We start from the raw sequence: 144,179 nt of genomic DNA, 5'->3' as shown, positions 1-144,179 counted from the left end.
CATCTTATTATTAATGGTGGTTCTTTACTGTTTTTTTATTGTCTGCTGCAGCTTAATTGTGACTTCCCTACAGGAGAATAACAACACTTTCATTTCTTCTTTAACAATCAAATGGATGGCAATGTATTTAAATTGTGAGTCTGCTCTTTACTTCTATTCCCTACAGGCATTGCAGTTGATAAAAACGGCTTGATCTACTTTGTGGATGGGACTATGATCAGGAAAGTGGATCGTAATGGAATCATCTCCACAGTGCTGGGCAGCAACGACCTGACCTCTGCACGACCTTTGACCTGCGATACCAGTATGCATATAAGACAGGTAACATGCAAAGACCACATAAATATGCTATGTCCATTCTGATTGTCTTCCTGCAAATTTTCATTACACTATAACAATCGCAGTTTTGTACAAAGTAGTTTCTTGTGTCTGTGTTACATTGAGTAACATTTAAGCAAATAAATCTGTTTTTTTTTTTTCGTGCGATATCTTTCCAATTAAACATAGCGATAGATTTCCAGCAACCTGCCTCTCCGTTGGAACTGGCCTGGTACAATAGACACCACAACTTGGATATGAAAAAAAATTTCCATTTCAATTTTGTGAAATATTGCCTTTTTCAAGTATTCTGAAAAACCTACATGAGTTGGTTTACATTGTTTTGAGAGAGTAAGGCTGTTCTGTCTGTATTTACACTTTATTTTCAGAGTGAGGATGCACTGTCTTACATACATGAGATAGATTCTGTGTGTGTGTGTGTGTGTGTGTGAGAGAGAGAGAGAGCTGAGGTCTATGTTTGATGGGCAGAGCAGTGGAATTGGAGTTTCTTGCTGAACTCTCTGAACTCTGTCCATGTTTCTGTCTCTATGGGATTAAGCTCAGTTTGACTTGTAGCATTTATCTAGCTGATCTTTTGATCACTTGTGGAAACAGATGAACTGGCCGCCCACACATTCTCAGGTTCTACAGCTCTTTCTGTAGATATAGGGCATTTTTTTTCATGCCTATACAATCCATATAAAATGTTTGTTAACTCACTAAATGCTTTACATGCAGTCATTTTAGTGGGCTGTAAGAGTGTTACTTGTAGAGAGCTTTTTTGCTTTAGTGCTACATAATATCATATCAGGGATTAAAATGTGAACATTTAGTGGACCACTAAATTTTCTCACTTCCTCCACTGTGCTGCTGACCTATAAGATCATTTATTATTTAACAGTACCATTAGTCCGTGGGCACTGATTCATTCAACTCAGAGTTTACTCCAGCAAACAGAGTTGGCAGGATTCATCCAAGAAACACACTCTATATCAATATTAGAATCGATCAGCACCAGATAGCAAAATACACTATGATTTAATGAAATTATACAGAGTCAGAGTAGCATGTGAAATAAAACACTCTCTGCTTCCCATCTGTCATGTATACATCCAGGTTCGTTTAGAATGGCCCACAGATCTAGCCATCAATCCCATGGATAACTCAATCTATGTCCTGGACAACAACGTTGTGCTGCAGATCACAGAAAATAGACAGGTATTGTCTATACACACACTAACTGAAGTGCATGTTTTACAAATGTTGTACTACATGTGCAGCTTTTTGGATTTCCAAGAAATTATTTTTTGATAAATGTGTTTTTTTGGACTGACATAAGTAATTAACATTAATGAAATTCAACTTTGCCGAAACAAACTACACACTGTCCATGTATATGTGTGTTCAGGTTCGTATCGTGGCTGGCCGTCCCATGCACTGCCAGGTACCTGGTATAGAATACACAATGGGGAAGAGAGCTGTCCAGACCATGCTAGAAGGAGCTACAGCCATTGCCCTGTCCTACAGTGGCATCCTCTACATTGCAGAGACGGATGAGAAAAAAATCCACCGCATTCGACAGGTAACATTCAGGAAACATACAGCACACAGAATTCATGTATAGAAATTTCCTTATAATCAGATGATCAATTGTCCTGATGAAGAAGTACAGCTCTCCCTCGAAGTCAGTAGTAGTGATGTGAAAATCAGGACTCTACTCGACATGTACATTAACTGGCAGAGTTGAGGTGTTCTATATGTCTTTAGAGTGCTCTGTTTAGTCATTAAGAATGAGAGAATTGAATGGCATGTGAGAAAGGTCCAAGGTCTGATTTGAACCCAAGATGCAGGTATATTAGTCAAATGATTTAACTGGATACTTTTAGTGTATCATTTTGTTTTATGTGAAAGTGCTGTTTTGTTTTGTTTTTTTTGTTTGTTATTTTTGTTTGTTATTTTTATTTTTTAATATAAACTAATGGACAAACAATCAAATAGAAGCAAGAAGCAAGCAAGCAAAACGAACACATAAACAAAACAAAACTAAAATGGCCCTCAGTAGAGCACATGCCTCCAGCAAGGCTAGGTCTGACACATGTCTGTCAGACCCAGATTATTAACTAGGTCCACACCAAATTGTACAAACTCATAGATATTAACACCATAATCACAAATGTTTGTATATAAAAATCCAAACCTGGTATTAACATCCATCTTGAGTGACCTGAGCTATAAGTACAGGTGCGATTGCACCCAGGACGCATTTGAGATCACTCAGACCACATTTGGAGGTGCTCTGGGCCACAAGTGGCCACATTCTTTTAGCAGTGTGAACACAAATTTGTCCTGGCCACATTGAGGGACCGCCAACTCTAGTGAAGTCCTCTGCCACAGTCTAACTAATCCCGTCACAGTTTCATTATGATTATTTCACTGATTGTTTCTTTTATATGCTTATTTCACTGTGTTCACTGATTCACTCAACCCCTCATACCACTCTCTCGCTCACGCTAACACATACACACACATATACAGATGCACATTGACAATGGACCCGTCTGTCTGATTGGCTAAAAACAACACCTTTGCATATGAAGCAGGGAAGTGAGATCCAATCACAAGTAGTCACTGGAGACACATGTGGAGACGCATTTTAAAGCCAGGTTTGAACAGGCGTACTTAGAGCTGACCACTTGTGATCAGATCACTGATAAGCATTTTAATACCAGGTCTGAACAGTGCCAAATGTACAATAAAAATTCAATTTACATACACACACAACAAAAAAACACAAAAGCAAAATAAATAGGAGAATTAGTGTCTGTGAGTCGTGGAACTTATAAAAGTGAATACATGTGCATTAATCTAACTACACACAAAACTTAAATATGGAAACTTTTTCTTTCTCTAGGTCTTCAGGACATAGTTGCTAAAGGTGACCATAGAGAATTACATTGATCTACATGATGTATATTAAGTATATTATTTTTTTTCAAGTTTACTTTTTCAAGTTAACTTTTGTCACAGCACAAACCTGTCAAGAATACATCCACCCAAAACTTTTGAAACTTTATTGGATGAACATTTCCGGAAAGTGCTGTCTGGCCCTAAACCAAACCTCAGCAAGCAAGTGGGAGTCCAGTGATACCACAGTAATGTTTAAGATGAGTTAGTTTTAGTGACAGTCTTCGAAATAGATTTAGAGTTAGAAATTAGACATGGAGTTAGATTCATCACTAGTTATACTAGCTACACTCGTAGTTATACTAGCTATACTACAGCTTAGATCCACGGTCCAAACTGTTTTCAAAGCTGGAAAATTAGATGATATTTTAATTTCTTCTTAGATAGTTTATGTGTTTGAGAGATATGTCTTGCTAAACATTTATCCCAGTAGGCTTTTGGTGTTTTTTTAGGCTAATTGCTAAAATGCAATACAATAATTGCACTCCTGAATTGGAGGTACCACCTCCAAGGGAATTGTTTTGGGGATATTTCTGAGTTAATATCCGCAAATGGTTTAAAACCTTTATCATTAGAAAGAGCACCTACTCAGTCTCCATCCCACATAAATTGTGTCATCTAATAGGTCATCATAGATGGGTTGTCCCAAATTGGTATCCATGGGGACTGTGTCCTATATTCTTTAGTATTGTATAGTTATGGAACTTCTTTCAGAGACGGTACACAAAACTTAGACAGGGGTGGGTAAGACCTTTACTGTGATATCTGATAAAGGGAATGTTTGAACTGATTGGATATGGCAGATTGCTGCTCAGTACTGACCAGGGTGGTTTATACTCACTAGATTTGGCTGTCTTGAGAAATATACGCATTGTGAATGCCAAATGTTCATATTTCCATTTCATGACTTTAAAAATGCCTATTTCTGGCTGTCATCCCACCAGGTGTCGACTGATGGAGAAATTACCCATCTAGCTGGAGCACCATCAGACTGTGACTGCAAGGTAACTACACCACAGCTATTTCAACTATACCTCACTTAAAGCTGAAGTGTGCCATTTCAGTCCTTCATATCCTTCTTTTGGATCTTAATGTCATATTCTAATCTTAACTCACTTGTCATAGTGTGTCTATTTTGTCCATCAGCTATCCAAACCCACTGAAGTTCAAAATGAATGTGTAGCTGTCAAAGAATGATATGGATTAGATTTTCGGTGGTGCCTACCTTTCTCCTGTACTCTCCATAACACAAATGAAATGTTGTTCTTTGTCTCTCACTTCTTTTGTGTCTTTATTTGCTACTTCTTCCTTTCCCTCTTTCTCCCTCCCTATGTCCTGCAGAATGATGCCAACTGTGACTGCTATCAAACAGGTGATGGCTATGCTAAAGATGCCAGGTTCAATTGTCCTTCATCTTTAGTGGTGTCTCCAGATGGGACACTGTATGTGGCTGATCTAGGAAACATACGGATTCGAGCCATACGACGCAACCAACCACCCACTGGTATGTACACACATTAGAAATACATACACAGTGGGCATAGACATGTTGTTCCGTACCTCTGTATTTGGCAATCTTCAATCTTCACGTCAATCTTTGATAGAAAATAATCTGTCAACATAAATAAATTAATAGGTTCTTGTCACAGGAGTGCAAGTGCTGACAATAAAAGTCCATATCCGATTTTATTGTTACTATAGACTGTTCCATAGTTCGACTTGCCATTAGGAGCACCAGAAGAAATCCTGGTGGGTCACCATAAGTGGGCCAGTCAAAAAATCAGAAATACCAGGCACTGTTGGTATATCTACCCATTTTGGGGGAAAGTAATGGAATACATTGGCAAGTGGGTGGGTTTAAAGATACCAGTATCTACAAGACTGTGTTTACTGGGGGATCAGTCAGAACTTCCCAATATACCAATATTTGTTGTGATAAAGGTAGGGGTTGACATGGCTGCCCGAGTGATCCTCAGATTGTGGAGGAGCTGTTAAGAAATAAAGAGGTTTTTTCCACTGAAACAAAGGACTTTTAATTTTAAATGCTTACAGGAAGTGTTGAGTTTGTATTCACGTGTAATGCAGTAACATTAACAGGGGAAAAAAGGAGCAGATCAAAAAAAGGTACCATTCTGAAATACCAGTATGATCAATTACACATATCAAACTGAGGGAATTAGAAATAAAGCCCTGCCTACAATACAAGCATGCCTCAAGTAAAGGTCTGTTACCTTCTGCAGTTGAGGTAAATAAAGGCCCGGTCACTATTTGAGGAAACACTGTAGCTGAATAACTGCCGTGGATCCACTAAATGTCCCCGGATGATGCAATAGAAACTACTTGTGCCAAATCTGATGGCCTTCAGAATCAGAATCAGAATCAGAATCAGAATCAGTTTTATTGCCAAGTATGTTTCCACATACAAGGAATTTGTTCTGGTGATTGGTGCAATTGGAGATTCTTGGAGGTTCTTGTACACAGTTAAACTAAACACAGTTTTAGTTTCTGCCTGTATGTGGGAATCAGGTGGACCATCACATGGTCAGAGTGGCCCAGTGCAGCCCGGGGTACGTCGTGATAAGCACCACTGACTGTGGTGTAACAGTGGTCCAGAGTGTTCCCCTCTCTGGTCGGGCAATTAACAAACTGTCTGTATTTGGGCAGTTCGTGGCTGAGGTTCCCTTTGTTAAAGTCACCAAGGACAATAACTAAGGAGCCCGGGTTGGTCCGCTCCACACACAGTATCTGCTGTGGCCTGTGGTGGGATGTAAACACCGACCAGGATGAATGAGGTGAACTCACGGGGGGAGTAGAAGGGCCTGCAGTTTATGATGAAAGTCTCCAGGTCAGGAGAACAGTGCTGCAGGATCACTGTCACGTCTCTGCACCAGCCACTGTTAGCCACCTTTCGTTTTGCCGGACAGCTCTGTGTCGCGATCCGCTCTGAATAGTTGGAAGCCGGCCAGCTCCAGCGCAGAGTCCGGATCGATCCACACAGCCACGTCTCCGTGAAGCACAGAACGGCAGATGAAGAAAAGTCTCTGTTCCTCTGCATCAGTAGCTGAAGTTCAGCCAGCTTGTTGGGCAGTGAACGCACGTTGGAGAGAAAGATAACAGGGAGCGGTGTGCGGAGTCCGCGCCGGCGGAGACGCGCAAGCGCAGCGGCACGTTTTCCTCTCCTCCGGCGTTTCGTTTGTTGCAATTGTGATATTATGTTATGGTAGAGTCCATGTAGTGTCATGGGGTGTCTACATTCAAATGCATACTGTGATCTACATATGTAGGGAAAGAATGCTGCAGACCAAGAAGCGATTGTGCATTTGCAATATTGTTCTTGGGGTGTAAACAGTGGCCACACAGCATGATTCACGTAAGAATCTGAGGGATTGAAGAGGTTAATGGTTACTAGACCAGTTGACATGGTCTCGCAGGCTAAATAGCAACCAAAAATAAGTTCTTGGCTCTGATTGCTGCAACCCACACAAGCCAGCCAGCAGAACTGCCCCAAATGTTTTCAATAACCGATTTTAGACAGTGATCAAACAAAATCATGAAAATAATTTTTGGATTAAATGCAATGGGTGCTGTGAAAGTAAATAACAATAGAAAATGAATTAAATAATTTAGAAAGTCAAAAGTCTGACTGACTGACCGACTCTATCTGCGTGTTTTCAGGCTCTCTGGCGTCAGGTCCCAGCTCCTACGAAGTGGCTTCTCCAGCCTCTCAAGAGCTCTATGTGTTTGATGCAAATGGGACGCATCAGTTCACAATGTCTCTGGTCACTGGAGACTACAAATACAACTTTAGCTACAGGTTGGTGTGTGAGTGGAAATTAACACTCATGTGCTTTGGTTAAAAAAAAAAAAAAAAACTTCCTAATTTCGTAAAACAAAGACCATTACATTCACACTACATTCCTTGCAAAACATTTTATATTTCAAGAAATGATCTTGCATGTTGTATTCTCATCATTCATTACATCTTAAAAAAAATTTTGATTTCTGCAGTCGCTTTGTTTTTCTCCTTCTCAAACTTAACCCAATTTTCACCTCTTCACTTTCCTTCCTTCATTCGTTGACTCTCAGCAATGAGGAGGATGTAACTGCGGTGACAGACAGCAGCGGGAACACCCTCCGGATCCGTAGAGATACCAACAGGATGCCTGTACGTGTGGTTGCCCCTGACAATCAGGTGAGATGAGCAAGTCTTAACGCAATAAATTATCATGTCAAGGCATTTGTCTTCGCGAGAGGCTCCACCAATTTTAGGTTTGTGGGTATGTATGTATGTATACATATACATATATACACACACACACACACAATCTGACATATAAACCTTTTTGCCTGTGGATGTGTATGTTTCTGTGTGTGTAGGTTATCTGGCTAACCATCGGGACTAATGGAGGTCTGAAGACTCTCACAGCTCAGGGTCAGGAACTAGTCTTGTTTAGTTACCATGGCAACAGCGGCTTGCTGGCAACCAAGAGCATCCAGATAGGCTGGACCACCTTCTATGAGTGAGCAGCATTACTGTGTTTATATTTGAGTGCATAGCTGTCGAAATTTCAAAAACCATCTACAACTACAGTGTATTAATCAAATGACTTAGAATTATATTAGCTCTGAATGATTTTATAGCAGGTAAAAATAATTTCCAACATTTCTGACAGAAAAGCATCACCTAATATGGTTTGCTTAATGTAGACACAGGTTTGTTTGTTTTTTACCAGTATCCATAAAGCACTTTACAGTAATGGCAACTAATGTCCTTTTATTCCTCCCTCCCTGCATCCTCTCTGTCCTTGAAGCTATGACAGTGAGGGTCGTCTGACTAATGTGACATTCCCCACCGGTGTGGTGACCAATCTCCATGGAGACATGTCGTCAGGGGCTGTTGCTGTGGACATTGAGACGTCAGGGAGGGATGAGGATGTTTCTATAACAACCAACCTGTCATCAGTAGACTCCTTTTACACTCTAGTGCAGGGTAAGGTGCTTAAAGCGTGAATGTGTGTGACAGAGTAAGCAAGGACATTTTGAGAGAGTGAGTATGTGTTATTATGAATTTTGTTTGTCAGATTGCTTTCCACAATATTTTCCAGTGGCTCAGGTGAATGCACCACAGGACCACTGTCTGTGAATTCCTACCAAATGTAAAGTTGCATTTTGATACTAAAAAAATAGTTAAGCCATTGTTGCTGATAGTCTAAAGCAAGCTTCTTTCAACAGTACACCTTGTCAGTGTATTCAAAAATGTACTCATTGGGGATTTTAATATATTTCAGGTTTATGTGAAATTATCTAAGGATAATGGGTTGTCTTTTAGCAAACCGTTGTTTTTTTAGTGCTAAACAGCCTCAGCCTCAAAGGGTGTGTGTGACAACACTGACTCATCCTTCACTTATAATCCATGTTTTCATTGATTTGAGGTCTGATTTAGAGTGAAACTGTAATAAGTGTCTGCATCTCCTTCAAAAATCCAGTTTAAATCCCACCTAAACTTGCTATTGTGTGTGTGTAATGTAGACTAGTTGTTACAGGTTTGATATAGACCGAAGCTGCAGTAAGTGCTTGCATGTCTTTCAACAAGTGTAACTGGAGAAATCTATGAATTTTTAAAAGTTTTAAAATGCATAAATGTAAGTGTAGACCACCCTCTAACATAAGCTACTGCCAGTAGCTATCACCTAAAAGATGGAAGGAATAACTTATGTTAACAAGAGTCCACCCAACCAGTGCTTTTGAAACTTTTTTAGTTGCTCTCAAATCAAAAGAAAAAAATAAGAAAAAAACTGTAAAACTGAATTGGAGTAAAAACACTATCATTGTGTTAAATAGGTAAATAACTGTGGCACCAAATATGTAGATGTTTTTCCTTTTAAATGTACCCTTGAAGATTATGGTAAAAATGCATAAATGTAGATGTAGCCCACCAGCTACCATAGACTGCTGCCAGACACTGTCACCTAAAACATCCTGTGACTGTTTCACTGTAAAAGCCATATTCAGTGCTTTTCATGTTTACTTGCACTTCCTTTCATCTGATTTGTTTTCCTGTGGATTGTGTCAGAGTAAATCACACCGGCACCTTTCCTCACAGTTGATAACAAAAGTTGTAAACTGCATCGTTAGCTTTCTAGGTCCAAAGAATAGATGTTAGATGAGGAACTGAGTTTTGGATTGATCAGTCAATGCATCCCCTTTGATAATTACAAATTTGAAGAGAACTGCAAAAGGGAAAAAAATGCAAGGTTCACCATCCTCATCATGCTTCATGTCAGACATCCAGTAAGGGAAAACTATCATTTAGCCCTGATATCTTTGTTAAATCTGAACTAATGAGCCAGTTGAAGCGAGGCCTCAACTATGTGGCAGTTATTTGTTTCAGAGCTGCATGTGCCAAGAGTGTGAGGGAAAACTCTCCCTCTCAGCAGAGCAATACTGATTGACATGAAATGAGTTATTCAAAGCCATGACAAGTGTAGCATTCCTCTCCATCAAACCATGTGCATTTTTTATTGTTGTGTCTCCTTACTATCATCTATCATTGCACAATATTCCAGTGTGCAATTGGTCCATGTGAAATCACTTTTGGTACATCCCAGACATGGTAATATGACTGCTGTACTTTCATTAAGAAAACAGGAATGCATCAGTAATGCAGGCCTTAACGGTGATGATGAATACACTATATTCATGTCATTGTATCATCATGGGCTGGCTCTAATAGGCTATATGTGCTGTTTCTCCTTATTCATAACCTATTTTGCAAAGCTTTCCTCTGAGCTGGAAAAGTGATGTGGGTGGGTGGCAGTAAAGGATTCACCACCCAGCAGATTGACCCTACAATATTAAACCATAACATACAACCACCATCAAAAAATTACACTGCAGTTGCTGTGTGCAGGAATTACATTTTTGGACAGATACAAAGGATAAAAATTATATACATATATATTTATATATATATATATATATGTATATATATATATTTACTTTATTTCCATCCCATATGAAGAATGCAAAAAGAGGAGGTGCTCGAGGAACTACTTGGTGCCAGACCCCCCTGGCCTGTTTGATGGCCATGTCTGGCCCATGTATTTGAAACACAAGAAAATTATATATATATATAAAATTATATATATATATATATATATATATATATATAATAAAATAAAAATTAGTTGTAATTTTACACTTCAATTTTTTTTTAACAAAGATATTCCCTGCAAATTGTGAAGAAATGTAATGTGTAATAAAAAAGAAGACACAAGATTCAACATTCACAATAATAGTGTCAAATTGTTAATTAACTCTGGCAACAAATGTGTAGATTTTTTTTTCCTTTTTAATATGCTCTCTGTAAAATGATGAGCAGAAAAAGTTTTGTTCTGAAATGTTTTGATTAGTTCTTAAAAAGATAATGAGTTAAAAGAGGAATCATTTACTTGGTGGAGGAGGCAAAATGCCTTAAGCCGAGGAAACCTCACTCTCTCTGTCTCTCTCTCAAACACACACACACACACACACACACACAGCCATTAGTCCTGCAAGAGGTCAAGAGAAATCTAATTAAAAGGGTCTGGGGGGATGTTAATATGCATGCTGTGCTCCATTAACAGGTTCAAACAATGCCTATGAAAATTAATTGTACTGTTTTCTCTCCTTACACATACCCTTTATATCCATTCCTGTCATTCACTTTTGTGTTCTTGTTCTTCCTTTACCCTCAGTTCACTTCAGATTATTCCAGTGGTTTTGATTGAATACCTTGAAATTTGAAAACAAATTCAATGAGAAATGTTGATATGATAATTGTCTTTCGCTCATATAGACCAGCTTCGTAACAGCTACCAGGTGGGTAATGACCATTCACTGAGAGTCATCTATGCCAATGGGATGGACACACACTACCAGACAGAGCCCCACATACTGGCAGGTATGCAGTTTTGAGCACATTACCTTGAATATATCATTTGGACTAATCACAGGTTTAATGGCAAAGTGGTTCTTTAAGAGATTAGTTGAAATTCAAAGGAAGTTAAAGTTAAGAGAGTGAGTAAAGTTAAATAACTTACTAAATAACTCACTCACTCTGATTGATTACCAACTCTCTTCATTAACAACTTTTGAGTCACTGCAGGCTGATTTTTATATGATGGTTCAAAGCTGCAACACAATTGAATGCAGCTAATTTTATAGCTTAAAGCCAAAAAAGATTTACTCAAACAAAATAGTCAGAAGAGCTTTGCAATTTATGGTCAGTTATTTATGTAGCTGCTCATGTAATTACCAGAGAAGGAGTATGAAAATGGAACACATGATGAAATATAGGATATGGCAATTGATAACCATATTAATAAATCATGGTATTAATTCTCAGTGCTTTGGTTAGTTTAGTCACAATACAACTTATTATTAAAATTATTCGTGATCAGTGTCTCAGCAAAATGAAATTTGAAGAGGAAAAAAATATTCTGAACAGGAAAATACATTATAAATCAGTATTTAATAATAAATAAAGCAATTTAACAACTGTAGAGCTGCTTCCTTCAGGGGGAGAATTAGGTTTTGATGAATAGACAGTTGGCCTATCCATGGTAGTTTGCCGTGAAGGATGAGACTTGGACAACAGTGCAGTGTGTAGGTGGCCTCCAGCTCAGGCAGGGTATCCATCATGCAGGTCAGCTGAGGGCATGAAGCTTGACAGGTCATCAAAGCTCATGAGGCTGCAAATAGCAGAATTCTCTGCACTAAAACTATCGGGACTATAGAAACTATATGGCTCAGCTGTTAATGGGTCAGTGTCAGGCCTTGAGAAACACCCCTCACCTCATGTGTTGTTGAATAAATATGATTTTAAAGGCTTACAGGCTGTATTTGTCCATCAAAGAAGTTAAATACCTGTAAATCATACTGATGGAAATCAGGTTGTATTCTGGTTTCTGCATCCTCTTAAAAAAAAAATAATTTCTTCTCTTGTTTCTTGCTCTGTCAGTAGAACATAGGTACTGATCCCAGCTACAAGTAAAAATCTTTTTTACTATAATCCAGATGGTTTTGTTTTTCTGTGTTTGGTTGGTTAACAAACAAATGAATAAAACTGTCGTTATAGTGATGAAATCGAACAATGAAAAGGCACATGGAGCACATACACAGCCCATCTTAAGGAACAAACATTTACAGTAAAAGTCTATATAAAATGGTATATATTGGTACAGATAAGCAGGCTAATGGCCTCTCTAACTTATCAGAACCACATTGGCATGTATACCGTGTTGTAAGGTTAATTGTTTAAGCTAGTTTGAGCTAACGTGTTTATTTCATTGACTATATAAAGATGGACAAAATCGCAGCTCCCAAAAGTGAAGCTAAAACATCCCAATCGTTCCCTGGTGGCTGGCGGTAGTTATTCAATGTTATAAAACAAGAGTGTAACACTGTGATTAACAGCTATGATTGACTCGCGACTGGGTTGAGTAGGTGTGTGGGCGGGACCTTGATTTGGTGGTTCCACTCCCTGATCATGACTGCAAAGGTTCTGGCTCCAAATGACTTCACCAGTGCCAGATGGCGGTGCTCATATCAGGGATACTTTGGCTTCATTTTTGTACAGTAGAAGGAAGTGGAGACACATCTCCCATCTTTATATACAGACACTGGTTTATCTTGATAAAGAAAATAGCTCATTAATGTTACAGTACTAGCATGATTAGGATAAGCTGCCATCCACTGGAAAAAGTGTGTTTCGCCATAGGCAGTGTGGAAGCATCCAAGATATTACATTGAAATTAGAAACAATATGAAAAATACAAAAGTAAAATTTACGGATTTTCAGGGTCTGACTCAAAAGCATTGAACTGTCAAATAAAGTAAGCAATGTTGTGTAAGTTCACACTTCACGGGAGCTAGCTCAAAGTTCAGTTTACACAGATTAAAATGAACTAGTTCACATTCATAGTTCACAAGTTTGAATTTTTTAATGAGCTGCTCTGAGCTTTTTTTTTTCAGTAGAACCTCCACCTACTCATCCATCCCTAGCCCCCAGTCATTACAACTTTCCAAACTACATGAATCACTGTGTGCAGTCACAGACAGAGATAACTCTTAAAAGCCAAGGACTACTTAAGCGATGTGTCATAAAGCAGGACAACTCAAAACAGATTTAGAACAGGTTTACAGATGCACGAGGCATACTTTAGATGCCATGGAAATTTTATCTAGTCTGCATGAACCACATTCTGCAGCAGTTCAAAACCATAAAAAGGTTGACAGGCTGGTAAAAGGCAACGTATATTGTACAGTATTGCGACAGATCCATTCAGTTCACTGTTCACCAAAAACATGTTCAATGAACACACTCTTTTAGCACATTCATGCACACTGAAACTGTTCTCAGCAGGTTCCTCTCTTACACCCTCACACACAAGCAGATATCGTGGTTATATATGGCACATAGTATTTTGCTGCCTTTTTTTTTTTTTTTTTGGCTTAGGTTGGTATTCATGTCTTTTTCATATCCATCTCTAGGTGCTGCTAACCCAACTATAGCCCGACGCAACATGACACTGCCAGGAGAGAATGGCCAAAACCTGGTTGAGTGGAGGTTCAGGAAAGAACAGACTCGAGGAAAAGTCATCGTCTTTGGGAGAAAACTCAGGGTGAGAGCTCTCCAGCTGAAGCTTTCCATAAACAGAGAACAATAGAAAATCGCATGATGTCATGAAGTCTCAGTGAACTAAAACAGTGGTGTAAACAGGAAATAAGATTAGATTGATATGCATGTTCTTTAATTGTAAATGGGATTTGGTTCAGTTATGTGGTCCAGTTGTTAGGGACCAGAGTTTAAGCAATTATATATGTATTTTAGAGCTGATGGTAATACGCTTTTCTTTCTGTTTTTTTTTTTCTTTTTGAATTTACAGATTAGCAAATATGATACACATTAAAAATTGTGTTCACAGTGAGGAGCTATTTGTCCTTCCATTTAGATGGGTCACAGCTATTGCTGTCTTTACCATTTCTTAATTTATGTGCCATATTAAACTGGAGGTAAATATCTACTAGACATTGTTGATGTCAGGTTAAACTGTTCAGTTAAATTGTTCAGTTACTAAAAGTTAATCCACTCCTGCCAACCAATCATTTTGTCCTTCAATGAGTGGAGGAGCTGTGTGTCACAGAGGGGTTTTTGTTTCTTTCTATCATGTTGTGTTTGTTGTTCTAAAAAGCTATTAGAAGAGAAGGGGCGGGGCATTCGTCTATTTGAATATTACCACTAGTGGTAATGAGGCGTGTTGTATAGGGAACTAGCATGATGAGTTGTAGGCAGATGTGTTTTTGTAAATTTTGGGTGAGCATCTCCTGGTATAGGTTTTTTCAGCCTGTAATTTATTTCCGCAAGTTAGAGAAATATGCAAAAACAGCCTTTCATACTAGTCTGTCAATTTTTCAACCACCACTCTGGCACAAGTCGGAGGCATTATGTTTTTGTATTGTCTGTCTGTCCATCTGTCTATGATATATCTCAGTAATGCCTTGAGGAAATTTCTTCAAATTTGGCACAAACATTCACTTGGACTAAAGGATGAACTGATTGGATTTGATGGTCAGAGGTCAAGGGCATGGTGATCTCAAAAAACATGACTTTGGCCTTGTGAATCTAAATTTGGCATTCACACCACGGGCAATTTGGAGTCGTGAATTATCCAAACCGGGGTTCGAACCCAGAACCATCTTGCTGTGAGGCAACAGTGCTAACTACTGCACCACGAACTGCCAAAATTATCCACTTGAGTTATTATTTAGTTATTAATTTTCTGTTTAAAAAAGAGAACCAAAGTGAAAATAAATGACTTCCGTATTTCAGAGTGAGACTTCACCTCAGTTCTGTAACTAAAACCAATTTCTTTTTTGTACTGCATACAGTATAATCCACATGCATGGAGATGGTTTTTCCACACTTAAATCACTAGAGGGAACTCTGGCACTTAGTGTAATGATTGCTGTAGAAGGTTACAGGCAGACTTCCAGGAGTGATGTTGATAAAGTTGTATGGAGAAGAAAGACGAGAGGTGCAACAAGGACTGTTTTAGGAGTCTATATGTGTAAAAAGACATATAGACATCATCAAATTGTTATTTTGACTGGGTCATTAGCCCAGAGGTTCAGAGTTCAGAGGGCACAAGGTACTGTACACAGTGTTGGGGCTCAATGTCCTTACAACAATGAGCTTCAGACTAAGCTGACTGTGTCCTCTGTATCAAAACAAGGTGTAACAGTTTGTACAAAGCTGTGTGGACTTCAAAACAAAACTCAGGGCAGGTGCCGTTGAAAAGGTGTTTCGTTAGTAGAAAAACAAGGCAGAGGTCATAAGCAGGCAAGTAATCACCAGTGGCAAGTAATACACAACACAACAGCTGCAACCCTAAGGCAGCAAAGTACATTGGTGAATTTGGCAGATGACTAGGGAAAGCAGGCCACATTTTATGCCCTGTTGGCTGATGCTCTTGGCGTCTTGATTGTCTTGGGGCATTGAACCTGCAGGTCTGAATTGCATCTGGGTGCTTGTGCATGGATGCTTGGACCCTGTTATACTTCCCTGCAAGTCTAGTACTCAAGTCATATGAGCACTACTGGTACACTAGCACTCATACTTATTTTATATGGTATGCTAATCCTACTGGTGTGCCAATCCTGCTTCAAAAATATCATAACTCTAAGTGGAAGTACAGGTGCAAGGTCATGGGAAACTGAACATTCTTGGCTGCCCATTCCATGATACACTTCAGATATTTATCTTCAAATAATATAATGTTGTAAGTGCATCATACCAGACAGGGTAATGGATATAAGATCAAAGCAATCAATCTGATTAAAAATCAAAACTTAACGTATACTTTATATTATATGAAAGATATGTAAATGTCTGATTAGAGAATTCACTGTCTCTCCATACACGTACACATCTTAATGCACCTTGTATTTCCAGTTCCAACCTTAACCACAGACAGATGCCATATAACACCAGACTGACCTCATCTTTCAAAAATGTCCTAACTCTAAAGGTCAGTTACTTCAACTGCTTCTCACAAAGATGGAAGTACAGGTACATGGATATATGAGATAGTAGTGAAGGGGGGGATAGTTTAAGAGAAATATCAAAGCTGCAAATAGGCCAGAAACTAATGTATTGGTCGAAAAGACAAAGTGCACTATTTTATACCCTGCAGAAAGCACAATGCAAGTGTCTTTGCTTGTTTCAGACAGACACAATTGTCTTTTCCCCATACAGTGCCCACATTGTTTAAATAACAAACACACTTGTGCCCATCTAACCTTGCACTGACACATTGTTCTTAAAATGAGATGTGATCAGGCGCATTGTTGGTGTGTTGCTATCTTGAGAAAGTGGAAAGCGCTTGAACAACTGACCAACAAAAACCTAGTCAAAACTCTGTGTTGCAGTTATTTTAAGGGCACATTGTCACCTACATAGCGGGCGCACAGAGCACATACATCCTGCCTGTTAGGCACAAACATAGGGTGCCAAAGTGTTTCTTGTTCATCGCTTAGACTAAATTTTTCCCACCACAGTTTCATAATGACCTGAAAATTTATTTGCATGGCTCATAATAAACATAAAAGATGTCTTAACATTGTGACTTGTGACTTCTTGGCAGACCTGTTGATTCCCTTAGCCCTTTCCCTTGAGGGGAAACCTCAGGGCACACAGAGGTAGTGTGTGCGTGTGCCTGGACTGGGCTCACTGCTCAGTCACAATATATAATAAAGTCAGCACAAATAGAATCTATTTCTGTGTGAAACACTACGCCGTTATAATAGCAATACGCCAAGGTGTAATTGCATCTGTCTTTCAAAGGGAATGTGAGTGATTCAATACGTAGAATCAAAGAGTCCTGTTTGGCACTGAATCATAATAAAAGTTTGCTTGGCCCCACATGACCAAGACAGGCTAAGCCCGTCTGCAAACTGATTTGTTTCCTCTGATATGTGACAGTTCACATTGCTCATGTCTTGGTGTTATCCCGATGGTCTTGTTTTTTATACAGCTCTAGCTGGCCACCATCCCAATATCCTCCCTCTCTGCCCCATTTACTCAATTCACTGCATTCAACTGGTGCTAATTTACAAATGTGAGAGATGACTTTTGAAGTTTTTCCAGCAAGACTCTCTCTTTAATGAAACATGTCAGTGAAATGATTGATTGGCTGATTCATAGTATTTCTCCTTGCCTCAAGGATCCATAAGGTGAGTTTAGCACCGGACCTGACTCCAGTTTACGCAGGCTATCTGTCTTCATAAATTGGAGTTTAAGCAAACAGCACATCATTTATAAAGCAATAAAGAGTTGCAAGCTGGCTCTGTGACTTCACTGTTTAATGAGTCTTGGATCAGGTGTTTGTGTTAATTCACTGGCTGAGGGGTGATGTTTAACAAACCAACAAGAACTTAACACCTGGTCTTTTTGGTGGTTGTTGTTTGTTTAGCCAGGTTATTCATCCTTCATCATGAAATATTCCTATTGTTTTTGTGGACCAGAACAGAAAAAAAACAGAAAAAACAGACTTAGATTTGAGATAGTAAGGAAGTCCTCTGTCACTCTGTGTCTTCATTTCAGGGCATTTGTTTATTCAAATATCACCATTTATGTGCACAAGTTCAAGCAGTATGGCTATGGTTGATACATTGATTGATGGGTCCTAAGCAGGTAACTGACATTTATTGGGCGATTCCTTTTGTTTTTGGTGACCTCTTAATCTTTGCTCCTGTACTAAACTAAACTGACCTGAACAGAGCATATTCATGCTTCCCAGAGGATCAGCTCCTTCCATTTTGGACACTCAAAGAGCTCTTTCTCAGGACACAGTACATGGCATAGTATATCCATGCTCCCAGGAAGATAAATCTGGTCTCATAATCTAATTTCCTTTCCCCTAATGCCACCTTCAGGGCAAACTGGATAGTTTTGCATCTGCCAGTGCTCTGACTCTAAGAATAAAACTGTTGTTTGATCTATCTAATGCTTTTGTATTGTGAGGTACTATCAACACTGCACCATGCAGTGCCTTTAGCGGACTTTTTAGTTTTTAGTCATATTTAGACATTGAAGGGAGTATAGTAGGAATTAAGCACACTTGCATGTAAGACAATCACTTCCAGCTACTAAGCATTTAACGTTTCGGCTAATCGAAGATTTATATGATCAAAAGAGTTTCTTCATTCACTGGTTATTTTTGTGTCTCCAGGTGAATGGTAGGAACTTGCTCTCTGTGGATTATGATCGTACACTGCGAACAGAGAAAATTTATGATGACCACAGGAAGTTCCTGCTGAAGATCATCTATGACACTCAAGGCCATCCCACACTTTGGGTTCCCAGTAGCAAGCTACTGTCAGTTAACTTGACATACTCCAGGTAAGCTCTTCTGTGCCTGTGTATATATTGTTTTAGGATGTCCCACCTACTTTACTCAACTAAAGGAGGCTGTAACATATAGGTTTAAGACTAGAAGCCACAATGCATTGGGGCACTGAAGGAAAATCCAACAAGCTCTTCAAAAATAGTAGTCTTCTCTCATACCCAGTGTTGTTCTGAGTTATAATGGTGAACATTTAATTTTGTGTAACAAACCTGAACCAGCTATTCCAGCTGCACTGATGTTACAAAACAACTACATGGACAGAAAGGCCTCTAGCAGTGTTGTCATGCTCTCATGACAGGGGCCATATGGTGAAAAAAGAAAAGTCCTAGCTCATGACCCATTTAGTTTAAAAGACTGATAATCTTAAGCTTTAAGCACTTTTTGCTGAGCACTTGAATCTATAGTCAGATGATTTCATCACCATTAAATGTCATTCAGCAGCAAATATTATTCCTAGTGGTGCTAGGTCTTGAACTGAAGAATAGCTATCAGCTCAAGTGTAAGTCATGTAGTGGAGGTGACTGTCAGTCATCTTGGACCTCACTCTGCTCTTGTTCAGCTCTTGTTACAGTCTAATGCAAGTCAGTACAAAAACATAAATTTTACCTTTAAAAAGTTTATAGTGACTAGGTTTTGCAGACATTGTCACAAATTTGTAAACTCAATTATGTTTTTATTCCTGAGGTCATATATTTAAAGGTGATGATATACTGGATAATGTCATGTTAACAGGTGTTTCTTGTGTTTTTTTATCCCCCCTAGTCGCATTAATGAGTGGGCCAGAATATTCAAAACACCTCTATAATCTCATCCAGTACAACACAAGGACTAAGTGACCTCAGTGATAAATATGATTGATTTAACACCTCTCTGACCTATAAATGTGGACTGTTAACAACACTTTGGATTGGATTACACTGTACTGGTTTATCTAATAAAATGACCACTGTGGGTACATGTAGAGGCAAATAAAGTGAATATCCTTCTGGTATGGTACCTCATCTGGAGAAACTCAAACCCCTGTAGGATTGTGACAGTGGGAGCTGCTGACTGGGACAGGGACAGGGAGAGAATCGTCACATTGCATTTCAATAAGATTCTGTATTCTTTCCACATCAACAGAGAGAGGTTCACATCCTTCTCAATAGTGCCAAAATCTTGAAAATGCTGATTAAATTCTGTCATCAGTGATATGAGCACAGTTACAGATTCCCTTTTTTTCCCAGGAATGTTGACATTTGGGAAACTGGAGATACACTCACTTCATTAGGTACACCTGTACAATCTAGTGCAATTAATAAAACATGAATTTAACTTTTACAAAGCTTAAAATTTTCTGTTTTTGTTGGCACAGTCAAAAAATGAACAAGTAACATAAAAACAGCCTGTGAGACAAACTACAGGGCTACAGCACTAATACACTGACATCCAGTGATGTTGATCTGTGTGTGTGTGTGTGTGTGTGTGTGTGTATGTGTGTGTGTGTGTGTCTGTGTGTGTCTGTGTGTGTCTGTGTCTGTGTCTGTGTCTGTGTCTGTGTCTGTGTCTGTGTGTCTGTGTGTCCAGTACGGGGCAGGTGACAGGTCTCCAGAGGGGTCCAACTACAGAGAGGTGGGAGTACGACAGTCAGGGAAGGATCATTTCCAGAGTCTTTGCTGATGGAAAGACGTGGAGCTACACTTACCTGGATAAGGTACGGTTTTATTTAAGAGCAGGTATATATGTATGTCCTTACTGTTTCATCACTGTGTAAGTATCATCTTTCTTCTAGATTCTGTACATTTCATGATAGACAAGACAAATGAAGTAGTGCTGCACAATAAAGCTGTGTTAATACAGATTACTGAAGTACTGCCACAAAGTTAGTGATGAAAACAAGCAGTCACAAAGACCATAGTGACAAACAGTCAGCTCACTTCCCCTGGGTGGGAGAAAATAGGAGGAGAAAGAGCTTGTGAGTTATAAGGAAAGGAAGCTCCCTAGTCTCTTTATCAGGGACAAGAGTAGGAATGGAGAGAGGACCCATAGAACAGTTAAAAGAAATGAATGGAAAGCATGGAAATGAATACCTCCCATTTTCAGTGGTAAAACATGTGTTTCTCTTTCCTTCCAAGAGCACTAAGATGGTAGTGCAAACATCTGACTCGAAGTTCCAGGTGGTCAGGTCATAGTTTATGTAGCTTGAATGCTAATTTGGCAGGGACTGTTTTCACCACACTTCAGTGCCGATGCAACATATAGGTGGATTAAAAGTTGAATCAATAAGCTCTCGGTGTGCTTTCAAATCAGCAGCTTTACAGTGGCATTGGATGGTAATGGAAAAAAGCGAAGACCTGGCAATTCTGGAGGTTAGAGAAAGATGCACTTCACTTTTGGAAGTAGATTACTTTAAAACAAATAACTGACTCGGTGTCTTATTAAGAGCAAAAACTCTTTTAAAAAGTAATTCACTCAAAGACAGCTGCCATTGTCTCTAAATGAAAAGAAGAGACATTAGGTACAGAGAGGTGACTGAAGGAAAAGAGAGAGACTTAAAAAACAACCCACAGTAAATCTGCATTGACAGACAAGGAGCCAGACAAAGCCCAACCCTAAACAGCAGCTGAAATGATAGAGAGATGGAAGGATAGTGACAGAGAGGGATATTTAAGAGAGTGCAACAACAGAGGTACGACCGTGCAAACAAGACCCTGAGGATTGGGGTAGCTTAAGTTAGATAGCGAAAGAGAGAGACTGATGCAGAGAGAGAAATAACAGTAACTGTGGGTGAAGAGAGACAAAAATTATAGAAAGGGAACAGGAGTAATGAGACATGAGGAGAGAGGAAAAAGAAAAAAGTTTTCTGGAAAAAAAAAACAAAAAACTTGGGATGGTGAGATTAGTAAGCCCCAAAGGGCTAAATAAATAGACCTCAACCAAAAACAAAACAAAACAAAAAAAACAATGACATCTTAAATCACAGTTCATCAATTAAAGAAAAATACATATTAGCACAACACACATAAGCATCTTAAGGCTAAAAGTAGCTCCTAACCTGCTGATTTAGGAAAACTCAGAAAATATGGCCATGTCAGTGCTAACTTTAGGATTCAAAATTTTCAACTAATAGTAATTCACATTCTTAGTTAGGTAGCTTATGACAGGTTAGTTTTTTTTATCATTATTATTTCCATCGAGCGAATTGAATGTACGTTTTTATTGTAACAAATCCTTTATTATTATTATTATTAGCATTTTCACCGGAGCAGACCAGTCTTTTATCAACCAATCACTGTGGTTCTTGCAAGCAAGCTCATCCGTAGGAATTCACAGTCAGGTCCATAAATATTGGGACATTGACACAATTCTCATCTTTTTGGCTCTAAACACCACCACAATGGATTTGAAATGAAACAAACAAGATGTGCTTTAACTACATACTTTCAGCTTTAATTTGAAGGTATTTACATCCAAATCAGGTGAACGGTGTAGGAATTACAACAGTTTGTATATGTGCCTCCCACTTTTTAAGGGACCAAAAGTAATGGGACAAATTAACAATCATAAATCAAACTTTCACTTTTTAATACTTGGTTGCAAATCCTTTGCAGTCAATTACAGAGTGAAGTCTGGAACGCATAGACATCACCAGACGCTGGGTTTCATTCCTGGTGATGCTCTGCCAGGCCTCTACTGCAACTGTCTTCAGTTCCTGCTTGTTCTTGGGGCATTTTCCCTTCAGTTTTGTCTTCAGCAAGTGAAATGCATGCTCAATCAGATTCAGGTCAGGTGATTGACTTGGCCATTGCATAACATTCCTCTTCTTTGCCTTAAAAAACTCTTGCTTTCACAGTATGCTTCAGGTTATCGTCCATCTGCACTGTGAAACGCCATCCAATGAGTTCTGAAGCATTTGGCTGAATATGAGCAGATAATATTGCCCGAAACACTTCGGAATTCATCCTGCTGCTTTTGTCAGCAGTCACATCATCAATATATCAATACAAGGGAACCAGTTCCATTGGCAGCCACACATGCCCACGCCATGACACTACCATCACCATGCTTCACTGATGAGGTGGTATGTTTTGTCTCATTTGTCCATAGGATGTTGTTCCAGAACTGTAAAGGCTTTTTTAGATGTTGTTTGGCAAACTCTAATCTGGCCTTCCTGTTTTTGAGGCTCACCAGTGGTTTACATCTTGTGGTGAACCCTCTGTATTCACTCTGGTGAAGTCTTCTCTTGATTGTTGACTTTGACACACATACACCTACCTCCTGGAGAGTGTTCTTGATCTGGCCAACTGTTGTGAAGGGGTTTTTCTTCACCAGGGAAAGAATTCTTCAGTCATCCACCACAGTTTTCCGTGGTCTTCCGGGTTTTTGGTGTTGCTGAGCTCACCGGTGCGTTCTTTCTTTTTAAGAATGTTCCAAACAGTTGATTTGGCCACACCTAATGTTTTTGCTATCTCTCTGATGGGTTCGTTTAGATTTTTCAGCCTAATGATGGCTTGCTTCACTGATAGTGACAGCTCTTTGGACCTCATATTGAGAGTTGACAGCAACAGATTCCAAATGCAAATAGCACACTTGAAATGAACTCTAGACCTTGTATCTGCTCCTTGTAAATGGGATAATGAGGGAATAACACACACCTGGCCATGGAACAGCTGAGCAGCCAATTGTCCCATTACTTTTGGTCCCTTAAAAAGTGGGAGACACATATACAAACTGTTGTAATTCCTACACCGCTCACCTGATTTGGATGTAAATACCTTCAAATTAAAGCTGAAAGTCTGCAGTTAAAGTACATCTTGTTTGTTTCATTTCAATCCATTGTGGTGGTGTTTAGAGCCAAAAAGTTGGTCTCAGCAGCTTTGTGAATAGGATTTAAGAAAGAAGTTTTAGTTTGAAACTTTTAATGCAATTAATAGAACTTTTAGTGGTAAGATCAAATGCTTTGTGAATACGGTCCAAGTTTTATATGCAGTACATAGTCACAGTACTCTTATTTTATGAAAGGTAAAATACATTAGTTTAGAATAATTATTTAGTCAGTTAAGGATAAAACATTCAAATAGAAATGTCACATCAGCTCAGAGCTGATTGAACTTTCAGATCCCGGATATGTAGATGAAAGAAACCAAATTTAAATTTAAATAAATGTTTTGTGCATCTTAGCACCTGAAGAATCAGCTTCACCACCGGCTGTGGTAGCTTCTGCATCATCGATATCAGTGAATCATATTTCTTGACTGCTGACATTTGTGTCTTTCAGAACATCCCAGAGATTACTTCAATACCTTTATGAACACAATTCTCTCAAAGTTATGTAGAAAAAATAGATTACTGTGACTTCACATGATTTATTTAAAACAGGCATTTTGACTTTCTATATAAGACTCTCTAGTTTTACTCTTAAGTTTTATGGAGGCAAAGAAGGAACAGACCAAGGAAACTATAAGGAAGCATTTAAAAAAAACAAAAAACATTTTTTCCTGCTTATTTTGTCTTAGTTACAGTTTTGAAAAAAAATAGAAGCAAGACTCTGCTCAATAATGAACAAAACAGGAGAAAGTGACAAACGGAGACGGGAATGAAGGGAAAACAAGTTAAAGAGAAAGATGAAAAAGGAAAGAATGGAAGCCACAAAACATGAAAAATGAGCCATATTGTATTATTCCATGTGTCACTATCACCTTCACCTACACTTCACATACAAACCTGGTAAACCCAAACGTGTAGTGTGGGTGAACTGGGTGAACTTTCATTCCCGCTCACGGAAATTCTGGCAAACCATCCAGTGACTCAGGAAGGGGAAGCAGGGCTTGACCCACACTGTGTTCAGCCAGGGAGGAGAACTGCTGACCCGGATTGGATCATTGGGTGGTGGAAGGAATACTTTCAGGGAATCCTGAACCCAACGGAGGCAGAATTGGAAGACTCTGGCAGAAGTTGCTGAGGTAGTTAAGAAGCTCCTCAGTGGCAAGACACCGTGTGTTGATGAGATACGCCCTGAGATGCTGAAGGCTTTGGACATTGTTGGTCTGTCATGGCTGACACGGCTCTTCAATGTGGAGGTTGGATGACTGGGGTGGTGGCTCCCATTTTCAAAAAAGTGGACCAGAGCACGTGCTCCAATTATTGGGGTATCACACTGCTCAGCCACTCCGGGAAAGTTTACTTCAGAGTGCTTGAAAGGCGGCTCTGATTGATTGTCTTACCTCAGATCAAAGAGGAGCAAAGCGGATTCCATCCTGGCCGTGGAACAGTGGACCAGCTCTTTACCCTTGCAAGAGTTCTTAGGGGTTAACCGTGTCCCCCAAGGGGCTCTGTGGTGGGTACTGCAGGAGTATGGGGTACCTGGCACGTTGCTACGGGCCATTCCATCCTTGTATGACCAAAGTGAGAGCTGTGTCTGCATTCTTGGCACAAAGTCAAACACGTTTTCGTGAGTGTTGGACTCCACCAAGGTTGCCCCTTGTCGCTGATCCTGTTTGAGATATTCATGGACAGGATCTCAAGGTGTAGCCGTTTGCAGTAATGCAGACCTTGTACCAGACTATTGTGGTGAAGAGGGGGCTGAGCCAGAAGGTAAAGCTCTCGGTTTACCAGTCGATCTTTGTTCAGACCTTCACCTATGGTCATGAGCTCTGGGTAGTGACCGAAAGAATCAGATCACGGATACAAGTGACTTAAACGGGTTTCCTCCGTGGGGTGGCTGGGCTCAGCCTTAGAGACAGGATGAAGAGCTCAGACATTTGGAGGTAGCTCGGAGTATTCACATTTAAAGCAGCCAGGTTAGGTGGTTTGGGTAAGGATGCCTTTTCCAACTGGGAGGAGGCCCCGGGCAGGTCCAGAACTGGCTGGAGGGATTATGTATCTCATCTGGCCAGGAAAAGCCTCGGGAGCCCCCAGGAGGAGCTGGAAATCATTGTCGGGGAGAGGGATGTCTGGAATTCCCTGTTTAGCCTGCTGCCACCGCGACCTGACCTCTGATAAGTGTAAGAAATTGGATGGATGGAGTTGCTGCTCTTCACCTGCATAGATTACAACTGTGTTTTTTCTCACAGAATATCCTCCACTTCTAATCACCATTCAGAGAGTCCCAGAGAATTTCTGGATTTGTCATTTATTTTGGACAATAACAGGAAAATGTTTAGTGTTCCTTGTCCTGTAGCAGACCTGTATGTGCTAAGACCCACATCCCAATGCTACTGCAGTGTGGAAAACACCCATGTGACAGGAAAGGGACTGGCGTATGTCCAGCAAACATGTTGTGTGATTTTTTAGTGTGAAAGCAACTTCCTCGACTTGTGCTGCAATGTCGTCGGTGAAATTGAAATTTATAAAAAATGATTATACAGGGATAATTGGTGTGAAAAGCTCAGTTTTTTCAGGGGACTCTCAAACAATCTGAGCAGCAGCCCTCTAAATAAACCAACTTTATCACCAGACACTAATGGCAATATTAGACAATTTTGCCCCCAGCAACTACAGTCTGATATTTGATATTTGTTCCACATCACCGTGTAAATGTAAACTGTCTCATTGTGCCTTTACCCTGTCTTTTACTGCTCTGATGGCACGTTACATAGTTTCCTTTCTTCTTCCCTCTCTCTAACAGTCCATGGTCTTGCTACTACACAGCCAGCACCAATACATCTTTGACTATGATTCAGAGGACCATCTGTCAGCAGTCACTATGCCCAGCGTGGCTCGACACACCATGCAGACCATCAGATCCATAGGATATTACAGGAATATCTACAACCCCCCAGAGAGCAATGCCTCTGTCACTGTGGACTATTCTGAAGATGGACAGGTGTGTGTGTGTGTGTGTCTGTGTGTGATAAACTGTGATTCATATCTCTTGATAGGATTTGTAGTTGTCTTCTTTTTTTGTTATTTTCCTTCTGTTTACACAACAGCTTTGACACCACTGGAAAAGAACCCATATTTTTATTAGTCATTGTTGTTCTCTTTCAAACTTTTCACCTCTACATTATGTTGATTTATGACTGTATGACTCTCTCTCTCTCTCTCTCTCTCTCTCTCCTTCCCCCTCCCCTCCCTCTCTCTAGCTCCTCAGAGTTGCCCATCTGGGCACTGGCCGTCGCATATTGTACAAATATCGCAGACAGGTATTTGATTTAGGTTTTTACAGAGTTAACATAAATTTATTATAAAAGAAACATTGTTATTAGTTATCTGTATGCAAATTTACGTGTGTGTGTGTGTGTGTGTGTGTGTGTGTCTGTGTGTGTGTGTCTGTGTGTGTGTGTGTAGTTTAAAAGTTTATAAATAACGAATACTATGTTTTATATCAGTAATAGTTTTTTTAATTTGCCCTTCAATTATTGTTATTTTCACTTCACTTAACCCTCATATGAATAGTTACATAATTTAATGCTAAAAAACTACATTTATTTCAGGATAATTAGATATAAAGAAAGCCGATGGACTAGATGCATTAAGGCTCTGTTTCAAGTTATTGAATGCCAAAGCAGGGAGAGATCAATACAGTCCACAGAAGGGGAAGCCTGAAGAAACACTCACAAGGGTCGTGTAGAGGCACGACATGCATAAGTAGCAGCTGCAGCAGAGAATGAACAGGGACTTAGACATTGAAGTTAACTGTTTGTGTAGCTGATCCTGGATGAACAGGATCTGATGTTCTACAAGGTCCATTATTGTAAACACATACTGTTTTATCTGTCACAACAGAACAAGCTGGCAGAGATCCTGTATGACTCAACACGGGTCAGTTTCACATATGATGAGACCGCTGGTGTGCTTAAAACCGTCAACCTTCAGAGCGAGGGCTTCATCTGCTCCATTCGGTACCGCCAGATTGGCCCGCTGGTCGACCGGCAAATATTCCGTTTCAGCGAGGACGGGATGGTGAACGCACGCTTTGACTATACCTACGACAACAGCTTCAGGGTTACCAGCATGCAGGCTGTAATCAATGAGACGCCACTGCCAATCGACCTCTATCAGTTTGATGATATATCTGGAAAGGTGGAGCAATTTGGGAAGTTTGGAGTCATCTATTATGATATCAATCAGGTAATACATGGCTGCATTTTGTCCCTCAAAGATGGATAAGTAAGAAAAAGTAAAATTAATCTATTGCTTGGCATCAATCACAGTCCTCCACCTCCTGCTTGGTGTACAGCTGAAACATAGTGGCATCCCAGTGACAACCTCAATTGTGTGTAGGGCTGCAACTAACAATTATTTTGGTAATCGACTAATCTGACGATTATTTTTTCGATTAGTCAACAAGTATTTCAGTCACGCCTACCATCTGTTCTGTTTTACCTCACCTTCTCAAATCTGCACCCCATAAATGTCACCCTGTTGTCCAGTCAGTGCCTCAACATAACATAATGTTCCACAGTAGATTAAAATAATGACCCCTGAACCAGATGAACTGACTGCAGTTAAGGCCATGTTCACACTTGGTGTCTTTTTGGAATGGCATCTCTTCACTCAGACCCAGCGCAGTTTACTGTTGTAGCAGTGGGGAAAACTAAGTAGGATTGATTTACAGCACAGTGATTTATATGATATGAAAGTTTAACTGTAACACCATATTTATTCGTGGAGTAAAACTAGACGTGTAAAATTCCGCTTCGACAAATTTTCATAATCAACATTGTCGATTTTGTCGACTAATCGTTGCAGCCCTCATTACTGATGGTCTGACTGAATGGTGTATTTGACAGCATTATGTTGTGCAAATTACAAATAAAATGCATCCCTCAAGAATAGCAATATAGCAATGAACACATTTACCCATAATTTTGATTCAGATGAGTATGTCTACTCCTCACTGAGAATGAGTGAAGAAAGCTTCTCAAATAACTGTTTTTTGTCAGGTTTAACTTTGAGTTTTGTTCTTTGAATGATAAGGAAATGTCAAATCAAGTCAAATCAGTTTTTATTTATAACACCAATTCACAACATAAGTTATCTCAGTGCCATTAGTTTATAGTCACATATAGTCTCCAGTCTGTCTGTTGAAGTCTGATCAGCACGGCTTTTTGTCAGTAGAGGAAGTGTTGATTTCCTGAACTTCGCTCTGTCTCAGATCATCTCCACCGCAGTGATGACCTACACCAAACACTTTGATCAACATGGCCGCATCAAGGAGATCCAGTATGAGATTTTCAGGTCTCTGATGTACTGGATCACCATTCAGTACGACAACATGGGCCGTGTCACCAAGCGTGAGATCAAGATTGGACCGTTTGCCAACACAACCAAATATGGTTATGAGTATGACGTGGATGGACAGCTGCAGACGGTCTCCCTCAACGAAAAGATGGTCTGGAGGTAGGATTATAAAATTTAACTGATAAAAGCACCATCATTTGATGATGCCAAATGCTGATACTATAATTTTCTGGCATTTCAGGTATAACTATGATCTGAATGGGAACCTGCATTTGCTGAACCCTGGGAACAGTGGTCGGTTAACCCCTCTACGCTACGATCTGAGGGACAGAATCACTCGTCTTGGAGATGTTCAGTACAGGCTGGATGAAGACGGTTTCCTGAGACAGAGAGGAGCTGAGATATTTGAGTACAACTCTAAAGGTAGAAATTAGTATTTTGTACTGTCTATGTCTATGTCAAACAGCCCAATCACACCAGAAAGTGGCACAGCAAGGTTCATCATCCTTATAAAGGATTAGAAGCTTGCTAATGTAGTGACTAGCAGGGCTGGATGGTGAATTACTGCCAGCGGCAAGCACTGCTGAGTCTCAGTTTCACCCTAATCATCAGTTATTAAGCTAGGTCTCTTGTCATGAATAGGACAACAATGATAATGGTATTTGTTTAAATTCCAGTGGATGATGGATGCTAATAAGCTAGGGGCAGCTGGAGAGAGAGCCGGTCGTTCACTAATTAGAAGGTTGGTGGTTCAATCTTGGGCTCCTCCAGGCCGGGTGTCAAAATGTCCTTGGGCAAGATACTGAACCCCACATTGCCCCTGATGGCTGACCCACGAGTATAAAAATGCGTGTGTAGGTGTGATGTGTGAATGTGTGAGTGAAAACATAATATCTCTTTTCATAGTTATGCTGTTTATACACAACTTTATATGCCTCTTAAGCTAAATAACAGTAATTGTATTCTTACTCTTAGTAAGTGTTTGAAGGACATTAAAGCTCGGATGTCACACAATTTCCTTAAGCTGAATGAAAACAAAACAGAAATTGTAATCCTTGGATAACCTACCAAAAACAAATTTTGTTTTATTCTCTATTCTATTCTATTGTATTTTATTTCTTTTTAATTGTATGTAAAGCACTTTGTAAACTTTGTTTTTAGAAAAGTGCTATATAAATAAAGTTATTATTATTATTATTATTATTATTATCATTATTATTATTATATGTGCTAGTCCATCCAAGTCCATTTTTCAGTACATTCCTCCATTTCGCACTCTGGTTCTCTGCTACCTCCATGGTCAGTACTGTCAAGATGGCTTGATATTGGTCAACAGCATAAACTTTGAACTAAGTTAAACTTGACACAAAGTATTTACATGGTCTTACTTCTTCACCTGTGATCACAGTGATGTACTGGAATGAATAATGAATTATACCATATACAACTTTTTCCTATAGTTTTTGTTTGTGGTAAAATGTAACAATCCCATTGAAAGCTTTGACGTCATCACTTGTTGTTTTGTCATTCTTCACATCCTTTCCTTCCATTTTATCCTTTGTAATTCAGGTCTTCTAGTTCGTGTCTACAGTAAAGCAGCCAGTTGGACCATCCAGTACCGTTACGATGGTCTGGGTCGGCGTGTGGCATCTAGAAACAGTCTGGGCCAACATCTACAGTTTTTCTACGCTGATCTGAACTACCCCACCAGGATCACCCACGTCTATAATCACTCCAGCTCAGAGATCACATCCTTTTACTATGATTTGCAGGTAGCTACAGTCATTAAAATATGGTGATATCACATCTAACATCCTGTGTGTGGTCAAATTAGACAAGAAAAGTGGGTAAAAGTAAGTGGGTTTTTTTGCCAAACTCAAATACACCTCCAACTATAGACAGGCAGAACATTGAGTCTAGCTTTTTCCCGACACAGCTTTCACTCATTGTTGTTTATGAGTCACTTTTGGATTTCACTGTCATCTTTTTATTTTTGTGGAGGAGGTTCCCCTACACTAATCATAGGATAAACATGGGTAATGTACAGCATCCCAATTAGAGAGGAGGAGGTCGGTTCTCTGTCCCAGCAGTCCCACATCATATAAAAATACTGTTGCGGAATCCTTTTGCTACTTTAAATGCCTCATAGGTCAGGGAACCTGTAACAGAATGACGACAGAATGTGATGTGGTTAGTGAATCATCTGCAGCAGGACCCACAATAATTAATAGTAATAGTGGCACCATTATTTATCGCCCTCCTGTTATCACAAGTGGAGATATAGAATACAATAGCAATAATAAAACTCACTATCATAATTATTATTATACTCATAATGTTTATTGTTGCACAGGGCCATGTGTTTGCTATGGAGATCAGCAGTGGAGAGGAGTTTTATATTGCATGTGATAACACTGGGACACCACTGGCTGTCTTCAGCAACAATGGGCTGTTGCTTAAACAGGTATGTATGTGTTTCATTTATCTGTACAAATTCCATTTCACAAAATAGTTAAATTTGATAAATTAGATAAATTTCTGTTTGTGTAGGTTCAGTACACAGCATACGGCGAGGTTTACTTTGATTCCAACCCAGACTTTGTGCTAGTAATTGGTTTCCATGGGGGCCTCTATGATCCTCTGACACGACTGCTGCATTTTGGAAACAGAGACTACGATATCCCTGCTGGGCGGTAGGCAGTCTATCACTTATGTAACAGGATGCTGTTCCTGCGTCATTAGTGTCACATCTGACCAGAGTGTGTTTGCTATGAAGGTGGACCATTCCTGACATCAGCACATGGACACGTGTTGGTAAAGATCCCCAGCCCTTCAACCTCTACATGTTCCGAGGCAACAACCCAATCAGCAAGATCCATCAGGTCAAAGAATACGTCACAGGTAACTAGAAGATGTTAGGAGGTAGAGTCAATAGAACTTTTTAGGTCTAGATGTTACATTAGAAGAAACTGAGGCAGGAGTTTCTAATGTTGTGGTTGTGGTTCATAGTTTTAAATACAGTAATTTGGGGTAGCCTAAACTAAAAACTTGTTTAAGCTGAACAACTATACATACAGTATTTGTAATTATCTAGTTGTTTTTAGAACACATGGGGATTCTTTCATTCATTTGTGGATTTAGATGAAAAAAAATACCCTGAAAAAATGCTAGTACTCTTGTTTTGTAGTATAATGTTATTTAGTGGAACATGAAACCAAAGTTTTCTGTTGTATTTCATCAGTGAACAATGAAGTTGTTTAATGAACTCTTAAAAATGTAGCATGAATGAAAACAAATATGTGTTTCTGTCCCACAGAGTTTATTGCTTTTGCTTCATTGCCTGAAACTGAAAACTGAATTTAGTGTAAGTGAACAGCAGGGTGATTTAGGCGCAACAGGTGCCAAGGTCTTTTCTTTTCCATCTGCCGTAAACTTATAATACAGACTTGAAATGATCCAGCATTTGGGTCAGAGATTGTGGTAATTGGAAGTTATGAGCTGCAAAAATATGAGGCATTTATCAATCGTGGTTTGTTTGGGCTTATAAGAAATGCACAAAGCAACAGTGTTTATAATTACAGTATGTTATTCTGGTGTCCCTGTTCGAATTGCTTGAACTCATTTTTTCTTGTCCACACCCACTGCTCTCTCTGTCTTTGTAGATGTCAATATCTGGTTGGTCACATTTGGCTTCCATCTCCACAACGCAATCCCAGGATTCCCTATTCCTAAATTTGACCTGACACAGCCATCACTGGAGATGAAGAAGAGCCAGCTGTGGGATGACCTGCCTGTATGTGTCCTAAGTACTGTTAGATATAAAGGTTGAATACATAATAGATGACTTAGAAGCAACAACCTAAAAGGCTTAATCTGCTATTCTGCTTCTGTATTCTATACAATACAGTCATGCATAAATACAGACTGAGAACATAAGGAAAGGAATAATAAAAATAATTGTGTACATGCAAAATAGAAATACAGTCAAGAGGAAAAAGATATTAAAAGGACAATATATTTATGGACCAAAATCAAGTTGAAAACCAGCAGCTGATGTGAGAAACCAAGGCGTGGAAATCAAAGGAAAACCTGACATCCATAGAAAAAAGAAAATCAGGAAATGAAGGGGAAAGAGGAAATGGAGTGAGAATAACAAGAAAGAAAATGAGGAGAGAAGACAATAAAGAGTCATTCAGCCTAACCAATCATGCATGCCTTCTCTGCCCCTTCCTCTTTTCTTACCCTCACTTATTGTGGCTATTTATACACTTGTTTGTGTGTTACAGTAAATATCATAGCTTGTTAGCACTTTAGTGCATTATTGTTCTGCAGCTGTTTCATGTTGTGGAAATAGAAGCGAGATGTAATTTACATACAGTGGGTTCACCTTCCTTTTCAAGTGAATGAGAATGTGGTCTCAGGCTTAACACTAAAATGCACCCACAGATAAAAAAAACAAATCAACAGCAGATCCTACATGAAATTACAAGGACATATATATAACAAAACTAAAAAAAAAAAAAAAAAAACAGTCTATAGTCTACACTTAGTCCTAGAGCAGATGCACTAAAGTGATTACAACTTCTCTAAGTCTTTTTACTGTTTTCTCAGGGCAGAAAACCCTGGGTTTAAAATGGCAAGTTCAACCATTTTAAAAGAAGGACTACTATCAGGCCACAGAACATGTGTTACTGGGACACAAGAAAATTGATACAACTTGGCAAAAAGAAAAGCACAACAACTGCAACCTCCACAGGCTATTTTTGTGTTAATTACCTTCAGCTTGTTTCAGCCTGCAATATCAGTAGACATTTGGGACCTCTACAGTAGGTGACATACTACAGCTAGAGTAACTCCCTTAACAAAAAGTAATTCACTAATATAGTATAATGAATGTTATTGTCTTCAATGTCTCAATGCAATCAAGGCTGCAAAGTCTTTTTTTCTGAAAATGTGCTGCAAAAAAATCTAGCACATGAGATACATGATATTTAGTTGAGACGAAGCAACCAACCCATACATTTTTCCATATTGTCTGGATTATCATGCAATGCTCTTTTAATGTAGTGTTTTTGTAATGCTTTTTTCATCTTAATGATGTCTTATGTAAGCGGGGACATCACATTAAGTCAAACATTACTTCTTCCTTCTCTCGTCAACAGTCTATTTCAGGTGTCCAGCAGGAGGTAACTCGTCAGTCTCGAGCCTTCCTGTCCTTTGAGCGCATGCCAGAGATTCAGCTCAGCCGGCGGCATTCAGACCACGCAAAACCCTGGCTGTGGTTCGCTACTGTCAAGTCTCTTATTGGCAAGGGAGTGATGCTTGCTGTGATCCAAGGCCGTGTGGTGACCAATGCTCTCAACATTGCCAATGAGGACTGCATCAAAGTGGCTGCAGTCTTAAACAATGCCTTTTACCTTGAGGACCTACATTTCACAGTAGAGGGACAAGACACGCACTACTTCATCAAGACCAGCCTGCCTGAGAATGACCTCAGTGCACTGCGGCTCACCTCAGGCAGGAAATCACTGGAAAATGGTGTGAATGTCACAGTGTCCCAGTCTACAACAGTGATGAATGGGAGAACACGACGCTTTGCTGATGTGGAGCTGCAGTATGGTGCGCTGACTCTCCATGTGCGTTATGGGACAACATTGGATGAAGAGAAAGCACGAATCCTGGAGCATTCGAGGCAGAGGGCGTTGTCGAGTGCCTGGGCCCGTGAACAGCAGCGTGTGAGAGACGGGGAGGAAGGCGTTCGGCTGTGGACGGAGGGAGAGAAAAGGCAGCTGCTGAGCAGCGGGAAGGTTTTGGGCTATGATGGCTACTACGTCTTGTCCATAGAGCAGTACCCTGAGCTAGCCGACAGCGCTAACAACATCCAGTTCCTACGCCAGAGTGAGATAGGTAGGAGGTAACACAGCATCAACAAAGGTCAGATTATTCCCCCTGTGACTGTCAGAGACTAACAAAGTTCAGTTTAACAGAAAATGGATGTCACAGACTGAACTGCCTTGAGACTCAAAACTAGCCACTGAAGAAACCCCACATTTGCAAATTTGCTTTGTTCTGAGGATGATGATGTAGGATTTTCAGACTGATGATGTAACAATCATATGAAACTACAATTGTGAGGGTTTAAAATAGTTTTCATGGCCTGCCAAAGGGTCTTTTTTTTTCCCACCCTGCCATCTGCCTTCAAACAGCCCACACGCATGCCCCTCCCCCTCTCTCTGTTCGGCAGGGCTAACCTGAGTGCTGTAATCATATGCTATCTAGCTGTGAAACAGTGGGATGTGAGCATTTCAGCAGCCATCACAACTAGATGAGCTAGTAAGCATTTAAGACAGTCATAAACTGTCAGCGCTGTCAACATAACAAATGTCTGCGGACACCTCCCAGATGTTACAGGTATCAAATCTCTGTGGGTTCAGGTGTGTCGCTCTGGGTTGTAGACCTCTATGAGCCTTGTCTGTAGGATCTGTTGTTTCCATGGCTGCAGCCACTGAATGGAACTCTTGTAGAACTGTTGCGGACTTGTCTAAAAGACAAAAAAAAAGGACTACGATTTGTATGAAGGTTAAAAAAAAAAATAAGACTGATTTTCTGTTTGGATTTTTTTTGTTCGTTTTTATATATAAACTTGCATTTGCTTTAGACAAAAAGGGGATATAAAAATTAACAAAAAAGTGTTTACATACTATTACCTATACCACTATTACTACTATTACTACACCACCACCACTGGAATGGACCATGAACTGAACAAAACCAGAAACTTTGAGTTGTGCTTTTGTTTCTTTCTGACATCTATGGCCTGTTTGGTCAGTTCTAAAACCACTCTTCCTCATTCCCTGTGCTTTTACAAGGTCTATAAAATCATCCAGTTTCAGACAACAGTCAACAGTGTGTGTGAGGAGGCAGGACAACAGTGCTGCCACAACTGTTTCTCATTCTATGTGGATGTACACTTCATGGACCGAGTGGGCTCACTGGTCCTGTAAAACACAGCTCCACTGACAGACCAGGAATCCTTCACTTCTGTAAAATGTGACTCAGACTCATAATGCATAGACCTTGTGCTTTTATCAGTCAAAGGTAGTAGTATTGCTTGCAATAGAAACATGTTGTCATGGCTTTGGGGGTGCGGGGTAACTGTGAGTAGTAACCAATTGTTGCTTCTCTCCTCGTTTTTGCTTGTTTCTCCTTAAAGGGACAGTGCATCGCCATCAGTGACATTAATGAGTAACAGTAATAGATCAAAAATCAAAGTGGATGTTTTCTCATTGATTGTGGGTCTCTGTACTCTTGTAGAGGAGTTTTCTTTGTGTCTATGTGTGTTTACAAAGGTGGGAAGGCAAGTTCAATCATTTTAAAAGAAAGAACTTTACACAGAGAGTTAACATCTACCAACCTTTTTTCAGAAAGAATTAAGACAAGTTGACAATGTTTTATGGGTTTATCTTTTTTTATTTTGAAGGTTGAGAAATTCCACTTATCCGTACATCAATATTAGTCTCAGAGAAAGTAATTTATGTACAGTGTTTCTACGGTAAAGAATAAAAATATTTGAAACTATTGTTGGTTTTTTACTGAGTTGTACTTACAATGTGGATAATTGTATTGCAGGTGTGGCTTGGTGACTGTATCCTTCTTGCTGTAGAGCAGAATTAATAAAATAAACTGGAAATACTATAAAGTACAAGCTTCAAAACAGTACTTGGGTAAATGTACTTAGGTATTCCTCAGCAGTGACATGGGGGCATGTTCAGCAAAGTCTGTTTTAAATAGATTTGAATTTAATTTGTGTTGTGATCACTGCTAAGTATCAGTAATCAATATCATCAGGGTATTTTAAGACATTGTGTTGGCAGAAAGGCAACAGTAACTCAGATCTCTGTACAACTGTGGTGAGAGGAAAAAGATCTCAGAAACACAACTCATCAAACCTTGATGAACTACAACAGTCGAGACCACATCAAGTTCCAGTGCAGTGCATACAGCCTCGCCAACACTGGACAGCTGAAGACTAGAGGAACATAGCCTGGTATGATGAATCTGGATTTCTGACTATCCACTGCTGTTCGCCTTATCAAAGAGTGTTCAGGCAAAAGAATTTCCCAGAACCTCACACACACCTATTATTAGTTACGTGAGCATAACAACATTTATTAGTATTTATTCGGTCTATATATGGTTATGTAAATATTTACCACGAGCCCCGACAGTGTATGTCTTTGGACAGATTTAATGACCACAATAGCGTCACAACTGTGCAAGATGTTGTCAATTTTACAGATGTGCAGTAGAGATCAAAATGAAGGCCAGGTTTGAAGATGGGTGTGGTACTAAGCGCTCATTAAGCCCAGGCTTAATTATTAGTTCCAGGAGGGTAACAACAAACAGGAGGTAGGAAAAGGAAAGTTTAGTTGTACTAATTAATGTTATTAATTATGTAATTACTTATGTAATTATGTATTGATATTGTTAGGTCAAGATTTGCTTGTAGTTTTGGTAATGGTTGTATGTAAATATTCAATGTATATTTATGTGTGTAAATGGTAGCTAAATGCCTGCCAATTTTTGAGCCGTCATTAATATTAGCTGGTCAGCTGTGTGTGCGCCTCCTTTTACCGCTTGAGTCTCCAGATCTGAATTCAGTAGAACACCTTCGAGATGTGGTAGAACAGGAGATTAGCAGCATGAATGTGCAGCTGAGAAATCAGCAGAAATTATGTGTTGCAATCATGTCAACACGGAGCAGAGTCTCTGAGGAAAGTTTCCAACATCTTGTGGAATCCATGACATGTAGAACTGATGTTAGTGAGTAGAAGCTCAGATGTGGGCCAGAGACTCAGTCTGAACTTCTTCTCCAACACTAAATTTTCAGCACAAATGCACATTGATTGGAGTCCCAAAATGTGTTCAAAACAATCCACTGGAAACGAACAGAGTTCACTGCAATAGAGTTTATTCTTAGAAGCAAGAGATAAACCCGAGCTGGCCCCAGAGCCAAACTGCAAACACAGTGCCCAAACATCTTCTTTAAATCAGGCTCCGGGTGGAAGATCCACCTGTTTTTCTAAAAACAACCACTCTTTGGCATGGAGAGCTGTGACTCAGAGAGCCCCCTGGATGCTGGTCATTGGTTTATCTTTACCAAGGCAGTAAGAGAGCCCTTATCAGATACTGCTAGATGGCGTGTCAATTTCCCAGTTCTGCTGAGAACTGGAGAGAGCCAAACTCTCCCTCCCTTCTCATACTCTTATCTCCTGGAGTCCTCATACTCTATTTTTTAAACGTTTCTCAGACCCAGATGCATGTTATGACAAAATTCTCAGACCCAGGTACATGCTGTCACAAACTTCTAATCATATACTTCTATCATGAACATAGCTGATGTATTAAGTGCATGATTCAGCATTTGCCATATATTGTAGTACAGAATACATCTTAATCATATTAGATCACATAATACTGTGATGTGATTGAGCGCCGGGGCCGGGCGGGGCTGATTGACTGAATAGGCAACAGGTGTTCCTGATTGCGGGGAGGAGCGACTGAGTTTCCAGAGACAAAAGACAAGTGTGACTAGAGCACACGTGGCGGTGGCTCGGCACTCTTTTGGAGGGCGGCTGTCGTTCGCAGCTGGTTCAGGCTGCCGGTGACGACGATGGCCAGAGCAGGGGGTTAGTTGTTCCAATGTGAGGAGGGGATGTCAGATGACCCCTGTAGATAGTCAGAGCTGGGCTACGCCAGAGATTGATGTAGATTTGAAAATGACAATATTGAATATAAAATTTAAAAAACAAATGTCTTATGCATATAAGAAGTTCAATATTGCGCGGGACAAGCTAGCGGCGGCAGCTACAATGAGGAGGTAAATAAGGTTTTTACCATGGTTTTTACCCTAAAAAATAAAGAACAAGAAACACTTTTCGGACGGGGAGGTTTTGAAAGGAGCAATGATGGTAATTGCAAACACTGTGTTCAAAGACGAGAAGAATGGTCCCGATGTCATCTCCGCTCTCTCCGATGTCCAACTAGGGGCAAGTGCGAGTGTTGGCTATGTCCAGGAACTTGACAGAGCATCTGGACCGGAATCTGGTTAAGTGCAGGTGGTTTAGCATCCAGCGCGACGAGTCCGTGGACAGTAGCAGTACATCGCAGCTAATGATGTTTACCCGAATGGTGTTTGATGATTTCTCCACATAAGAACCCCTGACACTACTGCCCCTGAAGACAACAACGAGGGGAGTTGACATCTACAACGGTACCATTGGAAAAGCTGTTGTCAATGACCATGCCATGATGGGCCGACATGCAGGCTTCATTGCGCAATGCAAAGGTGACACAGACTTCCCAAAACTTCTACAATACCACTGCATCATTCACCAGCAGTCGACATGTGCAGAAGTGACTGGCTTTAATCATGTGATGACTCCCGTTGTGAAGATCATAAATAGCATCAAAACAACGCAGGATATTCAAGGTGCTATTGGAGGAGCTGTCAGTTGAATATGGTGATCTGTTGGTACACCTTTATATACAGTCTATGTGCTACACACAGAAATCCGATGGCTCACAGTGATGTGTTGGTCACGAATGAAACGGCTCTTAGAGCCGGCTCTTTAAAGTGAACGACGGGAGCCGGCTCCTTATTGGGAGCCTCTTCAAGCCGCACGTGATTGGTCAATATTTGTTTGTGTCTTGTGTTTGCGCTGAGCAGAGGTGGGAGGGGCGGTAGTTATACTCGCAGCAGCAGTAGCACACAAACAGAGCAGGAGGGAGAGAGAGAAAGAGAGCCAGGGGCAACAAGAAGAGACAACATGGACACATTAGAAAGGTATAGTAAAGAAAATGAGTGACACCAGGAAAAGAAGCAAAGTCTGGAACCATTTCAATTTTATTGACAATACAAAGGCAGAGTGTAGCGTCTGCAAGAAAAGAATATCATATAGAGCCGGCTCCACAAACAACCTGCACAGGCACCTGAGAACTGTCCACCCATCAGTGCAGAGTGTGATATTAATGAAGGTGCCAGTGTGTCTACTGCAACTGTTGCTGCTGCTGCTGCTTCTGCTGCAGCATCGACAGCATCATGCAGTATACCACCACAACCACCTAAACCTGCAACCCAGAGCTCTATGAGAAAGTTTTTGCAGAAGTCTGTTTTCCCAGCAAGACAGAACTCAATTGATGAAGAACTGGCAAAATGATTGCACTTGATTTCCAACCATTTTCAGTTGTGGATGATAAAGGATTCAGGAAGTTTATTCATGCACTCAATCCAATGTATGCAATTCCAAGCAGGAAAACACTCTCCCAAAAAATCATCCCAGGCCTATATGACAGAGAACGTGCATCACTGCAAGAGAGGGTTAAAAAAGCCACAGCAGTCTGTCTAACAACTGACAGCTGGACATCCCAAACCACCACATCGTTCTTGTCAGTAACGTGTCACTTTATTGAAAATTCTAAAATGGTGTCCTGTCTTCTGGATTGTTTTGAGTTCAGCGACAGACACACTTCTGAGAACTTAGCAGAAGAGCTGCTCAAAGTGGCAAAAGAGTGGGATGTGGAAAACAAAGTGTTTTGCTGTGTTACTGACAATGCAGCTAACATAACAAAAGCAATGAAAATCCTGAAATGGTCCCACCACCCATGTCTTGCACACACAATTAACCTGGTTGTAAGAGATGCTTTGAAGGTGATGAAGCCAGCTGTGGACAAAGTGAAGGCGATAGTGGAATTTTTCCACAGGAGCACAACAGCCACACACAAGCTCAAATCTACCCAACAACAGATGGGCATGCCTGAGCTGAAGCTCAAACAACAATGTATCACAAGGTGGAACTCCACCTTTTATATGCTAAAACGGATTCTGGAGTCCAAGGATGCAGTCATCTCTACCCTGGCAGTTCTCAATGCACCGGTCGACCCTCTGAGCCAAGAGGAATGGGAGGTGCTACAGGAGGCATGCACTGTTCTGGAGCCATTTGAGCAGGTCACTGTGGAGAACAGTGCAGACAGGTGAGTGTGCAAATGTTATTGCATTATTATTATTATTATTATTAGTAGTAGTAGTAGTAGTTGTTCTTCTTCTTCTTGTTCTTGTTGCATTACTGGTATGAAAAGCAGATTAGACATGATCATAAATAATAATATACTGCTGAATTTAAAAAAAGCATAATTTTGAAACTTGTTGTTTACTCCTTTTCAGCCATCACAGCCTCCAAAATGTTAATCCTGTGCAAGGGTCTGCAGAGAGTGACAGCTGAGTACCAAACCAGAGTAACTACAGGAAAAGTGAAAGAGTTGGTGGTCCATGGACAGAAAGTTCCACAGAATGGAATATAACGCTGTTCTCTCTGAAACCACCATTCTTGATCCAAGATTCAAGAAGCTGGTCTTTAATGACAGCAGAGCGGTGGATGAAGCTCTTCAGAGAATAACTGCAACAGCAGCAAGATCCAGCCAACCAACTCCACTGCCAGGGGACCAAGAGGGAGAAGAGGCAGAAGAAGGTGAACAAAAGGAGCAACAAGCATCTGCTGTTTGGAGGTTCTTTGAAGAAGGAGCAAGTAGAGACACTACCAGAAAGAATCCCTCAGCAGATGCAATACTGGAAGTGAGATCCTACATTGATGAGCCCCTTTGCCAGAGAAGTGCAGACCCACTGAGCTGGTGGGAGACCAAGGCTTCAATTTATCCATGTCTTACCCAGGTGATGACATGGAGACTGTGCATTGTGGCAACATCAGTCCCCTCTGAGAGAATCTTCTCCAAAACAGGGCAGATAATTACTGACAGAAGAAACCAGATCAGCTCCTCAAAGCTGAGGCACTTGGTATTTCTAAATGCCAACCTTTATCTTAATTAAAGATCTGGGTGTTCATTTTCTTTCTTTTTGTTTTAATTTATATTTTATCGTGTTGTGGTTTGCAGTGTTTTGTGTTGTATCACTTTAAATTTGTTTAAAAGGAAAAAGCTGAAAATTTAAATAGTTAAAATTGAATTGTAAATAATTGGTTTTTGTATTTTATAATTTATTTTTTACATTTTATGTGGAGTGAATAAATAAAAGCATATTTATATAATAAACATACAGTATATAAATAAAAAACACATTTTTTTTACATTAGTAATTCATTTTGTGCATAATTTTATATTGTTGTTGATGATAAATTAATTAAAGCAACAAAACAACCTGAAGAGCCGCTTGGGAGCCGAAAGAGTCGGCTCTTTTTAGTGAGCTGAGCCAAAAGAGCCGGTTCTCTAAAAAGAGCCAGAATTCCCATGACTAATGGCTCAGCAAGGGGACGAGTTTTGCAGCGTTTTTTGTCACTTTTCGGTGAAATCAAATAGTTCATGCAATCCAAAGGGGAAGACGCCTCGCTGCTCGAGGACACTGAGTGGATTCTTGACCTTGGCATTTTTAACGGACAACACAGGGAAACTGAACCATCTGAACTGTGAGTTACAAGGCAAAGGTAAGACTCGGTGACATGATAAGCGCTGTAAACGCATTTAAAGCTAAAATGAACATTTTCTCTTTGCATTTACAGAGAAAAAAAGTTCTGCACTTTTCCTCCATGCAGTCTACTGAATGACTGCTTCTGCATCTGGGGCTTTTGTAAAAGCTGTAGAAAAGTACTTTCAAGTCAGAAACGGAGTTGGGCAAGAGTTTGAGAATAGGTTTTGTGACTTTGATCAGCTTGAGCCGTCTGTGTCATTCATTTCAAATCCTTTCATGCAAGTGGACATGACATGCATTTCTGAGTAACTAAGTGCAACATTCAACTTGGATGCTGGACAGGTAGAGATTGAAATCCTAACGTTGCAAAATGACCACCACCTCAAAGCCCATCAGGGTGCACCAAACTTTTGGCGCCTTGTGGACACAAAAGTACAAAGGTGTATGCACAGCAGCTGTGAAAATTGCCTGCCTTTTTGGTTCAACCTATCTCTGTGAATCGGCCTTTTCTGACTTGAACTTCATCAAGAACAAACACAGAACACACCTAACTGATTCACATCTACAAGATTTACTCAGATATGCAGTGTCAAATTATACCCCAGATTCCAGTACACTGGTGTACAGTATGCAATGCCAGGCATCCCACTAATAGACATTTACAGACAAAGAAAGAGATAATAGATGTTTTCATTGAAACACCATGGCGACGTTAAACTCAAATATTGTACAAAAATTTGAGATGTGATGATTTGTTAAAAATGATACAGATTTGGTGATTAGTACAAATGTGATATGATACATTAAAAAACGTGTAAGAGTTGATGGTTTTTTTTTGTTGTTTTTTTTACACCTTACATAACTGATCATTTGTATAAACATGGGACAGAGTTCACGATTTGTTCAAAAATGTTACAAAGGTTGTGGTTAGTACAAACGTGACATGATTTGAAGATGTGACAGTTAATGATTTCCTAAAGAATGTTACAGAAGTGATAATTTGTACAAAAATATAACAGGTGTGATTTTGAACAAAATTCTACAAATGTGCTCATTCCTACAGTACTGTCAAGTAAGATATTTACAAAAATATCAGAGATGTGTTAACTCTGACTTTCAAATGTTTCAAACAGATTGAGATTAACAGAAATAAATAATGTTGCACGCTTACATATATATGTGTTTCCTATAATGGTGAATCATTGTTAATATTTGTGAGGAATCATTAATATGTGATCAGACAGTCTCTTCGCATATATGAATATTTATTATTATGAATAATATTATTAAAGGCAGCTTTATGTTATTCAAGAGGTTTATATCAAATGAGTAGCCCTTCATATTCAGTAGCCTTAAAGTAACTATCAGTTTCAAGAAGGTTGGTGACCCCTGATATACGCCGTCCAGCGAAGCCGATTCCCCCGCGGAGTTGGACGGCGCCTCAAGCTCAGACCCTAGGGGGGGTCTCATCGACCAGGCGAGTTAAGTAGCCCACTTAACTTTTTTATATTCTTACCTTGTGTATTTTTAATGTTGTGGTTAGTGCAGGGTGGGAGCATAGCGGAAAGTTAGTCCACGCCTGTGCAGGGCAACAGTGGGGTTTTTATTTCGAGTGGTGATGTCAAGTGTGGTTCCTGGTGTCAGCGTGCTGTTCAATAGTGTGCCTTAAGCTAGAAGTCCAGCCTTGTGTTTTACTGTTGCAGTGGATAAATGAAACTGCCGTAAACAACAGTGGGAGCCCTTTTGGCGTCTTGGCACAGAGTGGAATTCCCTGTTGTAATCTTGCCCCTTTTCCTTTTATGAACTCTGCTTTTGCTTATTATTGCCCTCCTAATGTGTTAGAAAAGGGTATGACCTGTGTTTGAATCCATTAAAAAAACTGAAAAAAAACACTAATTATGATCCAGTCAATTGTTTCAAGTGTTTAAGTAACTTATACACCCAATAATATAATATAATATAGTATATTATATATACATACGTATACACACACTTTCATATTTTATGTACTTTTAGGTAAAAATCGTTTTTAGTTAAAAATAGGCTAAACTGATCTATTTTATTGTGTAGCAGACTGTGTGAAGGACACCAACAGACTCAATAAGCTCATCCGCAAGGCCAGCCACGTTGTGGGAGGGGAGCTTGAGTCTCTGACAGCAGTATCAGAGACCAGAATGTTGTCCAAGATAAGGTCAATATTGGACAACTCTTCACACCCTCTCCATGACATGTTGGTCAGCCACAGAAACGCATTCAGCCTGAGACTCATTCCCCCACGTTGCACCACAGAGCAGGAAATCATTCCTGCCAGTGGCCATCAAACTGTTCAATCCTCCCTCTGAGAATCAATCTGTCAACTGACAGTTTTATGTGCAATAATCAGATAACAACTCTGTATATAACTTGAATCTGTAAACATGTAAATTTAAATATGTATATAGTGTCTATTATTAATAGAGTAATATTCTCTCTCTCTCTCTCTCTCTCTCTCTCTCTCTCTCTATATATATATATATATATATATATTCATTCACATTTGCTGCATGCCACTCTACATCAATTCAAGTTTTTGCTTCGCATGAACCATAATTTCAAAAATATTAAACAATGTTTTTATATTGTTATTATAGGATTTCATGACTGTTATTTTTGGTTTGTTGTCATGTTTGATATTCATGATGGTTTGGTAACATTTACTGTGTATTTCTCTGCATAAATAGCTCATAAATACTAACTAACACCAAAGATATAACTTTTTTCTAATAGCCATTAAAAAAAAGAAAGAAAAATGATCAAAATGTGTTTTATTATATTTAGTAGGTCATTTTTGAGGATATCATGAAGTCTTGTTTTGACTAGAAAAAAATAAAAGAAATGTTTCACACATCTAAACTTGAAAACGGGTCAAAAATGACCCTCAGACAATAGGAGGGTTAAATAAAGATTGCAGGATGTATTTTTGATTATGCTTGACCATATTTTGTAATACTTTGAAGTACATCTTTAGTAAAAAATTACTACAACACTGAGGCTGTTTTGAGAGCAAAGGTGAGAGAGTATGGTGTTCCTAATAAAGTGCTCATGATGATGGTATAATTGTACTTTTTTACTCCACTACATTTATTTGATTTTATAATATTTCTCATTCAGTTAAAGATTTAATACAATCCCTGTTAGAGATTCCTTACCCAAAAGCACCATCTATCTGTGGCCCATTGTCATGGTTCTCATTGATATGAGTTGTTATTGCAACCTCAATCAACTACAACAGTAAAGTTCTTGATACATGGTTTGGTATTGTAATATTTAATAATGGGCCACTTGCAGTGCTATTTATTGTGTCTTTGTATTTTTTTTTTTACTGTAATGTAGGATTTTGAATACTGGACTTTACCAAGTAAAGGATCTAAATACTGATAAAGTATACAGTAGTGGAACCACTAGTGACCCATATGGATAATTTTTACCTTATTTGTTTGTTTTATTGATAGTCTTGAACATGAATCCAACAACAAAAATGAATCCTCATATTCTGCACCTTGATAATCAAGCTTAGCAAACTGTATTTAGGTTTTGTCACTTTCCCTCTTCCAACGCAATCATCTGACTGAGAGCATTCAAGTAAACAGGGGTATTTACTTGAACCAATCAGATAGTTCCATGACTTCCATGAGCCAATCATCTTTTTAATCTGTTTCCCTCTCCAGCTGTCATTTCAGTGCCATGTTCCACCAGAGTTTTAAAACTCTGGTCATTGTACAGACAAAAAAAGAGATTAAATCAATTTAAAGCACACCAGGTTGTGCAAAACCACAAATGATGCATTGAGCTGTTTGTTTCACACTGCAGCGCCTTCCTTCCTCAATGACATAAGTTCCACTTCAGAATTGCCAATAGAACTGTTTGAATTAGACACTATTTACTGACTGCAGACATATACAAGAATTCATTTCAGCAGAGTGTTGCATCAAATTCAATTCAGCAGTTTAGTCACTGACTTATGATACTATAAAAGTGTGGCTGCCCCCCTGATGTGAGGGTGATCACAGGAATCAAAAGGAAAGACAGACACACTGCTTGGAAGCCACAGTCATTTGCATTTTGAATGTTTCTGAATGAACATTTATAATATTTGGTTGAAGTAATTTAAAAACCAAATTTTGAGCTCTCCTGCAACACAAATGTTGAGAAGGTAGTAGACTCTTCACCTCTGCTCTTTTTTCTTTTCTCTCTCAGAACTGCATGTCTTCCTCTTGTTCTTGAACTTTGTCACAACAACAAACTCAGTCAGGCTGAGACTGAGAGGTTAAGACTTTAGTGCTCTCTCACTCTCCCAGCAGTAGCCTCATCTCAGCTGCATCCCTCTGACTAGTTATGTTGGTTATGACACTATTGACCATTTTCTTTCTCTCAGGTTCTGATTCACATTCAATTATTTATGCAGAACTTTGTGCCCTCTTTCTTTAATGGTTTCTCTGAGGATAGCCGTAGTCCAGGGGGATAGTTGATGGTTTGAATCCCTGAATGAGCAAATTAAGAGCTTTTTATCAAGACAAATAAATGGATGACCCACTGTGCTCATTCAAATATCTCTCAGTAGACCAGAACATTGTTGGGTTTATGGTTCGGTAAAGGTATACTACCTCTCTACCTAACAAGCTTCCATTTTAAGTGATGGAGGATACATTTGGGCCATTATTGCTCTCATTATTTTACTCACTATTTTAATGAATGAGAGCGTTTGTTGTTCACAGGCCTTCTCAAAAAAAGAGTCATCAGAAAGATCTTAAAGTTTTATCTAATTAGCCAAATGAAATATTAGGAAGAGAAAATGAAACTGACAAACTACAGGCTCAGCCAACATACAAACTTATAAACATGTAAACACTAGACAGAATAACTGAGATGGCTGAAAGCTTTTGACACTCCATTGCTGTTTGTTTAGATTATTTCCTTTGCATCTGCTTTTTCCTGCATGTCTTCCACGGACTTCCACGTGCTGAATATGTTATGTAACCGTGCACTCATTTATTCAGTCTATGAAGACTAATTTTCATTCACACTCATTCTTGTCACCTCCATCTTAAATTGCTGTGTAAATTGTTTGAGTATGTGATTACTGTATTTATTTATTTACCGCTGGCTGTGCAACTAATTGCCCCTCAGGGATAATAAAGATTACCTGGAACCATCTTCTCCTCAGTCAGCCCCAGTTATCCCCTCAGAGTGCTTGTCACTTCCCTTAGGAAGTGGGTGAAATAGGATGCACTGCTGCGTCTGTGTAATACATGCCTCTCACTCATTTTATTGTAGTCACAAAACTTAGAATGCAGCTACGCAAAAGGTCAGGGTACTAAGTACGGATAAGGAGGATGGCTGCTAACCATTTAACCATTTTTTTCACATTTAGTTGTTAAATGAGTTTACTGGATATATTATCTCATCTCATCACTTTATTCATGGTTCTGATTATGTGGTGTGTAATGTAGCGATGACCACCTCACCTCTTATGCTCTTGGTGAAGCAAGTAGAGAGACGAGACCTCAGGACTACAGCTAGTGAGTGAGGATGGCTGCTAACCTAGTTCTACAAACTTTTTAACGTGGAAAGAGATAAACTTGGTGTTCACCTTTTGTCTGATTTCTAAGCCTAAATAATCAGAATCAATACAAGCGCATTTAAAATGGTAAATTGACTTGACATCAGCTGACCATGTTCAGTACATATTGTGTTCTCTTGGACCAATATATACTGAACATGGTGATGGGAGTTAATTGTGTAGCAACTTCAGCCTGCTAGCTTCTCTCCAGTCCAGTGAGGGCAGTATGTAATCTCCCTGCTGTCAGTCTGACACATGATGCTTCCTGCTCCAGCAAGGTGTGATCATCTATCTGGGGAACAATAAATACACATTCTAGAATAGGTCTCTAGAACATCCTTTATTAGTTAGATCAGGGTCTAGATTCTTAATTCTTCTCTCAAAACCGTGTTGAACCAATTATAGCAAAGTATGAGAACAGGATATGATGGGTGTCACTTGAATTTAAATTTACCAGTGTGTACTGCTGCTCCTCAGAATTGAGGGAAGAATGAATGCAGCGAAATACAGAAAGGTCCTTCAAGAAAACCTGCTCCAGAGTGCACACATGAAACATGACAACAACCTAAAGCATATGGCCAAGACAACGCTGCAGAGGCTTTGGTCTGACTGTCCTTGAGTGGCCCAGCCAAGGCCCATCTTAAACCCTTTAGAACATCTGTGGAGAGACAGAAGATGGCTGTTCACAGATGCTTCCCATCTTATCTGGCGGAGCTTGACAGGATCAGGGAGAATTGGATAAAACTGCCCAAATCAAGGTGTGCAAAGCTCGTAGAGACTTAGCCAAAAAGACTGCTGCCAAAGGAGCTTCTACAAAGTACTGAATTAAGGGTCTGAATACTATTGTAAAATGTTTCAGTTTTAGATTTTTATCAAATTACCAAGAATTTCTAAAAACACATTTTTACTTTGTCATTATGATTTATTGAGTGTGATTGATGAGGGAAAAATGGCAATTTTAATGATGTAAAGTGAAGGGGAATATGCTCTGAAGCCACTGTACATACATGTATTCAATGAGGGAAGGATGAATGCAGTGAAATACATGTTTTGAAAAAATTATGAGGTTTCATATGCTTGTCATAACAGCATATTAGACAGTATAACAGCAACAGTTTTCAGCTTAACTCTTTGGATTTAAACATCGATGCTTTTGACCCATCACATATTGTAGTCAGGCATTCCTGAAAACATTACAATGAAAATGTACTCAAGATTAACACGTTTTTGCCAGGGTATTCTGGGCCTAAATTGGGGAATTTGAGCTGGTTAGGTTGGAAACAAGGCGCAGATTGAAAGCACCCGGTCCTCGGTAACCCCGTTAGAACAAGAACAGCCGGCATTATATGACCTGCAGTACTTACTTGTTCATCTTTGTTTAGATTTTTTTTTTTCCTTCTTACTATGTTTTCTGTTTTGGCACCAAAACAAATTCCTCAGATGTGAAAACCTACTTGGCAATAAAACTGATTTTGATTCCATAGGCAGAATGGCCATTGGGCATACTGGGACAAATCCCCCCTCCCCGGGACTGGCCCTAGCATATAACTCCAGCCACCCGGGCCAAACAACTTTTCTGACAGAAACCCTGCAATCCAAGGAGTCACCAATAGTTGTAACTACAAATGAAAATAGAAAGGCATTTTACAATAACACATTCCAATCGCAGAAACTTTCTCTTTCCAGTGGAAGGCAGCATCACTTTCAGAACACAACTGTTTAAATAACAAATCAGCAGTATAAAGAAATTCACACACAGTAAAAGTGAAATCTGGATCAGGATTGTTAAATGGAAGGTCTCGTCATTCTTTCTAGAGTATTAATAAAATATTAGTGTACACACAATCTGTGCCCCTGAAACCCCAAGCGTTAACCCAGATGCTACGAGGCAGGCGAGAAAGTTACAGCAGCTCTCAGGATTCAACAGAACAAGACTGATTTATTGGGCAACATCCACTGTGAATGTGGATGGTCAAATGAACTGAATACCAAGACACCTCTGTATTGATGTGGAACCTTGTTTGAAGGAGGAAAAACTGATTTCAGGTTTTCCCCTGTGCGGACAGTGAAAGAGAAGATCTGATTGACAACACAAAAGAGTTTAAAATCAGACACTCAAGACAGTGTGTTCAAAGTTCTTGTGTATCGCTAAACCCAAAGGAAATTTTAAAGGAAAGAAAGAAAAAAAAAACTCAGCATAGAAAGACCTTCCGCAGCAGTCAGCCAAAAAGGGTGAAGCCTCAGATTAAACTATCTTGAATATCCAGTTAAATCAAAATATCTAAAGACGCCAAAGTTGGGGTATCCTTGAGTTTTCCTTTGGACAAAGCAGGGGGCAAGAAGATGTACAGAAAAGAGGCATGAAAGTCCCTTTCAATCTCGTCAGTCTTCCTCTGCCTCACTGCTTCGTTCAGTGGCACCCCAAGGTGAGCTGTTTGCATTTTCACTTGGTTGCACTATTCAGCATTCCAGGGTGGTTAATGGAATTAAAATCAATGACAATCTCAGTCTTCTTGGGCTTGAACTGCCTGCCAAAACACAGAGGGAAAAAAAACAACACACACATCAGTGAGGAATGCACAGGTATGAGGACACACAGAAAACACCAAATAAAAACATGAGACAATGAGGACTAGAGTCGACTTTTCATTGTCTTTTCAAGTTATACTTTCATCTGTCCCCTGATAAATTTTCACAAGGTCTGGACAAGTTGTCAACAAGAAAAAATGTGTGTGTGACAGATAAAGGGAACAAGACAAAGAGGAGAAAAAAAAAACATAAAAACCATAAGGACATTGCTGTTTTTTAAAACTTGTCCCAACTTGTAATAGCTTCTTTCTCTGACTTTTTTCATCAACTTCCCAGAACCATCCCAAAAAACTATTTTCAGCATCTTAAAGTGGATGTAAACTGTCCCAAAATCAAAATGTATTTTTTTAACTTTGCTGTTATCATCTGTAGTTATTTATTCAAAGTTTATTAATACTAAATGTCTCGTGTGTCCAAATTGCATGAAATTATGAACCAACTGCCCTTCCTCTGAGTCCCCAGCAATACACCCACCAATTGTTAATTCTATAGAATGATTGATGAATGATTGTGGAGATATGTGAAATTTACACACACACACACACACACACACACACACACACACACACACACACACACACACACACACACACAGACACTTTACAGTTACAATGGATTAGATAGTTAGATGTATCCTGTTTCTGTCTGGGTTTCTTAGCATTCCTCGTTGTTAGTTGGCTCCGTTGTGAGTCAGTAATGCTCACAAAAATGAAGGAGCAGCAGCGGACTGCAGCTCTTCTCACACTTTAGAGAATGCAATTAATATTTTCCTCATTGATGATGTATCATTTCACCACCCACGACCCATCCACTATTAATAGGTGTTCATTCTTATGACCCGAAGCCTCAATCCATGACTAAACTGTGGTGCCTGTGGATATAACTGCAATCGTTCCTGTCCATGTGCAAGCTATGCTTACTAAGTGTTTGTAAGAATTAGATGATAACAAAAATACCACAATAATATATAGACACAGTCTACATGTCAGGCTGCCTGAAAAGTGTTGGAATCTCAAGCCATGGTTTCTGAAAAGAACAATGTAGAGGCCTACATGTCCCTCCAAAAGCCTGAGTCTCAAGCCATGAATCCTGAAGAGAACCATGGAGAGGCCTACATGTCCCTCCATTAGCATGAGCCAGAGTTGGTCGACCATTTGAACAACGGAGCCACGACCCCCCCACGATTCACACCTAGGTGTGAATCAGAGTTCGAATGTAAACTCAGCATCGGCATGGGCCGAGGCCAGGAACTCTCAGCAGGGATCCCCGGTGATGTCACTCAAGTGATAAAAGCAGCACCGCGACCCTCCGCCGATGCTTATTCCCGTGCACCAGTTACAGTAAAGAGCTACTTCAAGCTCTCTCCACGACTCGGCTGCTGAAAGGGAGCGATCCTCAACATTTGACCTATTTCCACAACTTCTTAAAGCCTAGGTCACAGTCTTCAACTCGCAGGCCGAGTGCACAGACTGCTTTGTTTGTTTCCTTTTTGTTTTTGTTTTTTCATCTTTTGGATCCGATGTAGATTGCTGTGCAATCAGCTGATTTTACGTTCTGTGAGGACGAGCCAACTTTGTTAAGGACAAAACAAAGTTCACCGTCTCTCATCTGTGATCTTCCCGCTGCCGCCGAGGAACTCATCACACCGTCATCGCCAGGAGAGTGAGACATGAACCGCCAAGCTCCCAGCCAAGGACGAGCTGCGGAGAATCAGAGCGGACTTTCTTTGTCTAACTCTGAAGGATCGGAGCCACTCACAGTAAGAGGTTGATGTCTGGGTAGAGACATAATTAGTGTAGCGTGTTGTATTTGTAATTTAACTTATAAGTGCTGCATATCTTGTTGTTTTAGATCGTTCACTGTGATCAGCTTAATAAGCCAAATATCACTAGTTAAAGGACCAATAGCCGACCAGACGAACTCTGATTCTCTGGCTACGTTATTGTGTAGTGATATTGTGGTGATTATTAACTGTGGTGACGATCTCTTGTGGACCCTTTCCTCTCTTCACCTTTATTGTCCCTCTTTTCTCCCAATCACGCATCTCATCTACATCTCACTCACATTCAGGCTGCCCTAGGGTGTGATTGCGTCATACACGTAAAGCTCAAGGGTCCCTCCCTTTGTTCTCGTTGTTCACGCCATTCACACTCTGCGGCCAGCCGCCATTTTGGCTCTAGCGATGACGTCACTCGCGTCACGCTGCCGCCATCTTGGCACCTACTGACACGTCACTCACGTGACTTCGTCACCATCCTCTCTCTCTCCCTCACACACACACACACACACACACAGCACGGTTGTTACATATATGCAATCATCTAGTTAGTTTTGCCTGCAATCATCCAGTTAGTAACTAATGTTTGTTTTAGTTATAGTTGAATTAGAATCGGTTTAATATCAAGTGATGTTATTTTGAATAATTATTACTCTTATTAATAAATCCTGTTATAATTTAACTCGTCGTTGTCTGTGATTATTGTGACTATATTTGTGATAACAGCTGGATTCAGGACAGTCAGTGCTCAAATTTACCCTTCAATTAACCTTCTGAGACTGTATTTTGAGCCATCAATTTGGTCATTGGTCCCTGGTGACAGGGTGGTGCCCCGACGTTACTACTTGTAGTAAACATCTATATATATGTATTGGTGATTATCACTGATAATCATTAATATTATACGCCAATAACCAAATTGCCCCTAACTGTGCATAACAAAAGCATTGTGGCAATGATCTCTGTATGTTGAAAGGCTGTTTCTCTGACCACTCCCATCATCACCGCTGGCCACACCCAACTGTGATGTACAAATGGTGTATTGTGAAGTGCTGTAGTGCAAAGGGCACAGCAGAGCATGGAACAACCAGTAGAGAGCAGCACAAGCAGAAGTGTTAGCCTGGTGTAGCTACTCTTAAAGCTGCACTAATAAGTGTTGTACATTAACAATAGATCAAATGACTATGTGTAATGTGAAATGTTGTGTCAAACCCACTGATAATGATTAGCCATCATCAGCATTTCCTCAGGATCAACAGCCCGCAACTTTACTGTTTTGATTCACTCTCATCAGCTTTGTTTTCAGCAACAACAGGCAATTATTTTTAGTAAAAAGCTCTAAAAACCATGCATGCAGCCGGAGTGCAGCAGACAGAAATTTAGCAACTAGCTGGTGAACAAAGTGAAGCATTTAGCAACTGAGGAGCCAGACACTTTTTCAAGAGTTTCAAGAGAGAGAGAAGGAGAGAGAGAGCTGATGGATGCACTGATAGATTTTAAAACTTATTTTGAAGTTGAAACCTGATTTATTGTGAGGGAAGGGACATTAATAGCTTCTCTCAGTGAATCCACAAAAATATGAAAATATAAAGCTAAAGCCTGTTGACTATATCAAAATGCAGTTCTTATTGTGAATCCTAGGTGTAACTTTCACCATGTGTACATTGCCTGTGCAGTATATAAACCAAAGAGTCACTAGACGCAGCAGTACCAAAAGAGTTAAATGTGGACAATGAAGGCAGGAGATTCCAGACATGGTGACAACATTTTTACAGGGTTCAAGGGAAGCATGTCTGTTTAATTTGCAGTCACCAGCATTATGAAGGAATGTAACTTGAGCTCTTCAAGTTCTGTCTGGGACAGAGAAGCCGTCTTTGCAGCAAACCCAATTTTTCTCAAGGCTACAGGGGAAAGGCATGAGGAGGCCGGTGCAAAATGTGACTGTACTCGCATCTCTAATCACAGAGTTCAACCAGCGATTTTAAGATTTTGCTGCCATTGAGGATATGAACTTGTTCTCAAATTCTTTGTTTATAGTACAGGTTGACCTGCTGTGGGAGTTCCCAACAGCAGCCCCCACTGTCAGAGTTCTACAGGGATTTGAAAAAGTCCAGATTTCCCCAGATGAGGCGCCATGCCAAAAGGATGCTCAGTTTATGTGGCTCTACATACATATGTGAGACAATATTTGATCACATTATTGATTATAGAGTGATTATTCTGTCACCTCTATAATGTATTTCGAATCTCCCCTATAAGACTTCCACCTGATTTGACAGCAATTCTTCAGTTCACGGCCTAGTAACACTGTTCCCATTAGGAGTGAGTCTTATTGGTGAGAGAAATTAAATAGTGATAAAATTTTCTTACTGCAGAAAACTTACTCCTCTTTGATAAAATAAAAAGGGCAATGGCCTGGGACTATACCCTTTTTTCTGCATGAGATGGAAAGTTTGGACACTGACAGAGAGAAACACCATTGTTCTTGTACTGCAGTGTAAAACTAGTTACCTTGTTTAAGTATGATAAGAAAATGTAAAACAAACTGCTATAACAGCAGACAAACCATTAACTAGCTTAATACTGTAGGCAGTACTAGTTAGCCAGACATGCTAATGGCCGCAGAAAAACACACAGCGTGATCGATTTTCAAAAACATTTGTGTTCATGTGACACAAATTTTCAGTTCGTAGCTCAACAGAAATGTTAGACAGATTTGGGTCTATCCTGCTCCACCCTAATAAGATCACACATCTTCACATTTCAATAAAATTACTTAAACTTCAAACTTTTTTATATAAAATATAAAACTAATGTGGAGTGAGTTAATCAGCTGATTAGAAGACAATTGTGATAATATTAGCATGATAACAATATCAACCTTTAATTCTTGGTATTGTCCTTTAAATTCACTCCTTTTCTTCACCTTTAGTCCGCTTCCAATCAATGTGTGGTTTTCGACAGACATAACAATGCCCTTGGAACTATTTCTCAGCTTTATAAATCTAACCAGATGTGACATTTAATTCTATCAATCAGGAAAGTTGGTTGACAGCTAGTTATCTGTGGTGGCTCAGATAGAAAGGTGTTGTGTCACAGCTCCCATCTTATTCACCATTTATCTGACTAGTATGTGTTGTATCCATGACAGGCTCTTATCAGGTGTTTCCCTTTTGCCTTGCTGTTGTCGACAGTTGTTTTGTGTTTGACTTTATAGTTCAGTTAACTTACAATGGATGTTAGAAAGATTTTCAGTTAAGTTTTAAATGCAAGTCTTCAGTGGCAGCTTCTCATTTCAACAGAGATGTTTGAAAGTTTGCAATGTGTTGCTGTTTTCTTAGCCCCTTTGAAAAGCACTGAGAAATTATGTAAATACCTAGAGGATGACAGATGAAGAATTTGATGCAACAAAAGAGGTTAATTACAACATCATCAAAAAATAAAGGTGCCTGAAAATCATTTCATCAATTCCTTTGAGGCAGGAAAGCAGCACTTTTTTGTGTACCAAAGAAAACTTGAAACTCACCTGTACTGTATGCCTGCCATGCTGAGCAGTCGTCTGGAGGCGGTCATCTCCTGCGTGTCATGGTACTTGTCAGAAAGATAGACCACGTCCTTAATACCTGGATGGAGATTGGGATAATAAATATATAATAATAATAATAATAAAGTTCAATAAAGACAATTAGTCTTCTTAGCAAAGACCTGCCTCTTACCTGTGCATGATCAGTAGGATGAGCGAGAGCAAGATGAAATCGAAGGAAGTTGATTTAACTTCTGTATTTGCCCCGTGTCCCTATTTCCTGTATGGCTACAACTCCCCGCCAATCCATCCCCATTTTTGGCTCATTTAATGTCATCCAGAACCACTATGTGTAAATATATTAGCAGCTGCCCACTGCTCTGGGTGTGTGTACTCACTGGTCCTACTGTGTGAGGCAATAATATAGACTGCATGTTTGTTCTAACATTGATGCATATTAAATACATACAGTGCATTTAGAAAGTGTTCAGACCCCTTCACTTATCACAATTTATTATGTTGCAGATCTGGGACAGGCAACAAGAACAATTTCTGCTGTGTTGAAGGTTCCCAAAAGAACTTTCTTGAATGGAAGAAGACCAATACTGCTTGCTATCCCCAGGTTATACAGATTTTGAGATTTGTGATGACACCCCGATACAGTGAAGGTGAATGATTTTTTGTTTCTTGAGCTCACAAGCACGGAAAATTTCAAAAGCATCTTGCCTTTCTGGAAGCACTGTCCTGGTCACTGAGGATAACAATTACAGCTGATGTCTTGATTAATCATCAAAACTTGGAACTTTCAATCGTCATAAAACCAATTTTTGCACATCTTTTGTGTAAATTCAGTCTGTTTGTGTATGATTCAGAGTTGCTGAGACTGCCATCATTTTGAGGGCATTATTGGATAAGGTCTTCTTCCAAATGTAGAAATATATGGAAATCCAAGAATGTTCTACCTGGGAGTGGGAGCTTTCATTACACATAATGAAATCCATATCTTGAAATATATGTGCAAGATAATTCACATGGATGTTTTAGCCTGATGTGAGAAGGCATTAAGGCAGATCCTGCCTGAAGTGGATTCTGCAGGCTACTGCTGTGGAAAGCCCAAGGTTGGGCGAGTGAACATTAGTGGCTGGCAGAGGAGTATTCGTGTAAACTGACTGCCATTTTTATTTTTTTAGCCTGGTTTCAGGTCTTCAAGTGGAGAGGCACTGACAAGAACAAAACTATTCTAAAGTTGATTTGAAATGTATAGATGTTGCTTTATAAGCATGCTAACATTTTCCAGGTACTTCCTAATCACACAAATGAGTGTTTGTATTACTGCTTCCAAGCACTGATAGATCATCTTTGACTATGATGGGATCTGCCCATACAACTCTGTTATTATCAGAGGTACTATTAATTCTAAATATTTTAAATCTAACTGGTTTTACCTACAAAGTTCACCATTTTTAGATGCTGAACATCAGCACAAAACATGGGTATGCAGTTAGCACCATCATTAAACGGTAAGCAGTTAAAAAAACTTAAGAATAAATATTATTTATCTAAAATATCATTATCAACCTTCAAAAATCACTATCAGTTTACCAATATTTACAACTGCCTGACAAGGTCTAGACCTCCTTCATTTGGAAAGTGCCTTGAGATAACTTCTGTTGTGATTTTGCACTGTATAAATAAAATTTGACTTGACTGCAATGTAAGTGTGTGTTGTCAACACCCACCTGCCTGGATGATGAGCTTAGCACACTCATTGCAGGGGAACAAAGCCACATACATGGTGCAGCCTTTCACATCAGCACTGTTCTTGTTCATAATGGCATTCAGCTCTGCATGGCACACTGTGAGACAGAGTATTGAAATGGTCCCCAGTCAATACAAGACACTGCATGTTTTCTTGTTTTGAGTTCGACTAGAATGGCACTCAGTAGAGTGTAAACCTGTGCCAAACAATCGCACACATGTCTGAGATCAGATTATTGTCTTGATTTGGTGCAGATCCAGATTATTATTTGGATTGGCACCAGATTTTACTGGGCTATGCCCCATCCCTCTATCAGGTTTGGTGCAACCTGGTTCAATATTTTTTGTGTAAATCTGCTGACAAACTAACAAACCAACAAACAAACAAACAAATCAACAAGAAAGGCAGCAAACAAGGCTTAGAGTATCACAAACAATATTCAATTTACATTCATTATATTGGGGTAGAGGTTGAAGCCTCGGTCTAAATACCACTTGGTCAATTTAGCCCGTCCATCCCTCCATTCTATATTTGCTTTTAGCTTTGAAAGCTAAAAGGCAGATTTCTATTAATTTTGCTGATGATATTCATTGTTGCCAGATGATTAATTATCTGGATGAACTAACATAATGTTAGACAAGGAGAAATATGAAAATTTCATGGCCATCTTACTGCCCACATTACTGGCTAAAAGTTGGCTTAGATATTTTACATTAAACTTTGCAGATATGGGTGTGCTATGCTAGTAGCAGCTAATGTAGCCTCAGGCAACAGCCTCAAAGAGACATGAAGAGTGAGTTAGAGAGGTCTGGTAAGATGGCATCTTTCTAACTCTAATAACTAACTTTTTCTATTTTTAAAATTGTCTTTGGCCCCATCTGACATTACCTTAAGTGATGTCACATCAGACAGTCATCAGAATTCTCCCTATGGCGTCACAAAAGACTATACAACTTTTCACATATGCAGTAGTCCCCCCAAAAAAACACATGAAGAGCTTTTGATGTGTAAAATCAGTGGAGTTTAGTGGAGAAATAGAGTGAGAGAGCTGTTCATGAGACGGGAAAGATGGAGACAACTTAGACTTACTAAGAAAGAAAGACAGAAAAAAGGAAGAATGAAGGAAGAAAGAGCAATTTGACACCATCTGATCACTGGAGAAAGATTTTAAGATTTCTTCCTTACATATCCTGTACCTCCCTCTACAGGCCTAAGTTTAGACATGAAAATGAGACATGAAGAGAACTCAGTAGCATAGTATAGTGTAGTATTAATTAGTCTTTGCTGCACAAAAAATGCCTTAAAATAAAAAGAATTATGTTACACATGAATACCATGGAGCTCTAAGCTGTGGTAGATAAAACTTAAGAGTGCTTGTTATTTTGTTTTATATGCACATTTTTTTCAAACTGTTTGATTTTAGAAAAAAAACCAAAACCAGAATGATTACAGATTCCCCAAAATGAAAGCAAAATTAAAAGAGTGGGTATGCATATGCATTCTCACCATAAGGGTATTTGGTGTCAAGTCGGTCATCAGCTGACCGCGACCATGGTAGCAGGTCATCATCACATCCATTGGGCATACCATTGTAACCAATGCCGACAATCTTATTCTCCTGGTTCACTATACACGCACCAACCTGCACAGAGTGACAGAGGTTCCACAAAAACAACACCTTCAGTAGTATCTCACACACTAAAGGCTTGGAGGTTTCTGCTTGCTGTGTTGTCTTCTATACATACACATACTTGGCCTTAATGCTATATATTGAAAGTGCTGGTCTGTGTTTATTCAAACTTTCTTAAGTTTGCTTGAATTTTGTTTACGTGCAATGACTGTTTTAAGAGCATATGGGCCTCGCTGAGCATCTCTCCTGTGCTGCACAACTAACTTACTGAATGTAATAAAAACATCTTCCAACTATGTTGTCATGTGTAAATTCTGGGACTTGAATGTAAATACAGATTAGGATCTATACTGAACAACAATATAAGCACAATTCTTTTGTTTTTACTAATTTTGACGTTTTAATTGAAATAAAAGATCTAAGATTTTTTTCTATGCACACAGAAGACTTATTTCTCTTAAGCTTTGTTGACAGGTGACAGGTGGGCTTATCATGATGCTGATTACACAGCATGATTATTGTACAGGTGTGTCATGGGCTGGTCACAATATAAGGCAACTTTGAAATGTGGAGTTTTATCACACAACCAGTGTTGGGCAGGAAAAGTAATAAGTTACTTTTTTACTTATTATTCCCTTAAAAGTAATAACATTACTTACTACTTCATATCAAAAGTAATTAGTTATATTACTCGTTATAACTATATTATTTTCACTTTACAAAAATATTAAACATTGCATGTTTAGGATGATACCATAGATTCCTGTTTTGTTATTTAAGCCCCGACATATTATATAGGGTCCAGATATTCAGAGGTGAAATAATGATTATACCTCCCAGCAGCTTCTCAAACCTTTTATCAGACATTCTGTTCCTTGTCAGGGTGGGCACTAAACCTAAACTAAAAAGCTGCTCCTTGGGTGAACTAGATATGGTCAGAGTGTTGTACTTCCTGTAAATGTTTTTTATGTTTGAGAACTGGTTCGGAGTCTCAACCTCAGATTTACCCGACCTCAAGTAGTTCATTACTTCATTTTCTGCTGAGTAGCTATCCTTAGACACTTTCATCATGGCAGGCTGACGTAGTGGACACAGAGGCCGGCTCCTGTGTGTGAGCACAACATTGCTTGCAGAAGCTCCCACACCAGCTCTCTCCTGCTCTAGTCTCTCAGCCATTGGAGCTTGGACCTCGCACAATTAGCTGCAAGACGCGTATCTTTGCTATGCAGGACATCAGCAGAACGACATCATCATAAGATAGTAACACAATGCAATGCTGATAGGATAATATTATTACTGTTTTACAAATTGTAATACCTCACACACTACTTGTTACTGGGAAAAATAATAATATTACAGTAATTCGTTATTGAGTAATGCGTTACTGCCCAACACTGCACACAACACAATGTCACCGATGTTGCACATTTTCAGGGAGTGTGCAATTGACATGCTGAATGTCCAGTAAATGAAATAAATGGTCATTTCACTACCATAAAGTGTCTCCAATGTTGTTTCTGAGAATTTGGCAATACATCTAATTGGCCTCACAACCACAGGCCACATGTAAATGCCAGACCAGGACCTCCACATCTGGCTCCTTCACTAGCCACCTAAACAGCTAATACAACAGCTGGTTTTCATAATCAAAGAATATCTGAACAAATGTCAGTGACTGTCTCTGGGAAGCTTATGTGCATGCTTGTCCTCATCAGGTTCTTGATCTGTCTGCAGTTTGTCATCTTAACTGACTTGAGTGGGTAAATGCTTACCACAGATACTTTCCCCAGATAGATGGCATCGTGTGGTTGAGAGGTTTCCTTGTGTTGTAACAAAGAGCCCCATGGTGGTGGTGGGATTATGGTATGGGCATGTATAAGTTACGGTCAACACACGCTGGTGCATTTTACTGATGGCAATTTGAATGCACAGAGATACCATGATCAGATTATCTACGAGGTCTTGTTTTCTGATTCATGGCTCAAAAAATTCACATCTATAGCCCTAGTCGTGTGAAAACTATAGTTCAGTGGCTAATAAAGTATTTTTTCAAAATAAAACCGCACATTTTAATTTTATTGTGACCAGCCCATGGCACACCTGTGCAATAATCATACTGTGTAATCAGCATCTTGGTATGCCACACTTGTCAACTGGATGGATTATCCTGGTAAAGGAGAAGTGCTCACTAACATGGATTTAAACACATTTCTGAACAACATTTGAGGGAAAGAAGCCTTTTGTGTGCTTAGACAAAGTCTTAGATCTTTTATTTTGAGTAATGAAATATGGGAGTGGCACTCAAGTGTTACATTTTTAGTTTTGTTCAGTGTATATGTGAGAACCCCATTTCCTGTACAAGAATGACGCCTACAAAAAACTTAGTGTCTTAGAGGGCGTAAGAAACTTCAAGGAAAACAAATGTCAAGGAGAGTTATTATACTTTTATACCTGTAACTATATTTGAATGAGGACTTGAATGCATGAATGAATGAATGAATGAATTAATTAATGAGGTCAGAAAGGCACATCAGCACCCTTGCCTCAGGACCTTTGCCTGCTATAGGTATGCTATCCAAGTGGTCTGTTGCCTACCCCGTCTGTGATTTATTAACAAAAATGTTTTGCTCAAAATGAATTAGATACTTTATGTCACTGTGATGTATGTAATTGTTACAGCCCTGATACGCATGCAAACACACACACCTGTGAGCTTGGGTCCTTGCTCCTTTGGGCTGAGAGAAAGGCCACAGCCATAAAGTAGTCCGGCCATTCCAGGTAGTCTTCTCTCTTCCTGGTTATGCCACTAGATGGGAAGCCACAAAGAGACAGAGAGAGGATACCAGGGGGAGAATGTTAAGTTTTGTGATCTAAAAGAAAAATCAATCAATAAGTTAAATCAATCAATAAGTTATATCACAGCTCACAGGTCATTTCTGAGCATTAAGTCCATCTATTTACACAAATATCTGGGTTCCTACATTTCAAATTGTATCACCTGGGGCATCATGTACAAACACCTTGCATATGCCATCTTTCAAGCTCACATTCAGATGTATCAAGACTGGAATTAATGTAACAAGTTGTGACGCCAGCTTTATGCCTGGCCATGTTTCTAATGATTTTAGTCAACTGGCGACGCTTAGAGGCAAAGCAGTGAAACTACCAACATTAGGAACTGGTTTCCAAATCTGCCGGACCACACGTCAAAACAATTCCTCCTCAAAATGATTCACATAGTAATTTTTTTTCCTGGACTCTACCTCTGAGAGCAGACCCTCCTCCTTGTACTTGCTGAAATTTCTCTTTTTGGCTTATATACCACTTGGTTTTGCCATTTTTGCTGAGGGTGGGGCAGTCCTGGCATTTTCACTCATTAGCATATTAAATTTAAGGCAAAGAGAGGGTGGAGTGTGGTATTCGTGCATGACCGCTTAATTTCATGACAATTGGGATGGACAAAAAAATGTGTGTGGTATCCATGGTGTAATACATCTGATTTTTTTTGGTGCTTTCCAGCTTTGTTCGTACACCAAGTTTCAGTATGAATTCTATGCAAGGCTTTGTACATGAGGCCCCAGATATGTATGTAGACAGTATATGGTAATGATTTGCGACAAGACTACCATAAACACACTTCAAAAAAACTACAGAGTAATCTTTGGGAAGAAGCTTTGTGTGCAAAATCTTCAGCAAAAGCTCAAATATCCTAGTTTTACATCAGCCGCTCTTACAGGCACCAGGGGAACAACAAAAAAAAAACAAAACTTAATCTTGGCTTGGCTTAGTTTTGGCACCGTGCCCAGTGACTGACTTCTAACTTAGTCTAAAAGTATAAACCCTGCTAAACACTGAGTCCCCATAAAAGACATATATGAAACATCACTGTTTCAGAATTTTTGGCTTGTGGAACCACCTGTAGTAGGCAAAAATATATGGACAATGAACCCTTTCACAAGTACACTTGTAGCCTAGTATACTTGAGGAATATATTGTACTTTAAAAAAAAAAAAAAAAGATTTAACAAACAAATCATTTGATCCGCATTTTGTTTAAGATACAAAACATTTAATTTGCATTTAAGTGTGATGCTTTATTATAGATTAAACTACCAAATCAACATTAGTCTATATAGTAATATAGCTTACTATAACACAATTTCTAATTTTAGTCAAATAAAGGAGCCATCTTCTTCTTCCACCGCTGCCAAAAAGGAAACTGTCAGAACATAAATCTTAACATCTCATTCACACATGCTTGTGTCATTTATCAAGCTAGCTTTATGTAGATTCAGACATGAAGGGGCTGAGCACATTTGTCTCTACAAATTAATGATCAAATTTTACAAACAGGGTGACAGGATGAGAAATGGAACAGATTCACTCGGTCTGTTGTATTAAAAATGAGACACTAAATCACTCAACGGAAAATTTACGAGGCAACTTAACAAAGTCTGGGGAAAACCGCCAGCATGTGGACTGGACAGATGATACTCCGCCAGTGTGTTCAGTCTGTCTCAGAGCATGTCTTTTCGTTCGACATGAGAGACACCAAGAGGAAGTAAACAAAAAGTTGAAAGTAGTTACCCATTTAAATGAACAGACCTCGACGGCTGAATTTCTTCCATAACTCTCCAAAAACTGGGGCTTTTTTCTGCTTTTCTCTAACCTGAGGTGTGTGCTGAATGTGATATAACCATAGACTGTATATTAAAAACCCACCCCGGTACACAACGTCATCACGAAGCAGGAAGAAATCTCCCGCGCTATCTGTAGTCCGGCTCTTATACCCTGCCCCAACCCTGACACATACCTACAAATGAGTTCCGTGTGGTTATTACCAAAGTAATAAGTTGCCTTAATTTAAACAGTGTTTTAGTGCACTCATAACGAAATTAGAGGTTAGACTGTATTTTAGAACGAACACGTCGTTGTGTACACGAGAAAACCGTACGTGTTTTTTTTTTAAATTTAACTTAATTTCCTATGTTGCAATAATTTGAGAAACGATGGAGAAAAAAACAGGGATACAATCAGATTGAGATGGTAAATTAGAAATGTTCAGCTAAAAAGAATTATGACCAAAGAAGCACGGGAGAGCAGGGGCGGATCTAGAAAAATATTTATGGGGTGGCGAGAGGGGGGCAAGAATTTTTGAGGGGTGGCAACATATGGCAGACATATATATACTGAATTTAATAGATAAAAGTACGGTAATACTACTGTAAGTGGGGCATTATCACAGGAAAGGCATTAAAGTAAGACACAGGTGATGAGTGGCAGATGTGTGAGTGGGGAAGCAGCGTTGCATGCAGCATTTGTACAAGAAGAAACTATCCAAAGAAACACTTACCCATGAGGACTGAGCTGTACTAAGGTGAGCAGAAATACACTGTGGAAATAAATGGTTCACGGCACTCAAACGAGGTACTGCACATCGCTTTTATTGTTTACTCAGAACAGCCATTCTCCCCATCTGTCCCTCAGTAGCTTTAACAATTTTTTGACAGATGAGGTGTTTACTGATAAAGTAACGAGAAATATGGTACACTATATACAACATTCACAGCAGTTAAGGGACATTTCATGCATGTAAATATGAGCTGCTGTATCAACAAATTACACAAAGGGCTCAGATCCATCCATCCAAATCCATTTTGCCCCCAGTCTGAAAAAATACAAAAACATTTTGTGAGTAGGTTCATACAGCCCGTTTCTGGACAGTTTTATACTGTATATACAAAAGAAGAGGCATTAAAAAACTCTCCCGGGGAGAGAGAGTTTTTATTTATTCAATTAATAACTGTCCTTTCAGTTTACTATGCCATGTATGTAATGAGTGCCATGTCTTTGCCCATGCACCATGTTTGTCAGTGCTACCTGTGAAATTTTATTTTAGATAATAATTTATTTAATAACATGCTTTCTTAAATATTTTGGGTAACAACGATTTTCCTGTTTCTGTCAGAGAAAGGCAAGGGCGTCCTGAAGATGGTGTATTAATACCCTGCCTTTAATGAAGACACCATCCACACAGAATTATACTCTGTCACAGAGTGAGAGGGTGTATGTGCTGGATTGGAATTGGGCCTTACTCTATTTAACTTCACTTATGTATAGGGCCCAGAGTTTTGTGTTACGCTCCTGGTATCTGATATCATGATATTTTGAAAAATCTGGAATCAGGCATGGGCATGGGGTGCATGTTGTGGTGGTATCAAGCTACTGTGTGTAGAAGAGACAAAGACTTTTAATTTGATTGATATACTTTTATGACCTAGTTCTAAGAATTGGGAGTTAATTCTTTAATTGTGGAGGGCGAACAAAGTGGAAATCATATACTGTGGAAAAAGTGGAAATCATATCAACCAAGGCCTTCATCCCTTTCCCTTCATTCATTCATTTTCATGGTGACAATACAGTATCTTCCTTACAATAATTTGGCTTTAGACTTAGTTAAAAGCACCTACAGGAGTTCCTCGGCTTCTCTTTAAGTAGAGATGGCTTGTTAAAAAACCTACAAAGCAAATGAACAGGTAGACACTGTGATAATGAGGTTTTATTGGGTTTAACAATGCTAAGAAGACAGTTTGCCAAGATTGTAGCGCAAACATTTATCATAATTTATTTGCCAGGCGAGGAGTCAGAGTTCTTCAACAGACTGGTGGTGATCTTTAGCCTACAAATTTCAGAAACACACACACAAATTGTGAACAAATTGTGTCCTCATTACGTTTTCACTGACAAAACAATATTCTTTTAAATACATAATATTAAATGTAGTAGCTAAACTACCAAAATCTCTGTAAGATCAAGAAACAAAGTTGGAGAGGCAACTGTCACTGCTATTATGAAGTCAGACTGGATATAGAAGCAAAACATGTTAATAAAAATCCCTCTCTGGAAAGGAATCAACAAAACTCTGTACTTTTATTTCATAGTCCAACACTGAGTTGGAACAGATAACAAGGTTAGCCAGACTTTGTGCTTAAACTGTGTGCACCTTTTACCTGTCAGAGCAGAAATAGAGAAAGCTATATGAAAAACACATTAATCAAAACCTTGATGTGATCAATTGAAAAATTTAAAAATCAAGAACTTACATATTAGTGATGCTCTCTAGCCTGTCATTGATGTCCTCCTGGACAAAGAAACAGGACAGACAAGAAATGTGTTTGAGGCTCCTGTGGAAATATTAGGCAGTTTGACTGAAGAGAGTCTTACTGCTGCACCATCCAATGGCCTGAAAGCATCAGACATGCATGTAGATGGCTAGCTAGTTTCTTATCTGTTGTTTGCATACCTCTGTCCAATTATTCTTATGTTCTATAGTAAAAACCACTTTATAGTCCAGTCATGACATTTGAGACATTGTTCATACTACAACAGACCCACTGTCTTCTGTTAGGAAGTTAATTTTCAAACACTGTTAGAATTTATTCTATCTTCGATCAAATCATATTTAATAACAAGGTCATGTTTTGTTGCCATAAAAAGTCTGATGTTGGTGGAGCATTAACTAACTTACAAAGTCTTATTAACAACAAGTCTTTGGAATAGAGGCAACCTACATGAGGCTCAACTATTGTGGATCCCAGAGGCTGTGCGCTGTGTGTGAGAGACAATAAGAAAGATATTCTGTCGCTTTTAACTTTCTCTCTGAGCAATTGTATAAGTAATTATAGCTGATATGCCCACACAGCCTTTTTCTTGAATTGATGTGTTTAACTGTATATCTGTATATATATCACAGTTATAAAATCAGGATTCAATCATAGGCAGTCCAGACATGTACTAGGTTTTCACCTAGTCTTGTTTTGTGATTATTATTATTATTTTTTTTTAAATTGAGGTGATCTGCTCTTTGCCCCGACCTTTAAATATTGTGACCATCTTGTTTAAATGCACAACAGAGACAACAGTCCCCTGAAATGTTCGTAACACAGCACAATAGAATATGAAAACAATAAAACAAGCAATGTGGTGATGTCATTTACAAAGAAATGTCCTTAATCATTGAAATGCTGGAAAAGCTGAGATTTGTTATCTCACCTTTGAAGAACCAGATATGGCACTGGAAGGACAGGAGGTGGTAGATGATGGACATGGTGGTGAGGCATTTAACTAAGAAAGAGACGTGAAACAGAAAAGAGAGGCGCATCACAAATGGTCATTTTTATGTAAAAATATTCTTATTTGAGGATTAATTTGAAAACAGCCTTAGTGCTAGATTCAAGCAAATGACAATTTGACCACCAGAGAAGTTTAAACAAAACTAGAATTTAGCTTAATAAAGAGTTTCCACTATGAATATCTGAGGAGATGCAGTTGAGACAGGCTCACAAAGCCAGCTGAAAAACATAGCTTGGTCTGATGTATGAGGATTTCTGCTGAGGCAGCAGATGGCAGGCTCAGAGTTTGGCATCAACAACATGAAACCATGGACCAAACCTGTCTTGTGTCAACAGTCCAGGATGGTGTGGGAAATGTTTTCTTGGCACACTTTGGACCCGTAATACCAATTAATCATAGTCTGAAAGCCACAGTCTGCCCGAGTATTGTTGCTGACCATGTGCATCCCTTTATGGGCACAGTTTACCATCTTCTAATGGCTACTTCCAGCAGGATAGTGCTCTATGTCATAAAGCTAAAGTATTCTCAAACTGGTTTCCCGAACACGACAGTGAGTCCAGTGAACTTCAGTGGCCTCCTCAGTCTCCAGAAGAACCCATTTTGGGTTGAACCGGAGATTGGCAGCATTGATGTACAGCTGGAGCAGAGTCTCAGAGGAAAGCTTCAAACATCTTAGTAAATTCATGCCAAAAAGAACAGAAGCTGTTTGAGAGCAAAGGGAGGAACTACCCAGTATTAGTATGGTATACTCCGACTACTCTTATTGTGCAGACAGTCCATATTGCCTCAAACTTTAGGCTGCACAGGGGCAGATGACAACATTTATGTTATGTGGACCCCAAAACCAGACAACCAGTAGCTACATTCTACATGGAAATGAAATTAAAAGGTCACAGCACTTGCACTACCTGTATACTACTAAATTCCAGTTTGGTTTCCAGTAACAGGACTCTGCTCATCAGAATTTCCCAGCTCTCTCTGCATATGGTGATGACTTCTCCTTCACTCTGGAATAGAACATGGTAAATAAAAAAGGCAGTTTAGGTGCAATTTCATGTTTTTTTTGTTTTTTCTTTGCTATCTGTCTATCCCGTAAAAGAAAAATACTTAATAATTGGGACAAGATATGAAAGAATTAGAGTCATATCAACCTTGTCTGTGTTTCTCCATCTCTCAAGTTCCTCCAAGCGTCTCTCCAGGACCACAAGCCTATCTAGTCCAGATAGAAGATTCTCTATTTGAGCTTCCAGTGCTGAGAGCCTTCCCTCCACACCTGATGACTGAAACACAGAAAGACAGTTACATTACATTTTATTCTGGGATGTGGACCCAGTGGTCCTCAGACCTTTAGACCTTCAATACAAAACTCAAATCACATTGCTAAAGGAAGCACTCTGATTTTATGAGTAACGGACTGAGACTTTGATACATTTTGAAAACCACATAGCAAGAGTAAATAACAGCAGACAAGCTGTCCACTATGGTGAGGACTGAGGTAGGCATGCTCTGTTTATCTTATTTTGAGGTCTGAAAAATGTGACTGAAAGTTTTCATTTTGTGAATCTGTTGTTTCTGATCATTAATCAACTGAGAGTGGGGATGGAGGAGTTTTTTGTTACAGTGCTATCAGTGCTGGAGGATTCCAGATGTGTTTTGTCTACAGACACATTTTATTCTTGTTGGTTAATGGTTAATGGTTAATGGTCGATTAACAAGCATCATCTATTGGTTGGAAAAAAATGGGCATCCCTAGTAATAAACAAATTGGTGTTTACTTGAAGAATGTTGTTCTTGTCCTCCTTTCTTTCTGCCAGCTCTTTGATCCTCTTTCAGGAGAATTGTAGTAGTAAATTATGGGAGAATGATGCTGTGGAAAAAGTGGAAGGGTTTTCTATAGCCCCTTTACACTGATCAAAAAAACCCACTAACACCCAATAACACTGGACTTTTGTTGTCAAAGTGAAAGTGTGCTCCGGGGTCAAATGACTCTGCAGTAGGCACAGGTCTTTTTCGGCCCCAGCTCTGACCGGCAGAAATATAAACGTGACACCGAGGTGAACACTCTCATTTTCTGTGCTGTGTCAGAGCCTGACAGAGCCAGCGTCTGTCAGAGCAACAGTAAAGAGACCTGTCACCTGCCCAGCACAGAGCTGTTAAAGCAAAAGCACCATGGCTGCAACTTCTGCCAAAAGTGTGCTCATTTGGTGCTGCAAAATAAGTTTTAAAAACACAAAGGCCAAGAGCACCCATCCGGGGCTGAGACACAGCAGATCGATTTTACTAGTCTGTACAGCAGCTAGCAGTTCATTCTTTGAATCTATGAAGATATTCTCTCCCACGTCTGTGTGCTCTGTAACTGCATGTGTTGACATTGCAGTTGTGTGTCTGTGTTGTCTCAGTCCAAACAGAAAGACAAAGTCATCTGGCAGCGTGAAAGTAGTCACTTGCCTTTTTTAGCGCTAAAACCAAGGTAGGCTAACACCTCTTGACATCCTTGTTAATGTTCCTGTATATTTCAAGGACATTAAAGTACCTTTAATGTGCCTGTTATGTTATGTGCTGGCTATTCAATGCAAGTACCTATCAAAAGTATGAATGGCTTTCAGATAAAACACAAAGCACATTAAAGGCCCTCACATCTCTTGCCATGCTGAGTGAGCAGCTAACTACATTTACAAATGTAAAGCTACCCGATAATGGATCCACTGATAATAGACAAATGGTTTGTTTTGTGTTCACACAATATTGGCTTATTACCTATGTATCTGTATTTATTTATTTAAAATTGTGTGCAATGTATTGTTCAATTTTACTAAATAAGCAGAACTGACAGTTTTTATCATTATACTTCTACACTTTGTCTGTTCCTGAAATCAAAAAGTCAAAAAGGGGAAATATATTTTGTTGTTTACAATTGTGCATATGCATTTCTGTGAAGCGGGTTGTAAGCATCTAATTTAGAGCTCACATGGTAAAAAAATGTTAAGAGCCAAAGCGACACACAACCTGTGTTTTCTGGATCACTGAGTGGTACACAATACTATACACCACTGTGTATCTTTAATAATAATAATAATAATAATAATAATAATAATAATAATAATAATTTTTTTTATTTGTAATACACTTTATATTTGAAGCAAATCTCTAAGTGCTACAGATTAATAATATAATGGGGGTACTTTATACTTACAGTGTGTGCATCAGTCAGCGTTGGATGAGCTTCTTCCCTGCCATCATTGTGTGAGGCTGGACAATTGACTCTGGGCTGCAACACACATACACATGCAGTTTTATTGGCTAGTTGACAGAATTGCTGTTTGTCTTGTGTTTTGTTACTTCAGATCTCCTCCCAACTTCACTGATGTGATGATACAGGTAGCAATGGTCACATGTTTTGTTTTAGGTCTAGGAGATTTAATTACCACTAAGCCTTATGTCTGTACCAGCTACAAACATTAATTTGCTTCATTGCCTTTGTTGTAAGTCAACAAGAAAAGGGTATGAGCTTTACCTGAAACCCCAGCTCAACTTGTTCCACACAGTGTTGTCCAGTTGACTGCTTGGAAGGGCCAATTCCGCTTAGGTCCTCCTTTTGTGTTAAGGACCTCTCTCTGAGCTTGCGCTGGTCACCCTTGGGAATGGGGAAAGAGTGGAGTTTTTATACTCAGGTTCCCTTTAGAACCAGTGTAACAGTATGGCTGAAACAGAGTGCTACAGGGATGATCCCAATCTGGAAGTTAGCATTACCCTGGTTCCCTCAACAAAAAGCCAATGGGATTTTTCCATTTTTCCATAGGTTTTATTAATGTTGTAGAATAAAACCTGGAAATGTCTTGAGCTTATGTTAACCACAGACCTTATGTCAGACATCTAACAAAAAACCCTTCCAAACAACCCATCAACTTCAGGACAAGGGAACCAGAAGGGCAAAAATGCTAATTCAACCATCACTCTATAGACCATTACAGCTAGTAGCAGTTGATTGAGTTTATTGTGTCTTCACTTCTGGTAATGGGACACTCCTCCCCACTGCACCCCTACTTCATCTGATGTGATGGATAACTTTTACTTAGTTTTGCATACTGACTCATGTGATTACTACTTACTTTGGTGTTATTACACAATATATCACATTAGTTTGGTGTCATCAAACAGTACTGATCAATTGAGGGGTTTAATGATTTTTATGATCTAAAACCTTCTATAATAAAAGGCAGAACTGTTACAGGTTATACAATCTGGATTTAACAAACACATAGACAGGAATGTAAAGAAAAATGAACCATCCAAAGGCTCTGTACCTTCTTCAGTTGGTTGTTTTTCTGCACAACCAAGTTAATGATGTCACAGATGACAGAGATTTTCCTTTGAGAAAAACCCCACTGGAGAAACTGCTGCTTGGTCAGTATGGGTTTATAGTGCAAGATGTCTCGCAGTACCTAGACATACAAAAGAGACACACAGACACACACACACATACACACACATACACACACACACACACACACACACACACACACACACACACACACACCTGAATGAAGTTAAAGTAAAGTAAAAATACACTGTACACTAGTAGGTTAATAATCACTGAGCTTCATAGAAGGAGAGGACAAATGTGGATTAAGACAACTGCCAGCATTGCAGGCGCCTGAATGCATCTGTGAAAACACTGCTCATAATGTGTGTTTGTGTTACTGTACCTTATAAAGAGTGTCAGTGAACCGAAGGTCAGTTTTGCCAGTCAGCTCCAGTCCAGCTGCCATCAGTTGTTCAGTAAAAGGTGGCGAGAAGGAGGTGAGGGTGAAGCTCACTATTGGTAGAAAAGCTGAGGGATCTCCCTTTGAAAGACTAGTGGCGAAACAAATCACAACGTGCAACACTATGAGGAGAAACTGCAGCTTAAAAAAAAAAAAAAAAAAATCAAAGAGTCTTGGTGCGAAAACCCAAAACACACCAAACACACTGACCTACTGGGTTATGCAGCCATGAAAGAGTCATGGTGGTTATTGACAAGGCACTCACATAGACTCTGTATTGAAATGAAAATGTATCTCTGTGTTTGTTTATGGTAACTAACATTTTGTAATTCTGATTCATTTTGAAAGGTTGTTAAGTACACTACTGAAGTTTTAGAAGTTGTTTTTTTTTTGTTTTTTTTTTTTAAATTAAATTTTTTTTTGTTGTTTTTGTTTTGGAAGTCTTTGTCTGTGCTATTTCTCCACAGGAATACAAAGAAGAAAAACAAATAAACCATAACCCGGTTTCAGTCCTTGTAATGAGACAGTCAAGAAATTCTCCCCAGCAAGAAAGAAAGGGAGATAATGAATCTCAAAGTGCAATTCAGTCCAACCTGGACCCATTAGGAGCAGCTGTTTATTGTGTTACACTGGGACAATAGTGATGCCTTGTGGTTGACATGCAATATTACAGTAGGTAATCCACACAAAGTCAAAGGAGCCTTTATGAATCTTGTTAGATATGTCTCTAACATTGTACTTGCTGGTTAGTAGACCTGAAAGTAGAGGCCATTTATACCAGTGTTTATAGTAGGCAAACAGCAGATAAAGTAGTATCCATTTGAGCATGGTTTCAAAAAGTCTCCTAAAACTACCAAGCTGAGCTTCCCCTTCAAAAACTGTCAATTTGCTTACATTTAATCATAGATGACAATCTTTGATTTTTACTGACTGCAAACTTGCTAGCTGACAAGACTGTGGAAAGCACTAGTGTTAGCAGTTGAAACATCCCTAAAAAATAAATTTTCTGCTGTTAACAGTCAAGCTGCCATCAGTTGCTCAGTAAAAGGTGGAGAGAAGGAGGTGCTGAAACCTACTGACTGACTGACATTATCACCAACCTACTGACTCTCACATCAAGGCTTGAGAAAGTTCCTTCACTTTAAATGTTGGGCCACTGTCTATAGAGGTAAAATTAGATGAACATAAGGTTTTCTATTGGCTCTTATTCTACCTACATATTGGTGACAGCTTGAAGAAAAACCAATATAAAGTGTCTTACTAAGGTGTTGGGCCACCATGGCCACCAGAGCAGCTTCAATGCTCCGTGTCATTGATTCTACAAGTCTCTGTGATATTCTTACTTTTAGGGCCTTTATGTCCCTAAAGTAGCGTTACTGGTAGTTTAATGGCCTTACCCATTGTAGTCGACACATCGTGGGTACTTAATCACACGTAGGAGAGTTTCCAGTTTACGAAGACAACCTTGGATGTCTCCAGTAGAAAGCATCTTTATCTGTAAGCAAGAGAGAGAAGCGCCAACCTAAACGTCTGTTTTCATTGCTCATGTAAGAAAACATTAGCTAGCTATATTTTAATCGACTTTACAGTTAGATACAAAACTTTTACAAACCCGACTGTTCTGGAAAAACAGAAAATGACGACGCGAAATTAGATGATAATATTCGAATACTATTCTTTAAAAAGAGATTACAGCCAACACCAGCTGAAATTTTGATGTAGCTACTTTTGATTCTGCCGGTTGACCAACGGCATGAGGCAGGATAATACATCCATGGGCAGGATTGGCTGTTGCGGGCACCCGCCTCTTTTTTTCTTCTTCTTCTACTGCTGCTGTTGCTGTTTCTTTTTCTTCCTCTTTGTGATTTTTGGCGGAGTGCAATACCACATTTTAGGTGCAGACTGGCGCCTACCGTACCGGGGTATGTAGTAGTATGTAGTAACAGGATGTCGTTTACATGAGTTTCACACAACCTCTCTCTTATTTGATCCTAATATCCTTATCCTCATCCGTCCTTTCTCATACTTCATTGCAATCCTTTCTTCTACGCGTACATCGGCTACGTGTTCACCATTTTTTGTGAATTTACTTTTCCCAATAGAAAGAGTATCTTATTTAAACCCGTGTGATCAAGGTTATATATACAGGTTATATATAAATAATCCTTTTGGTAACCACCCTTTCCAAGTCCTGATGTCAAAGTTCCATGTGAACAAGGTCGATGTATATTGACCTGGTTTTAGAAATGGAACCATCACAGGATGTGTCCATTCTGCTGAACAATGGCCTTATTCCTGGTTCCTCTAAAACCAAATGATCTATATGTTTAAAGCTTATAAGGACAGCCCATCACTCCAACGAGTAGTATTTGCTCCAATAAGTCTGGTATCTCATAATTCTTTATTTGTAAAAAAAAAAAAAAAAAAAAACAACAACACATATACTGGATTATCGCTGTCTAAACTTCTAACTATTCAGCTCTTTAATGTGTACTCACCATACAGTGTATGGTACTCACTGAACGTCAACAAACATACCAACACACGTTTTTTCCCCACGTATAAAAACGAGTTGACGTCATGACGTAGCCTGTATGCACAGAGCTTTCTGCTTTTTCCGTTCTGATTAGTTTATCAATTTATCACAGGCAGCGTCTTTTTTCATGGAGAATGAACACGTTTGACTCACTAGTGTTAAATCCTGAATTTTCTTTCAGTTAATCTGTTTCTGTGATGACAGGGGAGAGACAGGGGGCGGGGCAGAGGTGACAGGAGGAGGGAGAAAACAGATGATTATTGTGTTGGCAATATAGAAGGTTCCTCCTGAACAAAAGGAGCAAATACTCTATTTTTTATTTGTACTCGGCTAAATGAAGTGACACTTGGATAAATTTGATAGGGAAATTCCAGCTGTCCTGGTGTGCAGGTCGGGTTGTCAGAGGAATCACTAAACTCAGGTAGGTAACCCGGGTTGAGACGCTACCTCGCACTCGTTAGGAAGTACTGCGGAATGCCTGTATTAGAAACGAGTTAAGTGTGATTAAACAGGGCAGAAAAATGTACCTGCCTGGGTCGACACTGGCCCCGTCAACTTATAATAGCTCAGTAAGCTAATCGGGTATTTGTAAGAACTGATTGTGAGTGAAAACCAACTCAACCAATGACGTTACATTTTGAATGTCTTGCCTTCTGTGTGACCAATGATATTAAAGGAAAGGTGGGACTACAGGTCAAACTACCTCGCTTGCTAGAACTTCCAGCACTGATGTCTGTAATGTTGTAATGGATTTGTTTGTGCCACAGAACTGATGTCAGATAGTCTGAGGGTGTAAGACTGGCTCGGCAGCTCATTAAAAACGACTGGACAGAGCAGTACTACTTTGTTTACTGGCACAAGCTTAAGCGATTACCCGTCGAAGCTAATTTTGTTATTAGGAGTTCTGAATATGCTTTAAATAGATGCTGACATTAATGTGTCAGTACGGGTTGGCTATATGCATACTATATGTAAGTTATTTTATATTTAATACACGCCATTTTTTGCAATTTCAACTTTAAGAACACAGAATCAGTGAAAGTGAAAACATCTAAGCAAACGCTAGGGTGCTTTTTTTTTAAATGAAATAATCAAGGTAATAAGCTGTTATTTCTACTACAACATAATGCAGGTAAACCTAGGAGGTCTGCAGTTGCTGTTAGTGAACCAAATGCAATCTGACTTTATTCATGTCAGTGAATGAAACTGTATTCTGTTGACAGAGACACTATCATAGAGATTAGAAATGTTACGCAGATTTTGTATGAAACCTGTGGTGAATTGGTGAATTCACTAGTGGATAAAATACAACTGCATTCCCAAAAAAGGTGGGACACTGTGTAAAATGTAAATAAAAACAGAATGCGATTTGCAAATCATGAAAATCCATATTTACTTGAAAAAAGACATAGAACATAGAATAAAACACATCAAATGACAAAATGCTGAAATTTTATGAAAAATATATGCTCAATTTGAATTTGATGCCAGTAACACATTTCAAAAAAGTTAGGACAGGGACAGCAAAAGACTGGAAAAGTTGTGTAATGCAAAAAGAAAACATCTTAAAACTAATTAGGTTAATTGGCAACAGGTCAGTAACACAATTGGGTATAAAAAAGAGCCTCCCAGAGAGGCAGACTCTCTGTGCAGTGAAGATGGGGAGAGGTTCACCACTCTGTGAAAGACTGTGTGGGCAAATACTTGAAGAATAATGTTCCTTAATTCCAAATTTGCCAAGAATTTGGGAATTTCAGTGTTTACATTATGTAATATCATTAAAAGATTCAGAGAATCTGGAGAAATCTCTGTATGCAAGGGACAAGGCCGAAAGCAAATACTGGATGGCCATGATCTTCGGCTCCTCAGGTGCCACTGTATTAAAAACAGACACGATTCTACAGTGGAAATCACTGCATGGGCTTGGGAACACTTCTGCATCCTCCGGGCTACAGAGGAGAGGGACTGTCCAGCTTGTTATCAGTACACAGTTCAAAAGCCCGCATCAGTGATTGTATGGGGGTGCATTAGTGCCCATGGCTTGGGTAGCTCGCACATCTGGGAAGGCACCATTAATGTTGAATGATATACACAGGTTTTGGAGCAACATATGCTGCCATCCAGAGAGTGCATTTTCCAGAGAAGGCCTTGCATATTTCGGGAAGATATTGCCAAACCGCATTCTGTGCATCTTAAAACAGCATGGCTATGTAGTAGAAGTGTCCGGATGCTAAACTGGCCTGCCTGCAGTCCAGACCTGTCACCCACTGAAAACATTTGACACATAATGAAACTGAAAATATGACAAAGGAGCCCCCTTTGGGCAGTTGAAATCCAATATCAATGAAGAATGGGACAACATTTCACTTTCAAAAGTCCAGCAACTGGTCTCCTCTGTTCACAAACGTTTGCAGAGTGTTGTTAAAAGAAGAGGTGATGCAACACAGTGGTAAACATGCCCCTGTCCCAACTTTTTTGAAACATGTTGCTGGCATCAAATTCAAATTGAGCATATATTTTTCATAAAACAATAAAATCTCTCAGTTTCAACATTTGATATGTTGTCTTTGTTCTATTTTCAATTAAATATGGGTTTACATGATTTGCACATCATTGCATCCTGTTTTTCTTTACGTTTTATACAGCATCCCAACTTTTTTGGAAACGGGGTTGTACAATTTTAGACAATGTATTGTTACATTCTGAGAGGCATCCTTCTTAGTGGTTAGTCCATGTTGTTGGAAGTACAGTGGACATAGAATATGAGTACAAGCACAGTGTCCTTGATACTGGTTTTAACATATTTGTCATCATATTCAGTCACAGTGTTTCTGTTTTCTTGGAACAGACTTAGTTTCACACTGTCTTTTCTTTCTTTATTAGGTTTGCCGTAATGGAAGCTCATAGCAACAGGTATCATGTTCTAAAACAAGATACTTTGCAGATGCCATTTACTATTTTGGTTGTTGGTTGGTATGATTAAATTATGGCTAGCTGTAGTCAAGAGCCGGACTTACTAAGACCTCAAGTTTTCAGGCATAGGCCTCCTTTAATGGCTTCAGTCTCAAATAGGTACATGCAGTGCCTCAAAATTGACAGAACAGCTGAGTGGCGAGTGTTTGTGTGTCTCTCTCCTCACTGCACAGCATGCAACAGGTGACATGTGAACACAGAGCAATACATAAGTATATGAATACAAAATAATGAATATACAAAGGCATGCATTTTTGAGCCTGCATTCTCTATCTCCCTTCTGATTTGTTAGACCGATCTAAAAATAATTCTCACCTTGACCAACACAATCCCAGCTCGATTTAGCATTTTGTCTCCTTGATAAAATGAGCCTGGAGTTTCAGACAGACCATCTCAATCTGACTACTACCTTAGAAAATCAGGAGTCAGTATACCCATGATTGCTTGGCTATAGCCTAGGATATGTGTCAGTGGCTGAAAATTATTAGTAAACCGGACATTCACTCTCTCATGTCCCAGTGTCTCATTTTCTCACTAAAGCTCCATGACCTTAGGTCATTTGAAATCATTTTAAATGTGCCACACAGAGAAAGAAAACAGCTGTAGTAGATCACCACATTACATTTTACAAAATTCCCTTCATTTTCCTTAAAATGCTTGATATATTTATGTATTCATTAAATCTGTCAAAGCAAGAGGTTTTGTTACAATGGCCCTTCCTCATTATTTACAGATTCCTTGATCCTTATTCATCCTGTCCCCTTCCTACGATCAGTCGGTGGCGTAAGGAGCATTGTGTTCATTCAGATCAACCCTGATAGTAGTATAGTGCATAGTGCATGTTTTATAGAATTTAAAAATCTGGGGACACCCCTTTTCCCAGGGTCAGATATAACTCTTGCACATGTGGTGCTTCTCCTTTAATATTCTGTTAAACACAAAATAACAGCATGTGCCATGGAGGACCTCCTTAAACTTGTAAATACTCTGTTACCATGTTTTGCCACAGTCTCTCCACCTCTTCAAGAAAATCTTCTAAGATCTATCAGGTCCAGTCAGCATGCACTTATTTTGTAAAGAATGCAATGCATATCTGCCCAAAGGGACTCAAGAGTGTCCCGAATGTTGTGTAGAGGAAGATGAAAATGATAATTTGGAGACTGGAAACTTTTTTTTTTATCAGCCTATCTTTGTCAAATCAAATTAGAGACATTTTAGAGAGAGAATCTGCAACAGTTGAAAAGGAGCAAAGGTTGATTGATGTTTGCAGAGCAGAGATGTATGAAACTCTCCCTCTTGAAAAAGATGATATATTTCTTTGGAACTGTGATGGGCTCAAAGTGTTTAATTCCTCATCGTACTCTCCGTGGCCAATTAGATGTGTAGTTAATGGACTCCCTGACAATATTTGTTTCAAAAACATTCTTTTAGCAGGTGTTTGGTTTGGAAGGGGAAAACCTGACATGTGTTTCTACCTTAAGCGGTTTGTGGATGATAATGAAACCATCAACACACATGGGGTGAAATGGAGAGACCCAAAAACAAACCTAGAGAGGGTGTCAAAAGTCTTCCCTGTACTTTGCTCATGTGATGCTGTAGCTCGATGCATCCTTGAGGCATACATCAGTTAAATGGTGCATATGGTTGTGGCCAATGCCTGAATGAGGGAAAAACAGTGGCAAAAGGAAAATGATTCACAAAGGTCTATCCAGCTGTCAAAGCCAAGAACCCATGATCATCTTGTAGAGTGTGGTCAGAGGGTGATTGAGGATGGGCTTGACCATGTATTTGGGATAAAAGCAGTCTCACCACTTGTTCTGTTGAATCCTTCCACTGGCTTTGATTTGCTTAACAGTTTTCCTGTTGGCTACATGTATTGTGTGATGCTAGGTGTGACAAAACGGTTGCTGAATCTTTGGTTTAATAGCAAGTACCACAATAATCCTCGGTATATTGGCACATGTAAAGACCAAGTTGACCATAGGTTGCTATCTGTGAAACACGTGATTTTTTAAAAATTTATTTTTAATATATTTGCAAAAATTTCAAGCGAACTATTTTCACTTTGTCATTATGGGGTATTGTATGTACAATTTTGAGGTAAAAAATGAATTTAATCCATTTTGGAATAAGGCTGCAACACAACAAAATGTGGAAAAAGTGAAGCGCTGTGAATACTTTCCGGATGCACTGTACATATGGCTCAGCCTCAGTAATACAACATATTATTATGTATCTCATTATCTCAGTAACTTGTGTACACTCTGTTACTGTGCTACTTTATAGATGGGTCAGGCACTGTGGAGGCTGCCTCCCAGACAACAGCAACAGCTCCAGGAAGAGCTAGCCGACCGATTGGCTGACCAAGGAGGGGGGAGGCGAGAACAAGGTAATCCTTACATCTTTCAAAATGAATATACTTCTAGGCACTGCTTTCAGAAATGGTTGATATTAAAGCTTGGAGTTTCAAACAAAATGTGAGTTTGGTTGTAGAAAAGGAAAAAACTGGTTTTGGGTTCTAGTTCTCAATAAACCTTCAACTCTGTATCAGCAAGCCAAAACTAAAATCAGTCAACCTCAGGATTGTTAATATATGATTATATTTAATTTTATCATTATTATTATTATTATTATTATTATTATTATTATTATTATTATTATTAAATAACAGAATTTTTAAAAGGTCCTGTTTATGTTTACAGTATCATAATGTGCCTCTGAAGTGAATGGAATGAAGACTATGGATTTATTTTATACTTTGACCAGACTTCTTGATTTGAAAGATTGTGTTATGTGTCAACAATATAACCACTCTTTATAAGTTCCTTTAGTGATTCCACCAGACATGAAACATGATGTTTAAAGGATCTATAACTGAACAATTAGATGAAGTGGTATTTTCGGATAGAAAATTAAATGAATCCAACCAAAATGATGTTCATGTTTTCACCCACTGCAGAATAGTTGCTGTACAAAGTAAATAACATAGCCGGTAAAAGCCTCAGTTTACTGCCAAAATTGAGAGTAATCAGCACCTCATTTTATACATAAACAGTATAAATTATCAATATTTTCAAGTTTATACCAAAAACATCTAAAAGGAAATACTGAACATGGATTATGAACACACCAGAAAAACATGTTGTATGAAAATAATATGAACAGCACTTTACTGTACTGTAGATAAGAACCAAAGATAATAATTAATATGTAAGATGGCACCATTACCTGCACATACATACTCTACCGGTCAAAAGTTTTAGAACACCACAGTTTTTGTAGTTTTTTATTGAAATGTCAGCAGTTCAAGTCAGGTGAAACCTTAAATGGTGCAAAGGTAAGTTAAGGTTTAGGGAGCAAGAACTGAAAAATAGTTTAAACTTCATATAAAAAAGGTCTTTTTCAGGGATCAGGCAATGGGTTAACTTAGAGCTTTTCTGAAGCAATCGACTGAAATGAAGCCTTGAAAGTTTTGCAGACTTCCTACAGGTGCACGTTTGTGAGCTTGCTGGCATGCTCATTTGTGGAGAATGTGACCACTGATATCACTGTGTTGGTTTCATGTTTGAAAGCTGTCAGTTCACCCCTGATGGTGGTTGAAAGCTGGTCGATCCTTGTGTCAGTTCTATCGAAAATCTCAGTCTTAGGTGATTCTGATTATTTTAAATGACCTATTTTTAATAAAGGCGTGGAGAAAAGTAGTGTACTACTGCATGAATTATGTCCTGGTACCAGATGTGTTGTGAAACAGTGTTGTTGCTAAGCACCTCTCCATCGTGGAGAGCCAATGGGTTGTTTCTTGAAATGTAGAAGATGAACATTTTTGTTTACCTGTTTGCTCACCATCTGCACTCATTTTCTCACTCACACATGTTTCTGTTGTTAGTGAAACCAAACACACATTTGTTAAATGACTGGCTGACTGGCTTTGTCACTGTAGCACACTCCATTATCAATGAATGTGATAGGCTGTGTTTATGAGACAGGGAGGGAAAAACCTTAGGGTTTGTTAATGAAACCGTGAAACAATGAGACCTTCTATCAAACAGTTGTCATATTGCTCTTGATGAAGAGTCTGTCGCTGGTTCATATTGCTATTGTTTTATCACCCAGGCCTGCTCAAGCATGGCTGAATCCAGAGCTCTAAAAATGTCTTCAACTTTTGTTGATTACTTACAAACCTTCTGTCTGTACAAAGGCAGTGTTGGAACAAACTGTGTTACTACACCATCTTGTGCATTATTAGAACAATACTGTACTGCAGGAAGTAGGACTGTATATTGCTGCCAATATAGTGAGAATACGGCAGTAACAAAGGAAGAAAGAGTAAAAGGCTGGTTGTTAAGGGGCTCCTCCAACAGCAACATCATGACCCAAAACATTAGAAGAACAGAACCAGATGGTGGCTTCACACTGAAGACCAGCACAGTCTACAGACTTAAACCCGATGGAGCTGGTTTGGGATGAACTGGACAGATTGTGAAAGTAAGGCAACCTGCAAGTGACACACATTTGTGGGAACTTCTGCAGCACTGCTGGGATGAGCTTTCGGAGCAATGTTTGATTTCCATTCCAGAAAGAATGAAAATAAGTGAGTTCTGCTGTGAAATGAGTCAAAAAAGAGTTCAAAGAGAAGATTCTGTGATTCCTTTTTTTTCAAATCTCCACCTGTTTATTTGATCTTCTATGCTTTAATTTCAGAAACACTGAGAGACTGAATCATGTCAATATAAAGCAGCTGGATAAATGTGGGTGTTCTAAAACTTTTGAGTGGTACTTTGTACAGTATAGAGAATTAATATTAGTTATTATAATTATTTATTTATAAGTTAAATGCTGATAATAATCTGGTCAGTCTTTAGCCACAATGCAAGTTATGCATTGATGTCCAACATCCCTGTAATGGTACATAGCAGTAAGCAAGACAATTGTGTATAATATTATAATTATAATTTTTTTTTTTGTTTTTTCTTTGTATGTTTTTTGATTTCCTACGGAGAGATGGAGGTCCCCAGAGAAGAGCTCATCAGCACTGCTATGGCCCTGACATCCACCATCTGCTGAGAACACGCAGGGGAGGTAATACCACTGCAACTACTACGACTACGACTACTACTATCAACACTCCACTCACTAATATTCTATTATATATTTTGAGAGTAATGTTGGGTTGTTCCGTGTTCTTTGCTTGCCCCTCTCCTTTCCATTATTTCTAATGGTGTGCCCATACAGTCAGCGTGGTTAGAAATAAAAGGCATTGGTTTCAATTTATTCACATGAAGGATGATAAACTTCAACAGAGATAGATAATCCAGCACGATTCATGGATTTTTCCCTCTCTTCTTTGATTTCATTCTGAGGGGTTAAGTACTTTCAAACGACATTACATTAGGCTTTAAAACTGTTAAAGGGTTAGTGCAAGCAATATTTCTACTCTTCTAGACATTAAATTGAAAGCCAAGCTCAAAATCTCCACTGAGGCACAGGAGTCTTAACTGGTTAGCTACCCATTTGCTGTGGCCTTTGCAGTGTGTTCAACAGCAGACATGAAGCAACAAAGTCATTTTTGAGTGTTTGTTGAAGCCCTATCACAGCAGTTAAATGTCAGCTGCCTCAGAAAGAAAGTCTTCTAGTCTGGATTTATGTTGTTTGCTACTTCATAGCTGTGTTACCTCACAACAAGGTTCTAGCATGTTCTCCCTATGTTCACATGGCTTTCCCACCACAGGCTAGGATTATGAATGTGTTGTTTGTATGTTTTTTAACCCTGTCACAGACTCGTGGCATGTCCAGGATGAACAGTGCCTCTCACCCAGTGTCTGCTCAGATATGCTCCTGTCCCCTGTTAGCCTAAAAACAATGATGTCATTGAACTTTTTCCCACATTGAGCAGGTCTTGAAGGTTGTATTCAGTGTAATCTGGTTGTGTAGGTTGCAGTGTGTCAATATTTCCAGTACTGAAGTGTACCGAATGGATCTGAGTATACGCAGTATCAGTTCTGATCATGTGATGCATCACAATCACTGTGGGAGAAAATGGTGTGTTGAGATCTATGACCTTCGTAGCTCATCAGAGCTTTGATCTGACGATGGAACTGAAGCTGAGCTTATTTTAGGAAAATCAGGAGCAAGACCTATGCTGTAAAAGTTATAATATGTAACTTTTCCACATTAAAATATCATAAATTGACGTGACCTATGTTATATATTTTTGAGTGGTGTACTTGCATTATCCCAAGTGTTTCCAGCAATTCTCAAACCTAGAGAAATCTGCATTGGCTAATCACTGATTTTAAATGTGAAACTGCTTTATTCCGTGCTGCTTTTTTTTTTTTGGTGTTTTATGCCTTTATTATAGCTTAGTGGAGACTGACAGGAAAGGGGATAGAGAGAGGGGAATGACATGCAGGAAAGAGTCGGACCGGTCGGGAGTCGAACCGGTAACTGCCCTGCTAAGAGCGTCTTGCGCTCAACATGGTACGCGCCCTAACCACTCGACTACCAGGCCGCCCTATTCCGTGCTTTTAATGGTTATAATCACTGGGGTGTTTGTTGTGGAGAGGAGGAGACCTCTATGGATAATTCAGCTCCTAAAAAACTCCTGAACAGCTGACACTGAAGGAATCCAAACCAGGAGAAGTTCCCCTGATCCCACTCTATTTAATGATGTCCCCACACTTTTTAAAAATTTAACGAATGAATTATATTAATTACGCATGTCTGGTTTTGGTAGGGTTTCCATTGGTCTCTTTCAGATTGTGTAAATCACCTCAGGATCTAAGTCATGTTAGGCTTGGGCAGTTCTTTCAGCAAAAAAACGATTGTGATTGTGATTGTGATTGTGATTGTGATGTGGTATACAATGGGAATTGGTGACTAATAAGTCAGAAAGAAAGTGGGGGAAAATGTAACAAAAGACCTAAATACTACCATGTTTGGTTTCTAGTAACAATACATATCAAATCACATGTCACACTGAGATTAGGACAAGATCTAGTTTTAATTACAACATATAATGTAAGCCATGTGGAAGCAATAGAAAGAAGATCTAAATGTATGTTTTTCTTTTGGTCTCCCTTCTTCTTCTTGGCGACTGTAGGTAAGGAGCAGCATGGTTTTATAGATTTGGAGATGCTGCCACCTGAATTAGGCATCACCATACTGTCGTACTTGAATGCCACTGATCTGTGTCTGGCCGGCTGTGTGTGGCAGGACCTGGGAAATGATGAATATCTATGGCAGGGGTAAGGAGTGTCACCTTTTGGTGATGATGAACAAAATTAGGTAGTAAATTGACTGAAATGCCTCTTCGTGACTAGCAGTCTTTCTAAGCAGTTGTCTTGTGTGCTCAGCTGTGATGTGATGATACTGACACAAAATAATTAATGACAGATAGACCTAGAGGAAACAAAGGTTTCAAGGTATTGAATATTAATTAGGTGTTTTTACCAAATACTGACTACACAGTTGTTTCTGTCAGCTGCTGTCTTTGTTAGTTGTTTCTCTGAACTTGCCTTTTTTCACCACATATATACAGTAAAGTTCTGTTGTGTTCTCTTTTACTTGTGTCTGTGCTTTAACCCATGTGTGTTGATCTATCAGGCTTTGTAAGTCCACATGGGGACACTGCTCCATCTACAACAGAAGACTACACTCTGGTTTCTCATACAGAAGACTATACCTACAACTAGATGAAGGAAGCCTGACATTCAATGCTAACCCACAGGAGGTAACACATACCAAACAACCAAGATCTCTAGTCCTATAGGTGTACACTATCTCAGAGCTTCTGCTATGTTTGTGTGTTTTGTGTTCAGTTTGTTGATGCCATTATTGTGAGCATTTGATGTTTCACTTTGTGTGTGTGTGTGTGTGTGTGTGTGTGTGTGTGTGTGTGTGTGTGTGTGTGTGTGTGTGTGTGTGTGTGTGTGTGTGTGTGTGTGTGTGTGTGTGTGTGTGTGTGTTTAGGGTATCAATTATTTTATGTCTAAAGGTATAATACTGGATCATCCAACCGAGCTAGCTAAGTTCATCTTCTACACCAGACGGCTCAACTGGAAGATGCTGAGGATTTACCTGGATGAGAGGTGAACACATACAAAAATACATAGAGAACCCAGAGCATTCACCACTGAACTTCCACAACTGTTTATTAAATTGAATGGTTTATATATTCACTTTGGAACCATTTCTGTATTGCCTTTAAAAAGTCTAAACACAGGCACTAACCTAAAACTGTTAAATGTAAATCCAGAAGTGGTGAAATCATTTCACTATGGAGTGGTGTTTATTTTGTGTATCTGCTATGAAATGAAAGATACATTTACCTGTGCCCTTTCCTTTGATATTAGAATTCCACATTTCATAATTTGGCAACTTTCATAACTTGCGTACATATGGAAAAACTTTGCATCTATCATGCCATTAAGTCTGTATTTGTGTCTGTGAACCTGCAGACGGGATGTCCTGGACGAGTTGGTGACCCTCCATAATTTCAGTAACCAGTTCCTCCCTAATGCTCTGCGGGATTTCTTCAGACATATCCATGCACCAGAGGAGAGAGGAGAGTATCTGGAAACCCTCATCACCAAGTTCAGCCACAGGTTTTGTACCTGCAATCCAGGTCTTGTCCGAGAACTGGGCCTCAGTCCTGGTTAGTACCTACACACACACATAGTGTATATATGCTAGCACATGCTAACATTGGGCTTTTGTCGCCAGTGTGAAATGCTACCATCGGCATTCACTCCCAGGTCAAACCTCTGTACTGTAGTAGTCATGGGTATTTATCTCCATCCAGACAACCATTTTAGCTCCGTTTTAGAAACCATCTCTGTCTACGCTAACACAGCAAATACAGACAGTACATGACCATTCACATACAATGGGTATGCGCGAGCCAGTGTAAAGAGGAGGCTGATAGTCTACTCTCCACTTGATTAGATGTACAAAATACAAATGATGAACGCAGTAGTGTGTATGTGGACACAGTGGGCCATATCCCCAGAGTAGGTGTGGAGAAACGGTGGCTTGCAGTCTCTCAATTCTGGTTCCAAGTGTGCAGGCCTTACAGGAGGTACAACTGAAAATTCAGTGTGTTGGTTCTTGCTTATCTCACCCAGCAAAAGGAAGTTGTTGCCTCAACAGTGGCTGGCTGAATTCCTTCCAGTTTGGAAGACAACAACAAATTTTTATTCTTACTACATTGCATAAAGGCAATTTGAACAACTTCCAGGTGCTAAGAAACAGACTACACAAACACAGATCACACAGAAGGGAGAAGAGACGAGGAAACCAGAGGGAGAAAGAGAAAGACAGGGACATTATTCACATATGGGATGGAGGGACAGGAGGCGAGACTGAATCTCCTGGAGGACAAATATCCAGATCCACAATATATGGAGTGAGGCACTGACAGCATAGGATAGCTGATGGTCAAGTACCGAGAGCCTGAGTGAAAAGAGAGGACAGTGAGGAGAAAATAGGGAGAGAGCAAGAAAGAAAAACAGCTTGGACCTAACTAAATAGATTCACTGAGGCTGATCATCCAAGACAGACATTAATACCAGGTCTGAACAGGGCCCGAGACCTTTCTCTCACAGAGAAATGGTTGAAAAACACTTTTTTAGAGCAACACATTCTGAAGACTGAACATTCATGCTGCCCAGATGAGGATTCCTTACAACTTTTACTATCTGGCCCCTCTATTGTGCTTAAATTAAGTTGGCTGTAGATATATAGCAAATATATTGGTTATTAAACAACCAAGATGTTGTGTTCTAAGGGGGACATTTTACACTTGAGCATTGTAAAATAAATGTGTCATCAGTTTCTGCTGGCACTGTTTCTATATTACACTGAATATATTTCGACATTTCTATGCTGCAATTTCTCACGACTTATTAGCCAACATATACACCGACAGTATGTATGTAACAAGCTAAAATCATCCAACTTTATACAACTGCGTGTCCACAATTTGAGTGCACAGTCGTGCAGAGTGACAATTTGACCTGCAGGCGGCGCTAGAAGAAAGCTCTTGGATTGTCCCAAATTAAAGAGGCCTCATCCTATGCCCGCGCAAAGTGGGACGTCATTACAAGTTTTAGACCAACTCAGTCGACATTTGGGTGTGTTCGTCTTAAAATGGAGCTATCAAGGGCCAGTGGAAAGCGATTGCGCAACTGACCAGCTCAGACCCGTTAGTATTCTGACCTGTCACTTTAGGGACGCGTTATCGAGACAGCGGCTTGAACAAAGCGCTGAACCTCACGCACACACAGGCACGCACGCGCTGTTTCTGTGTATGGGCCCCGCTGACACTGAAACCGAGCAGAGATCAGAACACGCGGCTTCCTGAGCCTGCTTGATTTTCGTGGTTGTAAACAAATCTTTCGGACCTAATTCCATTTTCCCAAGGGAAGAGGGGAAGTGTGGTTAAAAAGGGGGCAGTCAACGGGGGAGGGCGGGGGCAACAGTTCTTTCAGTCCTTTTCTGTTCTCCTCAGAGCTCTGTTTTTTTTTTTCTTCTGTTAGGGCAGCGGTCTTTCCAACCACCGCACAGATGTAACGTCTGTCTAAAGCCTCCTTTGAACTGGCTTCGCCGGTGTTCGTCACAGCGCCCAGCTCGGCGGCGCTTTCAGACAGGACGCGGCAACGGCACCGCTGAGCTCTGAAACTCTTATTTCCAATGGCTTGCCGTCCAACGACGGTAGCCAGGCATAGAAAGTAAACTGAAAGTAGACCTGAAACCGGTTGCTGTGGAAACGGTGCGCCTAAATTATCCAAGCTGTTACCTGAGAGCACCCATAGCCTCTTCTTCCAAACCCTGCAGCTAGAAGACCAAAAGCTGTTGTGATAGTAGTAGTGATTTTAAACTGCTATTTACTTCTGATCCATTTGCCTGACCACAAAATGAGGGAAACCATTAAGGTTTTATTTTCAAGTAATGCCTGGCTACAGTATTATCAATGGGCCATGCATTTATCCTCTAACTAGCATTGTTAATATCAGCAGACCACGCAGAAACCAATTCCTGACTCTGTTACGGACTCTGTTACAATCCTTGAACCTACTCATATAATTAGTAGCACTTGTAAGATTAGAGTAATAGCTGAGGCTACAGATGGATGGATGAGTGCCTTTCTGAAGTCAGCCTTCAGCCCCCACCCCCCAAAAAAAAGGATTAAGCAAAGCAGTGCAGAACAATTTAGAGTTTATTAGTAACACTGTACATATTTGTCTTTCTTATTCATCATATATTTCTTACATAAGACTGGTAAATGGACAAAGCACATTCACCCATTCAAACACATTCATTTGGCGCTTTTATATCATGTGCACACACAAACACATCAAAACTCACAGCCCTAAATGGCCCATCGGATGAATGTGGCTTCAGTATCTTGCCCATGGACACTTCAACATGACTGGAGAGGAGCTGGTAATCAAACCACTGACCTTCCTGTACACAACCTGCTCTACCTCATGAGTCATAGATTTATGAAGTCTTATGTATAGTACACTACTTGTTTCTTTTACTGACTCTTTTCTTTTCATGCTAGAAATTCATTGTCTTTCTGACCAATGAAATTTCAGCCTTCAGTGGACTCTTTTCCTGTTCTCTTTAGTGCCACACATAGCTGAGCTTTTTGTGAAAGCTTGTGAGAAACAAAAACAGTCCTGTTTGATCACAGTTTACTCTCATCTCTCTGCAGATGCTGTGTATGTGCTGTGCTACAGTCTGATCCTGCTGTCAATTGACCTGACCAGCCCCCACGTCAAAAACAAAATGTCTAAGAGGGAGTTTATCAGGAACACTCGACGAGCAGCACATAATGTCTCGGATGACTTCGTAGGCCACCTCTATGACAACATATACCTGATTGGCCATGTGGCTGCATAGCTGCGCCCACCGACTGTCCAGTTTAAACCCTCATACTGCACTGATGATCAGGAACTGGTGACAGGGATCCTATACATGTCTGGAAAGTATGGAACATTGTGGAGATGGATTTTAACAATTTTCATGTCCTTCAAGGAATATAACAAAAAGTAAAATAAATACAATTCTCCACTCCACTGTGAGACTGAACTGTGCTACCAAACTTTAGTAATTTTATTAGAGTTCAATCAAAGGTGTGAATAAATATGTATTTAAAAGCAAGTCATTGCAAAGAAGACGAGCATGAAGATGAGCTCTGATACTGCACTGACAGAGGGGGACTACTGATTGATGGAGGATCTAGGAGGAAGAGGAGCACTTCCCACAGACTGTCATAGTTTCTGGGACAAGTCATGCTCATTTCCCATTGGACAGGAGCTGCTTCTCATTCACCAGTAATACAAAGACTGGCCCACTCATTCTTGTAGGAAGTGAGACAACGGGACCAAGGATAACATGAGATCACTCATTAAGAAAGTATTTACCGGTGTAATTACTGACAAAGCTACATTGAAGCTATTCTTCAAAGCATCTGATACATTTTCCAGTGGTAACAACCAGAATGTCCAAGTGTCAAGATTCTTTTCTTAGCAAGGTTTGCTGGTATGAGTGTTCCAAGTCGGATTCACCAAACTCTCTTTCCTGCATAAAAATGTTGTAAATTACTCGAGTGCCCTTAAAATTGCTATATAAGGCTACCAGTTCTGCTTTGTTTGTGGACAAGTTTTCATCACAAAAAGAAAGGGACAGATAAAGGGCTAAAATCAGCTGACCTTGGGCAGAATGCAAATATGACTCAATGATGTCCGTGGTTTCTAGCGGTTTCACAACAGCTTTCAATTAAGTCCTCAATTACATTGACCATACACAATACAGCCATTTTCTAGGTTTTGACCTAGTCTTGTTTCATAATTAATTTGATAGTCACATAGTTGAATTCCAAGTGAAAGTCACACTTAGTATTTTCAGTGTTTTGGAAACCAGCTAGCCAAATTTTGTAGGAGATTTGTCCAGATTATTCACTGCTGTGGAGGTGACGTGGTTCTTATGTAGCAGGTAGAGCATAGCCGCATCTATCTATCTATGCATCTATGTTATGCTTTATGAAGAAATGGTAAATAGTAGTTGGAAAGTCAGGGTTTGGTGCTGGACCTGACTCTGATTCCTGTATCATAATCACTGAAATGGCTGAAGTTAAGTGGTGGGAGGCGGAGGATTTTCATCAAGTAATTCTGTCATTTAGGTTCCTGAATTGTCATGGAAGGATAAAACTACTGGCTGAAGCTTGTGGATGACAGTGTGGTATAAGGTTCATGAAGTTGCACACACAAAAATGACCAAAAGTGTTTAAGTTCCTGATGTCATAGGCTTCCACTGTTTTGAGAAATCCTTCCCATGAAACCATAGCTACTGCTACCATGACATAATAGCATAACCCATCTATTTAAATTATACATGCAGAAATATTTTATAACATCACAACAATTACTGCTGCATAACTCTATTATAGGCTTACCTGGGTATTAAGGAGTATTAAAGCCAGTCTGGACAAATTGAAGTGTAATCAAACATTCAGATACATGAAGTAATTCCAGCCACTGCTTTTTAAAAGTAAATCAATCTAACAATGAGACCCCTCCGACCTGAATGCAGCACCGTCACTCTATGCTAGTAGGTTATACCACCGAGTGCTAGCACCTAGCATGAAGCCATAGTTAAGTATGACACTGGTCACTGAATGTAGCCATAGCAGCAGACATGATGGCAGTGAGACAGTTTTGTATTTAAACCTAATTAAGGGTGTATTTTATAACCTAGAAAGCTAGTTGCATAACCAACACATATTTATTTTTTAATCTTATTTTTTATCCAAGTAAATTCTGTTCAAAGTCTCTTCATTAGATTGGAAACATGACCACATGGCTGAACTCAGAATATTCATTTTATTGAAGATTCATTATTACTGATGATGCACTCTAAGAATTTAACTCTTTAAATTATGAAGGAGGTCCACAGTCTGTACTGTATTTTTTTCTTTATGACTCAAATATTTGACTTACTAAATCCAGGCTTAACTTTGTTTCAAATACCTGCTGTTATGCAGTTTGAGGTAAAAGGCAGAAATTGTCACTTCTTTGAATGAAATCATGCACCACTTATTCTATTTGATCCATTACAATAAACATTTGGTTCAGTGATAGATATGGTCCTACATTGTAATCCTTGCTAAAGGTGAATCAGAGATGTGTTTCCTCAGGAGTGAGAGTCTCATTGACAAGAGTAAAGAATCAGATTTAAAATGTAAATTGAAATTCAAAACAGATTTCATTTTCAATAAAAGGACACTTACAGAACATGTGCTGGTCTGAGTGAAGTTAATGACTTCAACAAGTTCCCCAAGCTAAACGGCCATATAGGTAGTTTGTCCCTACCCTTTGATAGAACCATAGGACATTTCCTCACATCAGTAGCAGAAGATATGCCACAGATAAACTGTTAAAAATCATAGCTGGAAAAATAAATATCCAACCCTTTTATGATGAAACAATGCTATGGTAAAGGTTGGATGAGATTTAGGGACAAAAAACAACAAAAAATGGGTTAGGTTTATAATAAAAACTGCCACCAGAGGGCTTTGTAACTGGAACATAAACATGTCATTTCGCTGAAACTGATGCTGTCTTACACAATACCACTAGAGGTCACTTATATTAACCTAATGAACAATAAAATGTAACTGTGGGTTGTAATAAATAGCTTGCACAAACAACCTCTGGGGTCTTCTTTTTTTGTGTTGAAACAGAAACTGGCGACACTTTTTATGTAATTCTATTTTAGTATATGTGTCTGTGTGAGTTAGAGAGAGGGTGCATGTTTGAGATCAAACAGGCAAAAAAGAGTAAATCCTCCTTAGACAAAATATGACCTTTGACACTTGACCTGTGTGAATATGAATTATCCCTGGGTGGTGTTTATGTACTGCAAATTAAAGTGGGCAGAGGGTAGAGATCCATGACCTATCCACATCCCTACACACACACAAATGTGCGCTCACTTACTCACACAGGCTTTATTTCAGTCCTGTGTATATTTGACTATCTGCAACAAAAACAGTAATGACTTTCGGAAAGAGGGAATAGAAAAGTGCCTTTAGTAGCAGCTATAGCATAAGTTTTCGTATCTATAGTGGTGCTGGTAGGAGCTTGCTTGCAGTCATTTAAACAATACTAAAACCAGTTTATAATTTTCTAAAATTAATCAGATAAGCTTATCGTGCCCAAAACCAGCAGTCTACAATTCCAAAAGTATTTAGAGTGACATTAAATGAAAAAATACTGAAAAAATGATTTTCTTTCAAATTATCAGTTTCGCACCACTGAGAAAAGTGATCATCTCACTGCTTACTGAAAAAGATTAAATATACTGCATATACACCATAGAAATTGATAAGATGGGGCAAATTAGTTAAAAAAAAAAGTGTCATCTTGATTTGTGTTCAGGCATTTATGTGAGTCTTTCTCCTACTTTTCAGTGATTAGACCTGAATTGAACCCAGGGACTATTACAGCACATTTGTGATAGAAAAGATGTTGAATTAATATTTTAAGGCCACATCGGAGATGTGTGTACCCAGACTAGACATACAAGTGTGCTGGAAAATCTAGTCAAGACATTCAGTCACAGTCTATGTGTTGTAAAAATTAATCTACAGAATGCACAGCTACATTGAAAGTCCAAATAGTTTTTTTTTCTTAATGTATTTTTTCCTTTTTGTACCTATTACATAAGTCATTAAAGGTGCCTTTTGAAGATAATCCAAATGCTGTATATTTGCAGTTTGCATTGATATGAGGAACTTAACTGCCATGCCATGTTCCCAGATTGTAGAACTGCTCTAAAATAACCTCATCATTTGAACAGTAATCACAGACATTTGGTGAATGTTTGATGCTCAAATTGAATGAATTAATGTGCAATGTTATGTGTTATTGAAAACAGAAAGGAAGTAATGAATATCACCATTCTACACCATGCAACCCACCAGCTCTCGCTCTCTCACTGCTGCTTATTTTGACCTAAGTTGGGTCTTAACAGGCAGAGGATGGTGATGATGATGATGATGAAGAGGCTGGCATTTATTTAGTCCAGCTCAGACCAGTGGGCCCAGGTCATTTTCTGGTGGTGTCCCAATCCAGAGAGGCTCACTTTAGCCTCATGGAGATGATGGATGGCCTCCTGAGCCCCATAGCCCCTGCACTTCATCAGCATGACACTGCAACACACACACACACACACATGCACACACTTCAGGCAGTTCACACAGCACTCCTGCTAAAACACCCCACTTACCTACTGTTACTATGGTTACTGCCAACAATCATCCTTTACTGCTGCTGTTATTAGTAATAACATAGACTAACACTACATACACTTTACAAATTTAACACATAACATGATTATTGCTTTTATACAAAGATATTGTTAAGAACTGTCATTGAGATTAAACAAAACAAAACAAAACAAAACAAAAAAGTGACAGCCTTAACTGATAGAATAAAGTTTTTCATTGTATTTTTAACAGTTGTGTACATTTACATAATGTTGTAAATTATATTTAACAAGTTTACAAAATAAATGAAAATTAAGTACATAAATGATATGAGTAGATAAATATGAATTTCATGTCTGAATTTCGTAGCAAACAAGTTGCCATGCCAAATCAAACCAGTTCACCAATGTGAAACATCATACTAATACATTCTTACAAAAGTATGTAATTTAATTACCATGATTTGCATAGCACTTTGAGCCCATTCTGTTAACCATTCCTCCAGTCATTACAAACTCGTGCTATGCAACCAAACATAGTTTGAACCTACAGAACTACTAAAGTATTGATTTCAAATTCTAGAGGATATCCCTAAGTTTCCAAAGATACCAAATATATCTCGCTATATTTTGCTTGCTTCCCAAGAACTCACAATACTACAGAATACTCCTTTGAAATATTGTTATATTAGTGTCTGACAAAGAGTCAATTCTGGCTGAAACATATTTTTTCTAATATATAACAAAAAATAAAAACAAAAAAGGGTTTTATTTCAGTGTTGTGAGTTCTTGGGAAGCAGAATGTGTATAAAATTTAAGAACAAATGTTTCTATTTGATCAAAAAGACAAAATTGATGTTGTGATCACATTGCTCCACAAGTGTGTTAGCATCCAGCATTCACAGAAAGTGATCCAGTAAAATGCAACTTTTAAATGAAAAGCACAGCCACATGAAGCAGAGATGGTGAATCCATGAAAGCTCAAATGAAAAATGGAGGATTAAACTGAACCAAAGAGAGGATATTAACCTCAGTGACAGAACAGAGAGAGCAAAAGGGAGAGATGCTGACACATTTAAATACGCAAGAAAAGGACAGGATTAACATAGTGTGTAAATGTGAAAAAAACAGAATTAACTGATGTCACATGACAACATCCTGACAACCAGGAATGACAAGTAGTCATTTTATATACTGACGGGCAGCTCAGTTTGTGTGTCAGTAGATTATCTATGTCTAAATGTGTGTGTGTGTGTGTGTGTGTGTGTGTGTGTGTGTGTGTGTGTGTGTGTGTGTGTGTGTGTGTGTGTGTGTGTGTGTGTGTGTGTGTGTGTGTGTGTATGTATGTATGTGCATACTTGTGAGAACCAGTTTGAGTTATATACCTTATGGAGTGAGGACATTTAAGGAAGTTGAGGACATTTTGGCTGGTCCTCACAACTTCAAAGGGCTGTTTGACTGTTGTAGGGTTAGAATCAAGTTTAGGTTAGAGGTTAGGTTAGGCATTCAGTTGTGATGGTTTAAGGTTAGGCTATGGGGCCAGGGACTGTGTTATGCTTAATGTCCTCACAGAGATAGACATCCAAGTGAGTATGTGTATTTGTTTGTGTGTGCATGGCAGTAACAATAATTTTGACAAAAAAATAAATAAATAAAAATAAGAAACTATGTAAGTGAACCTGAGTACAAAATAAATAACTAAATTCTCTGAAGTGGACTATGAGTCATAGCATTGAAATTTAATTTGATATTTTGACTTTGTAATTGAAATAAATGGAAGTAAAAAAAGAAAAAGCCAACAACCTTTTTTGAACTAAACTTTTTTTTTACCTGTTTGGATCCATAAGGATTTCTTTGATGAGAACATGTAAAAAAGCAAAGAAATAAGTATTTGTAAAAAATCTTGTTTATTTATTTATTTATTTATTTATTTATTCATTCATTCATTCATTCATTCATTCATTCATTCATTCATTTAGGCAGACATTACATTGAATGTGCAAAGGTCAGTGGACATGCCCGCTGCAAACGGTAGAATCTTAAAATTAAAAAAAAATAACTGAGGTGGGTTTGCAAGCATGCAGAGCAATAACTAAATAAAAATATTAAAGTTAATAAAGTTAGCACACATACACATTGTCAAGTCAATATAATTAACATTAATCTACACTCAATAGCCCACTCCAGATTGTGAACAGGTGCATCCTCTTTGATTTGATTATCCTTTAGCTATCTCTAGAACTGGACTGGAGTCAACCTATGGCAAACTAAACTGACTGGACAAACCTGTGTATATAAGGTTCCACAATTCACACTCTCTGCAGACTTCTGCAATAAAATTGTGCTGAGGCATAGATCAGGACAAGGGTATAAAATACATTTCTATAGCACTGAGTGTTCCCAGGAGCACAATGGCTTCAATAACTGTAGAAATGGATGAAGTGTGGAACCACCAGGATTCTTCCTACAGTTGGCTCCCTTGCCAAACTATGTACCTGTGTAAGAAAGGTATTGTTGTGTTGTTGTGTTGTTCAAGGAGGTGACCAAGAACCCATCTGTCACAATAACAGAGCTTCAGATGTCCTTTGTAAAGAGGGGAGAGCAGCTGGAAGGACAAACATCTCAGCCGTTCTCCATCAATCAGATCAGAAGGTAGAGTGGCTAGGTGGAAGCACTTTGAGTAAAAGGCAGCCTGCTTGGAGTTTGCCAAACGACATTTAAAAAACTCTAAGAGCATGAGGGAAAAAGGTTAACTGAGACAACTGTAACACTTTGGGTAGAATTACAAACATTATGTCTGGCAAACACCGGGCACTGCTTATCAGCTGACTAATATCATCCCAATCATGGCGGTGGCAGCGTCTTGCTATGGGGGGGCTTATCAGTAGTAGGGACAGGGAGACTGATCGGAATTAAGAAAAGGATGAATGTAGTCAAATGCAGAGAGTTATGCTCCAGAGGGCGTACAACATGAGAGTGGGGGCAGCAGTTCACCTTTCAGCATGACAATAACCCAAAGTGTTCAATCAAAATGAAGCTATAATAGTTATTATGTGTGATAAACTCTCCCTTCGTTTCTTAGAAGCTCTGTTTTATGTTGGTCTGTTACAGCAAAATGATTTGACTGATTTATAAAAAATATACTGCTTGTTATTATTAATCACTTAATTACAAACTCTTTTGTTCCTGTTGAGATCCTGTGAGAAGGATGACCCAATTTTTCCAGTGATCTAAATCGTCAGTAGCGGTTGAACATTTTTGATCTGACCCTTTGAAATTAAGCTCATCTGGAGCAGGTTAGGTGTTAGGCATAAGTTACCATGGTGATTTACCCCTGGTTATCATCCCTGAAAACCCAGGGTTAAACCTGAAGTTACCTCACTAATCTCAAGTCCCGCTTCATAGTACAGGCTGCCCGACTATTCCTGGGAGCTTCAGAATCAGAATCAGAAATACTTTATTAATCCCTCACAGGAAATTGTTATGTTGCAGTGCTCCATTTCACATTTACAGAATATAATAAAAATGATAATAATAATGTAACCCCCCACCCCCATTTTCAAAATATAAAAAATAAAAAGTATATAAAGAATACTGTCCTATCAATAATAGACACTATATACATATTTAAATTTACATGACATTTACAGTACAGATTGAAGTTATATACAGAATTGTTATCTGATTATTGCACATAAAACTTTCCTTGGATCAATCAATTGACAGATCGATTCTCAGAGGGAGGAGTTGAAAAGATTTGATGGCCAATGGCAGGAATGATTTCCTGGGGTGCTCTGTGGTGCAATGTGGGGGAATGAGTCTCAGGCTGAACATGCTTCTGTGGCTGACCAACACGTCATGGAGAAGGTGTGAAGAGTTGTCCAATATTGACCTTATCTTGGACAACATTCTCATCTCTGATACTGCTGTCAGAGACTCAAGCTCCCCTCCCACAACGTGGCTGGCCTTGTGGATGAGCTTATTGAGTCTGTTGGCGTCTTTCACCCCCAGTCTGCTACCCCAGCACACAACAGCGTAGAGGATGGCACTGGCTACCACAGACTCATAAAACATCCTCAGCATAGTCCAACAGATGTTGAAGAACCTCAGCTGTCTCAGAAAAAAGAGTCGGCTCTGGACCTTCCTGTAGAGGGCTTTAGTGTTTTTGGCCCAGTCCAGTTTATTGTCCAAGTACACCCCTAAGTACTTGTTCTCCTCCACAGACAAGCTTGCTGCCTTGTCTGGATTGTAAAACAGGAGGTAATGCCAGGATTTCCAGGAACACATTACAAAGCTACAACATTGCAAGAGGGTTTACTCTGAATCAGTTTGGAGAAACTAAGTATCCTTGACTGAGCATATAATGACACTGACTGAGAGTGACTGAGAAATTGAGTCTGGGGTCAGGTTAAATAGGACATTGAATTTCTTGTTTAATTTTGCACTGTGACTTTTTGTATCATAAACTGTGGGAACACTGAATATTGCTGTGTTGTGTTATGCACTGGTCAGGTGGCTGCCTGCAATCAACAAGCCTACCTGAGCGAATAAAAAAGAATGAAAAAAACAACTGTACAACTAGCATTATGTACGAAATAAGAACATAGCATTTGCTCATATTAGAACTGCGACCCACAGGATTCCTGAAAAATTGTCAGCCTCTAATACCCACCCCTTTTTGACATAGGGGCTATGTTGGGCTGTACGTATGCCTATGTTGCAGTCATGTGGTCCCCCTCTGTCACAGACACAGACATGTTGGGGCCTTGCTGCCTCTCACTCTCTACCTCACTCTTAAGTCTGGTCATGTGTGCTCTGTGTCTTGTATGCAATTATGAGTCAGTATTTGGGACAGTCGATTTGAGTGTGTGGGGCTGATCACAAATGAATTACAGCTACTGAAACTTGTTAAAGACAACTTGAATAGTTTTCTGGATATGTTCAAGTTTGAGATTTTTTTATTTTTATTTTGTTTTAGTTTTATTTCTGTCTTTTTGTATTTGGTTTTGTTCTTGTTCAATCAGAGGCAGAAGATTTTTAATGCATATGACCCGAAAAACACACATAACACATATAACTAAACTAACCAATTGATCTTGTTTTCCTTTTCTAAAACATCACAAAATGTAATTCCTCAGCCTCAAAATATCTGTTGTTTGTGTTGTTAGGCAACTTCTAGCCAAACTAGAGGGGATTCAAAAGTCTCTGACTAGAGTTTTATAGTTCAAACAAGTTTTAAAACCAGAAGAGAAAAAGTTTACTGATGGCTTTCTGTTACAATCTGAGAATCAATGGCTTTGGACCCTGAAACAGATTTAGATACAAACACAAGCACAGTTGGTGTATACAATAAAACGCCTTTATTAGCATGCCACAGAGAATCTGAGAGAGTGGGAGTCCTTCTGGAGTTTTGGGGATTTGGGGAGAGATGAATTCAGTGAGGGTTAGACAGCATCCAGAGATGGATGGCGTAGTGGACCTGGGAATATGCTGCGTGGAGGTGGCAGGTGAATAGGCATTATAGAGAAGGCAGGTAAGCATGAGAGGGCTTGGCAACAGCACTGGTGCAGGGGATAATGAGGCAGAGAGAGACACAGGTGAGAGCAAATCCAAAACCAATAAGGAGTGAACAAACAATGCTTTTATTTTCAAGAGTCACAACTGATAGCTTGGCGAGTTACCACAGTGAGAGCAGAAAACAATCTGGCAACGAATGGATGAGCTGGGGTTTTTGTACTGAGCTTGATGACTGATGAAATGCAGGTGTGTCAGGTAACTAGCACTGCACCCTGCCCCTGCTGAGAAGCACACACACACAAAGGGGAGGAGACACTGGGAAGACAGACAGGGAATAAACACAAACAGGAAACACTGGGGAAAACTGGAGGTCACAGCATGGCTGTAACAGCTTTCAGTCCCAAGAGGATGCATTCCACTTAACAATATTATTAAAACTATCTGTCACCGGACATAATGTTACAGAGCGCTCTCTCTCTCACACACACATACACAGGCTGCCTCTCTCTCCCCCCTCTGTCACAGACACAGACATCACTCACTGTCTCTCTCTCTCTACCTCACTATTACATCTGACTTCTCCACATCTCTATTTTCTGTGCGGTTTTGGTCACTTTTCCTCTGAGCTCTTCTCTCCTTTCCCTTGCAGCTGTCTGTCTGACTCAGGTTACCTGCTTCACTGTGGCCTAATGTTTTTTTTTTTTTTGGCCTTTCTCCTCCTCCTGCCCTTGACTTCCAGAAGTACACAAAGATGATACACATTTCAAATTACATTTACTATTACACTTTAAATTATATTCATTTATTTTGAAAAACCCTTGAACAAACTTCAATGGCATTTCTCTTTGCTGAGTTACTTTTGTTTCAGACCCTTCAAAGCAGCTATTAACCACACTGGTGTCCAGGCTTTCTGCTCTTGGCTGAAGAATGCTGCCTTTGTCTCAGCTCTTGTCAGATGATGTGCAACACTCAGCAGCAGCTTGCAAACCATTGCAACCCGAGCAGAGACACTCTCAATGATGATTTATTAGTTAAGAAGAAACACAAAGGCATGATCACTGTTAGATTAAGTTTTCTCTGTGTCTCCCTGCATCTGTCTGGTGGTTGATTTACTGCTGCTAGTGCAGCTCCAGGACAGCAGAGAACTGCTAGCTTATGTTTTCATTACAGACAGGAAGGAAGGAGGAAATTGAACGAGGTGAGCACTGAGCATTATGTGAGTGAAAAAGTCTTTCTATCAGTGATCAGGCTGAGATGTTGAAAAACACTAGAAAGAGGAGACAGCAGCTGACACTGTCTGATTAATTCTTTTCTAAAAAAAAAATAAATAAAATTTTTCCCATCTTTGCTCTGTAGATGATGAAATAATATTGTTTTAATATACAATCCAAATTCAAAAATGTAAATCAAATACCACAGTGAAAACACACTGTAAAAGAAAAACCCCACTGCAGACAGAGTGGGATCATCTTGTCAGATAATGCCACACTCCCACATTTTCCAGGGCTCTTTTTCTCCCAAATCAGCACTGCTTCCAGCTTTGGTGCAACTGTAGCATTAAGTCAGAAAAACATTTTCACCACACCTTGTGCTCTTTACTGTGCATCAAATTCAGAAATGATCCAAAGTAAAAAATAAACACTAAAAACAAATACAGCAAACACTAAAAATATTTAGTGTATATTAATATAAAGTTTCCCCTTTGGAGGACCTGCTCTTGCAGATCAGCTTCACACTGTTCTTTTCCATCCCAGAAATAGTAAGTTGTGGCATCAGTGCACTTAAGAGCTGATGTGACTGCTCAAGGCTGAAGCCAAGCTACCAAAATACAGCAAATAGCAATATATCTATGAGCTATACTGCTTGTCATTGATAAACACAGGTCATAGAGCCAATCCCAGCTGATATGGGGTGAGAGGACAGATGACCACAGGTCACAGGGCTGACACATCTTTATGTGTGACACAACACACATCTATGAGCATTTTAGAACGGCCAATTAACTTTACCTGCATGTATTTTGGCCACAGGAGGAAACCAGTGCAAGCAAGGAAAATAACACTTCACACAGAAAGGCTGCAGCAAGCCACAGGCTGAACCCAGAAGTTGCTCTAAGGTGCTACCCACTGCACTACTATGCAACCAACAAAATACAATATTGCTCCCTGCATGCTAACATTTCTAAATAGCACCAAGTACACCTAAGGCTGGTGGGTTTTTGGACATAAACGAAAGTATTGGACATATTTAACTTTTGACCTGAGTCAAAAGGTTAATTTAGAACTTAAAGCTAGGCTGTAAAGTATTGCACAATATATAGTGATGAAGCATATTGGTCAAATGTTATCTAAATAGGCGGTCAAAGACACAGCCACATCTACACCAGTGTATTTGCAGTCTTTCTTCATGCCCACAATAACAAACACTGGACATACAGTACAATTTTTGTAGCTAATCAGTGGTAAGCAGCTTTCTTAGCCATGGCCTGCTGGCTAGATATACCATGTAGATTTAAAATGTCATGTGAGTGTGTGTCAGGTCCAGCCATCTGTTAACCAGCTGTGGAATGATATCTCTCTCTTGCTCTGTTGCTCTCTTGCTTTTTCTCTGACCCCTCCTCTTACAGAGTGAGAGGTCAGCTGAGCTAAGTGGTGCAGAGATGCTTTATGGGTACAAAAAACTCTGAGGAGCTTAGATCAGTGACAGCTTATTAAGCACTCTAGGGTTAGACTGATACATTGTGCTCAGTAGCACTGTATTCATTAGTACTTACTGTGTACATCTCCTAAGGTTCATGATAAACACTGAGTAGAAATTAGTATTATTGTATCTCTAAAATCTTCAGGGACAGTAGAATCTTCAGGGACAGCAGAAAACTGACTGAGCATATTTTACCACGCTGTCTTATGTTGGAGAAAGCTGAGGAAAAACATTGATACTGACAAATCTGAGTTAGTTACAAAGTTACAAAGAAGAATTCTTTTAATCTTCTCATGAAGTAACCTAAGGACCCTAACCCATCTTTAATTTAGTCCACTGCACCCTCCTTACACTTTTGAGTCATTTCCTAAATTTAATACTGTCTGAGCCTTGTGTAGCCATAACGTTTGTGTATGTGTATACTGTATGGCAACCCCACAGCCTTTGACCTAACAAAGGGATGTTTTAAACCGATATATCGTATTGTTTCAGACAGATGTTCCTGTGCTCCTTTCATTGTTTTCATCATTTAAACAATAAATCACTCCAAAATTAAAGCTGCAAGCACTATTGCACTTTGAGCCCAAGTGGCAGACACGGTGGTAATGCAACTTGTATGACAAAGCTCTGAGTTTTCAAGATTGATGGATACAGTAAGTGAATGTGATGATACTATTGTCTACAATAATAGGTTCCTTGCACCTTTGGTGCCAAGGACCATTCCAGTCCAGTCTACTGGGTGGTTCTTTGTTTCTGTATATGAAGTGGAGACCAGGCCATGAAAGTTTCAATATCAACTTGATATTAGCATGTAAATGTCTTCAGGCCAGGAGTCTTAATAAATGTGGAGTTTGGGCCAGATTGGACAACGCATATTTGAGTTTCAGCAACAACGAAATATCGAAATTTGCCATGCTGCAATGGACATGCTGTTGAGTGAAAAATCAAAAGCTTTGCAATATAGCAATATAAAGGCCTTTAGTTTGCACTGACCAAATTTGAAGTTGATGTGGTTAATTCTCTAGGAGGAGTTTGTTAAAGCACAACGCCTGTAAATGGTAGAAAAATGTACTAAAATTGCACACTTGAAAAATGGTCAACTTCCTGTTGGGTTTAGGGAATGTCTCCAAGAGACTTTTTTTGTAGCTCTAGATGATAGAGTTTTCACATATTTGGGTGAAACATATCATGCTAACTACTTTGTTGAAATTTTCCAGGGCACCCTCAAGCAATTTTGTCACCTAGCGGCACCATGTGGCCAATGTGCACCAAACTGTGCAGAAATTTCATGTGGCACAGCAAACAACTTTTTGATGATAAAACCTGAGATTGTTGCCAAGACAAGCAACACTTAATGGTCAGCTACAAACAATATGATAAGTTCTTCCTTTATTATGTGTGCTGCTGTCCCATTTTTGCCAACGGAAAAAAAAAAAAAAAAATCCAAACACAAAATTTAACAATTTAACAGTTTAACAATTTAACTGTTAGGGATAAAATTCTGAAAAAAATCACACCTCAAGCTACTTTTCTCTAGTGTATTGTCAAATATTCTGGTGAAATTAATGAAATAGAAAATGTTGAACATACAGTACAAATTTACAGTAATATATTGAATATCACTGCAGACTTACTGTTTGACCGATCTGAACACACTTGATATCTACCATCTAGAGAATGTCTGTGACAATATGGTAGCATTTTAATGAAGACTTGTGGATAGGGGTGTGCATCTCTTCAATACAATCCGATACATATCTAGGTACATGGGGTACAATACGATTCAATACATTTTAATATGGAATGATTTGGTTCGATTCGATTTGGTAGGATTCCATACAGTTCGATACAATTCTATTCGGTATTATTTGATGTAATATGATGCAATCTGACACAGTTCTTTGTTTAAAGTAGAGATTCATTTTACATTATAAATGAACATAAGTCAATCCTATAAATGTGGCATTGCTCCCAGCCGGGAGAGATGTGGTGTATTGTGATGTCACATAGGAGTCGGTTGCACATGACAACCAGACATCAGTGGTTATTGCCACTCCTCATTCAACAGCTGTTCTTTGACTTCATCCTTTAGTTTATTATATAGCTCTGGCACACATTTGGCGTTGAAATGCTGTCGACTTGGTATCTTGTACCGAGGCTCCAATGTATTTATCATGTCCTGAAAGTCCTCATTCTCCACAACACTGTAGGGCTTTCACAATGAAATAGGCTATTGAAGATGATATTACCTTGGTTCTAGCTGTGTTGTGGCTAAGTTTTGGTTGTAAGAAGTCTTGAATATCCGTGTCTTTGTCCTGCTGTGTCTTTGTGCTAGCTGTACTACTAGCCTCCTCATCGCCTATTTCTCCATGTCGTCTCACTGGGTGAATGTTGAGATTAGTCATGCTATCGCTGTACTTCAGTGCTGTTTTACACTCCTTACATATTGCAACTGTTTTATCTAGTGTTCCGTTCTTCTTGTAAAATCCATATCTCTTCCAAACTGTTTGTCTTTCCCTTGCAAGCAGAGTGCTATCTTAATGTTCCTGTGACAAGTCTTGCCATAGTTTAATGGGAGAGAGTGAGAGAGAGAGAAAGAGAGAGACAGAGAGCTCTAGACACTGAGCAGACGGAGCATTCAGCAGCATAGCAGCAACATTAAACCGAGTGTATCGATGCACTCACATCTTTTAAATTAAAACTGATTTCCAATTCATGTCAGTTATTTGTTACACATCTGCTTGTGGAGATATTGATGTTAATTGATTTTGGATATTTTCAAAATGATATAGTGAAGGACTTCTAAATTGACCATAGGTTGCAGTGAGAGAAACTTATCACAATTCAATAGATGTGCTGAAGAAATTTCAGCTCTGTAGGACATATAGGTGGTTCATTTAGATTTTTTTAAACTTATGTGTAGAAATGCAGATTTTTTGTAATAAGCCATGCCCACTTTATTCAATCTTTACCAAATTCATGCTAAGACTGATTGATGCAAACTGAATTTTGTATGAATCCAATGTAGCCAATTGTGAGATATAAACTTCCCATATTTGTCACGCCCCCTAGTGGCCGATTGGTGCCAAATTTTGCACAGAGACTCAGAGCGATTTTTGGAAGCCACTGGTTAAGTTTCATGTTATTAGAAGTGATTGTTGTCAGCATGCCCAACTCTTCCTGTTTTGAATGGAATTTACAGGAGATTGTTCTTTTGGAATGTTCATATTTTTTGGATTATCAGAATTATTTTTAACACTATTGATCATGAGCATTCCTCGATTGTATGTAGATTGGAGTTTGAAAAAGTAGGTTTAGTGAATATGCTAAACAGGAATACAGACAGGAATGGGAGTGGCCTGTATCACGAGATTCCGCTTTCAGGCAACACATTGATATAAGGTTTTTGAATGTGCAATATACAATGTGGGAGTTAGAGACCAAAATGCTCTTTCCTTCCTAAAAACTAATAATCTCTACATAAACAATAGGTTCCTAAAACCTTGCAACCTTAGTGCTTGGGCCCTAATAATGTGTCATTTGGAATATTTACAGTTACCTGTTTGTTAGTTTCTTGGTTTTTTATTTAATTCCAGAAACAGTGGCTTTAGAATGTATTCAGATCCTTACACTGTTTGCTTTTTGGCTGGACCTCTGGAATGTTCCTGACTGACTGACTGACTGACTGACTGAATAATCCTATTATTACCACTGGTCAGCCAAATGCCTCATCACTGAGTTGGAGTTTCTGGTGCAAACAGGTTCGAAGGGTGTTTACAGCCTGCAGTGTTGACAATTTAGCATCTTGTTGCTAGAATTACACTGTGTATAAACCTGGTACACAACTGGACCGTGTATGAATGCCAACTGGGGTCTTAAGGCTTGTTACAGGCAGTCTCCCGAGCTGCTCTGGTTTCCCTGCTGTTCAGGAACATTTTGGCATAGTCCTTGCTATGGTAACCCAGGTACAAGTCAGGCCTGCTGGCCTTTGCTGTGTGTCATACCTCCCTCCATACTCAAAAGAAGGTGTTCCTACTCAGGCAAAGATGCAAAGCAACAGAATGAATGTTATAATCTACATATCATCTTTTCCCCGAAAAGCTGTAACTCCTTTGTAACCATTATTAACTTTAATTTAATCCTGTTACATGTAACTAGTTACTCCCCAATGTGGTAGATTTAATTTAAAATTGATAAAACTGGCATTTTTATCCACTACAATCAATAAAAGTGAAAGTGAAAACCTGTTTAGAATTGTTTCTGAAACTGAAACCTCTCATTTACAGAAGTATTCAGCCCTTCTGCTGTGGCCAGGTGCATCCTGTTTGCTTTAATTATCCACCTATGGCAAACTGAACCGATTGGACATAGTTTAAAAAGACACACTTCTTGTGTAAATAAGATCCTACAAATCACTCTGCATATCATTTCAAAAATCAAGCCATGAATTCAAGAAACCCTCTATCATAAAACTGTGGTGAGACACAGATCACAGCAAGGGTATAAAAACTATTTCTAAAGCTTTGAGTGTTCCCAGGAGCACAGTGGCCTCAATAATTGTAGAAATGGAAGAAGTCTGGAACCACCAGGAATATTCCTAGAGTTGGTTGTCCTACCTAAGTAACTGGGTAAAAAAGAGGTGACCAAGAACACAATGGTCACTCTAACATTTCAGAATTTGTCTGCAGAGATAGGACATCCTGCTGGAGGGAGGCATCTCAGCCACACTCCATCAATCAGGCCTTTATGGTAAAGTAGCTAGATGGAAGCCACTTTGAGTAAAAGGCATATGACAGCCTGCTTGTCTTGTTTCTGAGACTCAAATTTGATAAATCGTAAGCAATAAGTTCAGGCACAAACCAGAGCTAGACTATATTATGTCTTACTAAGCCCTGCTAAGAGTTAACTGAAATTACACTCCAATACCTACATGGCAGCCATAGTTTGAAGACCAAAGTCACACTTGTCCTTCTCTAAATCATAACCATTTGAGGGTCAAGGTGTACTTTGGTTCCTGTCAGAGTGTGATCTTCATTAGAGTGGCCCTAGATACAATTTACACAAGGTGTATTGCAATTCCTCAAAATTAACAGCTGTTGAAGTAACTAAAGATTTTTTCTCTTGCAAACAGAGGCTGAATAATTAACTAGCCAGTTTATTGGAATAGTTTGTGTAAAAGCCAGATACCATTTCTTCTCTCAACAAAGCAGCTGGAAGTATCAAAAACAAGCCAAAACTAAAGGTCACATTCATTAGAACATCAGTCTGCCTCCAACTCCTCCTCTTCTTCCCCTCCTCCTTTTCTTTGTCTTTTCCAGAATTGGTTGTATTGTATTCTATGGCTGGGATGTTTTTCTCTTTAATATCAGTTTTATCCATATTTTCATATACTTCTCTGATACATCACATTTCAATTCCAAATCGTGTTCACTGGTTGCATTTGGCTACAGTCTTGGAATGCAGTGATAGTGGTACTTTTATACCATATTTATATAAAATACCTATTTACACTGAAGCTGACTTTGCTCACTCTTACATAATACTATAAATAAAACAGAAACGGGATTGAGTTTATGCCAGTCATTTCATGAACCTTGCTAAGTAGCCATCCCATTAATTTGTAGCAATGCCTCCTGGATGCCTAGATGTCATTTTTAAACTTCAATGACAACTGTAAGTGGACAGTTTGCAGACAAAGAAATAAATGTACTCTCCAAATACCTAAATTCATCTTACAGTATGTTCAAATTTGAAAACAGACTTTGTTGAGGCATTTTGTCCAGCTAAATGCAGTTTAAAACAGCAAACCACCTAGGAACAGTGTTTATTCTGCTGGATAGTCGTACATAGTGGGACCAATAGTTCTGTATTAGACTCTTCTCAGATGGAATTCCTTGGGCGTTGGGGTCCAATATGAATCTATGGAGTTCTTGATAGTTTGGGAAGTTGTGGTTGACTCCTACAGGTTTTTGTTTCAGTGACTCTTGAAAACAGTTCCTTAAATCAAACAACAGCTCATTCAGCCTAGCAACATCGCCAACATCTTGACATCTTTTAAGAACAGACAAAAGTAAAGAGAGACAAGGGCTTATACCTACACACAGACACACACACACCCCAGCGCTGATGGATCGCATGTTTCTGATATTGCTGATTTACTCTTGCACAAATTTTCTTTCAGCATGCGGAAGACCGTCATTACATCCCATCCACAAAAACTCGTGCTTCTGCGTGTCTCTGTATGTGTATTTTTCGTTGAATTTGTAATGGGCTTTGACTATGGGCTACCATTTATCATCTTTACAATCAGCAGTAGGTACCCTCTACCCCAGAGACACACACACAAACGCGCATGCACGCACGCACAAGAGGTCAGCCACTTAACTCGCTTCAATCACAGGCGCTCTTAACGTCATCACGGTATTATGTGGAAATTAGCAATGAGACATATACTTACTATCGCTTTTATATTTCAAACGAAATATTCTAATAAGCATCCAGTTTCACATTCAGATGTTATCATCACGCAGAGGCAATTAAAAGTATTTTTTAGACAACGGCCTACATGACCGTAGAATTTATATTTTGCCTATATGCAATTTTGACCAGGCCTACTTCTTTCTCACATGTCTTTAAAAACACCATTTTTAATTTTCAACATTTGTTAAGAAACTATCAGGCACAATACGTGAAACATATCCCGAGAATATTGCAAGTGCGATGATATTAACTTAAATATGTTTTACCATAATGTCATAAGGAAACAATTCCAATGATACCCTTTGAACACAGAACCGACCATATTAGATGGGCTTTGATATAGGCCTATTATTATTATTATTATTATTATTATTATTATTATTTGTAGTAGTAGTAGTAGTAGTAGTAGTAGTAGTAGTAGCAGCTATTTAGATTTTTTTAAAATGTAAAAGTATTTTTAATAATTAATGTTATTTGTATAACAGCATCATACAAACGCAAAAATAATTTATATTCTTTCAAAATGAATAAAGTTATTTTAAAAAAAAAATGTTTTCACGCCCTTATTATTTATTTATTTATTAATGCGTTTGTGTCCTATTGTATTGGTAATAAAGTGCAAAGCTGGATCTTTTACGGTACAATGTTTGCCAGATATATCCCTCGGACAGCCCGATTCATATTCCGTTTCCTCATTTGGCTAAATTGTAATGTTACTTATTTAATAGTCCTAGTGAATAATAATTCACATTTAATAGACTACCTCAAAAGGTCAAATAAACGTACGGAGCTGATTATTAGGGCCTATATCTGACTTTTCTTAGATTAATAAGCAGGCAATTTCGCAACATTTTCAAAAGCTCCAGCAGACGAATAAAAGTAAAACATAAAGTTTATTGAACAGGGTTTTATATAAGCATTAAATAGTCTATAGAATAAAATCGGAAATATCATTTTTACAACCACTAAAAGAAATAATTCTTGATTTTAGATCTCCGTTAAATCTCCTTCAAGTCAGCAGAGATTCTCTTCATGGTAAAATTGAAAATGTATAAAATAATAAGACATTTTTAAGTCAAAATTAGCTTTAGTTTTTTTGTGATTTACACACATTATATACCTTACACTTTCGCGCACAACTGTTTGTTTGGCTGTTGTTGAGCGGTAGAAATGCATGCGCTTCGGCCCATTTTCTCTAAATACAGTGTCTCGAGCTCTTGAAGGATCCTTGAAGCCATTCTGCTCTTTGCCCGCTGCCATCCCCCTGCCATAAACTGGATTCGCAAGCTTACATAGGCAGCGTGTTCTCCACAGCAAAGCACGTCCACAAGCCCCGGTTAAAACCTTAATCGGAGCTATTTAGTTATTAAGCCACTTTTAGCTGTTATTCATCACGTTCCCGCTCTCTCTCTCTCTCTCTCTCTCTCTCTCTCTCTCTCTCTCTTACCCTCATTGCCTCCATCACCCCCTCCTCTCTGTCTAAATGCTAAAAACTGTGTTGAAATGAATGAATTAGAAGTTTAACAGGATGCATCAGACATTAGAGAACATTAGCACAGTATGCAGTGTGGTGATACTAACAGGAGCACAAAAAGTTAACATGATATTGAAATGAAATGCGGCAGTGATAGCAGGTGAAGTTTCCCAGTAGCAGAATTATAGAAATGCTTCTTCATTGTAATTCTTAATTCATCCTTCATATGTACTGTACGTATTTTTTAATTATGGTACTGTTTCCATTGATGTCTTCCACGAAAAGGAATTATAACATGTTCTTGCCTATGTTGGAGTAAAATGCTGGCTGTTTGTTTGGGTGAGACTTACCTTCAGTCCTTTCCTGCAGTGTGGGACTGGAGCCAGTACAGAGCTGCTGAGAACTGTGCAGAGTACACCCTGGAACAAGACTGACAGACCATGGACACACACTCAGCTTTTCAACCACAAAACAAAGTCACAAAGGACACTTTATTTCTCAGATAAACGAAAGAGTGAGTGTACACAAACATACAGGAGTTTAAGTTTTGTCCCAGACTTATTGTAGCAACTTATTGTAGAGGTCTTGTATTTGTTGTAGTTTCTGCTCCACAAGTTAGTCATTTTTCAATTCTCCACACATACAACATTTTCAAAAGAATGGATGCATCCAGTGTAAACAAGGGTAGTTTTCTTCCTTTCCAAAATGATGCATTAATCTATTTTCCCCACCCCATAGTTCATATGAACCAACAGGTACTACAGTGTCTCATGGCCTCTAATTAATTTTTGATTCTGTTTTCTTTTGTATTGCTTCATTGTAAAGATATTTGTGCAGATAAGAATTTACAGTATGTTATAAATAAATACAGACAAGTTACCAACTTTTGTTTTTTTTTCCTTCTGTGTGGAAATACTTGCCGACTAACATTTTGCGGGGTCCTCATGGCCACTAACACTGATGTGAATCACAGATTACAAGCATATTCGTATAATCTTTTTGGTCTGATCAATTTAATCAAATTTCAAGTTTGGGTACAGTTTTTTTTAAAACAACATTTCAAGTGAAAAACATTCATTCGAAAGATGCGTGGAGGGATACATGCTCTCTTTTGAATACAAGGTTTTCACAAAAGCAATATTATGCATTTCTTGTTTGTTTAGACACCTGAGAGATATGATGAAATGGAAATGCAGCTGTACACTTTTAAGGAAGGGCACAGCTCAAGTATAGCCTCAGATGTACACTTAGTTATCTACATCTTAGGCTACATATTGTTAACTCGTTCCTTCACTTTATCTGTTGCCATGTGCGATTGTATCAGCATTCATGTTTGTGTGTGCGTGTAAGGGATATCCCCTGGCCTTGGGAAAAAATCAGTATGCCAAAGACTGACAGAAAGCAGACTGCAGCATAGGTCTTACTCGCTCTGAATTCTTGATCACATTTACACACACATACACACACATAAAGTTTTTCAGCTAGGCCACAAACAATGGCAGAGTAGCTATATGCAGAATAGGGATGTTTCTCAGTGGACCATGTACAATAGGTTTGATATGAAAAAAGAAACTTCAGAGAGAAACAGAGTGACAGGGAGGGAGCGAGAGAGAAAGAGGGAGAGATATATAATGCTTTATAGTGGTGAAGAGCATAGTCGGCAGGTTGTACGGCCCACTGCGGTTCTGTGAGGCCATCATCTCCCTCACGTCTGTCTCCCTCTCCTGCTAAATACTCTTCAGTTCAGTAGCATGGATACTCCACTTACTGTTTATGTGTTCATACTATCATTGTTTAAACACTGAGATAGCTTGCAGTGCACTGTTACTGATTTGTTTTACAAAGGTAAAAAAATTTAAAGGTGTTGCTGAAAAGCTCAGAGAAAAGAAGTTTGAATCCAGAAAAATTCATAGGTTCAAAATAGTTGTGGGCCTGGCAGCAGTGACTGCAAACAACCCAGGGGAGGAGCAGAGCAGCAGAGCGGCTTCAGAACCACAGCTCCCAGTGAGTCCAGTATACAAACACGACAAAAGCAGTAGGCAGAAGACAGCAGGAAGCATATCTGAGTTTATTTATCAGAATAATGTATCATTTTCTCATCTGGTTTCACCAGATTTACTGCTGTAATGTCCAGTTTAAATTCTAATCTAACAGTTCCTACGACCTACTAACTTGTAGTTAGAGCGATTGGAAAGTGAAAAAAAGAATACACTGTCATATTCCTATTTTTTTTTAAATTATTAATTAACTTAATGTATCGTTCACTCACAACATCAACATAAGAACTTCATGTTATTTTCAGTCTGGAGATATACCTATAGCTATATACCTATACCTATTCCATTTTGTAATTTTATCCCTTTTAATTCACAGTCTTGCCAGTGCTCACATATTGTTCTGAAAATGCACAACAGTTGATGTTCAGTTATTACCTTTTGATCCTTGATCACTGATATCAATATCAGTTTGCAGACTGTGCAGAATGCATGGTGTGGGGAAGCAGAGGCACAGCCATCTCTCCTGTTGGTTTAGCCATGATCTGCTCTGCTCATTATGATTATGGATTTGACTGCAATAATTAATATTATGAATACTATAAAAAGTCATGTTTAATCATCTGCAACGCACGGAAAATGTGCCACCATAAATGACTGACAAGCTAGGTTGCAAATACATAGGCTAATGTTAACTTAAACCACAATCTCAAATTTCCACATCCTCCCCAGTCTGTTTAGCTTTGCAAAGGGTTTCAAAGAATACCAGCTGAAGTAAGGAGGGGGGACAAGAGATACAAAATCACAGTCAAAAGTGTTGCTGTTGTTTTGAAGATCCGGCCTACTGTCTCTTGAAATTACATTACATGCTTTTCAATCATCCCTGCTTGCAAATTTTTTTTTCTTATGACTGGTTAGATGATTATTGTTGTAGACTTGAATACTGCACAACTGGTCAAACTCACAAGATGGCACTAGCCTTTAGGGCCCAGAACCTTTAATCATGGGGAGTTTCTTTGTTGCTAGTGACCTCTAATGGAATTACAATAATTTTAGCTGAAACATTTTATTGTTTATTTGCTACCAGTGAGGTAATTCATTACTGACTATTTACCACATTCTAATTATAATTAAAGCTATTTCAGACCCAAACCACATGACCTTGTTGCTATTTTTTCTTTTTGTAAACCCACTGTCTTCCTTTTTTCCATTGTATCCAAAATGCCAAATATGTCAAAATAATGTCATTGCATGTGCTGGTAGAATATCACAGGGCATTTAGACTTGGCTCATGCATGAAGGTAGACAGTTTGTCTTTTATTGCTGGTTTCATGAGAAGAGGCCATCAGATGCAGTTTTTGGTCAGTGTGTTGTCTCCTCTCTGACCAGCAGGGGGCATAACAAACACCTTCCTAAATCTATTAGAAAATGTTAGATAACTGGGTGCAAGATAATTGCTGCTACCATTTGTTTGAATAATACTCTAAGAAAGAGCAAGGCAAAAGTAGTAACCATGTTTTTCTAATCAGAAAGTTTCTTTTCAGGTTTTCTTATCAGGGAAAAGAAGTTAAGAAAGCAGACAGTGACTGTAAATATTCTCCTGATTGTTCCACAACGGCAGAACTGCAGCAGAACCCAGCAACTCAGTTATTCTTGCTTTTCCAAGAATAATTTAAATAACTTTTTGTACTAAGACATTTCAATGCACATTGTCACACTTGAACCAGGGCCGTTACCACAATCAAAAACAGAATCTAGGACCAAATCATCACCCATAGTGGGAAGTGTATATGTAGTCAGTTCAAAGGGTTAAGTCTGTTTTACCATTGTGAGGTAACTGAAATGGAAACAGCTGCCGATGGTTTTATACTAGTGTTGTTTTGCAGGCAACTATAGAGTCCTTGTGCAGACGAAAGAACTAAAATAAAAAAGGGGACCATTAGTTCCAAAGAGTTCTAGACATATCAGAGACAGACTGATCGTGGTTGTCTCTGAGTGCACTTTCTTGACTGTGTTCCAGCACAGTCAAGAATCAAATGTTGGCTCCTGTATATCTTGCTCCTAAATACCTGCAAGAATTGGCTTGGATTTTGGGGTGCAGACAAATTTTACTGGGGCTATGTTTGAGCTTGTGTAAACAATTGGAATTACCAATCCTGATGCAAGTCTAGAGTGAGTCTGGCAACCAGGCTTTGGGATGCTGTTGGGCTGAAAGTTTTTTGCTACCTGTGGACACTACCCAGGGAATGATTGTGTGTCATCTTAGCTTACATAGGAAAGTATCAAACAAAACAAGTAGAAGAACCAAATGTCTCTCCTGCTTTTGAAAAGGTTTACAGTTAACATGAAGTCACTTCTCATCTTCACAAGGCTGTTCACACAGCAATTTCCAGACCATAACAGAGGCTCCATGAAATGATATGACAGTCCCTGGAAACCTCTCAGCATTTCTGAGACTTTAGGGGGAAAATGGAGCTTTGGTGGTGGGGTTGAGTGATTCCCTCCTTTCATACATTGTAATATGCCTGTTGGTACACCCATTGCTACACCTAGTGGTACAGTAAGTACTTATGCTTGCCCTCTTCAACCAACAGGCCAAACAAAAAACAAACAAGCTGAAGGTAGTATCAGTCTGAACTTTATATAGTATGTCTCTACCATCAACCTACCAAAACTTTGGCACTAAATCAACAAAACCTAGAATTTTTTATTGGGGGTTCAAGGTCGAAATCTGATCAAACAGGGATTTTATATATTGGCCTCTGACTTCTAAACATTAAAGAAGGCCTGTGTTAATGAAACTATTACAAACTTCAAGACTTAAATTTAACTACATCTTGAAGAATCAGGGAGATTTAAAAGTACTGGCATTTTGTTTCTGTTTGAAGTTGCCTGACATACAAACTACATAAAGAAGGAGAGACACATGCCTGAGGCTGCCACAGTGGTTTTACAACTTGAGACATACACACACACACACACACACACACACACACACACACACACACACAGAATGTTAAGGAGGGAGGTTAGTAGCAGTGTTGTGGTTTAATAGGGTACTTACCTGAACCAGTCACACAATAAATCATGTGGCACAAAAGGCACCATAGGGTTTTCAGGTAGAGACACTGACCACAGCATCACTTAATATTACACCAGATCTGTGCTTCCTGCATTAATATTTACAATTAGGATACACAATGGACAAATGCATGTCTTTTTACTAGATCCTTGTTTAGTGTTTACCACAAGTTGCAAATAAATATACAAAGAAAATTTTGGAAGCTCTGCACCTAAAGCAAGCTAGTTGAAGAAATCACTCAGATTGACTGAGTAGACATGTTGCAGCACAGTTTTGGCAATTATTACCAGAGGTGGAAGTAACAAGTTACATTTATTCTTATTACTTTAACGAAGTCATTTTTTGTGTACTTGCACTTTTTGGAGTATTTTTAAAAATCAGTAATTTCACTCTTACTTAATTTTGTTTTCAGTAAAGTATTTTACTACACTACATTTAAAGGAACAGTGTATAACATTACAAGGTTCTATTGGCAGAAATGGAATGTAACATACATAAGTATGTTTTTATTTGTGTATAATCACCTAAAACTAATAATCATTGCATTTTCATTGGCTTAACATGAGCCATTATATATACATCTCCTTCCATGGATTCCGCCTTGTTGCGTTGTCATGTTTCTACAGTAGTCCAGTACGGACAAACCCAGCCAAACAATGGCTTTTTCGCGGTTTTATGTTGATGTTACAGGTTTTATATGGAAGACGAGAGGAAGAGAGGAGTGTATGGTTGCCGCCTAAATATCTTTTGTTGTGACTAGTTTGAGAACAAACATTTTGACAAATGGAAGATCACACTTACTATGTAGCATGAGAGAAAGCGGCGTGTTGTCAAAGAAGCAAGAACACGAAGAAGCCAAACAAAATAAAACAAGGCTCAACATTGGTGTGGCTTTTCCCAGATGCAAATCTCTGATGATGGACAAAGGTTTTTAGACTGACACCAAAGTCGCCTGCTTTCTGCTGGACAGGTAATTTAGCCTACGAATCTAATTTGTCGTTTGATAGCTTTAGCTGTCACCATTGTTGTGGGCATGATGCTAGGTACTAAGTTACTGCTACAGTTACTACAGGTGTCCTTCTCCCTGTGTTTATACTGAATATATAATTAACATCACGTTTATGATTTTACATTTATGCGCCAAAAGTAAAACATATTCAAAATAACTGGCGACCTTTCAGAGATCGACCCACAGCTGCTGAGAATCATTGCCAATGAAAGTGTAGAGCTCATACTGCTCTAGTAGTAGACGTGATAGTTGTTGAGCTACTCTTGATTTAGTTTGGTTATGTATGTCCAGGCGAGCGAACCCTCCCAGCAACTTAGGATGTTACAAAATGTATTACAGCTTTACATGACTGTGTGATGTAGTGCTTATTTTCTTGCTGTTGCTATTGTTTTCCCAGCTTTGAGAAAGGTCCCGCAACATCAACTCCCTTTCATGTCACAAGTCCAACACTGCCTGCCATTGGTTCTTCTAGTGGGACGGACAGGCAATCATTGCACTGAAATAACTGTGCTGTCCTGACATGTTATATTACCAACAAAAAGTTGCTGATTAATAGGTTTTTCCTTAAAAGTTTATGTTTACTGTTGTATCTCCATGGGTGATGTATAGAACATGCAGTGGTGGTGGTTACCCATGTATCGTATGTATTGTTTCTGTCCTCAAGACAGCAAAGATAAAAGGACAGTCTATTCTCCTCAACTAATGTTAAGCTAATAGACATCATAAACCATTTTTGGTGGTGCTGTAAGATAGTTGACACAATCGAGGAGTTTCTTGTAAGTACAGAGCTTATATATATTTTTTCTCTTATTAAAGTCCATTCATTACTTTATAATCCATTTTATTTTTCACAGACACTATGGGTTGGCATCCTTCACCATGTTTGTTGCATTCACACCTGAGACTATGGGGAGCTGCCAGCATGACCAACTTGAAGAAAGACCTGGAAGGAAATGAAGTGGTACAAAGCTCTAATGGACATTGTTCTCAATAAACCTTGGCAGAGGGATGTATATAAATATCTGTACTTAAGGTAAAGTGCAGCTATGTTTCACACAGATATACATTGTAACTATTTATGATTATTTCTAAAATTATATATATATATATGTGTGTGTGTGTGTGTGTGTGTGTGTGTGTGTGTGTGTGTGTGCGTGCGTTTATTGATCAATCAGATCAACTGTAGACCTAGAGGGCTTCCAGAATCATATTCTCATGTATGCCAGCAAATGCTTCACTTTTAGTCCCCAAGATTACAAATTCCACTGGAACCAACCAACAATGAAAACAGCATAAGGCAAAGAGTTGTGAGTTTAACACAAAATATTATAATGCATATAATAAAACATATAATATAAAATAAAATATTCCTCCTTGGAGTACAGACATGTTTTTACAATCAATGTTTTGTATACAAGTGATCATGTTTTTTCTATGTGCTCTCAATAATGAAAAAGTGATATTGAATGGTTGAAATTTGTGTGGTACAGTTTCAGAAGGCTGTACAAAAAAAACGCCAGAAGATATAGCCTATGCGCCCTGAAACCTGAAAAAACGTACGGATACATCCCTGAGTTGCAAGGAAGGATTGTGAGGAGAAGAATCTCAAGTGGAGTTGGAATGCCTCGAAGGAGGAGCCTTCGACTGGATGACCCCAGAGGGCTTGGTTTGGATCCCCCCATACCTGCACCGTCTACATGAAAACTGGTGCAGACAGGAGTCAGGAAAGGTCTAGGTAAATGTTATTGTTGCATAATAATTTACCCTGCAAAGTCATTCTCTCAGGGAAATAGTATTATTTTGACCAAACTCTATACTACAATAAAAATAATATACTAACTAATGTAATGACACTGTTTTCAACAGGACCTGTTTTCACAGCAGCTGCTGATTTGGAATGAGCCAGATAGGAGTTCACTAGCCTTATTCCAAAGCAGAACCATTGTAGTTCTCAGGAATGACCACATAATGATAGAGCTGAAGCACAATGATACACTCACAGCTTTTAGTGTTCAAGCACATGAATGTGTAAACTGCTTAATTATTATGTTTATATGGTTATATGTATAGAAATTACAATAAACATGGATGCCACGGATGTCTATTTATTTGGACTGAATTAGAATTCAAACTGAATATAAATATATAAATAAAAAATGAGGCAATTGCATAACACATAAAAAATAAAGAATATCATATTTAATATAAAAAATATAGAACATAGTTTAAAGAACAATAATAGAAAAAAACAGAACAAGTAAAACTTGGTTTGGTGCCCTGATGACGCACGTGCAGGTTTGTGAGTATTTGTGGTACTGTATTTCCATTCCAGGTGGCCAGGAAGGAAACTTAGATTCCTTCTAGGTACATACATAGGTTTGAAACCTGTGTAATGTGCTTGGGGATCAGGTACCTTTTCCATAATGCACCAAACGCAGCAACTGGGGATGACAAGTTGGTTTTCCTCTCCTAAAGAACCGTGTTGCCAAAAATATAGTGCCTATAACAGTATTCTTGATTGTCATCCCCAGGCTCCCTAATTTGTACTGTCACGTCCTCCCTGTACTGCCTATGAAGACAAAATAACATTCTTCAATGCAGTATTTGGATAAGTGAGGTAGTCAGCTTACACAGTTCACTGGTTTGTAGCCACAGCATCCCCTCTCCTGAGCCATAGCAAGTCCGTACAGTTACCACAAGTACACCATGATACCCCTGTGTGACAATGAAGTCATCACTGATTACGGATGGCACATGGTAAAGATACTCAACCATACATTTGTCATGCAAATGCACACACCACATTACTGCAACTTCAGTTTTACACACACATCCATTACATAGTATGTACAGTAAAAGAAACACTACATCACAGTTTAGTCAATTTAGGTCAGTTTATTTATAATCATCTCATTTTATCAAAGTGTCACCATGTTTAGATGCTCCTCTCCTCCACAGTTCCGGGGGCTGAAACAGAGCTGCTACCTGCTGCTGCCTTATATAGGAGCAGCAGTAACCTGCACAGGTGTGCTAATTGCAGATGAGAGGTCTGTAGGACACCACCAACTTAGTGCAATCGTTGGTGTCTCCCCCTGACAGACTGGGTAATCCTTCTGTTGATCCACCAGCAGTCCAGCGTAAGGAGCCCAAGATGCTAGTATATCAACAAGGAGAGGACATTGAAAATGATCTTCTACACTTTGAACACATGGCAAAAACATGGCAGTGCTTGGCCAGGAGTGGCCCTGTCGACTCATTCCCCTGCTGACTGGGAAAAACCTGAGAGGCCTACACAGCAGTGGATGAAGACAGGTCCAGCTGTTATACAGACCTAAGGGAGGCGCTTTTGGCCGAACTTGGCATCTCCTCAGAGACATACAGTCAACAGTTCCGGGCCACCTCAACACCATCTGGGGAGATGCCAACTGAGATGTACCACCGGCTGAAGGGCCTCTACCGTCGTTGGATGCGACCAGATCAGAAGAGTAAAGACCAGCTGTGGGAGACCATCATCCTGCAAGTGTTTCCTCTAGACATCAGGACATGGGTGAGAGAACATGAACCAGAGGATGGTTTGACTGTAGCAAAGTTGGCCATGCAGTATCTGAATGCCAGAAAAGGGACTCCAGTATGACCAACCCAGGCGGACAACAGTGACTACAATGGCCACAAGGAAAGCTTTCCAAAGAACTTTGAAGGTCATCAGGGGGCAAATGACAAGTTGACCCACTGCTCAGACATGAACTAAGATTTAAGTATGCTATCATTGTCAGTAGCAGGGACACAAAGCATCTGTCTGCCCCCTGAAGAGACCAAAGCTGACTGGACCATGTTATGTGCCTAGACAAGGGGAGCAGGGTGATTGCCAGGAAGGGAAGGGGAAGTCTCTATCCGTTCAAGTAAAAGTTAATGGTAAACCCCTTACAGCTTTACTTGACTCTGAGTAAGCCATAACTACAGGCAGAACTTACAGTTGAAGTAGATGGACAAAAGTATCTGATGACAGTGGGGGTGGTGGAGAATTTGCCAGTGGAGATGGGGACCAACTTTACATCCCGCCTGATGAGCCAGCTGCACAAGGATCTGGTAGAGAGGTTTAACCAAACTCTCAAGAGGATGCCCAGGAAGTTTGTATCTGATACGGCAAGGACTGGGATAAGTGGTTACCCTTTCTGCTCTTTGCCCACAGGGAAGTGCCTCAGGCGTCCACAGGATCCTCCCCGTTCGAGCTTCTTTACGGATGGCCTATCCAGGGGCCCCTGGGTCTGCTGAGACGGCACTGGGAGGAGAAGGGGGCAGTTCAGGCAGAACGGGGGCAAGGTGTAGTACAATATGTCCTCCAGATGAGAGACCGGTTGAAGCAGTACAGAGAGGAAGCCAGATTCAATCTCCTGGAGGCCCCAAAGATGCAAAAGGTGTGGTATGATCAGCAGGCCTGCCAGCGTGAGTCAAAGGTCCTCATTCAGCAAGCTGCTGGCCAAGTGGCAGGGACCTTTTGAGGTAATTAGGAGGGTGGGGCCTACCTATGAAGTTTTGCATTCAGAGAAGGGGAAACAGAAGCAAGTGTACCATGTAAACCTTTTAAAAGCCTGGGAGGAAAGAGGTAGTCCTCCGTCCATCACCTCACTGCCGGCATGTCAGGTGAGTGAGGAAGATGACTCTGAAGGTGTGGAGGAGGCCTGGAAACAACCTGCTAATGTGGATCTCTCTCACCCGGATGGTAAAAAGCCAATCGAATTGCAAGTTGTATTTGACACTTTTCCTCAGTTGTTCGCATAGAAACCAGGCCATACAGATGTGTTCATTTATAAGCGTCTGGCCAGCAAGTCTCTCGAGGAGAGGGGAGTACAAGGCTTGCTGAGTGTGGCTGTGCAACAAGCAGTTGACTTCTGCAAGTGTAAATAAACGTGTAAATAAAAGCACCTCAACTTATTTTTGTGGCTCAAGCCATCTTGTTCAGTTTCTAACACCTCGAGCCCACAGTTTTTGTAACACCCTGGCAGTCCTGCAGAAGGTGGGGCACTTTGCCTGTGGTGATGCATCATCAAGGCATCAAAAAGTGGCCCCAACTGCCACTCCAGGAGTTCAAAGGTGAGCTCCCTGTGGTTCTCCAGAGTCATCTCTTGAAGAAGTCTCTAAAGAAAATAACAAACAAGAAAAGTACAGGTAAGGCTTTTTAAATTGTGGGATATTATGTTGGCAATATAATAATACCACTGCAGATTATGGTGTGTAGGCTGTCCAGCGTTTCCTAAACATGTCGAAAACAACAACATGTTATATTGCATGATACTGTTCCTTGCTGTGTAGTGGTAAAAGTGGGTAAACTGTAAACTACTCACCTTGTTTCCCCTCGTTAATAGATACAGTTCTGAAAATAGGTCCGCCTGGACTTGTTTTTTGTACAGAACAGCTAAATACCAATAACTGCCAGATTAAGATTACAACATTATAGCGCACTCACTCACATTTTTCAGACACCAGTGTCACAGAACAAGTCATGCCAATGAACAAAGGGTGAAGTTTGAAAAATAGTTTTATCCCATTAGGCACGTATATTCTGAAATGACAATTGATTTTTGAAATTCTTTCAGTAATTTCTTAATAATTATTAATTATCAGCTGCAGAACATTCTTCTCTACCTTGTTGCTGTCTTCTTAAATAGTCTGCAGAATAGATTATGAGGACCTTTCATTCCTGCAATATCATGCAACTGAATAATAGATGTTCATATTTTTATTCATAATTACATTCACTTTGTTTTAATGTTTTTTTATTTTATTTTTGTATAGTCACTGCCCCACCTTTGTGAACCTGACAGACAAAGACACAGAGAAGCAGTCAGTCAGAACTTAAATGTCTGTCAGGGTAAATCTGTGGTTTGAAGGTCTGCTTTATGAACCACTGCATATATACTCATACACAAACACATACACAGAGAGGGGGTGCATCAATTACATCTTGACCAAATTCAGTTAACCTTTTGTTTCTTGGGCCAGAGACACAGGGCCAGGGCCAGGGGCCAACCAGGACACAACAAACACACACATACAGGCACACAAAAATGCACACTCAGACAGGCCTGTAGTACACATTAATTGAATTAACGATGGGCCAGAACCTAGTCTGGACATTGTCACTGACGCATCTGGTCAGCGCTGCTCCTCTCTACTAATGTCTCTCTACGTTTCTCTCTTATTTGTCTTGTGTTTACCCAGGGCTACATTCTCCAGATAAGAATTTATCTCATGTTAATGAGCACAACATCTTTTAAACCAACAGAAAACGTGAAGCTAAAAACTAGACCATAATGAGGATGTAGAACTATTTTATTATCAACAATATTTGTGGTAGTATTATTTTATTATTTGTGTGAATGGGGCAGTAGTCTATTACTAGAATTAAACGTCAAGGTTTGAAACTTCACTGATCATATAGATAAATTGATGTATTAAGTAGGATAATCTGGGAGAAAACTATGAATTGCATCTACACTAGTTTAGATAAATAATTTCGAATTATGATATTGCAGTTTTCTGTGAAATATATTTCCAATGTATATACAATAACTGATATTTCTCAGGACTTAGGTGGTTATGTCACGAAGCAGGACCACCTGGCCCAGTGTGTGGGTGTCTCCCTGTGCTGCCAACAAGTTACATCATATAAATTTAAACAAATAAAAACATTTTCACATTGAAAACAATTAAAAGGTTTTCTACTAATTATTTATACCTTATTTTAGGCGAATAACTGAGAGACTTGAATCCACCATGTGTGGGATTTGAAAACTACTGATTTTGGGGAGTAGTGGTGTAATAGAGATTATCTGATCTTTTTAAAAAATAGTGACATGAGAAAAATGTTGAAGATGAAGATCAAGTTAAAGCAGCCATCTGAGATTTTAGGAAATATGCTTATTCTAGCAGAGAGTTTGATGAGAATATCAGTACATCTGTCTGTTACATGTAAAGCTATGCTCATCAGCTAGAAAATTGGGGAAATATAGCAAAATAGAAATCATAAGGACAAAGTTTAACAGTTAAAGTTATATCTGTTTATTTAATTTTAACCGCAAAGGCACTAGTTTTCACTGAATCCAAATACAGACACAGATGCAGAATACTGGTTAAAAGGGTAGTTTATTGTAAAGTTGAATCAGTTAGAGGGGGTAGCTGGGCTGAGGTGGAAGCGGTACATGAGGCGATTTGGCAGAAGGGATCAGGGCTGGGAAGTGGAATTCAGGAGTCCAGGGGAACAGGGACTGCTCCAAGACAGAGTAAACAGGAGGAAACAGGAATCCAGAGGTCCAGGGAACAGATGAATCCAGGAAGACTGGTTTTATCTGAGAAATGTGTTATGTTGGGTGTATGCAAACTGTGGCAGGGAGCTTGAGGCAGACTGCACAAGGGTTGATAATGGACTCTAATGGGCCAACAAAGTATGGGTCAGGTTTTTTTAAATCCTGCCTTGCCTCCATACTTTGAAGCAGCGGCACATACGTTTGGACAGAGGGAACAGCCAGTTCTAGTTCCTAGGCAGGGAGAAGTGGAGGTTTATACCTGAGAAAGCATAAAAAAGGGAACATACCAGAGGAGGTGTCAGACATGGTGTTATTCTAATAATACTAATTATACTCACGATATGACCACAAAGTTGATCATCGATCCTAGGGTGTTCTGGTACTAGGTATACTTACAAGTTTGAACATAGCCAATCCATGATGATCACAGAAATTTTTTTTATCAATCTCAACCAGCTTATTCGAACAGTCTAACGAAACCTGATGAGCAATTATTGTAAACCCACCCCATGTCTGGCTCCAGGTGGGGGACCTTGTTTCCCTGATACAGGCAATGTGATGCATCTCCGTAAAAAAAAAAAGTCCATCGCAGTTCTATGACTTGCTTAGTCTGGCCCCTCCCCCTGGAGGGGTTTCCCCACCACATTGCTTTCATTTTGAATGCATCCAGTACAAATGACTTAAGTTTTAGATTTAAAAGCACAAACTAGGTCTTAAAGAAATGTACTGCACAAACATACAATAGACTGGTTGCACAATCTAATCCTTTCATTGTTGACCACATAAAGTAAACATTACAGTGGTCATAGTCACATACACTGTGGTCACACACAGTGACAGAAAGACCATTAAGTATGTATATGTTCTTGGAAATTCACAAAATAATTTCTACATTGGAAGTCCATTTACAATGTAGATGCTAAAAATTATGTAGAGAAATAGTGCCACCATTACCATGCAGTGAGACAAGATATGCAGCATGAAGTTGCTACTAAGCCCTTTGCTTTTCGATTTTTACATAGCTTTTAAAATTCACTGTTTAAAGGCGCTTCAATATAACACGATGCCCCTGTTTTATATCAAAATTTGCAGCAACCATTTTTCCTGGCCCTGAAGGTGAAAAGTTCATTCTTCAAATCTTTTGAAAACATACCTTTTCTAATGTGGATGTATTGTTTGGGGTCCTGAAATGGGTCTTAGTTTCACAAAAGTAGTAGAATATATCAATGAAATGGTAGATATAGATGTCTAAAAAGTGTTTTCTGTCACTCTAATTTCTGTTATTAATTAAATTAATTAATTAATTAAACTGTTAGATGGAATGAGATAAAATGGGATTGAATGATGACTTCATGCTACATATCAAACTTCATGGGATGTGTGCAAATGAAAAATGATCATTACAACAGTGTTTTTTTGTTTGTTTTTTCAGATCAAATATTTATTATAGATTAAAAAAACATACTATTTAGAATATTTACATATTAATATGTGTGGCTGCTGGGGAGATGCTGCATGAGTCCTGGTAGCTCTGAATCTTCTATGTAAACATTCATTACCACTACTATGCCCTTTCTCCTTTCTTCCTACGGATGTCCCACACACAACAATTTACACATAGGAATGTTGGGATTGGGGACACTGTCTCCCATGTCACACCTCTAAACTCTACACTGGAACTGAGATTTACAGTCATTTTATATTCAGTATTACACACAGACACACACACACACACACGTGCATACACACACACACACACACACACACACACACACACACACACACACAGTACTTTTACTTAGACTTACTTACACATTCACACAAGGAAATAACTTTTACACAGAGTAAACCCTTACTAATGGACAGTCACCTTTGTCATAGTTCATGACTATTGATACACAAACCAATTTTATGTATTGTGCACAGAGGCTGACAACTTTGTCAGCTGTAAATTTTCTATCCATTTTTTAAGCTTCTTTGATATCAACTAAATGAAAACTGCAGTGCTTTTACATTGATGGGTAGGTCAGTTTCACAGGAAAAGTTGACAGTCAAACAATTACGTATGCTAAAAGCTATGTTGAACTCTCTTTGTTCAACATAGCTTCTAGTTCTACGTCTTAGCTCTGGCTGTGAGTTATGTGGGATCTTAAGAAAGTAAGGGCTATATTATTGCAAAGATATGAATGCAAACATCAAGAAAATATTGATAGAAAACAGCGAGAAAACAGCAAGAAAACACCAAGAAACCACATTCATCAACCCACAAGAGTTAAGACAGTGTTTCCATTGATTTCTAGATAAATATGTATATCTTATGGTTTTATGAATATAGTGTATGACTTATGAATATGACATGCCTAAATATGGAGAGGTTAGAATCTGAGGCTGTCAGCCAACCGCAGTATTTACACATTAACAATAAGCCTTAATATGGAGGAACAGTGTGTGTGTGTGTGTGTGTGTGTGTGTGTGTGTGTGTGTGTGTGTGTGTGTGTGTGTGCGCGTGTGTGTCAATATATTTATATATAGGGAGGCTTTGTGTCAAGTGTTGGTGCCAAGTAAGAAAGTATGTTCCTTTCACTCAATCACTCACTCACTTGCACACACACACACACACACACACACACACACACACACACACACACACACACACACACACAACACACACACACACTGCCGTGCCCGGTGGCAGCTTAAAGTATTTAAGTGTGTATTTGTCTCAGTGCCAGTTTCCTTCCATTAGAGAGACAAAGCAGTTGGCAAAGCCTCATATAACCTGTAACACAGTAAACACAGTCATCCACAGCCTTTTGAAACGTGCATGATCAAACATTCAATCATCACCTTATATAACCTGTATCATAGCAAAACACTCTCATCCCAGAGCCCTAGATAATCTGTATGAAACTGGAGGTAAGCATCAAGTAGAAAAACCATTTGATTCTTTCCCAAATGCCCCACTTCATGGTCTACTGTTATCTGGACATCAATTTATCATAGTATTGCATTTATTACCTTTAGATGGACCTATAACCAAAGTCCTTACAGGAAAGTCTCACCAGTCAAATCTGATAAATCCTGCTTAAAAAGTTTGGTGACTTTGCTCCAAAGTAAGTTTAAAATGCTCTTTTTTCCCACAGGTTACCCCTACTATACATATGAAAAAGCTGACAGATGTTTTGTCCCGCTGTAGTATTGTGTGTCTTTATGTTATGTTGTTATGTCATGTCAAGAAAAGCAAACTGTGCACTTGCATAAGTGCAAAATATTAAAATATAAAATAATTTTACCTTTAGCTTAATAACCATACTCATATTTCTTGCCCTGTTGGACCTCCTTTCCTAATGTCCTAATTACTTTGGTGAGTGCATATTTATTATTACTGACAGAACCAATGGAAAATAAAATCCACATTGTTTTAAACCACTGTTTGACTTGAGGAATTTTATTATATCAAACCCCAAGTAAATACACTATTAATACACAAAAGATGATATTAGTTGTTTATAAATGCATTGACTTCTGTGTTCTATATCATAGAATAACTTTTTAAGTTAATTCACTATGTTATGTATGTTTATATGTGTACATGGATGGATAAGAAATGCTATCTTAACTATTTCTTTCCACAATGAGGTCACTGAAACACAAGCCCTGTGAATTTGTGTATGTCAGTGTGTGGTGGAATAATTTAACACACAGTTGGACCCACAGTCTGGTTCCCATGGCATTAGTAGTAGTGGTGAAGTGCAAAAGATGTGTGTGTGTGTGTGTGTGTGTGTGTGTGTGTGTGTGTGTGTGTGTGTGTGTGTGAGTGTGTGAGTGTGTGTGTGAGACTCAGAGAGGTGCCAGTGTTATCAGCAGAGTAGTAGGAAGGTTATGCTACAATAACAGGAATGTCTCTCATCAGTTCTGACACAGTCCAGCTGTCTCTCTTTCCCCCTGTCGGTCCTTCTCTCTCTCCCTTGCGCACACACACACACACACACACACACACACACAAAACAACACACTTTTCCACATTTTAAAGTGATAGTTCAGGTTATTTGATGTGGGATTGTTTGAGGTAGTCATGCATAGTCAGTGTATTATCTGAAGTAGATTCGTAGCTGTGGTGCACTTGTGCATAGGAATATGGTATTTCAGCAGTTGAGAAAATGTAGTGCCAAAGGAAAGTGCTGCTTTGACGAGATAAAACATTCAAAATATTCTAAATGAGGTGTACATTTCAACAGACATTGCATTGTTTCGGTGGGCTGTTTTTAAAAGTGTTATAACACTGATGGCCCCGTGCATAGCCACACATCACTCTGCTAGTGTGCCGGTACTCCTTGCTGCCTCTCCTAAATGGTAGCACACTGATCTGAATCTACTGCAGATAATACACTGATTATATATGACACCACACAACCCCATGTCAAATAACCTGAACTATCACTTTAAGTGGAATTAATGCTTTTGTGCAATACTTAATGTAGACGGTGTGTATTTTCAAATGTAGATGGTTTTGGGGTGCCTGAGTAATGGAAGAAGTGGAGCAAATGCATTATTCGGTCAGGTAGAGCAAAGTTGTTACTAGTTTCAGCAACTGAGAAAAAAAGGAAAAAATAAATTTTTGGACCACCCTTTGAATTGGTTCAGTCCAACACATAGCTGATTGTCAAAGTATACTTTAGTCATCAGTCACAGTCAGTCAATCCACACAGAAGTATGTTTACCAAGTTGGAAAAATACCTTTAGCTTAACTGTGATCATTGACTGAAAATAGAACATAGGAAAAGACTTAACTAATGTCTAACGTAAGTTGAATGCTTGGCCCACTGACTCAGCCAAACTTTAAATTAGTAAAAAGTAGCATTGTACTGTAGCTGAAATGCCAAACTGATTTGTGAGTCACTGTCAGCTAACTTTGCCAGCCTGCCCATTTGACATTAACTTTCTGAGTGGACATAATTCGGCTGTGGAGATGTTATTTTGGCAAGGGAGCTTGATCAGAGTCACCACTTTTAAGCTACTAACTGGGCTGTCAACTCTCGTACATTGACAATTTTCAAATGTTGAGAGAAAAGGACACTGACAGCACACAGGCAGGCAAGACAGGACAGCACAGTGTAACAGCAGCACCGTACAGCAGTGAGAAGTGAAAAATATCCTCAGTCTGATACACTGTAATTTATTTCCATGCATGCTGCTCAGAGTAGTCAGCAGGTCTTCTGACAGCTGCATTTCTCACTCTGCTCTTGCACAGTGTGCATGCAGGCAGTTGTGTGAGTGATTTACAAAGGTGATGGGGATGCTCTTGTAACAGGAGAACCAAACACTACATCCAGCTACACTCTGTTCTGTTGCTCTGAAATCTCTCATTGTTGCCAATAAGCTTAGTATGACTTTGCAAAATCATGAATGTCATGAATTGTACATTAATACTGAAAAATAGTAATAATGTCATACAGTATTTTACAGTTTTGGTTAACATTGTACAGGATTGCCAACATGGTCTTACTCTCACAAATATATCCCTAAAATCTCACGCCAAATGAGAGAAAGCCTCAAAGCTGCTCCTTTGAAGACAGTTTGTGTGGCTTTATTTGACAGAGGCACACACATAAGCTGCCGCTCCAAAATCAAAATACACCTTTCATGCATGCGAGGTGAACACTGTCATTTAAAAACGACTAATTCCCCGCAAAGAAAATGCGTTGAAAAACAGCAAAGATGAGTGTAAATTGAATAATTGCATGATCCATGTACAGTGCAAAGTGGCCTGCTGGTCATCAGTCAGGGGATGTAGGTTAACCAACATCATCCCAAACTCCAGTGTGGATCTTCTTGGCTCCTATATAGATAGTTGTGGGTGGCTGAGGTAGAGCTGGTCATCCACTCATAGAAAGGTTGGTGGTTTGATTTCCAGCTCCCCCAGACCACATTTTGAAATGTCCTTAGGCAACACACTGAACCCCAAATTGCCCCAACTGTATCATCAGTGTGTATGGTAGAAAAGCCACTAATTTCTTACTCTTAAATTCAGACAAAACTGAAGTTATTGTAATTGGCCCAAAACACCTCAGAGATACACTATGTGATAATATACTGACTTTGGATGACATCACCTTGGCCTCCAGTGCTACAGTCAGAAACCTTGGTGTCATTTTTGACCAGGACTTGTCCTTTACTTCACATATAAAGCAAGTCTCTAGGACAGCCTTCTTCCACCTGCGCAATATTGCTAAAATCAGACCCATTCTATGTCTAAAGGATGCTGAAAAACTAGTTCATGCATTTGTTACCTCAAGACTGGACTACCGTAACTCTTTATTGTCAGGATGTCCCAAAAATTCAGTAAAAAGCCTCCAACTGATCCAGAATGCGGCAGCACGAGTACTGACAGGAACTAGGAAACGAGATCACATCTCTCCTGTGTTAGCCTCTCTGCATTGGCTCCCTGTAAACTCTAGAATCGAATTTAAAATCCTCCTCCTCACCTACAAAGCCATTCATGGTCAGGCACCATCGTACCTTGGAGAGCTTATAGTTCCCTATTTTCCCAATAGGACACTTCGCTCTCTAAATGCAGGTCAACTTGTGGTTCCCAGAGTTTGTAAGAGTAGAATGAGGGGCAGAGCCTTCAGCTATCAGGCTCCTCTCCTGCGGAACCAGCTCCCAGTGTGGGTTCGGGAGGCAGACCCCCTCTCTACCTTTAAGATCAGGCTTAAAACGGTCTTGTTTAGTAAAGCTTATAGTTAGGGCTGGCTCGGGTATGTCCTGACCCATCCCTTAGTTATGCTGCTATAGAGCTAGACTGCTGGGGGATTCCCATGATTCACTGGGCGCTCTCTCTCTATTTCTGTCTCTCTCCCCCTCTCTCTCTCGATAACTTCATGCCATTAACTTTGTATTTTTTCTCTCCCGTAGTTTGTGCTTCTCCTCTCTCTCCCTCTCTCTGTCCTCATTCTGCAGGTATCTCTGCCCCGGGAGCGGCAGGACCCAGATCCACCACTACTCATCTTTACTATTAACCACTGTTACCTGTCATTATTATTGATAACACCATTACCGACACAGCTGTTCCTGGTCTCTCTCTCTCTCTCTTCTCTCCCCTCTCCTCCCCCTCCCCCTCTTTCTATCTTCTCCTAAACCCAACCGGTCGAGGCAGACGGCCGCCCACCCCGAGCCCGGTTCTGTTGGAGGTTTCTTCCTGTTAAAAGGGAGTTTTTCCTCCCCCCTGTCGCCAAGCGCTTGCTCTTTGTGGGAACTGTTGGGTTTATTCTGTAACAAAGTAAGGTCTTGACCTTACCCTGTAAAGTGCCTTGAGATAATGTATATTATGATTTGGCGCTATACAAATAAAATTGAATTGAAATTGAATTGAATTGAATGTCTAGGAAAAAGCGCTGTGTGAACATGTGTGTGAATCAGTGGCTGTGGCTTCCATTGCAAAGTGCTTGGAGTGGTTGATAAGTGCTCTGTAAGTAAAGTCCATTTTACTTGTGTTATTTATAAACAATAGATGAATGCAACCACAGTCATATCACAGTGAAGGAGAAGATCTGCTGTCAGGATTTTGAACTTTTGGCAGTAGGGCTTAAACCTTATAATGTTTAGAGTGAGTTCTCTCACATCGTTACCACTGGTGTTTCCCTTTAACAAAGGGTGGAGACTTTCCTGGCATGTGATGTCATCCATGACACTATCGTGAGAGTACTGTTTGTATACCAACATCAAAGAGGCATACAGTGCTTCACCAACAACAAACCCTGGATCACCAGTGACATCAAGGCACTCCTCAACCAGAAAAAGGTGGCCTTTAGGGATGGCCACAGCGAGAAGCTTAAGCATATGCAGCATGAGCTGCAAAGGAGGACTACAGAGGGAAAATAGAGATTAAGCAGCTGCACAACAACACCAGAGAGGTGTGGAAGTGAATTAGGACTGTCACTGGCTATAAGAAAAACAACAGCCAGGCAACAATGGTAGTGATGTTTAGGGCCAATGAGTTCAACTGGTTTTACAACAGGTTTGACACGGCAGCCAGTGTCTGTACAGCTCCATCCATTCACTCTCCCACCACTTCTTCAACAGCAGTTTGACTTCCTTGCATCAGCTCCCTGTCCTTCACAACAGATGAAGTGAGGATGGAAAAACTGGCGATAAAGGCTGGCTGAGTGCTTGGCAAGAGACTGGACTAATTGGGGACTGTGGTGGAGAGATGCCCGAGGAGTAAGGTGCAGGCCATCCTAGACAATAGCAATCATCCCCTCCACAACATCCTGGCAGACCAGAGAAGCACACCACAGTCAACATCTCATCTTACTGTGCTGTAGGACTGAACAGTTCAGGGGATCCTTTGTTCGCACAGCCATCAGGCTGCACAACACCTTACCTTAGCTGATTTCCAAAGTCGCCATCCCTCTCTACATGCCCACCAGCCTCAAAACTCAACTTCATGTAACAAAGTTTTAGCATTATTTCTATTTCTGTTATGTTTTTTATTATGCTTATCTATTCTGAAAAAAAGTATTTTAGAGTAAATTTGGAGTTCAACTGATTTTCCTCAGTCACTATGTTTGTACGCAGAGCATTATTGTCAAGTTTGAACATTGGGTATCCTCATGGCCTAGTGGTGTAAGACATGTACAGTTCAGCATAGTTCGAATCTGGGGAACTCTCTCCCCCCACATTTCCTGTCAAGCGTCAACAGCCCAAAAGGGGAAGCAGTCTTTCATTCAGTCCATCAAGAAATGTGATAAGGCATTCTGTATTAAATGGGTTCTGGTATGTGGCAAAGGACAAAATCATTGGAGATGGCAGCACATATGATGATATTGCCACCCCTCTGACCCTGCACTGGTCCTCTGCCCAATGATGTCCGTGCCACTTCTCATTTTAGAGAGATTGAAGCAGGTTTTATTCACATAAATGAATATATGATGTGCCCCCGAGTGGCAACCCACTGTGACATCACCCATTGGTATGTGAACTGCCTTTTTGAAGCTTCAAGTGTGTAATTTGGTCACCATCTTGGTTTTTTGAAACTAGATGAAACCATATTTGGACAAGAAGGTGGAGCTGAGGAGGAGTGGAGGGGTGGATCTGACCTGCTCTGTACTCTATCCTGATTGTCAGCAAGGTTGCCGCTGTGACTGTGGTACAATCACATGGTAGCCTCACCCCAATACATACCCTGCTTTATTTTATTTAATTTTCCTCTAAATGGGACCATGATTTAGAAAATGAACATCATGTTGTATTGAAAAAGACTTGAAACTAGCAATTGAGACCATAAACTAATTAGGAAAATATTTACTGAGGTAATAAACTAAGTGAGAAGTTGGGTCATTTTCCTATAGACTTCAATACAATCTGACTTCTTTTTGCAACTAGTGGAGTCGCCCCCTGATGGTCATTAGATAGAATGCAGGTTTAAGGCACATGGCTTCACTTCTCAGACCTTCCATTTTATATACAGTCTATGTGTGCCCCTTTAACTTCAAGCTCTAATATTCTTTATGAAAAGAGCAAATTCATAAGAAAATTATTCCAGATGCGTGTATGGTATGAGAGGGCATTAGAATCATAAATCCTTAACTGCACAAATAGAACTCTTGCCTCTTTCAAAATCTGCCTCTTTTTGCTGCTGCTTTTGTGTAAAGACTCAAACAATAGAAGCCAAACTCACACTGCTGATGCAATTCTGTAGGCAGTTCTGATGGTCAACATTTTGGGCATCCCAAGCCCTTCAAAAATGCATTTTTTCAGCAGAATAATAATAACCTTTGGAAAACAATAGGTTCCTTGCACCCTTGATGTTTGGGCCCTAATTTTGCCCTAGGATGTAACCACATCAGCGGATACATGTTGCTCATTTTATGGTTTCCCGACCAATGTTGCTCAGTGGAGACTCTGGGTTTGTGCCATAAAGTAAGCTCACCTAATTTTCTGTTTAAATAAGCCAGAGGGACAATTAGTGTAGCACTCCATCAGTCTGGGCTTCTTGCTGAAATGGCCGGACAGAACCCTCTTGAAAGCTCACCTAAAGGTCTCTCAGACTGTGAAAAATGAGATACTCAGGTCTGATGAAACCAAGACTGATTTCCAATTCCAAGAATCATGTCTGGAGCAAACCAGACATTGGTGGTCCTTCTTGTAGCCTTTCAGAGAACTGTGCCTCGACACAATCCTGACTCTGAGCTCTGCAGGCACTTTCATAACATCATGGCTTGGATTTTGCTCTGATATGCACTGTCAACTGTGAGACCTTATATACACAGTTGTGTGCCTTTCCAAACTATGTCTATGTCTGTGGTAAACAGCTGGACTCCAATCAAGGTGTGAAAAAAGGCTCAAAGATGATCAAGAGAAATGGAAGGCACATAAGCTGAATTTTAAGTGTCATAGCAAAGGTGTGAAGTTTTGTAAAATTCTGATTTCACTTTGTCATTATGAGGTAAAGAGTGTTGATTAGGATTGATGAGGGATTTTATTTTTATTTTAGCATAAGGGTGCAACACAACAAAATGTAAGAAAAAAGTGAAGAGTTCTGAATACTTTCTGAATGCTTGCCCAATTAAACCTAAAAATAGTAAATTAGAATGACACTGAAATGGAAGCAACAACGCTCCTTATGTCTCATCTCAGAACAGCGTTCTGTCCCAATCTGTTGCTTGTTTTCATTCATAATGGAATTTACTGCCCACCTGTGAGGGCAGCAGGGTATTGTCCCTGCAAGCTAGCTTGACTTCTAGCTGTTGTACCTATTGTTTATCTCATTTTCATGGGTGTGACTGTTGGCTGCTAGTTTCTGCTTGTTTATCTTTAAGAGTTACTGCATGCCATTGGTATGTATATGGCCAGATAACTATTAACAAAAAAAGTTTCTCTAAAAGAGCTCTAGGACCTACTATAACTGTTTTTAAGCATATCAATTTATCGGTGTCAATTTACAAAGCATGATTAATTAACATTCATCTGGGTTTAAAAAGATGGTAAATACATTCTTCAAATAAGAATGTTATCATCATGATCAAAGAATCAGAACTATTTTTAGATACAATGTCTCTTTAGCCAAGTTGAGAATACTCTAACATATATTTCAACATTTCCAATCAATTCATATCTTCTAAGGACTTTTAAGGACCACATTTTGCTAAGTGTGTGCATGTGTGTGTCCGACTTGGGTGGAGGTGGTCATGGTGGTGGGCCATACTTACCTGTTTTAGATCCATGAAGATGATGACATCCATCAAACCAAACACAGGAAGCTGAATTGGCTTAACAGCATAATCACTGGCGCCAGACGTGGCACCAATGGCGTACGTCTGTTTCTTTGAGTGTGTGTGTAGCGTCCAGTTAGCAAACAAACACTGATAGTAACAAAAATCTTGTGTTTATTTATCCTTACTCCATATGATGCTAGTCAAATATATGACATGATGTAAATAACAAATTTAGTGCAGAGCAGATTAGTGAGTTATTTTTACAGTATTTGAAAGAAAAATTTGGGGAAAAACAAAAACACAATTGATCTAAGAAATTCCTAACAATACAACATGGCAGAAGGTTAAACTACATAATGTGTGTATGTGTGTGTGTGTGTGTGTGTGTGTGTGTGTGTAAATAAATAAATAAAAATATGATATGATTTGATATTATATGATATGATGTGATATGATGTGAGATGAGATGAGATGATATGATTGTTAAACATTCAGATATATCAAACATTTTTCTGGTGTTATAATAGTGTGATTCTTAAAAATGTCAACTTTCTTTCTGTTTGTTAATGAAAATCGCTCTTGCCCCTGTTTTCATTGCTAAAAATATCTGTGCAATGGAAATCAATCTTAAATGAGACTTCTATCAGTAAAAACAGAACATGTAGTTTGTGTAATCAGGTTTTTAAGTGCCATTAAGATGTGACTCTTAGCAACCACCTTCTTAAGGCAGGTCACGTGACCTATTGTCATCCATTATCTAATAACAGGCAAGATAACAGGCTTGTTTAGACTACAGAGACAAAGAAGACAGAAGGAGAAGGAGCAATGGTGTGGGTGTGTGTGTGTGTGTATGTGTGTGTGTGTGTGTGTGTGTGTGTGTGTGTGTGTGTGTGTGTGTGTGTGTAAAACATATGGTTTCTGATGACAGCCATTTAAAGGTGTCAGACTGGAGCCACAGCAAATTATCAAAATCAAAGGCACACATACACATGCACGCACACACGTACACACACAGACACACACACACACACACACACACACACACACACAGACACACACACACACACAGAGCAGTGTTTAGCTGTAATAGGCCTCTCAGCAGTCATCTGTCTACAGCTAAATCTTCTTCATGTTAAATAGCTGGGGACCCCAAACAGCCAGGAATGACCTGTTTCTCTGCCTTTTTGTCTTTCAACTGAATTGGTGGAAACAAGTATAATGATATTACATATAATTTTAATATCTAATAAATAATGGGTTTGCTAAAATTACATTTCTGAATGGTCCACATGATTTATGTATTTACTTATTTGTTAATTATATTTATAATACTAAAATTATATACAGACTATAAAAAATTAATTCTGGGTGATTTGTGGTGCTTCGTAAAACCGTTAAAAATGTCACAGTAAAACACACATTTATATTTCTCCTATGAAAAGATTATTATGATGAACAGATGCAATTTTGGATTTTAAAAAAATTATAAAAACGATTGGCTGTGTTATTGAACACATTTACTGTGATGCAAAATAACAGGACAAAAACTGCTGGAAATGAGAGACATTCAAACTAAGAAAGATTGTGTGAAAAATAATTTCTCCATCTTCCATCTAGATCTAGATGAACAACGAAATTAGGAGCATTAATATGCCAAAATTCATAGCAATCAAATTAGATGTTGGTATTTCCTTTTGTACAAGGCCTCCTATTGGCACCACACAAAAGGTCAAGAGGTCAACAAAAATACTGAGTTAAATTCTGCCACTTCAGTTCTGACCATGTATATGGCATGTTACATGGTCACATGACCAGTAGCTGTTGAAATATCATGGTAAGGACCAAATTAAGTAAGTCAAGTAAGAAAAATAGCATATTATAGATTACATATTGGTTTATACCACTACATACTGTACATAGAAAAGTATATTTATAATATTATATTTGTAATTTTCTATGTATTTGATATTTGTTAGGTGTACCTGCTGTGGGTAGCTGTAAACACAACATTACCATCTTATAATAGTCAATAACTTCGCAAAAATTGCAGATTCAAACATCCAGAGTAAGATTAGCAGAGGGAGTCATGTTTGTGCAACATTCACTCTACTTTTAGCTCTGGTTTTGGACTCCACGGCTCCTGAAAAAATATCTGTCTCTTTTGCTGCTAAATATTTGCACTCTGTTTACCAACTATTTGCTAACTTTGTCTTGTTTGGTGCTGGGTAGGTAGTGTACAGTAGGTTTATCAGAACTTTTCTGCTGAAAACAGCTGCCTGCTGCTGCTAGAGCTGGAAACAAGGTTAAAGACAGCATTGAGAGAAAACCAAACAGTAAAGGCAAGAAACCTGAGAAATTAGCTTAAAGATGCTAAAATGCTTGGGTGATAATTCCCTGTGCGTTCATCACACTACACAATCATTTGACCAAATTTTAATAAAAAAATACTATGAAACTTTTGTTCAGCTCCAGTCCACCTAGACAATAGCCAAATAGCCAAGCCAAGCCAAGAAGTTATCACACATCTGAATTCAAATTTAACTGAATGTCTGAGTATTTAAATGGTCTTTAAATGCCCAGAAATTGCCAACTGCGCTGCCTTTCTTCATAGCCTGTACCACTGTAACTGCTGTCCTGCCAAGCCCTGCATGTTCTTTACCCAAGTTAGTGATCCTTCAGCCATTTTCAGTCTAGGTTAAGTCCCATGCAATTCCTGCACAGTACCGGCTAAACATGTCATACTGCCTCATAGGCTTTAAAAACTTTATTTCAAAAAACAAACAGCACATATAGAGATGGAAGATATGGGCCTTTAGGTCCTGGGATTGTGAGTTTGTACTTTGTAAGAGTGTGTTTGTGTGTGTTTAGAGAGTCACAGAGGCCATTTGGGGTCACAGTGTAAAAACAGGCAGACAGAAAGTTTGTGACCTTTGACCCTGGCTTGTGCCTAAGTCAAAAAGTGTAGCTCCTTCCTGTTAAACACACACACACACACACACACACACACACACACACACACACACATACACGTACAAATACTCACCTCCCTTGTTAATGGTTATGTCATGTGGTCTAGTTCTGGGTTATGTCTCTGGTATAAATAGATTCACCTTTGCCCCAAACACAGATAATTGAAGGAGCTATTCACACTACACACACACAAACACACACAAATGAAATCCACCAGGATGAATATGTATTTTTAACTTTATTGAGCACCATTGCCTTTATTTTTTGTTTATTTTCTTGCCACACATCTTCACATTGATCCCTTTATCATCATCACGGGATGAGATGTTTTTGGATTTAAATTGTGCCCCATTTTATCCAGTATCCAGTTTTGGATTGATATATCAAGTTTTGACTTTTATTTTAGCTATGCTCATGGTTTGTTTTGTTTAAGCATCTAGGATTTAGTTGAAAAAGTTTAAAATGTATTGCTTTTCTTTTCAGGACTGCTTGTTTAGTTCATTTTCTGACTTGTACACAGAACTCGTGAAATCATTTCATAAGACTAACTGCAATTTCTAGCATGAGTAGATCCATGATCAAGAATGATAACAGTCGTAACACAATCTTTAATGAACCTGTGACTAACCAAACATCCTAGTATTGTTTATAACATTAAAACAGGGTAGCCTTGTTCATACATCATTAGTACAATCATCTAACCAAGTGGTAAGCAGAATTAAAGCAATTGAAAAGCCATTAAAGTATTCTGATCATGCACCAAAGAGTTGTTGATTCAACATATGGTCATTGTTGAGGTTGTTCATTGTGGCGTTATATTGGACTGCGTTATTCATCTTATTCACACCCATAAAGTGAACATAATATAAGAAACACTTCCAGTGCCCTGACTTAGAGCAGCCCACCAAAACCAACCTGGATATGCACCAACATGTCACATTTCACAAGAATCACATAGTAACATGAGATCTGATTGCATAAATTAACTGCAATGGTTATAATGGTTATAATATACATCTGTACTGTTCCCCCTGCCTCTTTACCTTCTTTACCTTAACAAGTCCTCCAACTCAAACAACCATACATGTTGTTTGTCACCGCATTGGATACGATCAGAGGTATGAATGTATGTCTGTAGATATGACCCCTTGTATGTTTCATGTATAGTGCATACTTGTACTGTGTGGATATCTGTACTGGCTATGAAAACAAATCTCACTCTGTGACAACAAAGATTATCCAACTGTCAATTACAATGGGTCAGATCTGATTCTTCTGAAGTTTTCATACGATACTGTCTACTGTAATAGTACCACATTCTCTAAAACTGCCATATAACAGCACACAATCAAGCATCGTTATCACACTTAACAAATTAATTACACCCATTACACTGTAAAGGTATTAGTGCTTTTGCATGTGCTGTCTCTCCACTATCTAAACATATAAAGATTAAAATTTATATTGGATAGAACAACAATAAATACAGCACCAAACCAAACACAACCAAAATTTATTTCAGTGGCTTTTCTTCCTTTATTGAATCCTTCTATAACAGATTTCTGTAAGGTCTGAGCTAACCACACAGACAAAATATTTAGTAGTTTGATTAGTTAGCATTAATTCCTGATGAAACCAGAGCAGAAAAGAGCTAAATAATATAATCATGTCAACTAAACCAAGACTATGTTATCCACAATGTCTCCTTTCTTCCTTTTTCAACAGTAAATATATTTTGTAGGAAAGCATGTGTGTGTGTGTATGTGTGTGTGTGTGTGTGTGTGTGTGTGTGTGTGTGTGTGTTACATTTATTTAAAAAAAACAGCTGAGTCACCAAGAGGGGATTGGACTGGATGGAAGACGTCTAAATTTCGCAAGTGCGATCAGGTTCACATGAGTTCTGTATGTGGTTTAGGCAACAAGGTTAAAGAAAGATGGTGCTTTTGGTTAAATGTAAATAAACTCATTGTGTCTGAAGTCATTGTGAACTTTTTCTGTATTAAACTACAATCTTTCCCTGAACTTAACTAACTTATGTCAGAATTTAAACATATAATGCTGTAGTCACTGCATTGGAGCCAATCCCAGCAGACATTGGGTGAGGGCAGGGTACACCCTGGACAGGTTGCCAGTCTATCATAGGGCTGACATATAGAGACAAACAACCATTCATGCTCACATCCACACCTACGGGCAATTTAGAGTCACTAATTAACCTAATATGTACAGTATGTCTTTGGACTGTAGGAGGAAGCTGAAGTACTTGGAGGGAACCCATGCAGACATGGGGAGAACATACAAATTTCACACAGAAAGGCCCCAGGTGATTACTATAAGGTGACAGCGCTAACCACTGCACTACTGCGGTGCCCTTAAAAGAGAACATAATTTATAAAATGTATTTGCTGTTGTAGTTTATGTGTATAAAATGTAATATTTAGGAGACAGGGTGGGTACTAAATCCACTCTGATACCGTAGTCTTAATTTTTGGCGTTTGTTCACACTGCTACTGCCATCTGCAACACTAAAAGTACTAAAGAGTTTATTTTTGAAGTATTTGGATTGTTCTCCTTTTCAGGATTTCTCTTTTATGTATTGGTATGATTTGGTACTATATAAATAAAAGTGTTCATAAAACCTAACTCTGTTTTCTAACTTAGTTTGTACAGGTAAAGTGACTCAGTAGCAGTGGTGTAGTGTACTACAACCAGAAGTGAGTCACTCATACTTCCATCACTTCATCTCCCATTCAGCCCTTTATTTCCACAGTCTGTTTCTTTATTCTGATAGCCACGGTGAGAAAGAGACAGGACATGCAAGGTGCAGGTGACATGTAACAAAAGGCCACGGGATAGACCAGAATCTGCACCAATGAAGTTTGAACGGAACTTTAATTGTAATTCATAAGTGTAGAGGGAAACCACTGACACTGATGTGTATTTTCTCACAGCACACGGAGTCAGTCTACTGCTAATTGATTAACTTTTCACTTGACATTACATGATTCACAGCATGACATAAACAGTGCAAGTTGGTGCAAAAGGTGCTAAGAGAAGAATTCATATTAATACTGAAGCAGAACATACAGTGTTTAGGAGAACATTGTAAGAAACTATATATTTTTTGTAAGAGCTGCCCTCAAGCTGTGAAGTGCTATGCAGAAGAATTGCTGGACATGAAATTAAATGAAGGGCAGGAAGCTATTTTAATACATTCCCAGTTATCTAGCAGTTCCAATCTGCGTAGTTTAGCATTATATTGTTGAACATAGAAATAAGAAAGAGTAATGCAAAAAAGAACATAGAGACAGGAAGAACAGAAGGAGTGACGAGGAACAAGAGGATGATGGAGTAGCGAACAGAAAAGGGCAGATAGACAGATAGATTGGGTGCCTTTACATCAACTGTAGCTTCATTAGTGCAGACATCACCTGCAGTAGCCTGAGGCGTGACATACACAGATAAACACACATAAAGATGACTATCTGAAATAGCCTTTGGCTAAAGCACTTAACCTGGCTGATTCACTCATTCTGGTTTTTCCATTGTTTTGGCTTTTGCATGATCTTCAAATGCATCTCTGTAAATAGATAACTCTTAGTGATCAAGACTGGTCATCGACTTGAAGATGCATTGATCTTTATGCTGCTTGTATAAATCCTTCAGTGCAAAATACTGGCATAAGCCTTTGACCCTAAATCTGTCATACATTTCAGTGAACTGCTTTTGCCAGTTGCTGCTTGACCTCTGGGCTGGCCTCCCAAGTGGCTCCACCATTCCACAATGCTTCCAGGCTGTCCACCTGTGGGCTCCTGCTCCATCCCTGCTGAGTCCCCAGGCCATCCACCTGAGATCCATTGCTCTGTCCATGTTCTGGCCCTCTGAGATTGTTTTGCTTCTTGTCCACTGGTTCTTGGATCCATCCACTGGACCACTCAGCTTAGTGTTCTTTGATCACCCACTAGACTGTCTTGAATGATTGATCCTTTATTGTCATTTTACAAGACAGTACAATGAAAATAAGTACATCAAATAAGTAAAATCACAACCAATAATTAGAACCCTAGCACCACTAACTAACTAAAGCAGAAACATGTGTAAATTGATACTAATAAATAAATCAATAGATTAAATAATGATATAATAGATTAAATAATGATATAGCTGTCAGTGTGTTTTGTGAGTCAGACTTTCATTTCCCTATGTGGGGGGGGGGTAAAAACTGTGGGTAAAAACTGTTTCTGAGTCTGTTTGAGAGAGAGCTGAGCCACTGTTTCATTCGCTAGCGCCAACATCTTGCAAAAGCTCTGCTTGTTAGCCCTTGAGGGTGGAGGTCATTTTATTTTAAAATTACCTTCCTTGTGTGTCCATTATGGTTTCACTTCCTGTCTTTCTTGTTCCCACCTGTGTGATTGCTTCCCTAGCCCTATTTTGTTTAACAGGAAAAATTTAGTCTTGGTGATGAATGGGAAAGACTGTGGCACACTCTGCTTGTGCATAACAAGCGCAGTGTACATACGCCCTGTGTGTCCACTTACGTATGCACATATTACTCTCTGAATTAAAGCGCCACTGACTTAAGACCTGGTTTTTGTTGGTCAATCACAATCGCTTTCCGCTGCCTCAAGCTGGCAATGTGCCAACAATGCACCTGACCATACCTCATTTTAAGAACAACACGCTCATAGGAATTCAGATGGATGTTTTTGAAAGTCACTTGCCTTGCAATTTGCACTGCTTGGCCCTGGGTGCATGGCCCTAAGTCTTTGTATTTCCCTCACTCCTTGTTAGTTCGTCTGTTCAGTAACCAAGTTATCATGCTTCTGCTTTAGTTCCTGTTCAGTTTTTGTTCCTGTTTTGTTCCAGTGAGTTTTTCCCAGTATTTCTGTTTCCGGCATGTGCTTTTGTGTACCTCACTCACTCGCACACACACACACACATGCGCACACACACACACACACACACACACACACACACATGCTCTCTCTCTCTCTCTCACACACACACACACACCCACACACACCTAGTTATCTTAAGAGTAGCTAATAAACTTGTTTTTATGAGAATCAGGTGACCGAGGCCCCTGGTCTTGAATGGAGGAGGAACCAGGGCAATAGAAGGCCACCCAGCTTTAATGTCCTGTCCAAATAGTTGGCCTAGCTGCCTGGCACAGCAAACACACACATATGGTGGCCTTGCCAAGCTTTACAGCATTAAGATGAGATACAGGAAGCATTGGCCATCTGAAGTTCCTCCCACATTATTTATGTTTTTCTGAGAAAAAAAATGTTGTTTCTCCAACATAATGTTTGTGACTTTGTAGTTCAGATCTTACTTTAACATTGTTGGGATCACAGTGAAGTGGTGGAGTGCAGGTGTTAAGTGTTTGTTAGGGTTTCATGGTTTCTGTAACTGTTTTTACCTATTGATGGCACACAATGCATGGATCTGTTTTTGCTGCACAGATTATACAAATTGCAATTATGTTTAAAACTGAGAATAATTAAGAGGAACAAGGTCTTGGGTAAGGTATAATATGAAGTATATGGCTCCTTCTCATCAGAAAGAATAAAATCCAAGCTGTGCTATGTTCTATGTACTATGCTCATTATATCCCATAATGGTGTTAAGCAGGACAACAAAACAGATAACATAGGATTTTTAAGTTGAATAAATACCCACACCACATTTGATAGTAGTTGTTCAGCTATAAGTACAGAGTATGCACATACATATAATATCTTGATATAATACAATGATTATTCAGTCTATGAGCTAGTGCGTGATCTAATAAATAAACAGACAACAAATTGCTGAGCAGTTGTTCAGTGTTGCATTACGTGTGTGTATGTAATAATGACACCACTGTTGAATGTGCTTTGTTCTCACTTGAAGTAGCCATTAGATTCAAGCCACTTCACTGCACAATGAAAATTGTAAAGAATAGTATGTACATATTATGTTTTGTTTTAGGCAAAGTAACCCAATCATTGTGTTTAATCCAGCTGCAGTGTGGATTAATTTGAAAAGAACTCTAAAACTAACTTATGGTGTGGTGCTGGTGAATAACGCTCTTGTTTCATTTCCCATATTTGTTGTGGAAAAATAAAACCCAGGACACAAAACATTATGCAAATATTGAGGTGGTGTAATTGCAGATGTGAATTTACCAGCTGCTACATTATTTTAAAAGATAACTTTATCGTTATGTTTTTAATCTATTAATATCCCAATAACATAAGTATTGATGACAAAAAGGCCCAGTATCTATTGAGCCCAACTAGAAAGACCACCCTAACAGCTCTTCAACACCCCCTCTCCAGCCATTTTTGTTCACCCCATGCAGCCCATTTCCCATTTCCCATTCCACCCCATCCATCTGCCACACAATTCATCAATGGCACTGTGAGTGTGTGTGTGCACATGCAATGTAAGCTAGTTCTCTGCCTCCTACTGAGGTATGGAGATAAAAACAGTGTATTACACTGCTTTCATCTGTGTTTCTTTA

The 144,179-nt window shown here is 39.2% G+C and overlaps 4 protein-coding genes and 1 long non-coding RNA gene across 17 annotated transcripts in view; 3 read left to right on the top strand and 2 right to left on the bottom strand.

Moving 5' to 3' along the window:
* tenm3 (teneurin transmembrane protein 3) overlaps positions 1 to 36,475 on the top strand; it is a 310,851-nt gene extending 274,376 nt beyond the window's left edge. For all 6 annotated transcript variants that reach the window (XM_071504949.1, XM_071504948.1, XM_071504950.1 and 3 more), the window contains 24 exons: positions 167 to 321; positions 1,435 to 1,536; positions 1,727 to 1,900; positions 4,227 to 4,286; positions 4,624 to 4,786; positions 6,958 to 7,096; positions 7,369 to 7,474; positions 7,660 to 7,802; positions 8,094 to 8,272; positions 11,120 to 11,224; positions 13,816 to 13,946; positions 18,555 to 18,724; positions 20,298 to 20,424; positions 26,338 to 26,535; positions 26,795 to 26,854; positions 27,438 to 27,782; positions 28,810 to 29,054; positions 29,137 to 29,318; positions 30,465 to 30,667; positions 31,249 to 31,359; positions 31,446 to 31,588; positions 31,672 to 31,796; positions 32,558 to 32,688; positions 34,058 to 36,475. In XM_071504949.1, coding sequence (XP_071361050.1) covers positions 167 to 321; positions 1,435 to 1,536; positions 1,727 to 1,900; positions 4,227 to 4,286; positions 4,624 to 4,786; positions 6,958 to 7,096; positions 7,369 to 7,474; positions 7,660 to 7,802; positions 8,094 to 8,272; positions 11,120 to 11,224; positions 13,816 to 13,946; positions 18,555 to 18,724; positions 20,298 to 20,424; positions 26,338 to 26,535; positions 26,795 to 26,854; positions 27,438 to 27,782; positions 28,810 to 29,054; positions 29,137 to 29,318; positions 30,465 to 30,667; positions 31,249 to 31,359; positions 31,446 to 31,588; positions 31,672 to 31,796; positions 32,558 to 32,688; positions 34,058 to 34,813 — 4,253 coding nt within the window. In that variant the 3' untranslated portion in view covers positions 34,814 to 36,475. The remainder of the gene's footprint in view (positions 1 to 166; positions 322 to 1,434; positions 1,537 to 1,726; positions 1,901 to 4,226; positions 4,287 to 4,623; positions 4,787 to 6,957; positions 7,097 to 7,368; positions 7,475 to 7,659; positions 7,803 to 8,093; positions 8,273 to 11,119; positions 11,225 to 13,815; positions 13,947 to 18,554; positions 18,725 to 20,297; positions 20,425 to 26,337; positions 26,536 to 26,794; positions 26,855 to 27,437; positions 27,783 to 28,809; positions 29,055 to 29,136; positions 29,319 to 30,464; positions 30,668 to 31,248; positions 31,360 to 31,445; positions 31,589 to 31,671; positions 31,797 to 32,557; positions 32,689 to 34,057) is intronic.
* An 11,817-nt stretch (positions 36,476 to 48,292) lies between these two features.
* Positions 48,293 to 64,020, bottom strand: dctd (dCMP deaminase). 2 transcript variants are annotated; one of them, XM_071503603.1, is made up of 6 exons: positions 63,854 to 64,020; positions 61,956 to 62,055; positions 59,126 to 59,261; positions 57,600 to 57,716; positions 55,864 to 55,960; positions 48,293 to 50,499 (listed from the first exon to the last, which is right to left on the bottom strand). In XM_071503603.1, the coding sequence occupies exons 1-6, from the start codon at positions 63,874 to 63,876 to the stop codon at positions 50,415 to 50,417; spliced, it is 558 nt and encodes a 185-aa protein (XP_071359704.1). In that variant the 5' UTR covers positions 63,877 to 64,020; the 3' UTR covers positions 48,293 to 50,414. The 2 variants fall into 2 exon arrangements, with proteins under 2 accessions (XP_071359704.1, XP_071359703.1); XM_071503602.1 differs by having other exon boundaries at positions 63,836 to 64,018.
* Positions 64,021 to 65,794: 1,774 nt separating this feature from the next.
* Positions 65,795 to 73,911, bottom strand: cep44 (centrosomal protein 44). 2 transcript variants are annotated; one of them, XM_071503600.1, is made up of 11 exons: positions 73,757 to 73,911; positions 73,542 to 73,639; positions 72,088 to 72,235; positions 71,686 to 71,823; positions 70,896 to 71,015; positions 70,575 to 70,649; positions 68,533 to 68,661; positions 68,290 to 68,388; positions 67,301 to 67,372; positions 66,352 to 66,432; positions 65,795 to 65,927 (listed from the first exon to the last, which is right to left on the bottom strand). In XM_071503600.1, exons 2-10 carry the CDS (start codon positions 73,631 to 73,633, stop codon positions 66,376 to 66,378), a joined length of 930 nt encoding a protein of 309 aa, XP_071359701.1. In that variant the 5' UTR covers positions 73,634 to 73,639; positions 73,757 to 73,911; the 3' UTR covers positions 65,795 to 65,927; positions 66,352 to 66,375. The 2 variants fall into 2 exon arrangements, with proteins under 2 accessions (XP_071359701.1, XP_071359700.1); XM_071503599.1 differs by having other exon boundaries at positions 66,352 to 66,389; positions 73,757 to 73,910.
* Positions 73,912 to 73,927: 16 nt separating this feature from the next.
* On the top strand, positions 73,928 to 92,366 carry fbxo8 (F-box protein 8). Of its 4 annotated transcripts, XM_071503597.1 has the most exons (9): positions 75,146 to 75,651; positions 77,564 to 77,593; positions 79,940 to 80,042; positions 82,655 to 82,732; positions 84,753 to 84,897; positions 85,256 to 85,382; positions 85,622 to 85,740; positions 86,110 to 86,306; positions 89,370 to 92,366. In XM_071503597.1, exons 3-9 carry the CDS (start codon positions 79,940 to 79,942, stop codon positions 89,555 to 89,557), a joined length of 957 nt encoding a protein of 318 aa, XP_071359698.1. In that variant the 5' UTR covers positions 75,146 to 75,651; positions 77,564 to 77,593; the 3' UTR covers positions 89,558 to 92,366. The 4 variants fall into 4 exon arrangements, with proteins under 4 accessions (XP_071359699.1, XP_071359697.1, XP_071359698.1 ...); XM_071503598.1 differs by lacking the exons at positions 75,146 to 75,651; positions 77,564 to 77,593 and adding an exon at positions 73,928 to 74,066; XM_071503596.1 differs by lacking the exons at positions 75,146 to 75,651; positions 77,564 to 77,593 and adding an exon at positions 74,752 to 75,101.
* Positions 92,367 to 115,802: 23,436 nt separating this feature from the next.
* On the top strand, positions 115,803 to 118,270 carry LOC139637135 (uncharacterized). Of its 3 annotated transcripts, none has more exons than XR_011694543.1 (5): positions 115,803 to 116,142; positions 117,036 to 117,214; positions 117,357 to 117,488; positions 117,672 to 117,916; positions 118,048 to 118,270. It is a non-coding gene; the product is annotated as an uncharacterized lncRNA (long non-coding RNA). The 3 variants fall into 3 exon arrangements; XR_011694545.1 differs by lacking the exon at positions 115,803 to 116,142 and adding an exon at positions 116,855 to 116,957; XR_011694544.1 differs by lacking the exon at positions 115,803 to 116,142 and having other exon boundaries at positions 116,872 to 117,214.
* Positions 118,271 to 144,179: the final 25,909 nt, after the last annotated feature.

Source organism: Trachinotus anak, unplaced genomic scaffold (assembly GCF_046630095.1).
Source record: "Trachinotus anak isolate AG129_WGS33_773 ecotype Australia unplaced genomic scaffold, CSIRO_AGI_Tana_v1 ptg000019l, whole genome shotgun sequence".
Classification (NCBI taxonomy): Eukaryota; Metazoa; Chordata; class Actinopteri; order Carangiformes; family Carangidae; genus Trachinotus; species Trachinotus anak.
Note: the sequence above shows the minus strand (reverse complement) of the source record. Positions and strands in the feature narration are given on the sequence as shown.

Coding starts and splice junctions, on each gene's coding strand:
- fbxo8 (XM_071503595.1), top strand. CDS start 75,604: ATGCTGACATTAATGTGTCAGTACGGGTTGGCTATATGCATACTATAT. Junction 80,043..82,654: donor AGGGGGGAGGCGAGAACAAG/GTAATCCTTACA, acceptor TCCTACGGAGAG/ATGGAGGTCCCCAGAGAAGA. Junction 84,898..85,255: donor GATGAATATCTATGGCAGGG/GTAAGGAGTGTC, acceptor TTGATCTATCAG/GCTTTGTAAGTCCACATGGG.
- dctd (XM_071503602.1), bottom strand. CDS start 63,876: ATGGAAGAAATTCAGCCGTCGAGGTCTGTTCATTTAAATGG. Junction 62,056..63,835: donor AGGTCTGTTCATTTAAATGG/GTAACTACTTTC, acceptor CTTCCCATCTAG/TGGCATAACCAGGAAGAGAG. Junction 57,717..59,125: donor TGACACCAAATACCCTTATG/GTGAGAATGCAT, acceptor TCTGTCTCACAG/TGTGCCATGCAGAGCTGAAT.
- cep44 (XM_071503599.1), bottom strand. CDS start 73,633: ATGCTTTCTACTGGAGACATCCAAGGTTGTCTTCGTAAACTGGAAACT. Junction 71,016..71,685: donor AAAACAACCAACTGAAGAAG/GTACAGAGCCTT, acceptor CCCATTCCCAAG/GGTGACCAGCGCAAGCTCAG. Junction 68,662..70,574: donor CGCTGACTGATGCACACACT/GTAAGTATAAAG, acceptor TCTGTGTTTCAG/TCATCAGGTGTGGAGGGAAG.